At 39.7% G+C, this 144,179-nt stretch overlaps 4 protein-coding genes across 7 annotated transcripts; 1 reads left to right on the forward strand and 3 right to left on the reverse strand.

The window, feature by feature from the left end:
• Positions 1–12,632: 12,632 nt before the first annotated feature.
• Positions 12,633–52,955, reverse strand: pasha (partner of drosha). The gene is made up of 7 exons (XM_067759297.1): positions 52,741–52,955; positions 52,329–52,666; positions 32,942–33,115; positions 32,738–32,880; positions 22,803–23,819; positions 22,484–22,741; positions 12,633–18,495 (listed from the first exon to the last, which is right to left on the reverse strand). Exons 2-7 carry the CDS (start codon positions 52,573–52,575, stop codon positions 18,208–18,210), a joined length of 2,127 nt encoding a protein of 708 aa, XP_067615398.1. The 5' UTR covers positions 52,576–52,666; positions 52,741–52,955; the 3' UTR covers positions 12,633–18,207.
• Positions 52,956–57,089: 4,134 nt separating this feature from the next.
• Positions 57,090–59,921, forward strand: LOC137236548 (protein arginine methyltransferase NDUFAF7 homolog, mitochondrial). The gene is made up of 4 exons (XM_067759300.1): positions 57,090–57,534; positions 57,592–58,236; positions 58,292–58,471; positions 58,530–59,921. The coding sequence occupies exons 1-4, from the start codon at positions 57,193–57,195 to the stop codon at positions 58,692–58,694; spliced, it is 1,332 nt and encodes a 443-aa protein (XP_067615401.1). The 5' UTR covers positions 57,090–57,192; the 3' UTR covers positions 58,695–59,921.
• GCC88 (GRIP and coiled-coil domain containing 88 kDa) lies at positions 58,686–104,227 on the reverse strand. Of its 2 annotated transcripts, XM_067759298.1 has the most exons (4): positions 103,763–104,227; positions 101,836–103,702; positions 59,940–60,116; positions 58,686–59,881 (listed from the first exon to the last, which is right to left on the reverse strand). In XM_067759298.1, exons 1-4 carry the CDS (start codon positions 103,842–103,844, stop codon positions 59,866–59,868), a joined length of 2,142 nt encoding a protein of 713 aa, XP_067615399.1. In that variant the 5' UTR covers positions 103,845–104,227; the 3' UTR covers positions 58,686–59,865. The 2 variants fall into 2 exon arrangements, with proteins under 2 accessions (XP_067615399.1, XP_067615400.1); XM_067759299.1 differs by having other exon boundaries at positions 58,686–60,116; positions 103,763–104,223.
• A 5,610-nt stretch (positions 104,228–109,837) lies between these two features.
• On the reverse strand, positions 109,838–120,142 carry LOC137236549 (protein transport protein Sec24C-like). Of its 3 annotated transcripts, none has more exons than XR_010948482.1 (10): positions 119,336–119,938; positions 118,529–119,274; positions 118,238–118,464; positions 117,978–118,177; positions 117,604–117,920; positions 117,263–117,550; positions 117,025–117,203; positions 116,836–116,969; positions 111,536–111,898; positions 109,838–111,476 (listed from the first exon to the last, which is right to left on the reverse strand). XR_010948482.1 is itself a non-coding variant. In XM_067759301.1 (10 exons), the coding sequence occupies exons 2-4, from the start codon at positions 119,378–119,380 to the stop codon at positions 118,006–118,008; spliced, it is 444 nt and encodes a 147-aa protein (XP_067615402.1). In that variant the 5' UTR covers positions 119,381–119,474; positions 119,963–120,142; the 3' UTR covers positions 109,838–111,476; positions 111,536–111,898; positions 116,836–116,969; positions 117,025–117,203; positions 117,263–117,550; positions 117,604–117,920; positions 117,978–118,005. The 3 variants fall into 3 exon arrangements, 2 of the variants coding, with proteins under 2 accessions (XP_067615402.1, XP_067615403.1); XM_067759301.1 differs by lacking the exon at positions 118,529–119,274 and adding an exon at positions 119,963–120,142 and having other exon boundaries at positions 119,336–119,474; XM_067759302.1 differs by lacking the exon at positions 118,529–119,274 and having other exon boundaries at positions 117,025–117,193; positions 119,336–119,953.
• Between the last annotated feature and the right edge of the window lie 24,037 nt (positions 120,143–144,179).

The following is a 144,179-nucleotide window of genomic DNA, read 5'->3' on the forward strand; positions in this document are numbered from 1 at the left end:
GTGAAACATTTAGGCGGGTTATAAACACAAGAAACTAAAGCTTTTTTTACACCATCGGAGACCTCAGAAATGATAAACTCAATATCTGAGTCAACAGACATACTAAGAGGCTTAATGCTAAGATTTTTCTTACAATAGATCGCCACACCACCCCCTTTCCTACCTTTCCTGTCATTCCGAATGACGTTATAGCTACTAATACAAGAATGCAGATCAGAGGTATTTTCACTAAACCATGTTTCACTTACACAAACAACATCAACCAACGATTCCTCAAAAATGTATCTAACATAATCCATTTTATCAGAGCTTAAGCTGCGTGCATTAAAGTGAACCATGTTAAGACCAACAGATGTATTGTGTGAATGTATTGTTTTTAAAATCAGACTCTGAATCATCCGTAATCATATCATTTAAATTATCTTCAGAACGTTTTTTGGGTTTTCTCTTTCGAATGTCCGGAAACTTTGGCGAGATGTTGAATTAAATAGCAACTGTTTGCATTCGTTTAAAATTGTTTCCCATTGGTTCCTGATCAACTTCAAAGAAGCTAATAAGGCATCTAGATGTCGGACCTCAACATCTATGTGGCGTCTCTAGCTTGGAGGACCACGTTGCTTTCATTGTTAGTCAGTAGTTTGAACCAAATTGAGGACAGCATCTCCGAATGCTTTTGCAGTAAAATTTGGCTTTTGTCTGAAAGACTATGAAGAGAGCTCGGTAAATTTTATTTGAGGATGTCCCATCGTTGTGGAGTGCTGCTGAAAATAGTAAAACATTTTTGTACAACCCCGAAGAAAGTAATTGCAGCCGTACAACAGTCTGCAGCATCAACACCACATAAATTGAGACTGTGGGTTGCACAAGGCGAGTAATCAGCATTCGAGTTTTTGTCGAGAATGAGGCGTACCCTTTGTAAGCTCCTTTCATATTGGCGCCGTTATCGTACTCTTGTGCACGACAATCTTGAATCAAGTATGGCAAATTAGATCAGCAATTTCGTGACCAGTTTTTTGGTTACAATTCACGAAAGCCAAAAACCGTTCTTGAATTGTAAAATTTTTTGCTTTCGAATTGAAAAGGGGTTAGCGCAAAATGAACGTAGTCAACGTTACTAGCATCAGGCATAGCATCAACGATAATAGCAAAATACTTGGCTTTCTTGCCTTGATCTAATATATTTTCCCTCACGTGCTTTGCACAAATTTCTATAAATTCGTTCTGAATGTCTGGGGAAAGATAGTGAACTTGTAAACGTTTGTGCTGCTGTTGTAAAATCCTAAAATTCTCCAAATAATCTCTAAATATCGGATCAGAATGGCTTATAAGCCATATATATATATGTGAGATCTTAGATGCCCAAAAAATTTCCATCGTTTCGTTCACCAATATATATACTTTCGCCTTTGAAAGGTAGGCTCTTTCACCCAAAAATAAAATAATGTCCAAAATTCTATATAAAATTTCTTTCCACTTTTGAGTTTCAGTAATTAGTTCTTCATAGATAAGTGTATCAATTGTAGCCTCCTTTTGAATTAGATTTTGTAAAGATCGCCATTGAATATAACATTTAATGTGATCTTGAGTATTTTCGTGTGATGGCAGTTTATCGTACAGCTTCTTCCATACCCGGAACTTCGAATATCCGCAGAACAAATTTTAGGTCGATTTAAAGTATTGGTGCTTAATAGACGACATGGTAGGCAATAAAAAGCATTGCTACTGGCACTCCAAACTAACCAGTCACACTCCACTTTCTCTCCATTTGGCAAGATTCTGTTTAACGAGGTAGGAAATGCCTCGTCATGACAATCACGTGGAAAAATAACAGGACACTTTTGATGACCTCGACGAATTATTTCGTTGACTTCTTCAGATTGCAAAAACTCATTATTCACGGTACCGATGTCGAAGTCGTTTAAATAATCTGAACTTTGATACAGAGTTGGTGGTATTGTTGGAAGACTTTTTGAAGATGAATCTTCATCAGTGTCACCACGAAAATTTTACGATTTCGGATTCATGTACATTTTTGTTTGATGTTTTTATTGTCTCATCGGGCCCAAGCGAAAAATCATTATAAATATTCGTTGCATTTCAAATTAGGCTTAAAATTTGCACATGGAACAACTAAATACTCTCCTGAATTAAAACAAATATCTTAGTACCTCTAAAATGCGGGCCCCCTGAGAAACACATTTTTGTTTTGGTATTATTGTCTCCTCAGGCCCAGGCAAAAAATCATTATAAACAATCGTTGCTTTTGAAAGTCGGCTTAAAATTTGCACATGGAACAACTAAAGACTCTCCTGAATTAAAAAAATGTCTTAGTATCTCTAAATCGCGGGCCCCCTGATAAACCTCGGGCCCAGGGGAAATCCCCCCCCATCCCCCCCCCCCTCTCGCCGGGCCTGCTCATATTTATTTCTTATCATCCTAATACAGATCTTAACTAATTACGACCAGCAGAAATTCCAGTCAAAATGCGGCATGTATGAAGTACGTATTTTCATTGTCCTTGAATCGGAGTCAAATCCTTAAATATTAGATATTCTTAAAACTTTCCGTAACTCATGAAAACCGTGAACCATGTTTTGAACATTTGCTATAATTTATTTACTATAAACAAGTTCATAAAATGTTTTTAATTCGAACATGTCCCACGCGCACAAATGCTGTCCCACCCGTGACACTTATATTTTAGATTTTAGCAATACATAATTACTTTTACGATATTTGATTTTCCAAATGTGGGTTTATCTAAAAGAAAGCATTTAAACAAAACTAGCAACTATATTCGAAGTGTTAATAATGCATAACTTGACTAATGGATAACGTCTATTTTTTGTCCCACCCGTGACAGTTATAAAACTTATTATAATAGGCAAATATACTAAGATATTCGGTTTTTATACTCAGCGTGCTTTGCTCACAGAATATATTAACTTTCATTGGAAAACGGTTGGTTGTACAGGTATAAAGGAATCGAGATATATTTAGACTTCCATATATCATCAGTGTCGAAAAAAAATTTGATTGAGCCATGTCCGTCCGTCCGTCCGTCTGTCCGTTAACACGATAACTTGACTAAATATTGAGATATCTTCACCAAATTTTGTAGACGAGCTTATCTGGACCCAGAAATCGGATGATAACCACGCCCACTTTTTATATATATAACATTTTGGAAAACACAAAAAACCTGATTATTTAATAAATTAACACGTGGACTGATATTGAGACTCTTGATACAAATTTGAAAAAATTGTTTAAAATGGGCGTGGCACCGCCCACTTGTGATACAATCAATTTTACAAATATTATTAATCATAAATCAAAAATCGTTAACAAAATTCGGCAGAGAGGTTGCCTTTACTATGAGGAATGCTTTGAAGAAAAATTAACGAAATCGGTTGAGGACCACGCCCACTTTTATATAAAAGATTTTTAAAAGGGTCTTGGACGAATAAAATAAGCTATATCTTTGCAAAAAAGAGCTTTATATCAATGGTACTTCATTTCCAAAGTGGATTTATAACAATAAATAGGAAAAACTTCAAATTTAAAAAACAGGCGTTGCACCGCCCCTTTTATGACTAAGCAATTTTCTATGTTTCCGGAGCCATAACTCGAAGAAAAATTAACGGATCGTAATAAAATTGGGTACACAAATTTTGCCTATAGTAGAAAATATTTCTAGTAAAAATGGACGGGATCGGTTAAAGACCACGGCAACTTAGATATAAAACAAGTTTAAAAGGGTCGTAGACTAGAATAATAAGTTATAACTTAGCAAAAAATTGTTTTAAATCAATGATATTTCACTTATCAAGTTGTATTGTAAGAGGAAATGGGGAGACATTTTTTTTAAACGGGCGGTGGCACGTGTTATGTCGAAAAGTAATTTATCTGAAATGAAATGTGCAATTGATGCTCACGCTGAGTATATAATGTCGGTTACACCAGAACTTAGACACCTTTACTTGTTTTCATATAACCGCAGGTAGGTGTCAAAACCTGTCTATTAGAACCATAGCTCTCTAGCTGGTTTTATCAGAGTTCTTTACTTTCTTAATTGGCGCTTAACCGTCTAAACGGCTATGGCCGTCCAACAAGGCGCGCCAGTCGCTCCTTCGCTCCTCCAACCGGCGCCAATTGGTCACACCATTAGAAAAAAACTTTCTATAAAGTTTTCATATTTGATTTTACCTATGTCAGGACTTTCGATGAGAAGAATAAGTTCGAGTTGAACCGACAAGTGTCGACTAAAATGAAGAATATAAAAACAAATGTATAAGTTATATGATAGAAGCCATAAACATACTTTCCTATTAAGTCCGACCGATGCAGTTTTTTTTTTTTTTTTGAGAAGCCGATGCAGATACCTATACCGGTTAGGCGGCTTAGGGCCGATTCCAAAAGAAAATCACAAAGTAAATATTTGTATTGATGAATACAGTTAATTCATAAAGTCCGACCGATTAATCGGCTATGACCTAAGAATCGGCCGATTACTATGCCGCTGCAGATTTAAGATTGAACCGAAAAATAGTAAATATTTGGAGCCGATATCGAAGCCGATAAATCGGTCGGATTCTACTAACCAAGTAACACTCGAGTGCATATCTACTTACCAAATTTAGAAATTGTGTTGTAGATTTTACAACTTCCTTCACCTGGTATGCTGGGAGCTAAGGTCTATGAGATCCCGTTGATCCAGGGCGAAAGGGATAGAATTTGACATTCGGGTTTGAAGTCACTTCACTATAATCTAGATACTGGAAACTCAGATCTTAGTTCAGATACAGGTAACAACTTTGAAGAAAGAACTACTGTAACAAATTTCGTATGGAAGATAAAAGTTTGCGCGGGCAGCTAAAGACTTGAAATACCAAAGGAACTCAAATCGCTTCCGCACCTTTAAACAGGACGGGTGCGACAAGTGACTTGAAGAGCTTGATTTTCATTTGCCGAGACATCACTCTATTTTTCAATTGCCTGCTAAGTCCAAAGTAGGCTTCATTGGCAAGTGTGATTTTTTGCTGAGTTCCAAGGCTGACGTTGTTTGCGTCAATGCTGGTTCCCATATAAAAAAGTCCTTTACTAATTCGTAAATATATAACGAAATCATTCCGAAATGACTTGCAAATGAAACCGGAAGGAGACCAATAGAGCCCCCTAAATGACCTCCTATCGACTCCGAAGTGATGACCAAATGATCCCGAGAGAGTCACCAAAGTTATCCTGGAATGACCCCGAAGTGAACACCAAATGACCCCGGGAGGACCCTGCATTACGGGAGCACTGAAAACAGCCCCGTCGGATGCACAGTATGCCATTCTGCACATTCCACCTGTAAATGTGGTAGCAAAGAACATAGCGTTAACAACTGCAACCACGCTCAGTGTCTCGGGCAGCTTGAGCGCAGACCATACAGCCATAGTAGTATAGAGTCATCATTTACAGGACGAACAGACTACCTTATTCCCTATCTGCGCTTCGAAGAGGTGGATGATTTGTGCAAGGGTGGACGAGACGATACATATGTACACATATGGTTTCAAAGTAGTGGAAGCAGTAGGATCTGCGGTATACTGTGCTGATCCGGAAATAAACAGATCCTACAAGCTGCCAGATCACTGTAGTGTTTTCCAATCGGAAGTATTAGCCGTAACCAAAGCAGTAGAAACACTGCAAGAGAATAGCCTAAGTTGCAGCCGTGTTAACTTTTATATTTACAGCCAAGCAGCAATTAAGGCAATAATCTCGCATAGCACAACATCTAAGTGTGTTGGTTCCCCCCCCCGAGGGTTCGAATCGAGCTCAAGGCTTAACAATAATTATTTTATCCTTATTATTGTTATGATACCTTTTTTCTTAATTGAAAAAACAAAAATTGTTAATACATCCCAGAGCACGGGGAAAAAGTGTCAATAAATATGACACTATGGCATCATTGCCATGAGACAAGTCTAATTTTCACATCCAGCTGTCGCAGTGCTTTGAATATCAATTGGCAAGGAACAGGGTAGAACCAGAGACAATTTTAAGATAGAGATGTTGCATGCGCGAACTTCAGTGGAAAGGAGCGGAGCTTCACAAAATTTTAGTAGGTCACTTCCACCACACCAAAAACTTTAACATAATTTAAGCACACAAAATACACTGATTGTAGTTTTAGAGAGTAAAAATGTAAATTCTTGTTCACTGTTAAATAATAAATGCAGACAGTGGTAGTTTAATAAATTCTGCTGTGGTAAGTGGTGAATGTGACCTACTAGAATTTTGTGAAGCTTGCATCACACTATTTTTCGACCCTGCAACATTTCTATATATAAATAAATAAATAAATAAAAAATAAAATTATCTCTGGTAGAAGTAGAAAGAATGAAGACAAACAAACAAGCACCGTGATGGCTGAATGTTTATAGCAGCGGCGCCTAAACGTTGCCGATGAAGGAATTTGGCAGTTCCCGAAATGGATCTATACAACGAGCTTTGGCAGTTGTCTAAATTTTTGTATTTCTTCTATTCTAATTTAAAATTTTTTCAATTAACAATTGTTTTTGTTTTTATCGGCCTATTGATAAATCATTCAAGGTTCGAATCGAGCTCAAGGCCAGAACAATCATTTTTTTCTAATGATAATTATTGTTATTTTTTAATTTTTCTAAATTTGCAAAATTGTATTTTGTTTTTGGAATAGTAAGTAGAAAATTTTTCAGACAACCTGCCATAGCTGCGCAGATAGATCCATTTCGAAGGGTGCTAAGCCTTCATCATCAGCACGCTTTAGGCATGCTGCGCTAACCATTTAGCTATACAGCGGTGGTTTGTTTGACTGACAAATTTGCTACTTCTATTCCTTTTTACCAACTATATTTATTCAGTGTTGCGCCATCTGGTGACAATCACTGATAATGCTGGATTTTTGTTTATTGTCAATTACTTTGTTTGACATTCCCAAGTGCTCATTGTTTATTAACAATTGTTTTTGTTTTTATCGGCCTATTGATAAATCATTCAAGGTTCGAATCGACCTCAAGGCCAGAACAATAATTTTTTTCTAATGATAATTATTGTTATTTTTTAATTTTTCTAAATTTGAAAAATTGTATTTTGTTTTTGGAATAGTAAGTAGAAAATTTTTCAGACAACCTGCCATAGCTGCGCAGATAGATCCATTTCGAAAGGTGCTAAGCCTTCATCATCAGTACGCTTTAGGCATGCTGCGCTAACCATTTAGCTATACAGCGGTGGTTTGTTTGACTGGCAAATTTGCTACTTCTATTCCTTTTTACCAACTATATTTATTCAGTGTTGCGCCATCTGGTGCAAATCACTGATAATGCTGGATTTTTGTTTATTGTCAATTACTTTGTTTGACATTCCCAAGTGCTCATGGTTTATAACAATTGGTTTTTCTGTCGTCTGATTACTTTATGAATTTAGACTTCTGAACTTTGCCTTCTGAAATTAGACTTCTGAAATTTGACTTCTGAGTTTTGACCTCTAAATTTTGTCTTTCTGAAAAAAGGGTTCTCACAAATGCTTTCTGAAAAAATGTGTTTCTGAATTTTTGCTTTCTGGATTTATGGGAGGCACCAAGTGTGTTCCAAGTGTGTTACAGTGTAAGCAATCCCTGATGAACTAGCTTAAAAGGACGCATACCTTGAAGCTTGCTCCGTAGACGTCCCAATTAGATTGGGCGAGATTAAGAGAAGGCGGGAGGTGCACATAATCGATCAAGCGGGAAAGGCGTGTGTCCAAGCGCGGAGCTGTAAAGTGTCGAAGATTATGTGTAGGTCTTACAACCTTAGACTAACAAAGTTGCTTCTATCATCAAAAAGAGAGGACCGTTGACTCATGACGTGTATTCTGACTGGACACTACCTTATGGCGCCACATTCCTTTAAATTAGGCTTGGCCAGTGACAGCAGATGTAGGAAGTGCGGGTTGGAAACAATCGAGCACGTTTTGTGCTCGTGCCCTACACTTGCCATGCTAGCACTCCAGTTATTAGGAGTGATACAGCTGTCAGATCTAGAAGCAGCAAGTGGCATATGTCCTAGAAAGCTTCTAGTATTTGCCAAGAGGACGGATCTATTTTATAACATACTACCTGGTTTTTCATAGGATATTTCAGTTTGGTCGTTAAATAAACTTCTGGTAACACTACGGACTCATTCAGTCTATGTGAGGCCAGTTCGACCTAACCTGGCAGCTTTTACCGCCCCCTCTACGACATGATTAACTTTAAAACTCACTCCAATGCATTTTTGTTGCTGTTGTTGTTGTAGCGATAAATGTTTCTGGGAGTGTTATCGATGTTGATGGTCCTTTGCCGGATATACGTACATACATATATCCGGAACGTTCCGGTTACAAGCACCATTAAGGTACTAGCCCGACCATCTTGGGAACGATTTAATATGACCACACTGAACCTTCTAGACCATCCCGCCCCATCCCGCACCCCCCAATTCCAATGCATTGTCTCGAGTAGCAATGTCTTAAATGATATGCAAGCACAAATACATGTGAATTCTGCTCAGCGGGATTCAAGGAGTTGATAGGCGCAAATACAAAGCTTTACAGCTACAGCAACTCAACTGTCAACCAACCTTACCTACCCGAGGCGAGGCTTTGGCGGATCCAGCTCCTCATGAAACTAGGGGTTGGGGGCGGTGTAGGGTTCTTATTATTTTTATTTAACTTTGTGTTTAAGTTACTTTGAACTTTGTAATTTTAATATGTTCTATCAGTATTTTAATTTTCAATATTGATTGTTTATTTTTCAAAAATTTTCATTATGATTCAATTTTACATCATGTAGATATGTATATGTAATATTTTCTATGTGAATATTAATATTAATAAAAAAGAAATAAAGCATTGCTACAGAGGAGTTTGATGGTCTACAAATTCCAGTTTTTATAAGAAACTCAAATTCAGTTTTAGCTACCTTAAATTTGATTGGGTCTTAAACGTCTGGGCTTTGAGAAAGGAAGATTGCCTTCTGTAACAAGTCTATGAACTGTGATGTTTAACTAAATAAAAAATAAATGTAAGGCGCGATAACCTCCGAAGAGATCTAAGGCCGAGCTTCTCTTCCAATTTGCGTCGTGCTCCTCTTGATTTTCCCTACAAATTGGCCGGAGGGGACCTACATGTTTTATGCCGACTCCGAACGGCATCTGCAAGGCAGATGAGTTTTCACTGAGAGCTTTTCATGGCAGAAATACACCCGGAGCGCTTGCCAAACACTGCCGAGGGGCGACCCCACTTAGAAAAATTTTCTTCTAATTGAAAAACCTTATTTCTAAAATTTTGATGTTGCTTTGCCCGGGAGTTGAACCCAGGGCATACGGTGTGATAGGCGGAGCACGCTACCATCACACCACGGTGGCCGCCGTGATGTTTAACTGGTTTCCAATAATTTGGCTCTGCTACAAGGGAAGGAAATTCTTTCAACAATTTTGTATATTGATCTTCCACCGAAAAAATTTGTGGAAGAGAGTCATTACAATAGTACGAAATTGTGCTAACTGATAAATTTGTTAATGGATCTACTAAACATTTGTTTTTAATATCAATGAGAATTCCATATTTGCATAAAAAATCTGCACCTATAATCGTTTTGCTATATCAGCGATCAAAAACACAAAAGGAAATTCTCGCCTTAAACCTAAATTAACATTTACAAGGTTTTTTTCGTATGTAAAAATCGTTGAACCTTTAGCTGCCGTTAAGTTAATATCTGATGATTTTTTTGTACACGAGAATTTTGAAACTGGAAGCACTGAAATTTATGCCCCACTATCAATCGAAAACTTTAATTTGTTAAACGGTTTTATTTAGGTTGACTTAACAGGCTGGATGGTTGAATGGCTGGCACGAATTTTGTAATTGAAATTTAAGTAACTTCCCGATAAGCTACAAGCTTGAAACTTGGAATATAGTTCAGAACCCGATGACAATGCAACAATAAGAAAAAAATGGCCGCTAGGTGGCGCAAGGCTCGAGATATTCACAAAAATCGTATTTGTGGTCCGATTAGGCTCATATTTGGAACACATAATACATACAAGAATAGAAAGCGACATATGAAAAAAATCGCCGCTAGATGGCGCAAGGATCGAGATATTCACACAAATCTTATTTGTGGTCCGATTTGGCTCATATTTGGAACACATAATACATACAATAATAGAAAACGACCTATGAAAAAAATCGCCGCTAGGTGGCGCAAGGATCGAGATATTCACAAAAATCGTAGTTGTGCCCGATTTGGAACACATAATGCATACAAGAATAGAAAGCGACTTATGAAAAAAATCGCCGCTAGGTGGCGCAAGGATCGAGATATTCACAAAAATTGTATTTGTGGTTCGATTTGGCTCATATTTGGAACATATAATACATACATGAATAGAAAGCAACCTATGATGTCCGATTTGGCTCATATTTGGAACAAATATTACATACAGTCCGGTAGAAATGACATCAAAGTATCTTGGAGTTGGAGGAGGGACAAGCATACGTGACGCAGAGTCGAGTAAAGTGTTGAGGAATTAGATTGTAACAAATTTTCAGGAAAGTCCTTGCAGTAATGAGTCACTAAATAAACTAAATAGAATGAGAAATAATAGGCAATTAAATAAAGACTAAAAACTTGAAAATAAAAAAATTAAAAAAAAAATTGTAAGTTAAACGGTTTTATTGAAAACAATACTTACATGAAGTAATAATAAGAATACTAAAAGCTAGAAAGTAATTACGTAGGTCCTAGGTACTAGTAATCACACTCCTCATCAATCTAGGTTGTTGATCAGACAATTAAATAAAAGCGTTGGACGCGTCAAATTTCTATTGATAGTCATAAGTAAGACCAAGTGAACCCTAATCACATTTTTAGAAATTTCAGGCGTCCAACGCTTTTATTTAATTGTCTGATCAACGCCCTTGATTGATGAGGAGTGTTATGACTAGTACCTCGGATCTACCTTATTATTTTCTAGCTTTTAGTGTTACTATTACTTCATGTAAGTATTGTTTTCAATAAAACCGTTTAACTTAAATTTATTTTTAATTATTTTATTTTCTTTGTCAAATATAAATAAGCGAAGAGTTGATATTTCTGAGATTCCGTTATTTGTCGCTGCAACAACGGAACATTTTAGTTTGTTGGATTAATATTTTTTCACAAACCCACACGGTTCTTCACATTTCCTAGTTTTATTTCCGAACTTGTAATGATATCTACATAACCATTTGGGATTATCACGAGATTTCGAACGATATCTAACAGGACTTCTAATACTAATTCTACTTGTTGAACGTGATCTTGAATAATTCTGACTAATTTCTTTCTTAATTTCACTTAACTCCAAAGAAAATTTTTGAAAATTAAAAAATCAATATTGAAAATTAAAATATTGATAGAACATATTAAAATTACAAAGTTCAAAGTAACTTAAACACAAAGTTAAATAAAAATAAGAACCATACAGGCCAAGGCGAATCTATACAAGTGGTGGCAAAGCGAATTCAATCAATTCGCCGTACAGAAGAATGTCAAGGCAAAAGAAAATTTTCCTTGATTTCGATTAACTGACATTTTGCAGTACAAGGTGTTGTATGGAAAATTATCAAGAAGAAGCAACCAGCTGATGCGATAACACTACCTGTAATGAATTCGCCTTGCTACAGGCGGTATGGCCAGAAGGCTCAATGTGGTCATATTCACCCTTATCGCGAAGTTCACGCGGAAAAGTGTTCGCCTTCACTTATTTTGTTCGGGTGAATTTTTTCCGCATATCGGCAATTTCGGGCGAACAAAAGTTCACTTCGAAACAGCTGATGCTCTATTGTGAATTGGCAGTGAACAAATATTTTACTTACAATTGTGTAAATTTTGTATCCAAGCATATATGCATATATATATTTCCTTAAAATAAAACAAAAATAGAAATAAAAAATGTATAAAATAATGTTTAGTATTGCACTTAGGTTGGTATTGATTGAGCGCGAGGAGAATATAAATGTGATGTGCGATTCGGAGGCAATTAAGGGACAGTTCTAACCCTTTGGAGCTAAATGATTCACTGTAAGCTAAAAATTACTATTTTCAGCACTTTTGAATAACAAGTTCATTTTTTTCAATTAGCTTTCGCCAATATTATAGGCTAAACAAGTCAGCATTCTAATATTTGCTAGTTATTCTTACCAACTCCTTGCCACCATTGAAGCAAAAATTTGGAGTTCCACCAATTGTAAAATTGAGTACATGTCTTCGTTTTTTCGCATAGGGAAAATGCGTTGGAAAGGACCATGAAGTGGGTATTAGCCAATCTTGTTTCAGTGAGGTGCTCAACATTTTGGAACCGTACCGTTGCTTTGTCCACAATGGATAACTTGGCCCACTGATACGTTGTCATAAAAAATAGAATTTACATAATGTATATATATATATAATGTATTTTTCAAATAAGAAAATACTATTTGCTTTACTATGCCAAGTATGATGTAATGATAACATTTCTATAGAAAAAAAAAAAAGTGCAAAACCCAGGATTTCCGATCTGGTAGAAGGCCGTGTTTAAATTGCTGGGTAAGTATGATTCGATAAATATCTGTATAAACAATTTTATTAGCACATTAAGTACATTCGTATTGTGTTAATATTATTTAAATTAAAATTTAAATTGTTTTAAAATATTTACGAAAAAAATACATTGTACAAAGCAATATGACTTCCATATCAAAACGCGATAAGTGCACATAATTTTTTCTTTTTTATTTTGATATTGCCATATTCTAATTCACAGTATCTTCCAGACTATTCATAAAAATAAAAGGAATAATTGACTTTACATTTTTTTATTGCGTTTTCACGATTTTCTCGAAAATGTTCGATTGTAATTATTGCGTTTTGATTTGGAGCTCCTCATATAAGATATGTAAACAAACATAGATCGTTACCTTAGTTCACAAAGACTCTAAATTCCATAAGTTCACAAAATCTAAACTTTTCGCTTCGCTTTGCACTCTACAAAGTTTGTGTAGCAAGATATTAGTGCGGCCCATGATTCAATGAATCAGACAGGTGAAGTCAATATTACAAAATGGAGTCGCATTTGAAAATACTCGCCCTCATAAATTTAAGTGTTGCTTCTTGACTTATCTGCAGCATTCATTTTTTCAGTATAATAAAAAAAATAATACATTAATGCCTTTCTCAAATATGAAGAAACGTGCAGGAAAATAACGCTGTAAGTCTGGATTTCCTTCGTGCGAGAGGAAATGGAAAAGTTTTAGTCAACGTAACTGAATGACTGGATCATCGGAGTATTACATTATCCACAACTAAGGAATATGGACACATACTGCTTACGTCAATGAGATCATTGACGACTTGGAACAATATCATGATGTTTCGGATGAGTATCTGAGCGAAAAGAGGTAGCTGGTGTAAAATTATATCGTGGTAGAGGTTATTCAGCAACGATGATTCAAAAACTCAAAGCATATAGATTTGCCTGATGGCAAAAAAAGGCAGTGGATTTCCAGATCTTAATTTTAAACAGTTGTGACTAGCCCTGGAAACGTTTAAAACATAAAAAAATAATCCTAGCCCTATGATCAAACCCGACAAACGTTGTTTTGATTTTCTTTATTTATCCACCTGCTTCTCCCCTGTCTAACTCTCTTCCTCTCCTATTTCTTCTCCCTTCCGCATTTTCTAGTTTACCTTAATCGGCTCATTTAATCCCCATATCCCTCTCATTCTTCCGTAAATCTTTCCGCTTTTCCTCTTCCTCTTCCTGCAATTCTTCTTATTCAAGTCTAACTCTCACTATTAATCTTAATCCTATCCTTATTCTTAATTTTCCTGTTAACCTCAGTTTACTACTTTGTCTGAAACATTAACCCTTATTCTTACATTTATTCTCATTCTTCACGTTCTTTTCGGTATCTTTACTTTTCCGACTTTCCTCCAACTTTTCCTACTTTGTCTTCCATTTCGTTTGCTTTTTCTTCTCTTTTCATTCATGTCCCCGTTTCCAGTTTGGAGATATATCGAGTTTGGCTTTTTTCCGCACATTAAATTACTAGGGTAGTAAAAAAGTAACGAAATAGTATCAAAAATTGCACCTCCCTACTACTTTAAAATTCATAACCGAATTATGAGGGCCATCAAATTTTTGTCTGTCAAAGCAAAAAATCGAAGCACTGGGAAAAGAATTGTGAATACATACAAGTGAAAAATCTTTCTATTCCTCCATTGCCATACCTACCTGTCAAATAATAGCTGACAGGTAAAACGGCTGTGGCGAATGGCCAGAGAATGGAAGAAGGATTTGTTTTTTGCTCGCGGTTATTAAATTGAAGTGCCATGAATTGCTCATTTGTGTTTCTAATCAGCTTTTCTTTTAAATGTGTATACAGAAAATCAGACTACATATTAATAGTCACTTTTAAAATCAAGTTAATTGATTAAATTTGAGCAGCCAGTTATGCAAACATATTAAAATATGTAAATAAAACAATATACCAGTCGTCTACAAAAATGTTTGAAAAACACTATTGAGCAAATGATTTAAGTAATCGAACAGCGATTGGACAGGTGATCGAGGCTGTTTACTATTGTGAAAGTTTTTATCAAACATCCGCCACTTGTATGAATTCACAATGGGGAAAAGGCTCTGTATTTCCGGCCTAACAAATTTAAAAATTTAATTACAGATATATTTGTAAAGAACGGAGTTTCGAAGAAAATGGTTAGGGCCTTGTGAATTTACAAAAAAGTAAATGTAAGGCGCGATTGCCTCTCAAGAGATTTAAGGCCGAGCTTCTCTTCCAATTTGCGTCGTGCTCATTTTAATTTTCCCTACAAATTGGCGAGACGAGACCTACATGTTCGGAGTCAGCATACGAGCACCATCTCCAAGGCAGATGAGTTTTCACTGAGAAGCTTTTCATGACAGAAATACAATCGGAGTGCTTTCCAAATCACTGCCGAGGGGCGACCTTATTAGAAAAATTTTCTTCTAATTGAAAAAACTTGTTTCTAAAATTTTGATGTTGCTTTGCCCGTGGTGTGAACCCAGGATTTTCTGTGTGAATTTAGGTAACGCTATATAAACCATTAAAAACGTGCATTTTTCATAGTGTTTTAAGTGTGTTATCCCTGGAGATGTACGTCTGTGTAATATACATATATTGTATATATGTGTATCATGCATATTAATACCACACCTTGACTTAAAAACTGAGTACTTCTCCCATACGAGTTAATTAAATTTAAATTTCTCATCAAAATAGATTAACGAATCGTTCGATATTGAGTTATTAAATATGCCGACAGTATGCATAATTTTAAAAATCGAAACTTTTGATTTAGATACTTTTAGGTCTAAGGCGGTATTAAAATTGTACTTAAATAAAATCCACAGTAATAATCATATATATTATTTCTAATCGCTGTTTTTATGTACGGGTCCCTTTTTCGCTCTTATTTAGAATCCAAATCTATAAATAAAATTTTGGTTGTAAAGATAGAGATTCGGGCTATTAGCGAGCTTTGTGCAATTTTGGTCGTAGTGCTTTTGTTTAGCTATATTTTATTAAAATAATTTGTTAAAAATAAACGATTGTGAACACTCAAAGAAATCTATTTGTACTATGGCACTATTGTGAATATTGGCACTGCATTACCGGCAGTTGCTCCCATACGACAGATGGCAGAGGAAGCTGTAAGTTTTAATTGATTGATAGAACAGCTGATTTCTGTTGATATTTGATAAGAGACTTTTATATTGGCTGCGCAAGATGCGCACGGGTCCGGCTCGTTAAACATAATTTCACCACAAAGGAGATAGAATAAAAAGAGAAGGCAACATGGCATATCAATGTGCTATCAGTTCACGAGTAGGGAATTCATTTTTCATATAAAGCAGTATGACGAATTCCTTACTCGCAATCAAATGCCATAATAAGATAGCATTCGAGGAAGCTTGCGTTGAACATAATTGTTGTTCTAAAAATCTTTTGTTTTACGTTTTTCTTTTAGTTAAATAACAAAAGCACATTTTAGTATTTAAAGCTAATAAGATCTGTTAACTAATAAGGGCCGTTGTCGCTGTCTCGTGTTAGTTAAGTTAGAATTTAACTGAAGGGTATGAATAATTCAAATAGCTTCATTTGACATTTGGGTTTTCGCAAGCACAGGATGCCAAATGCAAAGTTCAATCCATTGCTGTGAATACATTTTGTAGAACAAATCGCAAAAATCCATTGTGAATACACGAAAACCAGCAAAACAGCGGCTTCATTAAGTGATAACTTATAAATAAGTCAGGGCTGTCATGGAATCCAATTGTTGTCGGAATCGGATTTAAAAACGGCAAAAAAAACACTTTGGTGTCATGAAATCCAATGTTATCGGTTTAATGTTCTAATGGGAATTAGTGTCGGTTTTAGGTGTCACAGAATCCGATAATATTGATTTTGTTATCGGAAACAATCCAATCAGTTAAATGCTGTTGGATTTCATTTTTTCATAGTAGTTTTTCTCTTGCAGTTGAATATTTTCTGAAAATGTAAGTAAATAAAGTTTTATTTTATAAAAATAAATGTAAATTTACATATATTTTCATTTTTAATAGGGGAAAGCATAACAATTCAATGCAGCACAGTATTTTGATATTGTCAAGGGCTTCAAGAAGCACATCATCTAAAATCGTTGACACCGTGCTTCTACCTACACTCATGCTAGAATCCTTGCCAACTGATCTTTGATAGGATCCTTCAGCTAAAAATCGTAACGTAGCTGCTAGTTCCAGCACTGGCAGAACTTTCGAGCGAGTTAAGCGTCCTTCAATGGTGTCTAATACCATTCGGAAAGCCTCTATTTTTATGCGACAGTATGCAATGTAACTGCAAATACACTATAAATATCATTGATGATAAATATTTAGAAACCCAAATTACGAAATATTTTTAATTACGCTGTCTCTGGCAACTCAAATGGATTGCTGCGATCTTTCAAAATTTTCCTTTTTACCTTCTCGCAACTTTCTTCTTCCAATAACATAAATGCTACAGCTGCTGGTGCCATTTTGATGTCAATAAATTTGTTTAATTCTGTTTAGATGCACAAAACAATTATTTTATAAAATTTTGCCAAAAAAATGAACATCAAAATTGCCGGTGCACCGATAACACTGCAAAACAGCTGATTCGAACATCGCTTTTATTTACATTCGAAGAGAGCAAAACCAATACGGTTTTATGATATCAATTTAAATCAATATTGGTTTGTAATTCCGACAAAATGCAAAACCAACTTGGATTCCATGACAGCCCTGAGTGACTAAGGGCCGTTTCCACCATCTTCAGTTAGTCGCTTATCTTCTATAAGTTATCTAAATTTTCGTTTTCTCCATGCAAACTAAAGCTTCGCGTCTTAGTTAAGTGGTTAAGTGCAAAGAAAAGGTGTAAACAAAAGTCAGCGGTTTGTGTAGTTTTCGTGTTCTACATAATATTTACAATTATCAATATAACCGGGGGGTTGGTCAACCAGCGCTGGTGAAAACGACAACGTCAAAATAAGCTATCTGATAAATTGCTTTCCTCCAGGTAAAATCTGACATAACTGGAGATGGCGAAAACGCCCCCAACTGAAGGTGGCGCAAACGGCCCTAAAGTCATATGGCATTACATTTGGTCGCGCTATTTTAAAGCTACTACTGTACTGTTACTAAAGTGTTATTTTTCTTAGCATAATTATTGTGTTCGGCAAGAAAAAACAAACCTGTTCAAACTCGTAACAATTTTTTTTGAACAGTATTCAGTAAGACAAAAAACGCGTGTCCTTTGTAAAGAGAGAGCGCAATGTTGACATTTCATTTTGACGGATTAAGTTGCGAATTCGTGCTGGGAAAATTTCTTCCAGCACGAATTATAATTTGTGTGCTGGCATTTCTTGCCGAACACACCTTTAACTCTGTTCAAGCTGTTGTAATGTTAATTTGTGCTTTTAGTTGCTCGAATAAATGTCTGTTATTTGAATTACCCAATTGCTCTGTCATGATTTATGTACATATTTTGAATCAGTCGAAACATACTTATACATACATAAGTATACAATGTAAATTTAATAAAATATACACATATATCATGCTTGTGTGTTATGAAGCGCGCTTACAGCACCACGTTATTGAGATTTGAACCTGAAGTTGATGGTAAATCAACATCGTTAGGTGGTACAAATGTACCCATTGACTTGACCGATTTATTCTTTTCTGCCAATTTTAGCATTTCTGCTTTTAGCTTATCTAGAATAGCATAATTCGGCTGGTTTATAGCAGCTTTACTTTGTAGAACTGTGATTTCTTGTTCCTCCAACTTCTTCTCTTTGAATGTTTTAATTGAATTATTGCCGTAAAGGCGTAATAGAGAGCCCCATGTTTTAATGTGTGGATGCAAAATCTGTAAATAAGAATTCGATTTATAAGCACTCGAAATAATTATTTGCAATATATTAACAATTTTATTAAATTTTACAACACTTAGGCATTTCACAGGAGTGTCGTATGCATTTTAAAGTCTTAAGTTTTTAGTTGTTTCCATAGTTTTCAATATAAAATTTAATTCAAACATAGTACAAACACATGAACCAAGTAACATATCACGCATTAAAGACAACAAGAAAAACTGAAACTTCTTGCTGTGACGTCACGCTTTTGAAATATGTTTCAAATGTAGTGAAATCTAATGAAAGGGAAAAACAACAAAATTTTTTGAATTGGACTTTTATTGATATTTTTTGAAATTTCTATATGAAAAACTAAATTCAAATTATTAACTTTATTTTAAGACATTAGCCATGGATTTTAGAAATCCCGGCGAAAAATTGCCAGAGGTTAGTGTTCTTTCCTCCACATTTCTAAGGCTCAATAAAAAAATTGCTTGTTGCCAGCGCTTGGGAGAATGATAAAGAAGCATTGTTTTCAAGGCAATTGGCCTACCGCCTGACTTAAGTGAAACTCAACGGAAGATTGCAGGCTTGTTAGAATACTGCGCTCATACATGCGCATGTCTGATATCAAGATAGAACGCCTTAAATGTAGTGCATTTCGGTTTGGTTGTTGTTGAAAATAATAAACAATCGCAAGGAAAAAATCAACTTTTACGAAATTTTAATTTTTGTTCGTTAAGAAAAATCGTCAATGAAAATTTAAAGAAAAATAATAATTAAAGAAACCTAAAACCTTCAAAAGCGCTACGTCATAAGATAGTAACATTTTTTCTAAATTAAATTACGAATACACGGTTATGGCATTGCGATATCTTTAGTCATTGGTTCATGGTACAAACGACGAATACGAGAACTTTAGCCAGTGGCGTAGTGAGGTTTTCTTGCGCCCGGGCAAAATATTTTTTGGCGCCTTTGAGGAAGCAAATATGCCAATGATATCATCAAACTTTATCATTTCAAATTTTTCTCTTTCCATACTTAATAATGTTAGGTCACTTAGGCGACCTTGCCCCATCGTTGATCGTAAATATGTCAAAATCAGTTTTAATTTGCTGAATGAACGTTCGCAGCTGGCAATTAATACTAAGATAGTCAAGAGTATTGGAAGTGCCACTCGAAAGTTTTGAAAAACATTTTCTCCATACGAGATTATAAAAGTAAGTAATACTGAGTTTCAGGTTCAATTTCTTTTCTACTGCGAAGTAATATTTTGCAGTCACATATTTCGATAAAAAGTTCTGTTCCACGAGATCTGTACTATAAAATTCACCCCCAAGTTTTTACGCGCGAAATTTCACATTCTGCGGAGAGACCAACATCTCTAGCCGATTCTCCGGGCATTTTCGGCGCCTTCTTACAATCAATATCTTCTTCTTACTATCAATATCCCATTTTTCGCTTCGCTTTTCTGTTGCTTCTTCACAGAGAGTGTCTCGAATTTCGGATAGTTCAGTCGCTAATGATTTAAGATCACGATACGCTTCTCTAAAATTCATCCCCAGATCTTGTAATCTGAGCTGAACACGATCAATCCTCTTAAAATTTCATACCAGAAATGAACTAATGTTATGAAAATAAAATTTTGTATATTTTGCAAGAGAACTGTAGCTTCGCTGCTGGTGTTACTTGTGGTGTTAGTGTCCTCTGCTAAATAGTCTAGCCCATCGACGATAACATAACCGCTTGTATTCTGACACTCCATTGTATTTCAGATTCACGTTTGACAGTTTTTTTAAAGCATTTTTTAATAATTCCCATCGTAACGTTGAAATATGCTTTCAATTATTCCACAACCTGTCGCAAGAAATCAATATTTTCCAGAAATCAGATATAATAAAAATACGAATTATCCAGAAAGCTCTGCTTGGCGGACCATTTTGCGACCCCTGTGAGTAGCGCCCATGGCAAGATACATCCTCCCCCCCTCTACGCCACTGACTTTAGCATAGCCTAGTTGTAATATATTATGTGCTTTTAAATGGTTTCTTCTCGCATGAAGTTCGGAGTTCATAATAAGTTTATTATTTATTGTTTTGTCGAAAATCGGCACTGATGATGGCGCAACGCCGAAACCGGTTTGTCACCAAACCCAATTTGACAAGGGATTACGGAAAATGGTTCTAATATACAAATATAGATTTTAATTACAAGTTAATGTATTTGCGGCTTATTATCGATAACAACCGATACCGAAAAGTTGCTGTTATATTAGCGGTTTATTATTGATAGAATTATCGTCTAGTTTTAAATTTGTTATTAGCTTGTTTTCGATTTGTTATCAGCTTGTCAACATCTTCTTATTGGTATCGACTGTTTCATAACAAACCGGTGACTCGTCGTTATCAAATCGATAACATGGCGATAACAAATCAATAAATTTTTTATAAGAAAATCGATAAATTTTCAAAAAAACCAATAACAAATTGGTAAAAATCCTATAATAAACCTGTTTCCGAAAACAAATTGATAGCTTTTTATAACATATCGATAACTTTTTGTAAGTGATCGATAACTGTTTGCTTGCAAATCGATAACACCGATAAGAGATGTGTAACAGTCCCATAATTTTTCGATGATAAAGCCAGCACTTTTCGATGACAAATAGATAACCCGTCAAATTAATATCGATTTTATTTGACTTTATTGTAAAAATTTAAATTTTCAGTTCATTCTATTTATGTATATATAGGCAATTCACAAGGTGTCCTTTTCGTCGTATAGCACATATTTTAATATTTAATTTTGTATTGGAAACCATGGAAACAACTCAAATCTTAAAACTTTACATGAATACGATTCTCTTGTGAATTGCCCGATTATTTTATTTTATTATATTTTAATTTATTTTACTTTTCTATTTTATTTATTTTGTATTTGATTTTCTTTTCTTTTATTTTAACATATTTTAGTTCCTTTTTTAATGTTTTTAGTTTATTCCCGTTTTTTTTTTTTATTTTACTTTATTTTTTTTTATTTTAATTATTTGATTTTATTTCTTTTGTACTTTATGTATATAACATTAGCTGTGTTTTTTTACATCTATATACATATACGCTTAAACTTTATATGGACTGCTAAGCGTTAAACTTTATCTACACTTCTGAAATTGCTGCGCAGAAAATCAGTACTCCTAAATTTCAATACGCATTATACTCAGATGCAACTGAAATATGTGTCTATGTTTTGCCTCTACACTACCTCTATGTATTCCCTCTACAAATGGTGTGTGGCCACTATTCACCGCAACCGATTCAGCTATAGGTTATATACTATGGCCAACAGAGGTGTGTGTCTCCGCTTTTCGGTACAACCCGCTCTATAGCTAGCTATTTAACCACTGCCGCTAAATGGATCTTCTAAAAATTATCTAAGTGAGGATAAGAGATTTTTTTACCCGCAAACGCAGGCGTATATACGTGTAAAAAAACTGCTAATTGCTGTTTTTATGTGCAGGTCCTTTTTCGCTCTTATTTGGAATCCAAATCTATAAAAAAAGTTTTGGTTGTTAAGATGGAGATTCGTGCTATGAGCGAGCTTTGGGCATTATTGGCGTGGTGCTTTTGTCTAGCTATATTTTATTAAAAAAAATTTTGTTAAAAATAAACGATTGCGCGCGATTGCGCGAAATCTATTTGTACTATGACACTATTGTAAATATTTGATTAGAACTAACACTGCATTACCGGCAGTTGCTAACAGTCGTCAGATGGCAGCGGAAGTGCATGTAAGTTTTTATTGATAGATAATTGATTGATAGAACAGCTGATTTCTGTTGATATTTTATATGAGACTTTTATATTTGTTGCGCAAGATGCGCACGGGTCCTTGAGTTGCAGTGTGTAGTGACTACGCATACATTCTCCAGTACTTCATACAGAATACCAATACCATATTCCATACAGTACACCAATACCACACGTATCTTTATTTTTTACATACCTGTAATATAGCCTGCGATGCCAACTGTTTGCCTTCGCGTTTATTTTTACATAACACTTTAGCGGTATGTTTGCCCACAGTCATTGTAAATTCATTTTTCTTATTCTTTGTACGATTGATTTCATAATTAATCTGCACGTCGCCCAAACCGAAATTACGTTGTAAACAAGTCAATAGAATAGCATGTGGTGAGGGTTCTGTTGTCTTATTGCAAAATTCAGCAACTCGTGGATCTTGTATTTTTATGTCGTCAAATACCTGCAATGTAATGAAAATATAACGCTTATTTACAAAAAAGTTCTAAGTTTATTTCACATACCGATAAGTCTTTGTGATTATTGCTTGTAGCTTTCTTGTCTTGTTTAATGCCAGTGATTTTATCTTTCATCTCTGGTATGAGTATCTCTAATGTTTCGCGAGCAGCGTCGGATTTCGCTTGTTTTTTGCTAGTACCATATCCGGTGCCATATTTCAAATCATTTATCGATACAGTTGCCGAATAGGGTGTGGCTGCATTTTCCAATTCTTTAAATTCATATGTTGGTTGTTTTTTGAGCGCATGTTGCACATATTCATGTAATATACAGACATAACTCTTGCCATTCGGATTCATTATCCACTCCTTGCGGCCACGTACATTCGCATTTGCATCGCCACTAGGCGCTAATATTGGAAATTTTATAAGCTTCGTGCCATCGGGAAGTGTTGGACGTTGTAAATTCTTAATGTGCTTACGGTTTTTTGTAAATTTACGTCTGGCATTCCATGAACGAAAACGCAAAACACGTATCACTTTAAATTTAAACAATTTTGCACAATACTTGTTCAAATCGTCTGGTGTTAATGATTCTTTTTGCGTATTCTCAGTTACAGTTACAATTTTTGCTGGTGGCACTAAACTCTTCAGTACTGCGACATTAGTGGGCAAGTCATTCGATGACTTTGTAGCGGATGTTGTTGATGGTGTTTCAGGCGTTGATATTGATGTCGTTGTAGTTGTTAGTGGAATCGATTGAGCTGTTGCATGCGTTGTTGCTGGTACTATTGTAGTGAAACATGCGTCGTCCGTTATTTCGCCATGCACGACAGAGCCATTCGTCAAAGATGAAACTTGAGGTGACTGAATTGAGTCCGTAGTAGTTACTGGTTCTTCGCTCCTACCAACTCCAGTAATTGGACAGCTGGATGGATTACTCGTCATATTATTTGCATCAGGGGATGAGTCTGTATCTGCTAATACATTTTTATATGCTGGGTTTGTCCGTTCGAGCTCCTCTTCCTCTAACGCTCGTCTATAATTTAGACATGGTATAGCTCCTAAAGGTATAGCATGTTTCTATAAATATATAAAACGATTAATTGTTAAGGGCTGGCCTTACCGGCTTCTTCCGCACGCAGAAAAAACTTTAAGTTTTGCTGACTTAAAAAGAAAAATCTTATGTACAGTTTTTGTGTTTCCCGCTTTTCCCAATGGCTTGGTCTTGGTCGAATAACGATTTGCAGGGGGCAGTTCGCGTTCTGCGAAGTGATAAAGTTAATAGAGATTTCTCACAAAATTTTATTCATCTTTTTTCACTTGATCTTTTCATAGAACAAGAATTCTCCCCAGGTATGATAAAAATCTTAAGTAATTCAAAAAAACAATCCCGAAATATTCCGAAGGAGTTCTGAAACAGTGGCGATAGGATAAAAAAGGATTGAGCCGTAATATTCGGAAATGGTCCCAAGATGATCATTACAACAATCTCGAAACTCTCCCATATTTTTCTCAAGGGTTGGGTAGAATATGATTTATGATCAAAATTCTGTATTTCACAACTCATGTAAAGGATTATGCATCACCGATTGCGCTTAATCTTTTGGCCAATCGGGAAATACAAATTTTGAAAAAATCGGCACCTTTTTTGGATAACTTGCTTTTTTAATAGGGAAAAATCATATATGTAATACATATATGGGAAAAGTTTAAAACATCTTCGACTTTGGTCATGTTATTTGAATTCATTGTTCTTAATTAATATTCTGAAAAATTACGCAAAATGAGTATTTTAAATTATTATTATAAGAGCCGACAGACGTTGTCCTGCCCTAAATTTGGCCTATCTGCATACATTTTAATAAACTTTTTCCGTCTGACTCTGCCCTCCCCCTCTTCACTTTTTCCTAATCCTTTTATTCACTCCTCCCTCCATCTTTTTCACTTCATCTATCACCATCTTCGTCTGATTAATAATATATTACTCTGTACTAAAGCACTCATCAACAGCTTTCATTTGATATCCATATTGTATAAACACTGTCTAGGCATTCACTGGCCCACGTTTTGGCCTATATCTCGAGGCCCCAGTCACCCAGGGGTATGAAAATTACCCTCTACACAACTAGACTCTCCTGAATTAGAAAAAATTTCATAGTACCTCTAAATCGCGGGCCCCCTCTCAAATTAGATCAAACTACACACGGGGTGCAAAACAAATTCAAAATCGGTTCAGTAGTTAGGAGTACATCGTGGCCGAAAATGTTGTGACACTTTTTTTTTATATATTAAGATATAACTTTTCTTTGAATGTTTTGTTTTAACAACTTGGTGAAATCGGCGATGCAGAATCCAATGGTTTGTTGATCTAGCATTGAAAGCGCTTGTTTTTTTTTAAATAAATTTTGAACGGGTGCAAAAATGGCGGACGAGGCGATACATATGTACACAGATGGTTCCAAAGTAGTGGAAAGAGTAGGGTCTGCGGTATACCGTCTGATCCGGAAATAAGCATATCCTACGGGATGCCGGATTACTGTGGCGTTTTCCAAGCGGAAATATTAGCCGCAACCAAAGCAGTAGAAACCTGGAAGAGAATAGCTTAAGCTGCAACCGTGTTAACTTTTATATTGACAGTCAAGCAGCTATTAAGGCAATAATATCGCATAGCACAGCATCTAAATGCGTGTTAGAGTGTAAGCAGTCTCTGGAGAGAATCGGGACAGGGAGAAGCATACATCTATATTGGGTCCCAGGGCATATGGGAATAGATGGGAATGAAAAAGCGGACGAACTAGCTAAAAAAAAGTGCATCCCTTGAATATTTCTCCGTAGACGTCCCAATTAGATTGGGCGAGATTAAGCGAAGGCGAGAAGTGCACATTATCGACCAAGCGGGAAAGGCGTGGGTTCAAGCGCGGGGCTGTAAAGTGTCGAAGATTATGTGCTGGCCTTACAACCTTAGACTAACAAAGTTGTTTCTATCTTTAAAAAGAGAGGACTATATACTCATCATGGGTATTCTGACTGGACACTCCCTTCTGGCGTCACATGCCTTTAAATTAGGCTTGGTCAGTGTTAGCAGATGTAGGAAGTGCGGGTTGGAGGTGGAAACGATCGAGCACGATCTATTCTCATGCCCTGCACTTGCTAGGCTAAGATTCCAGCTATTAGGAGTGGTACAGCTGTCAGATCTAGAAGCAGCAAATGGCTTAAGTCCTAGGAAGCTTCTAATATTTGCCAAGAGGAGGGAGTTATTTTATAACATAGGTCCTGGTTTTTGATAGGGTTTTTCAGTTTGGTCGTTAAAACAAACTTCTGGTAACACTACGGACTCAATCAGTCTATGCGAAGTCCTCATGGACCGGTCTGTTCAACCTAACCTAACCTTAAACGGTTAGAAAAAGTTATATTTCGCAATTGGTTTCTAATAACTGGTAGCGTTGCCCTTCCGTTGATAGCTGTTTCGAATATATCGGACCAATTTACGCCATGAACAATAAACAACCTAGGTAGTCCTAAATGAGTATAAAATATCGCTTCCCAAGGTAGTCGGTTCTATGTACCGGAGCTACTCGGGATTTTTCCCGACCAAGAAATGTCATTTCAGTGTAACCCCATTTAATTTTTTGCGTCCCTCCCACAAATTGTCATCCTCCCAGCAGCTCCTTGCAGCGGGACTGCTCCATATGGTTTTGCTGCATCTGCCGGAAAAAAATCTTTTTAGGACGGTCATACTCTTGCCAGTGTGTCTCGTGTAAGGGATGGTTGCATCGGAGAGGTTGTAGTGGGCTAGACCCCAAAACCAGACGACCACGTAACTTCTATAAAGCTTTTGTGGCTCCTTGCTGTTCACGCCCTAGGTCGTCCCGTAGTCTGCGCCTTAGCGCCCCCCCTCCCCGCTACCTTCCAGCAGCCCCGCTGCTCAGCAAGCCACAACAAGTACCCGCTGCTGCTCGCGCCCCACGGCGCCACCAGCTCACACGGCTGCTCCCACTCATACCTACAATCTCCGTAGTAGGATAGGTTAGGCTGAACTGGCTGATCCATGAGGACCTCACATAGACCGTAGTGTTACCAGAAGTTTATTTTAACGACGAAACTGTAAAACCCTATCAAAAACCAGGACCTATGTTATAAAATAACTCCGTCCTCTTGGCAAATGCTAGAAGCTTCCTAGGATTTAAGCCACTTGCTGCTTCTAAATCTGACAGCTGTATCACTCCTAATACCTGGAGTCTTAGCCTGGCAAGCGCAGGGCAAGAGCACAGAACGTGCTCGATCGTTTCCTCCTCCAGCCCGCACTTCCTACATCTGCTATCACTGACCAAGCCTAATTTAAAGGCATGTGACGCCAGAAGGCAGAGTCCAGTTAGAATATCCGTCATGAGTCTAAAGTCCTCTCTTTTTAATGATAGAAGCAACTTTGTTACTCTAAGATTGTAAGACCTGCACATAATCTTCGACACTTTACAGCCCCGCTTTTGAACCCACGCCTTTCCTGCTTCGGCCATCATGTGCACCTCTCGCTTTCGCTTAATTTCGTCCAGTCTAATTGGGACGTCTACGGAGAAAGCTCCGTAGTAGAGTCGGGAGCAATGCCGAGCATCAGCCCCTGCCCCGCCTTCTCCCCCCTCTTTTCCGTCAGCAATTGTGAATGTCAGGGAAACAGACTCTTAATCCCTACCTCCCTTTCCACCGTTTGCCAGCACAGAATATATATGTTTGCGCCATCCGCCCAATGCAGCTCCTGCCATGGACGGTGCCACTTTCCTAGATGTTCTGGTCTCCGCGAAGGCAACCTTCCGACGGGTTTCATTGCGGCATGTTGCCAGGCCGCATACCCAAATACACCGGGTACCCCCATGCTTACCCAAGGACGTCCTGTCCCAGGGTCACAACAGCAGTCGCGTCCTAGCCTTCCACAATCCAGGCGTAGTCACCCGTCACTTACTCCCAGAGTGACGACGTCTCCCCCTATGCACTTCAGAATTTTGCAGTTAAACTGTAATGGATTAACAGGGAAGATCACGGAGATAGTCGATTTCATGAAGCGGCACAACATCCGCATTGCTGCGATTCAAGAGACTAAACTCACAGCAAGATCTGCACTGCAGACTTGTTCTGGGTATAATGTCCACAGAAAACATCGCGAGAGCCGAAATGGAGGCGGCCTCGCGTTTATCATACACCACTCTGTGCAATATCATATATTTGATCCCGACATCGACCGCAGGGACAGTGTCTTAGAACGTCGAGGCTTATCTGTCCGGTCAGGCGATGCAAACCTAGAAATCATCAACATCTACATCCCTCCTGCCACCTGTTGCCCCAGAGGATACTGCCCTAATATCAGCGCCTTACTCACTGGCAACAATCGCATTATCTTAGGCGATTTCAATGCCTATCACGATATATGGCATTCAAACTTGCGGGCGGACAGTAGGGGTGAGATGTTGGCGGATCAAATAGAAGAAACGACGTTCTGCACAATAAACGGAGACGCCCCCACACGTATGGTAGGAAGCTGTCACAGTTCGCCGGATATTTCAATCGTGAGCGCAGAACTCGTAAACTGCGTCAACAGACAACCGATGGTAACATTGGCACCGACCACCTGCCTATACTTATTTCGCTCGAGCGTACCGCTGACTTCATCGTCACTGAAAAACGCACTTTCATTAACTTTAAAAAAGGAAAGTGGGACGAATACAAATCCTTTACAGACAACCGCTTTGCTGCCCTCCTTATCCCGACTGATGCCCGCCAAAGGGGAGCGTGCTTTCCGCCTCGGCTCGTTTCATTCCCGCCGGTAGAATTCCCGAAATTCGGCCCCACTTCCCTGCGGAGGCCGCAAGTTTAGCGAGAGAACGTGACCTTATAAGACAGCTCGATCCCAGCGGCCCAAATAAGGGATATAAACCAACGCATCAGATTGCTTGTGGATGAACACAAGCGGGCGAAATGGGAGGAGCACCTAAGCGGTTGTAACCTCTCTGCCGGTGTAGGTAAACTTTGGTCCACCGTAAAGTCCCTATCGAAGCCGTCTAGGCACAATGACAAAGTTTCCATCGCCTTTGGCGACAAAGTGCTGTCGGATGCGAAAAAATGACCGAGCGCTTTCTGCCGACAATATATAATGCATTGTACGGTCGACAAAGATAGACGGAGGGCCAACAGACACGCACATAAACATAAATTTAGCGCGTCACCAATTACCATCACCTCCAAAGAGGTTGAGGATGCCATCCGTCATGCTAAACCATCCAAAGCAGTGGGCCCAGACGGCATAGCCATGCCGATGCTTAAAAGCCTAGGGAAAGAGGGTTTCAAATATTTAGCACATGTCATCAACCTGTCTCTTTCCACCTTTGTCATACCCGAAAAATGGAAAATGGCCGCGGTGGTCCCGCTACTAAAGCCTGGGAAACCAGCTAACATAGGAGAGTCATATCGCCCGATATCTCTCCTATCGCCAGTAGCCAAGACGCTTGAAGCCATTTTGCTCCACTACTTCATAGCAAATTTGCAGCTAGCCTGTCATCAGCATGGCTTCAGAAAACTCCATAGCACCACCACCGCGCTAAATGCCATCAGCACCCAGATAAATTGCGATTTAAATCAAAACCCCCACCATAGAACAGTACTCGTTGCGCTAGACCTATCAAAAACTTTTGATACGGTCAACCATGGCACACTACTGCAAGACCTGCAAGGTCTTAAAAGGTGGACCGCAAATTATCTGGGTGGTCGGCAGGCATCGGTGCAATTTAGAAATGAAACATCAAAACCAAGAAGAATTAAACAAGGGGTGCCACAGGGTGGTGTCCTATCCCCACTTCTGTTTAATTTCTACATATCTAAGCTACCTTGGCCACCAGAAGGAGTTACTATCGTTTCCTACGCCGATGACTGCACAATAATGGCCACAGGCCCAGGCCCACAGATCGATGAGCTTTGCAACAGAATAAACGGCTACCTCCCTGATCTCTCCAGTTTTTCGCCTCGCGAAACCTGGCATTATCACCGACTAAATCCTCCGCGACCTTATTTACAACATGGAAGTTCCAAATGTCGACCATTTTTGAACATCCACGTCGATGGCACTACGCTACCGACTGTCCTACACCCCAAAATCTTGGGTGTGACGTTTGATCAGGATCTACATTTTGGTGAGCACGCAGCCGCAATTGTACCGAAAATCCAGAGCCGGAATAAAATCCTCAAATCCCTTGCTGGCAGTACTTGGGGAAAAGACAAAGAAACGATCATTACCACATACAAAGCAATTGGCCAGCCGATTGCATGCTACGCGTCCCCTATATGGTCGCCAAGCCTAAAAATTACCCACTGGAAGAAGCTACAGGCCTGCCAAAATACTGCTTCCAGAACCGCCACGGGCTGTCTTCTTATGTCCCCCGAACAACATCTACATAAAGAGGCGAAAATACTCCCCATCAGGGAGAGAAATGAGATGCTAACCAAACAGTTCCTGTTGAATACCCAGAAACCTGGGCATTCCAACAGACATCTGATTGATGAGCTAACACCGCCTAGGGACTTAAGGAGTCATCTCCGTAAGAATTTTTCAGGAAATACGGCACCTGAGAACTCAGCCGTATGAAGCAAAAAAACACAAGCAGGTCCTTGGTGAACTCCACAAACAGGCGTCGGACCTTTATGCCGGGAATTGCCCGGTGAATCCATTACTCGGGGAACAGTACCCAAAACTTGCGGAAGAGGAACGCATACTCCCCAGGGAACCGCGAGTCACTCTGGCTCAACTTCGTTCTGGATACTGTAACAGGTTAAACTCTTACCTATCCAGAATCAACCCCGACATACAAAATGTATGCCCCGCTTGCAATGTGTCCACACATGACACCAACCATCTCTTTAATTGTAATGTGGAACCAACGCATCTAACACCCCTTTCATTATGGTCCACCCCTGTTGAAACAGCAAGTTTCTTTGGGCTCCCGTTCGAGGATATTGATGACAATTTGTGATCGGTCGCAACTATTAGGGGGCGAAGCACTATTACAACAACAACAACAACAACAGTAGAAAATATAGTAACGCGCCGAACGCCACCGCCGCACCGATATTTATGATATTCGCCGGTACCGTTCGAAAAACGAACAAAAAATCGGCGGCGGCGGCTGGGTATATCTCTAGCAGGGACTACATGCACTTTTATCGTCGTGTTTTGCTTATTAAAACTTATTTTTATTTCATATTAGATTGGAGCGTTGCAAGACACATAAAGGGGCTATCTGGAGTACTTGAAAAACGTTATTATTAGCTATATTGTAACACGTGACCCAGACGGCAAACGTCACATGCTGAATACTATTAGTGCTGTACTTCATTTGACAAATGCTGAGATAGAGGCAATTAATAATGCCCTACACAAAAAGTAACGAAAACGAAAATATTATAAGTATAACAATTTATTATTGGTTTATGGCAGGTTCGGAAATGAATAGCTTATGCGCCCTCATTTGCTAAAATAAAAAAAGAGTGGAGGTTTCGGGTTTCGCAATTAAATCCCTATTGTATATTGAGATGGTCTAACACTTCCCAAAGTGTTTCGTTCAACGGATTTTCGAACTGAACGGGATTTTCTATGCTAGATAGACTCAATTCATCCATAGTGCTATTAGAATTTGTTTGACAATCAAACATAGAAGCCCAGTTAACGCGGCTAATGTTGTTAATCTACTGCATAATTTTTCACATTACATAATTTTCCTTCAATTTTCGAATTGCACGTTTTGGTTGGGAAACATATTGTCCTTCCTGCAAAAAGCATATGCTTCAAATAATTAGCCCATTATAATTCCGGTTTATTTGTAATAATAATGCCAAGGTTGGGTTTTTTATGTATATCCGTTCGCATTCAGTGCTCTATTCTCAATCAATCTTCTTTCTTCTTTTTCGTGTCTACATCATTGCCATATTTTCACATTTTTTTTTAAACATCTTTCTTATAATAAGTTACCGATGTTTTCCTACAGAGGGCTGCGTCAGCTAAGCAAGAATCAAAGCGAGCACCTGATTGGCTGATCGCCAGATTCTTGCCTAAAAGACAGCGCTGCCATACTTATATTTTTCACATTACACCTTCTGCTCGTGCAACCGATCTGACTGTTAGATGGCGTTGGCTGCAATCCATCCAGTGACTATTAGGGCTGGCACACAATTATTACTAACGACGAGTGTCAGTACCTTCATTTCTGATAGATTACACCATACAAATAAATAAATAAATGTAAGGCGCGATAACCTCCGAAGAGATCTAAGGCCGAGCTTCTCTTCCAATTTGCGTCGTGCTCCTCTTGATTTTTCCCTACAAATTGGCCGGACGGGACCTACATGTTTTATGCCGACTCCGAACGGCATCTGCAAGGCAGATGAGTTTTCACTGAGAGCTTTTCATGGCAGAAATACAATCGGAGCGCTTGCCAGACACTGCCGAGGGGCGACCCCGCTTAGAAAAATTTTCTTCTAATTGAAAAATCTTATTTCTAAAATTTTGATGTTGCTTTGCCCGGGAGTTGAACCCAGGGCATACGGTGTGATAGGCGGAGCACGCTACCATCACACCACGGTGGCCGACACCATATACATTGAACATTAAGTCGAAGTCGCGCAAATCATATGAACACATCATCTGTGGTCGGCTAGCTTACGTCATCAAACATTTTTTCAAATTTGATTACAAATACAACAATTTCGGAATGCGCGATGCCATATCATTTGTTTATCGCACTATTCAATCAATTACATCAATGCCTTTTCTTGCGATGGGCTGGTCTCGTGGCAGTCGGGTACGAAAGGTAAAAGAGTTATGATAAATTCATTCCTTAGTTTTAATTTTAATCATTGCAATTACGGAAGAAAAAGTTACGTTTTACAAATTTTAATGAAGAAATTAGAGCTTCATGGAGGGAAATGTACTTAAAAATAATTGAAAATATTTCAAATAAGCTTACCCTTACACTACCATGTCCAAGAAAGTATGGCCTCGATGCTGAAACGACCCGTGATTGCTTATGAAGAAAGAGTGGCATGCCGCTGTTGTGTGTCACTTGTACCCAACCTTCTGGCAACACTTCAAAATGGTTGTGTCCCTTTTCTGCGAAAAAAATTTTTATTTTTGTAATGTAGATATGTACCTATTTTAATTTGTAACAAACCTTCCAATACTGTTTTAAAGCGTTCCTCATATTTTGGTTTTTTTGGTTCTTTCAAATCATCAGGTAAATTTTCGTTCAGTAAATTCTCAATCTCATTATCATCTATATCCAAATCCGTGGAGTCATCACCATCGCCTTGCTCAGGATTTGTGTCGCCAGTTTCGCTTGCACCGTCTGTTGTGTACATACATATGAATATGTAAATTAATTGTAAACATGCCAGTACAAACTAAGAATATGCAAAAGCTACAAAACAAACAACAAGCAGACCTGCAACAAGTTTCAAAGATATTGTAACGAATTTAGGGAAATCCTGGTTATTTATACACCTTCTGCTAACGTTCGTATCACTGAACTGTCGAATAAACAACTACAATATTCAGTATTGCAATATGGGAGTACTTCGCAATTATACTTCACTTCACAACTAATAGCATGTTTAAATCAAACTGATTACTGATTCCCCAGCTTGCGCTGCTTTTATACTCTCGGTATTCTCGTTCACCCATTTCTCCTAAGGTCTAAAAATTTCGCGAACAGTTGTATCTCATGCTTTGTTACCAGCTATATACAAGTATATTTGTAGTTTATGCTTTTCTACTATGCGTGTGTATGTGTGAGTAACTACTTCGGCCGATGACTACATATGTGTGTGTGTGATATCTCTTCGTTGCCTAGTACATAAGTGTCGCTGCTTGCTGTGTTTTGTTGTTGCGATTATTTACTACCATAGCATAGTGAAGTCAAAATTCGCCACAATATTTTCTGGGGAGTTAAATAATTGCAACTTATGATAAAAGCGCTGTAAACTACCACAAGAAATACCAGAAAACGATTTATTATGGAGCACAAGTCAAACCGAAGGAACGCAGGAGCAGTGGGAGCATATCCCTAAAGCACTTCGTACCGCCGTTGAGGATCAAATTGGTTACCGGCGACCACGGAAAAACAACTGGTACTATGAAGAGCGCCACGTTGCAACCGAAATAAAAGACGCTGGCTACGTGACTTCGTTAAAAGCTATCGCAACAAGAAGAGTGTGTGAACGCTACAGCAAGTTGAAAACTGAAACGAGATGCCTTTACAGGAAGAAAAAAGCAGAGGTAGACTGCGAGGAGCTTGAGCTGCTAGCCCATGGCAAACTCCTGTAAATATGAAAACGGTGGCCTGGTAACGGATTTCCAGAGTTTGTTTAGTTACGGAGGAAATACTTCTCTGTCCTCCTAAATGGAAAGAGAGGGATGAAACGGGAAGATGATGAACCCGTAACCCCACAAATTGTCCCCGTGCAGAGAAATGGTTTCGCTGCGAGTGCCATAAGCGAATCTTTTTAGGACGTCACACCCATGCCAGTGTGTGACTTGCAAATGATGGTCGCATCGCACGGGGTGTTCTTGGCTAGATCCCAACGTTCGTCGACCCCGTCATTATAAATATGTTGTGGCACTTTGCTGTTCACACTCAAGGGCATCCGTAGCCTGCGCCTTAGCGCCCACCGTCTCACTACCTACTAGCAGCTCCGCTGCTCAGCAAGCCAATAGAAGTATCTGCTGCTGCTCGCGCCCCACGGCGCCACCAGCTTACACGGCCACTCCAACCCATAACTATAATCTCCGTAGCAGGGTAAGTAGCAATGCCAAGCACCAGCCTTTACCCGTCTTCTCCACCTCTTTCCGGCACTAGCACACGAGTAGGTCCGAATATATATGCTTGCGACATCTGTCCAATGCAGTTTTGCCTTGGACGGAGCCTGTTTGTTAGATGTTCAGGTCTACGCGAAGGTAATCCCCCGACGAGTTTCAAGGCGCCATGATGCCAGGCCGCACACTCAACTACACCGGGTACTCCGATTTTTACCCAAGGATGTCCAGAACCAGGAAGGAAACCCTCTTCCACCTATCTTATCTGTCTGGTCGGCAGGCACTGGTGCGATTGAGGAACGTAGCATCTACGCCAAGAAGAAGTAGACAAAGGGTACCGCAGGGAGGATAGAATCCCGCTTTTGTTTAACTTCTACATATCGAAGCTTCCTTCACCACCCGAAGGCGTTATCATTGTATCCTACGCCGATGACTGCACGATATAGCTTCAGGTCCCAGCCCACCCATCAACAACAATTATCTCCCTAATCTCTCTAGTTATTTCACCTCGCGCAACCTGACATTGTTTCCGACCAAATCATTAGCGACCTTATTTATGCTAAACCTGGGCATCCCAACAGACATCTGACTGAAGAATCCCCACTTCCCAGGGACTTAAAAAATGAAATACGGTACCTGAGAACTCAGCCGTATGTAGAAAACAAGCACAACGAATTTCCTCAGTGGAATCCAAAAAGGCGTCGGACCTCTATGCCAGGAGTTGCCCGGCGAACCCCGTTTTTAAAGTAAAACACCCTGAACTCGCAGAAAAGGAAAGCAACCTTCCCAGGGAGACGCGCGTCACTCTAGCTTCACTTCAAACTGGATACTGTAACAGGTTAAACTTTTACTTATCAACCCCAACACATGTAATGTATGTCCCGCTTACAACGTGTCCCACATGACACCAACCATCTTTTCAATTGCAAAGTGGAACCAACCTCCTGCCAAAACTGCAAGTTTCCTTGGACTTACGTTGATTTTCCCGCAAAACTTATACGGCTGTGCAAAAAAAGCAACACCACCAGCTCAGTCAAATTTTGGAAGGACCTCTCCGAGCATATCGACTCTAAACGGGGTCTCAGACAGGGTGACCCCCTATCGTGCGGTTTCTATAATTTAATGCCGAAAAAAGTATACTCTCTGTAAAACATAACCACTCTGAAGCAATTTTCTATGAGAGCGTACAATTACTGGCGTATACTGACGACATTGACATTATCGGCCTAAACACCCACGCCTTAGGTTCTGCGTGCTCCAAACTGGAAAAAAGCTAAAAAAATTGGTTTGATGGTGAATGAGAATAAAACGAAGTACCTGCTGACGTCAAGTCAGCGCATTTACACTTTGGATGCATCTTAACTGTTAATTCGTCCGAAAAAATTATTAAACTAAATGGATAGGTTCAGCTTTTACGGCACCCTTTATTCGAGCCATAAATACATACATATAAAAACAAGTAAAAGCCCCGACACATAATCAGATTTTCATTTAGATGAGTTTAACACAAGCTTATGCATTATGAGTAGATTGCATGTATTTTTATGGAGAACGGTAGATTGAGCGACACTGCCGCCATCTGATTGAAAAAGTAGTTATCTCCCAAATTTTGTTGCAAGCAAATCAAAAGAAGAAGAATTTGACATTTGCTTTGGCTAAGGGTGTTGGCACACATTGCAAGTGAAATTATTTTTCCCACTGGTTGGTAATTTTTCTAACATTTTTCGTAATTAAAAACTGCAATATAACAATCGAATACGACACAAAATATGTTAGCATGTGTTGTTGTATAGGGAGAATGTTTATAAAAGTGCTTCGCGAAAATTTGGATGTTCAATTGCCAAGTCTGAAGTTTCTTCATATTTACAAACGCAATATCTTGGTTGATTGTGGCGATGTTATTGGAATGCATAAGCTTGTGTTAAACGCATCTATGTGAAAAATGTCATTGTGCCGAGGCCTTAAGAAAGTCTAAGTTCGGGTGAAACAGAACATACCCAGCTGAAAAAAATGTGTATGCCAAATATCGTTCGGATTGGGAGATTTGTGTTCGACTTATAGCATAAACAGTGTTTTGGAAAGAGTAACATGCCCATTTTCAAAATTTATTTAAGTTTTGTTCTTATCTCTACTGAGATAGAATATCAGTTAAATGTAGTTAAATACCGGAGATTTCGATTATTTTCACTCAGTCTACTCGTATATAATTCGGCAGGATAGTGTTTCTGTAAAATTTCAATGTAATATATTTAACGGCTTTTGATTTACGGCTTGTGAAATTTTCAAATTTTCTTCTTCTAAATGTGGGTGGTGCCACGCCCATATTCCAAAATTTTTTGGAATTTGTTTTTTGTCATAAAACTAATCCACCTACCAGATTTCATTAGCTTAGCGGTATTCGTTTTTGAATTATATCATTTTTCTAAATTTTCGATACCGAAAAAGTGGGCGTGGTTATCGTCCGATTTCGCTCATTATACTCAGCTGAGCAGAGCTCACAGAGTATATTAATTTTGTTCGCATAACGGTACCCTGTAACGGAATAAACTAATCGAGATAGATATAGACTGCTATATCAAAATGATCTGGGCGAAAAAAGAAATTCATTTAGCCATGTCCGTCCGTCCATCCGTCCGTCCGTAAACACGATAACTTGAATAAATTTTGAGGTGTCTTGATGAAATTTGGTATGTACGTTCATGGGTACTCATCTCAGATCGCTATTTAAAATTAACGAAATCGGACTATAACCACGCCCACTTTTTCGATATCGAAAATTTCGAAAAACCGAAAAAGTGCGATAAAACATTACCAAGGACGGATAAAGCGATGCAACTTGGTAGGTGGGTTGACCTTATGACTCAGAATAGAAAATTAGTAAAATTTGTAATATCTTTACAGTATATACATAAGTAAATTATGTCAACATTCATATCCAGTAATGATATGGTGCAACAAAATACAAAAATAAAAGAAAATATCAAAATGGGCGTGGCTCCGCCCTTTTTCATTTAATTTGTCTAGAATACTTTTAATGCCATAAGTCGAACAAAATTTTACCAATCCTTGTGAAATTTGGTGAGGGCAGAGCTTCTATGACGATAACTGTTTTCTGTGAAAATGGGCGAAATCGGTAAAAGCCACGCCGTTTTTATACAAAGTCGACCGTCTGTCCTTCCGCTCTGCCGTTAACACAATAACTTGAGCAAAAATCGATATATCTTTACTAAACTTAGTTCACGTATTTATCCGAACTCACTTTATCTTGGTTTTAAAAATAATAATAATTCTATAGCAAATACGAAAAAAGGGATGAAACATGGTGATTGGATTGGTTTTTTGAGGCAAAATATAACTTTAGAAAAAACTTTGTAAAATGGGTGTGACATCTACCATATTAAGTAGAAGAAAATGAAAAAGTTCTGCAGGACGAAATCCAAAGGCCTAGGCATCATGACAGAAATACTGTTCGTGGTATTATGATGTTCTGGGTCACCCTGGTCCGATATCTCGAAAACGCCTTCACATATACAACTAAGGTTCACTCCCTTTTAAAACCCTCATTAGTACCTTTAATTTGATACACATATCGTACAAACACATTCTAGAGTCACCCCTGGTCCACCTTTATGGCGATTTCTCGAAAAGACGTCCACCCATAAAACAATGGCCCACTCCGTTTTAAAATACTGTAATGAATTTAGGGTATTTCTGCTTGCAACCTTTTGTGCTAACGTTCGTATCGCTAAATTGTTGAATAAATAACTCCAATATTCAATTATGCAAAATGGTCTTTATTAGACTACTTTGAAAATAATTCACAATAACACTTACACTTCGCAACCAATAGCGTTCTTATATCAAACTTATTAGTCATGCCTCAGCTTGTGCTGCTTTTATACTCTGCGGTTTTCTCGTTCACCCATTTCTCCTAAGGTCTAGTAATTTCGTGAACCTGATGCTTGTTTACCAGCTTTATACACGTATATTTGTAATTTGTATCCATATGCGTGTGTATATGTGAGTACTAATTCGACCGATGACTACAACTGTGTGTGAGTTGTCTCTTCGTTGGGTATGGGTAAATGATGATTAATGTATTTATGTAGCTTGCTTTAATGTTGTTGTACCTTTATTTAATAACCTTAGGGATGTGAGACAATTAGTGATGCTAATATTCGTCACAATACTCTTTATTACTTCCATTTGATACCCATGTCATACAAAAACATTCCAGAGTTCCCCTAGGTTCATTTTCCTACATGGTGATTTTCTCTTATTTTGTCTCCAAAGCTCTCAGCTGAGTATTAAATGTTCGGTTACACCCGAACTTAGCCTTCCTTATTTGTTTTCAATATGAAGCTATTCTATTTAGTGACGATATTTCAATACTTGTTCAAGTTATCGTGTTAAAGGACGGACGAACAGACATGGCTTACTCACATTTTTTTTCCGTACTGATTATTTTGATATATGTATATCTATCTCGATTCCTTTATACCAATCAAAGTTATAATACCCCGTGTACAAGTACAGCTGGGAATAAAAAAATTTACAGTAAAGTAAGATATCATTTCTATGTCATTATCTGATAAAATAAATTACTTCCTTTTTACTATTTAAAAAATTGCAAAAGAAGCTACTCATTCTTAATTATTTATTCTAAGTCTGTTAAGTGCATAAAATTATTCGAACTGTTATTTTCCTGAACCCCGCCCCCTATTTAAAAAAAAACCATTTCTCAGCCGCTAGTCCACATAACAAGGAGTAGAGAGGGAGAATTGAGTCATAAGCGAAAGCAGATAAAAGCTCTTCAAGCTATGGGAGAAAGATTAGCAGAAAACCAATGAGGTGCGTTATGGAACGGCAGGAAAATCCTATGAGAGAAGAAGAGTGGAGAAAGGTACGGATCAGAGGAATAAAGAGCGCCCTTCCAAAGTACCGTGCAGCATTAAAAATTTTCAAGCGCTTAAGAGCGGGCACCGATGCCTGCCCACCACATATGTAGTATGTATATAATCTGCAGTCAATCTTTTGAAACTGGAAGGAAGGGTGGACCCTTCCAAGGTGCCGTGGTTGACTCTTATCATCTACGAATACTATTCTATGATTCAGTCTACAATTTATCTGTGTGTTGATGGCGTTGATGGGATAGACGGAACAAGTTAATATGATCTTTACACCTTGCAACGTTTTATACAGTTATCCTTTTAAAACACGCAAATGAAAAAATGTATTACACGATCGCATGGAGCAGAGTAAATAATTCGTGTCAGGCGATTTCAGCGCCAGAGTGGGCAAAGATGTCTCTTGCCCCACAGGCTATTCCTATGCACGAAAAAAAGTTTTATTCAGCGCCAGGTTAAAAGAAATGCAATTGATAAAGAGATGGAGAGCGTGCGCAAATTCTTTAATATATGCACAGGATTCGGAGTTCCAACATCGGCTCGAATCAAATCTTTGTTGAATCCAAAATCAGCACCACCTTCTGAGCAGCATTAGCCTTACATCCAAACATACATGAAAACAGACAGTCCACCTGTGAAAAAATATTTAAAGCACGTATAATCATGATTCAATTACTAGAGGTTTGCTCTCCAATGATGACAGAGCTTTCACACTCCCAAGTAAGGAAAACAGGGAATAATTCAATCCCCTTCTGCTAAAATTGTAATATATTCGTAGTAATAATAAGCTTGTAAATAACAAAATGATTTGGGGGAAATAATTCATTTATATCAAATATCTTATATATTACTTCTAATTGCCGTTTTTATGTACAGGTCCCTTTTTCGCTCTTATTTGGAATCCGAATCTATAAATAAAGTTTTGGTTGAAAAGATGGGGATTCGTGCTATTAGCGAGCTTTGGGCGTTATTAGTCGTATTGCTTTTGTTTAGCTATATTTTATTAAAATAATTTGATAAAAATAAACGATTGCGCGCACACAAAGAAATCTATTTGTACTATGGCACTATTGTGAATATTTGATTATAAATAACACTGCATTACCGGCAGTTGCTAACATTCGCCAGATGACAGCGCAAACGCATGTAAGTTTATAGATGTTTGAGTGTTAGAACAGCTGATTTCTGTTGATATTTGATATGAGACTTTTATATTTGTTGCGCAAGATGCGCACGGGTCCGGCACGTTTCTTGAATTTGTAAAGAGTTATGTTGGTTTGGTCATTCTTTCAGAATTTGTTTTAAGAACGTACGTCAGAATTTCATTCAAAAACACTATCTTAAAATTTGTTTGAAAAACTCCATATCTGAGGATAAGTTCAATGCATTTTGACATAAGAAAGAGTTACTGAAAAGCATTCTGAGATAAAAAGCAATCTTCAGACTAATTCTGATATAGGGCGTGTTTGTGACAAAACCTGAAATGGGAAATTTTTTAAAAATATTTTGAGAGGACGATATCGAACTGGCAACCGACATGGGGTGATACTCTACTCAGCAGCCACCATGAGCTGACAAAAAATAAAAGAAAATGGCTTATTGTCTTGGAACTTTATATTCCGGCCTTGACTTTGACGGAAGAGTTCAGCTTTTGTGCGGTCATGCTACACAGGGAGTATTTACCTTTTTATTTTGAAATTTCGCAAAGCTCTTCCATTAAATATTTATGGAAGCGTTCCGAATAAACCGATAATTTAGAATATTGGGAACACGTTCGTTTGATACTACCTCACGAGCTCTGCATATTCCAAATAAGTATATACATAACATTCCAAATATAAAACGATTCCATAAATTCTTATGGCATCTCCATTATTAATGATATTTTTACGTGAATCCATTCACTAGCCGAGTTTCTGACGTTGAACGATGAATTTTAAATTGGTTGAGGTTTCGTGTGCTCATAGGTTTACGAAAGTGCACGATTCCTTGGTGGTTGGTACTTTTCATAAAATTACCTATGTTCAGCCATTCATCATAAAATTAAAAAATGTTATAAGGAATTATGCAGTTCAGTACTTATCGGGTATTTGTAAACTGATTGCTTCATATTTCTACTACTAATATTTTTCGAAAAAACCGCAAAGAAGCAACACAGTTAACGGATTCGATTTGCGAGCAAAATGGCTGCAATTGTCAAAAAATTTGCCAGGCGAACAAACCTCTTTTGGTTAAATAACGACGTATAATCATTATTATTCTAACCATCCTACCTTTATTTTACGCAAAGATATTTAATTTCCGTAATTTTGCTTAAAAAATACAAATAAACAAAATTATTGTATGACAATTGCCTTGGACTTTAGTGATGGCAGAATTAGAGATAAAAAGTGATGTCGTTGCATAATTTTCCAGAGAATTTAATTTGTTTGGTTTTAACTACAATTTTTCCTCTGAATGAAAAAAAGGCAAATTGGGAGACATTCACAATGTCGAAAATCAAGATACAGACACACCAAAATACAGACAAAATTCAAAATTTCAGACAAGTCAAAATATTGACAAACCAAAATACAGACAAATCTTAATTTAGACAAATCAAAGTACAGACGAATGTAAATTCAAAAAATCAAAATTCAGGCTAATTATAATACATGTGATTTCTTGAATAACTACATACTTTAAAAGACTATGGATTTTTAATTCAACTAATATTTTGTATCTTCATAAATGAAGATAAACCTATGTACAGTGAGTGTCACCTTATTTGATGCAGCCACAAAAATTACATTTAAACGCCCATAACTTTTGAACCAATAAAGATATTTGGAAAAATCAATAATCTTAATAAAACTAGTATTGCTTTCTACTTAAAAACATGTCATGTATAAAAAAATTCTCACTTAATCCTTGCAAACCAATAAATAATGAAAAACCAGTATATTTCGTATGAGCAGCTTATTTGATGCACTCAGCTTTTAATGGTAGTGATCACGTTGCTTTGGCTTTTTGGTAAAAAAAATGACACTATCCCCAAAATAATGTTTTTTTTTCGATAGAATTAGTACATTTTTTAGCGTGAATGAGTAATTTGCTTACTAAGAACAAAAAAATGGGACGACGCACCAGTGTAGAACAACGAGAATTGGTAATTCACCATTTTAAGAACGGGAAAAGTCAGCGTTCAATAGCTGAAATGCTTAATATTCCATCGTCTACAGTTCAGCACATAATCGAACGGTTTTTAAAAGAAAACCGTGTAAAAAACAAGGGTAGAGAAGCGCCAAATAAAATATTTACACAAACTGACGAACGATATATCGTTAGAAAAATTAGTGAAAATCCCAAATTGTCGGCACAAAAATTGGCTGATCAAGTGAAAAACTTCCTTGGGAAGGAATGTAGTGCATCAACAATCCGCCGTATCTTACAATCACATGATTTACATGGTCGAGTTTCACTCAAAAAGCCGTTCATTAATTCAAAAAATAAGGCTAGTCGTTTGAAATTCGCCAAAAATTACGTTCTGAAGGATTCGACATTTTGGAACACTGTGATATTTTCTGACGAGTCCAAGTTTAATATATTTGGATCGAACGGAAGGTCGATGGTTTGGCGTAAACCCAACAAACAACTTGATAGTAAAAATGTACGTGCGTCTGTGAAACACGGCGGTGGGAGTGTTATGGTTTGGGCATGCATGGATGCTTCGTGCGTTCGAAACCTTGTTTTTATAGATGGAATCATGGATAAGAACATTATCTTTACATTCTAAAGGAAAACTTGCTTCAAAGTGCTGAAAAACTGGGTCTACGGAACAACTTTAGATTTTATCAAGACAATGACCCAAAACATAAATCAGGAATTGTCCAGCAGTGGTTGATATGGAATTGTCCCCACGTAATGGAACCACCAGCGCAGTCTCCTGACTTAAATGTCATTGAGAATTTATGGTCCCTACTAGAAAAAAGCATACGAAAACACCATATTTCTAGCCAAGAAACCCTCAAAGCAGCACTTCTCGAAGAATGGTCAAAAATTTCACCGGATTTAACTGAAAGACTTGTCAGTTCAATGGAGGATCGTCTAAAATCAGTTATCTCACAAAACGGTTACCAGACAAAGTACTGAGTTTACTTATAAATTCAAGAATTCGTTTTTGTTTTATTCTTTTATTGCTGCATCATTTAAGCTGCTCATGTGAAATATACTGCTTTTTCATTACTTTTTTGATTGTAAGGACTAAATAAGAAATGTCTAGTACTTGTAATGATTTTTAAATAAAAAAACAATGCTAATATTACTGTGTCTTTTATTTTTTTTTTTTTTGAATATCTTTTTTTGATCAAAGGATATGGGCGGTGAAAGATTGTTTTTGTGACTGCACCAAATAAGATGACACTCACTGTATGTTTAAATAAGCTCAGCGAGGGGATCGCGTAGCCAGTGTTGGATCGGCTAAGGGTTATATTCTTGAAGCGCGGCCAAAGGCCTCCTACTCATAAAGGTGTTCTGCGCACAAATACTGTAGATCGCGTAGCCGGTGTTGGATCAGCTAAGGGTGTTCTTGGCAGAAATACTGGGGATCGCATAGCCAGTGTTGAATCGGCTAACGTTTTTTTTTTTGAAGCGCGGCCAAAGGCCGCCTACGCGGAAAGTTATTCTGGGCAGAAATACTGGGGATCGCGTAGCCAGTGTTGGATCGGCTAAGGGTTATTGTTTTGAAGCGCGGCCGAAGGCCGCCTACGCGGAAAGGCGTTCTGGGCAGAAATACTGGGGATCGCGTAGCCAGTGTTGGATCGGCTAAGGGTTATTTTCTTGAAGCGAGGCCGAAGGCCGCCTACGCAGAAAGGTGTTCTGCGCACAAATATTGTGGATCGCGTAGCCGGTATTGGATCGGCTAAGGGTTATTTTTTTGAAGCATGGCCAGAGGCCGCCTACGCGGAAAGGTGTTCTGGGCACAAATACTGGGGATCGCGTAGCCAGCGTTGGATCGGCTAGGGGTTATTTTTTTGAAGCACGGCCGAAGGCCGCCTACGCAGAAAGTTGTTCTGGGCAGAAATACTGGGGATCGCGTAGCCAGTGTTGGATCGGCTAAGGGTTATTTTTTTGAAGCACGGCCGAAGGCCGCCTACGCGGAAAGGTGTTCTGGGCAGATATACTGGGGATCGCATAGCCAGTGTTGGATCGGATAGCGGTTTTTTTTTAAGCGCGGCCGAAGGCCGCCTACGCGCAAAGGTGTTCTGGGCAGAAATACTGGGGATCGCGTAGCCATTGTTGGATCGGCTAAGGGTTATTATTTTGAAGCGCGGCCGAAGGCCGCCTACGCGGAAAGGTGTTCTGGGCAGAAATACTGGGGATCATGTAGCCAATGTTGGATCGGCTAGGGTTATTTTTTTGAAGCGCGGCCGAAGGCCGCCTACACGGAAAGGTGTTCTAGGCAGAAATACTGGGGATCGCGTAGCCGGTGTTGGATCGGCTAAGGGTTATATTCTTGAAGCGCGGCCAAAGGCCTCCTACGCATAAAGGTGTTCTGCGCACAAATACTGTAGATCGCGTAGCCGGTGTTGGATCGGCTAAGAGTTATTATTTTGAAGCACGACCGAAGACCGCCTACGCGGAAAGGTGTTCTGGGCAGAAATACTGGGGACCCCGTAGCCAGTTTTGGAGCGGCTAAGGGTTTTTTTTTTTGAAGCGCGGCCGAAGGCCGCCTAGGCAGAAAGGTTTTCTTAATATAAGAATCAGATTTTGGGGCCAAAAGGATACCATTTTTTGGTTTGTCTGTATTTTGATAGGTCTGCATTTGGATTTTTCCGTGTTTAGATTTGTCTAAATTTTGGTTTGTCTGTATTTTGATTTTTCTGCATTTTGATTTGTCTGTATTTTACATGGTATAAATATTACAAGGTAAAATCGGTGAGAGCCGAAATGAAGTTTAAAAAAATTTTAAAATTCTCATTGCTCTCACATTTTAATTTTTTTTATTTTGGTTTAGTTTTCATAACAGAAATATAACAAACTGTAATATATTTGGTAATTCTATACGACAGCATGACACTCTTAATACACGTTCAAAAATATCAAGAGGGGTATCAAAAGTCGCGTTTTGGATCCAGAATCGTGAATCCGAAAGCGGAGGTAAACAATTTTGGGTCTGTCAAGAGATATTAGCAAAAGAAATTTTAAAATTTTTCATGTGGTTGTTGTATTTTTGATAATTTTGGTGTACCCACACAAAAAATTGTGAAATGTTTTCCGCGGATATTGTTTTGGTCCCGAAACCGGTGTTGGACCCACCCAAGGTTATTTTTTATAAGCGCGGCCAAAGGCCGCCAATGCAGAAAGGTATTCTGCGCAAAAATACTATGGATCCCATCCTCGGTTTCGGAGCAATTCGGGGTAATTTTTCGGTTTTTTGTTAATATCTTTTGAACGATCTACAATTTTTTTTCCGCCTTCGGATTATTGTTATCGAGGTCAATACGAGCCTTTTGACACCTCTCTCAGTATTTTTGGACGCGTATTACCAGTGTCATGCTGTCGTATAGAATTACCATATATTTTTGCGCTCTAACATTAATATTATGATATTTTATTCAAAACCGAATTTTTTATTGGTCGAAATAACGAGAAAATAAGAAATCTCAACGTTCAACCGCATTCTAGAATTTTAAATTCAAGAATTGTATTGTAGTTTCCCGCAAAAGGAAGCATCAGGCCACGATCCTCTTCTGAGGAATTTTCTTCAACAAATTGTTTATAAATGTATCAGCGTCTGCGCCAGGAGAAGAAAGACCCGACTTACCGCCAAGGTTTACGGAAGAGATACATATCTACTAATAATAACAATTTGGTGTGACATATATCCGAGGAGATTAAGGTCTAGCTTTCCATCCAATATGAAGGCTACGTATCGCGTATTCATTTTTCTACGAAATGGCTCACCTAAATACATGTTTTATGCAGCCACAACTTTATCTGCTAAGGCTTTTTTGGTGCCAAGGTAATGCCGAGGGACAATCGATACCATTTATACAAATTTTCTTAAATATTTTTGATGGATAGGCCAACACACTAGCTCTAGACCACGGCGGCAGGCTTTGGCCGTTCAGCCGTTAAATTCAAGAGTTAGCTTGAGTGACTTGTTACACAACGACCAGCATCTCCTAAACGGTTAAGACCAGCATCTCCTCTATAAGACAGCTTGATCCAGGCGACCCCCAAATAAGGGATATAAACCAACGCATCAGATTGCTTGTGGACGAACACAAGCGGGCGAAATGGGAGGAGCACCTAAGAGGTTGTAACTTCTCTACCGGTGTGGGTAAACTTTGGTCCACCGTAAAGTCCCTATCGAATCCGACTAAGCACAAAGACAAAGTTTCCATCGCCTTTGGTGACAAAGTGCTGTCGGATGCGAAAAAATTCCCGAGCGCTTTCTGGCGACAATATATAATGCATCCTACGGTCGACAAAGATAGACGGAGAGCCAATAGACACGCACATAAACACAAATTCAGCGGGTCACCAATCACCATCACCGCTAAAGAGGTTGAGGACGCCATTGGTCGCGCTAAACCATCCAAAGCAGTGGGCCCAGACGGCATAGCCATGCCAATGCTTAAAAGCCTAGGGAAAGAGGGTTTCAAATATTTAGCGCATGTCTTCAACCTGTCTCTTTCCACCTTTGTCATACCCGAGAAATGGAAAATGGCCAAGGTGGTCCCGCTACTAAAGCCTGTGAAACCAGCTAACATAGGTGAGTCGTATCGTCCGATATCTCTCCTATCGCCAGTGGCTAAGACGCTTGAAGCCATTTTGCTCCCTTATTTCCAAGCAAATTTGCAGCTAGCCCATCAGCATGGCTTCAGAAAACTCCATAGCACTACCACCGCGCTAAATGCCATTAGCACCCAGATAAATTGCGGTTTAAATCAATACCCCCACCATAGAACAGTACTCGTAGCGCTAGACCTATCAAAAGCTTTTGATACGGTCAACCATGGCTCGTTACTGCAAGACCTGTAAGGGTCTACCCTTCCCCCATGTCTTAAAAGGTGAACCGCAATTTATCTGGGTGGTCGGCAGGCATCGGTGCAATTTAGAAACGAAACATCAAAACCAAGGCGAATTAAACAAGGGGTGCCACAGGGTGGTGTCCTATCCTCACATTTGTTTAATTTCTACATATCTAAGCTACCTTCACCACCGGAAGGAGTCACAATCGTTTCCTACGCCGATGACTGCACAATAATGGCCACAGGCCCAGGCCCAAAGATCGATACGATATGCAATAAAATAAATGGCTAGCTCCCTGATCTCTCCAGTTTTTTCGCCTCGCGAAACCTAGCATTATCACCGACTAAATCTTCCGCGACATTATTTACAACATGGACGTCCCAAATGTCGACCATTTTGAACATCCACGTCGATGGCACTACGCTACCGACCCCAAAATCTTGGGTGTGACGTTTGATCAGGATCTACATTTTGGTGAGCACGCAGCCGCAATTGTTCCGAGAATTCAGAGCCGTAACAAAATCCTCAAATCCCTCGCTGGCAGTACCTGGGGAAAAGATAAAGAAACGCTCATGACTACATACAAAGGAATTAGCCAGCCGATTACGTGCTACGCGTCACCCATATGGTCGCCAAGCCTAAAAATTACCGACTGGAAGAAACTACAGGCCTGCCAAAATACTGCTCTCAGAATCGCCACGGGCTGTCTTCTTATGTCCCCAGAACACCATCTGCATAATGAGGCGAGAATACTCTCCATCAGGGAGAGAAATGAGATGCTGACCAAACAGTTCCTGTTGAATACCCAGAAACCTGGGCATCCCAACAGACATCTGATTGATGAACCAGCACCGCCTAGGGGCTTAGGGAGTCATCTCCGTATGCATTTTGAGGAAATACGGCACCTGAGAACCCAGCCGTATGAAGCGAAAAAACACAAGCAGGTCCTTGGTGAACTCCATAAACAGGCGTCGGACCTTTATGCCGGGAATTGCCCGGTGAATCCAGTACTTTAAGAAAAGTATCCAAAACTCGCGGAAGAGGAACGCATACTCCCAGGGAAACGCGTGTCATTCTTGCTCAACTTCGTTCTGGATACTGTAACAGGTTAAACTCTTACCTATCCAGAATCAACCCCGACATACAAAATGTATGCCCCGCTTGCAATGTGTCCCCACATGATACCAACCATCTGTTGTTGTTGTTGTTGTAGCGATTAGGTTACTCCCCGAAGGCTTTGGGGAGTGTTATCGATGTGATGGTCCTTTGTCGGATACAGATCCGATACGCTCCGGTAACACAGCACCATTAAGGTGCTAGCCCGACCATCTCGGGAACGATTTATATGGCCACATTGAACCTTCAGGCCATCCCTCCCTCCCCACCCTCAAGTTCCATGAGGAGCTTGGGGTCGCCAGAGCCTCGTCTGTTAGTGAAACGGGATTCGCCGCTCGAAGGTGAGGTTGACAATTGGGTTGGAGAAGCTATATATTGCGCTACACAACCCCTTGAATCCCTACCATCTCTTTAATTGTAATGTGGAACCAACGCCTCTAACACCCCTTTCCTTATGGTCCACCCCTGTTGAAACGGCAAGTTTCCTTGGACTCCCGTTAGAGGATATTGATGACAATTTGCGATCGGTCGCGGCTATTAGGTGGGGCGAGCATTGCTACAACAACAACAACCAGCATCTCCTAAACGGTTAAGAGACTGCTGATCTCTTACGAAGTGAAGTTTCAGCATATTTAAGGGTTAAAGACGTATCAAACAAGTGAAGAAGGATGAATGAAAACTCAATAGGGGTGGTCTCCAACATTCGCTTCTTAATTAGAAGAGGTTAAGAAGTAAGGTCTTTTCTTTTGTCCCTTTGCAAAAATAGGACGTGTTAAAGCTTCCACTATAATGGCAACTAATTTTTTTGCCATATATGTACATAAAAAAGGATTTCAAAACTTTTCGAAATATTTTTTCACTTATTTCATAAGCACTTTATTTTTTTGGCATTAAAAAAAGTGAAAAATGTCATACCAACATTTTTTTGTGTGTTTTCTTTGGTTTGGCATTTCCACAAAGTTTAAGAGAGTGATTTTAAAATTTTTTGAAAAATCAAAAAACCATCATGGCCGCCAAGAAGAGTGAATGGTTTTACCTGGTAATATTTATACCATGGTATTTTAAATTATCTTTCTTTTGATTTGTCTGCATTTCGATCATTTCGATTTGCCTGTAATTTGATTTGTCTGCATTTTGAATGTCGACATTTTGAATTTCGGGATTTTGATTTTCTGTATTATGTTATACACCCAGGCAAATTGAGTTACAGAGAGAGAGTTCAAGATGGCGGATTAGAAAGGAGAAGCTGCCAACGTTAGTCACATCTGGCAATTGCATCATGACCTGGGCGGTATTGTGTTTTACCATCAGTGATCGAAATCCATTTTTAAAGCTCAATATCTCAAAAGTGTTTACTCAGATTAGTGAGATATTTGTGCTAAGTGCAATACGTACACATAATTTATAATAATTTGTATAGTTTGACAGTTTCATATTTATCGATTGAGTGATGGTTTTCGATACGTGATCGTCACACGATCACGGATTGAGAACGGGTTTCACACAAGCGATAAAAATAAGGCTATCCAATTATTTTAAAAATGTATAACATATTATGGATCAAGTGAGTAAGCATTGTCCCTATTTCACATATTTCATTAATACAATGCACCATTTCGGAGCTATTGTGATTTAAAAAACGGCATTCGATCACGGATCGTATGTAACGATTCGGCCCCTGTGGTTATTCCACCATGATTCGAGCCCATGCATACTTGAATAGTAAATTTACATACATATATATTTGAAAAATATTTTGAAAGCGGAATTAAAAAAATAAAAATTAAGAGTTTTGTGCGCGGCAGTGTCTAATAATGTTTCATTGTAGAAAATATGAATTTTATATCTCACTTTGGTAAAGGTACATCATCGAATTTTTATCAAAAATTATCAAAGGTGGTATCAAAAGACGCGTTTAGACCTCCGTAGAATCCGAAATTAAAAATTGTATTTCTGTCGAAAGATATTTACAAAAGCCATAGTTGTTTAGCACAGAACACCTTTCTGCGTTGGCGGCCGCTCAGAACACCTTGCTGTATTAGTGTGTGTGTGTGTGTGTGTGTGTACAACAAATCTGGCAAAATACAACAATAAATATCTTTTGACAGAAATAATAATTTTCATTTTCGTATCAGATTCTAAAAAGGTGGTGCACCACCTTGTAAAACGTTACCCTCATCTTCGCAGCTAATTACATTTTTAAAACGACAGAAAGTGCTTGTGTAAATGGTGCATTCTTTGTGTATGGTAAATTTAGCCTTGATAAGGTGGAAAATATTCTTCCCTTTCTATGGATACTACATTGAGAGAATTGCCGTAATATAAAAGCCAAAATTTTTTTACGGCAATCAAAATTTCAAAATTTTTTTTCAAGATTTAGTATTCGAATTTCATTATAAAATTACTTCACTGTTCTTTCAAGTTTTGGAGGATTCAAAGTGTCTGGCTAGTGGGTTGTAATATCGTTACGAAGGCAATATATGAAAACTGACTCAAGATTCATAATATACCAACATACCTACTTCAGTTGGACGTATGCGCTAACGAAATTCCAGCTTTTTTAAAATGACGAATGTCTGGCTGTTTAAAAATGAAAAGATTGATTTCATCTCCCTTCAGAGAAGTTTTGAAATATTTTCGTATGTTTATGGCAAGTAGGAAAGTAGGATCGTGTGTTTACTCCATATTATTTCCCTTGTTAATCTAATTTTTACGTAAAGTAATCCCCTTTTTGGTACTTCGATTAGTTGCTTGATATTTCTGCAAATTCTACATCTTGCAAAAATTAGAGCTACAAAAGTCTACAAGTGTGCTTTGGCCCAAATTTTTAGCTTTAGTAAAGAGGTCGTATCTTATCCTTCAAGAAGTGTTTATAACTTCCCTATAGTTAACCTATTTTGAAGAATTTAACTTTAATCTCACCTTTATTACATTGAACAGCTTTCGTATGTTCTGCACACAGAATTGATATCATCTTAATATTTTTATTATTCAGTAATCCTCAATGGTTTCTACTTTTTACAAATTTATCTTTAACAATTTAATTATTGCATATAAAAAATGTATGTTGTATTTATATAATGAAGGAATAAAATGATTGAGCGGTCGGTTCTTATTGAGTATTGCACAGCAATTTGGTACTCATATTTCATAAAAGTAATAACATACAAATGCTTCGTCGAATTACAACTTGTTATAAATATAACTTCCATTCTCTGCCGTATTGACAATTTTGTGGTTTCACAACCTCTATTAATACATGTACCCGTCACGGATGCATAATTTTTTATCGTTTAATGTACATACAGTAGATATAACGTAATGTATATCCCCTCAAACATTCCCGAAGCGCTCATAACATATAAAGCCAATATAAGTCCGAAATATGTGAAAACTATGAACCTCATAAATATGAACATACAGGGCAGAATGGCAAGTCATCTTTCTAACGCTATATGAGCTTATAATAAGTGTAACTCTCCGATTTTGGTGTATATTATGACCCTTTTTTTATTCCGAATGTTTGCTGGGATGTTTTTAAGTTTTTCGTTTTCTTTGGTGCTCAGATAAAAGCACTGTACTCCGTACATTCTTACCTCACATTTATTTGTATGTACTTACGAAGTACAATAGGTACCCATAATCTGTTCGTATGTCTACCTTACCTTTATCAATAAAACAATAGCAGAGCAATATTTTACCTACCCGAATCTTCTGTGCCGGAACCATGTACTTCATCTAATACTTGAAATTGTCGCAACTGTTCACCGAGGGCTCCACTTTGCTTTCCCTCCTCTACTCGTATTTTCATTTCCTCGATGGCGCTAAGCGAGAAACCCCTTTCTTTCATTGCACTCGCTTGTTTAAGCAATGTATCTTCATCGAGTCGGGCCTTTTTTTTAGGTTGTGGCGATGCGGATGAACGATGCTTATTATCACTGTCGCTGGACATTACTGATTGTTTTTTTTTTTTTTTGCAAGTTTACTTTATTTGTGGACGACTTAAGGCTGCTCTCTGAAACACCCAACCTGATGGAATCCAACTTTAACAATGGATTTTTCAAATAAATTGGATTGGTCACATTGGTTATTTCAGAACTAGCCCAAATTAATGCACCTGGCTTTCAATATGCGAAAATTTTTTTAAGCGTTGGTATGTGTACGAAGCCACTTTCGCAATGGATTCTGATTTAAAATATATATTTGATTTAAAATACAGGAAACCACAGCAAAAGTACTTCTATGGCGTTTCAATTCTCCACTTGTATTTAAATATTTCAATTGAAAAATATTCTGGCGTATTCCTTCACTTTCAATCAATCGCAACATAAACCAATGACATAAACTAAAGATCTATGATGACCTAGAGATTTTGTTTTAAAGTCGATAGAAAATTTGTGCAAAAGCAGTGCTACAAAACTATCGATAGCTCCACTATTTTTTCCATTGTCAATTCATACAAGTGAAAAATCTTTCTAAAGGGCCAATTAAACTTCCGTATTAAAAGCCAATTAATGGTGAATATAACCATAAAACCATAGACGGATAAAACAGCTGATCGATCCTACCTTATGGAAATCAACGTAATCGATTAATGGTGCCATACCATAACGCTAACGCCATAGCCAACCAATTGGTTTTTGGGGTCTCGCCATATCCATAACCTAAAATTATTTGAGTTGGTGAATTTAATAACTTTTTGTAGATTTTATTCATTGTTTTGGAAACATTATGACTAAGAGACTTATTTTTTGTGGAATATGTATGTATGTATGTATTTATTTGAAAATTTGTTCCTAGCACAACAATTTTGACAAATTATTTAACAGTGCTAGTCATGAATAGCATGAGCTATAAAAATAGAACATTTATAATAATAATAAATTAGATTAATCAAATTAAAATAAATATAACGGACAATAGTGAAATATTTAAGTATGTAAATGTAAATCTTAAAACTAAAGAAAAGTAATTAATAAATATTAAAAGACAGCAGTAGTGATGATAACCTTTGGCTGATTATAGATTGAATAGTATTTAACAAATAAAGAAAGAAGACACAGAGAAAGGAAAAGGACTTAGAAATGAACATTTTAACAACAATTTGAGATCCAGTTTAAGAGTCGTTAAAAAATGGTGTTAGCTCTTTTCTGAAGTGCAGAGCATTACTTAAGAGTCGAAGACTTGTAGGTAGCGAATTCCAAAGACGTATTGCAGTAACAAAGAATTGGCGCTCAGAGGTTAGCGAGCGGTATTTGATGTGCTTAAGAAGAAGCACCGATCTTGATGATTGCAGAAAAATAAGATTACGATATAGATAGTCAGGTTCCTTCATGTGTATCAATTTATGGAGGAAGGACAGTGTTTTGACTTTTAAAAGATTTTCGAAAGAAATGTTTAGCAACCTTTCAGCATGCTGAAATACGTTGTCAAATCTTTTCAACCCATAAACATATCTAGCAATGTTGTTCTTGCACAGATAGTCACAGTTTGAGTAAATCACACAACCATGGAGTAGCGTAGGTATTAAGTACGCTTTAGCCAGAAGTAGTCTTATGTGCAAAGGCGTGAAATACTGTGTTAACCATAGTGTACGAAGCATTCCATACACTTTCCCAACCGTTCTAAAAATATGGTCTTTCCATGTCAATGTTTTGTTAAAAATTACACCTAAGTTTTTCGCCGTATCTACGTATTCTATAACGGAATTGTCGAACACTACATTCTCTAAATAATTAGTGGGAAAAGACCTTCTATGAATAACAAAACATTTTGACTTATTCGGGTTTATACATAAGCCATTCATAGCAGCCCATGAAAATATTTGATTCAAATCGTGGTTTAAGTTACTTATGCACAAGCTAGTTTGATCACGAGGACAACACGTAAACAACTGCACATCATCAGCGTAGATATGAACATTACAATACTTAAGGACATCGGGTAAGTCATTGATGTACAGAACAAATAACAGAGGACCCAGGATAGAGCCTTGAGGGACGCCTCTTAAGACATGAAGGAAGTCAGACTTTTCACCATCTATACATACTGCTTGAGTCCTATCGCCAAGATATGATCTTATAAGGGCAACTGCATGACCAGAGAAGTTAAATAGGTTTTCCAGCTTCCTACAGAGCAGAGTGTGGTCTACAGAATCGAAAGCTTTGGAGTGGTCAAGAAGTGTCAAGAAGGCAATGTAACTTTCATCACTCGCTCACGAATTTCTTCTGTCACAGATAATAGTGCCGTTGTACAGCTCCGCTTTGGCCTGAAACCGGACTGACTGTCTGACAGGAGCTTGTATTCATGTACATATGATACGATTTGCCCATGTAGAATACGTTCAACGACCTTAGAGAGGAAAGGGAGTATGGCTATTGGTCGATACTAATTAATTTGTTTACGGATTGGAATAACTTTTGCAGCTTTCCAGTATATTGGGAAGACACCGGTCGTCAAAATTGAGTTGACCAAGTAAGTAATGTGGGGAAGGATTTTGGGAAGAATGACTTTTAAAAACTTTGAACATATACCATCAAACCCCATTGCGTTAGACTTCATAGAAAGTATGGCTTGGAAAACATCACAATTATCGACACAAACAAACTCGAAAGGGCTAGTGTCAACATTAACACGCACGGAGTAGTTATCAATACACACATTGTCGGCTGAGTTTGATGTCTTACAAAAATATTATTTATTTCGTTGATGTCGACATCAGGGGGATGAGACAGGTCACTTTTGGGCTTACCAATTCCTATTTGTTTGATTTTGTTCCACTTTTCTTTTGTATTCAAAGCAGAACTAAACTTATACTTAAAATAATTTGCCTTGGCCAGCCTTATGGATTTGTTTGCAGTAAGCCGAGCTGTTTTAAAACAGCTATGCGCTTCGACTGTTTTGTACCTTTTCCACCGTGAGTAGGCTTGGTTACGAAGGTGGATAAGGTGTTTTAATGTAGCATTGAACCAAGGCCTATTCTTGTATTTAGGTGTTTTTATTTTTAGTGGAACGTGATCATCGAATAACTTATTTATATTATCCTGCAGAAACTTTGTCTGGTCATCAACCGATGTTAACGTACGAATCAAGCTCCATTCAACCGACTCAGCAAGAGAATAATAATCTATACTTCTGTAATCGCGATACGCGAACGAACTTGGCCTGCATGATGTTTGGAAGTTGTAGTTTAGGAATATCAGGTCGTGTTTTGAGAAGCAGAAGGCGTATAGTTGCGTGTAGTGAATCATTTTATGAAGATCATTGACAAAAAATAAACCTAATAGAGAAGAGTTAGTATTTGTGAAATGCGTTGGTATAGCACAGTTTGTGGGAAAAGTCCCAGAGATTCCATACTTTGTTTTAATGTGGCATCCACCAGTAGGTTACTATTAAAATCTCCAGTGATGATAATATTGTCATAGTCTAATAGTAACGATTGAAGAAATTCAATAAACGCGGAAAAATCTACTAGTCGATTCGGTCTATATGCACAGCCGATAAGAAGCCTTCTATTATTATCAGAAAACATATGAACAAACACATATTCCACAGGATCACCTGGACTAGAACAACAACACAATTTACAGGACATACTACTTTTTACATATATCGCAACACCACCACCATGACCACTTCTATCAACTCTGAAAAGTTGGTATCCATTTATCTTCACCATATCATTTCTATGAAACGAAGAAAACCATGTTTCTGAAACACATATGACATCAATATCGGAGCCTCCTGATATATTTATAATTTTTTGCGTTTTCTTGATTTTTATGAAATTCTCACGATTTTTAACTTAAGGCACAATTAATCGATCACATTGGAGATGGTTATGGATACGGGTATGGTTACGACTATTGCGTTAGGGTTAAGGAAGTTTAATTAAGCGGGAGTCATTGGTGCCGTATGTCGTATCGCTGTATCCGTATCCCTAACGTAATCAGCTGTTTATCGTTACGACGGTAAACCAAAAGCTGGAGACATTGGTGCTTTATCGGTAACCGTATCGGTAACCTTTTAACAGCTGATTCGACCAACCTTATGAGAATCAATGCAATCGATTATTGGTGCCGCTAAAGTCGTAACCGTATCGTAGCCAACCAATTGGGTTTTGGTTTACCGTCGTAACGATAAACAGCTGATTACGTTAGGGATACGGATACAGCGATACGACATACGGCACCAATGACTCCAGCTAAAACCCAATTGGTTGGCTACGATACGGTTACGACCTTAGCGGCACCAGTAATCGATTGCATTGATTCTCATAAGGTTGGTCGAATCAGCTGTTAAAAGGTTACCAATACTGTTACCGATAAAGCACCAATGTCTCCAGCTTTAGCCCTTTATTATGGTATGGCACTATTTCCATATTTCAATTACATTGATTTCCATAAGTTTGGTTGTATCAGCTGTTTTATATGGATATGGATACGTCAAGTTTAAATGGTCCTATAAGCAAAGGAACAACCAAACTCGACACGTCTTATGAAGTTACACATCGCCAATTAAAACAAAAATATTTTATAACAATGTCCGCCAGTGTTTATAGAAAATTAAAATGAACACTACTTGGTCAAAATGTATCCTTGGTGGGCTGCCTTTTAAATGGCATTTTTATCGAAAATGCAGCTACAAAGCTGTTCGCCGACCAAATATTGAACGTTTAGGACGTAAATTGACTGCACCACAGGTTGAAACCAAACAGAAGGATATCCAATCCCCAAATGATTTAACGAAACAATTAAAAGCAAAAATTATCGCAACTGGCCCCATAACAGTTGCTGAATATATGCGTGAGGTACTTACAAATCCACACAGTGGTTATTATATGCAACGTGATGTTTTTGGACGCGAAGGAGATTTCATCACATCACCGGAAATTAGTCAAATTTTTGGCGAGGTTCGTATATCTTTAGGCGTATATACAGTACACTCCATAAACTATCTTTCTGCCTAGCTAGTAGCCATTTGGGTATTGAGTGAATGGCGTAAGCTGGGTAGCCCAACGCCTTTTCAAATTATCGAACTGGGACCTGGACGTGGCACATTAGCACGAGATATTCTTAAGGTTTTAGCGCAGTTTAAACTTTCTGGCCAATTTTCCATGCATATGGTTGAAATTAGTCCATATTTGAGTAAAGCTCAGTCTCAACGTTTATGTTTTACCACGGAGAAAATTGCGGATGAAAATTCTCCCCACTACCAAACTGGTAAGACAGCGGGTGGGACACAAGTATATTGGCACAAACGTTTGGAGGATGTGCCACGCGCATTCTCAATTGTTTTGGCTCATGAATTTTTGGATGCTTTACCGGTCCACAAGCTACAGCGCGATGGAAAATTGTGGAAGGAAGTATTAATTGATGTAAATCCAAACAAAACCAAAGATGATGATTTGGATTTTCGTTATATTATCTCACAAGCACACACGCCTATATCACATTTGTACCAGCCAATCCAAAATGAGAGAAGAGATTTTCTGGAATACTCATTAGAAAGCGATCGCATAGTAAGTATGATGGCGGAACGTATAGAAACCGATGGCGGTATTGGTTTAATTGTGGATTATGGACACTTTGGTGAGAAAAGTGATACATTCAGAGTGAGTAAAGAAGAGAGTTAAATGGTATAATATATACTCAAACCTGTTTTTTTAGGCTTATAAAAATCATAGATTGCATGACCCGTTGCGTGCACCAGGTACAGCAGATCTCACAGCGGATGTTGATTTTAGGCAAGTGATGCGTATTGCAGAAAAACATGGAAAAATAATCTGCTTTGGTCCAGTGGAGCAGGGGAGCTTTTTAAATAAAATGGGGGGAGAAGCACGTTTAGAGGTAAAAAATTTAAGAAATATATTTATATATTTATGTTAAATACTTTTTATTTTTTTAGCAATTAGTTACAAATTCCTTGCCCGAAAATCAAGAAACTATTAAGAGTGGCTATAAAATGCTTACAGATCCTGCACAAATGGGAGCATGCTTCAAGTTTTTTTCAATATTCCCTGCTGTAGTAAAAGAGCACCTAGAAAAATTTCCAGTCAGTGGATTTTTTTAATTTTTGTTGATTTTTTTTATTACTTTTGATTATTTTGCCGCTTTGTTGCAAGAAACATTACCTTTTATAGTATTCTCTCAAAAAACAGGATATCGTTAGCGCTTATCTAGGCATAAAAGTTGATATATATGTACCTTCCAACAGATTATCGTGCCTATTACGGTATCCGAATCTTGCTGAGGGAGTTACAATACTAATACTAAAATATGACTACCTTTTATTTAAAGACAATCAGTGCACAGCCTTAGGGAAATCCAAAATAGCGGATAAATTAATTTGGGATGTAACGAAATTGGCTTGATTCAAGGATGACAATATAGCTGATTGTTTAATTGCTAAATAAAAGCTTTCGGACGCCAACCTATGAACCGAATTTTTTTTTTTTACATATTGCCTTGGCTATTCGCCAAATTCGCTGTTTTCGCTCCCACACTATTTTATGTAATGAGTAAAGAAAAATGTGCATATTTACTTGTGTAGAAATTATCCCATGCATGTAATAGACGAAAATGTTTCCTTGCAACACAGAAGAAAAATAATCAAAACCAAAAATAATAAAAAGTTATCAAAATAGCATTATTTGATTACTTTTGATTATTTTAGAGTTTTTTTTAACAATCGTAAAAAATCCTGATTGGTTTTTGATTATTTTTTAATCAATTCGAAAATTATGATTAAAAATAGAAAATAATTGTAAGTTATCAATAAATGGTTTTTAAAGAAAATAATCATTTAAACGGATAATCATCACCATTAGTAATCATTATCTAACAGGTCTGGCTTTATGAAGTTGACCATGGAAAAAGTGATTTAACATTGGTAATGATCATACTCCCTAATACAACTTTTCCATATATGTTCATGAACTTATGTTCATATGTATGTACCATGTAAATCAGCTAAATAGTTACATCTTTAATTTTTATTAAGTATTGTATAGCTAAAAATGCTTATGTATAGTGATATATATATAGATATACAAATTTAGTTAAGTACATTTTCGGAAATGCGCAGTATGCTCAGTGCTGCCAACGCAATTTATCTCTTAGTGCCCATATATAATTTAGGATAATATTTAGTTTCCACAAATTAGCAAATTAAACAATAGGGACTTAATTGATAAACCCGAAACATCCAATGTTTTTTATTTCAGCAAATGAGGGCGCATAAGCTATTCATTTCCGAACCTGCCAGAAACCAATAATAAATTAATTGTTATACTTATAACATTGTCGTTTTCGTTACTTTTTGTGTAGGGCATTATTAATTGTCTCTATCTCAGCATTTGTCAATTGAAGTATAGCACTAATAGCATTCAGCATGTGACGTTTACCGTCTGGGTCACGTGTTACAATATAGCTAATAATAACGTTTTTCAAGTACTCCAGATTGGCACCTTCACGTGTCTTGCAACGCTCCAATCTAATAATAAATAAAAATAAGTTTTAATAAGCAAAACACGACGAGAAAAGTGCATGTAGTCCCTTCTAGAGATATACGCAACCGCCGGCGCCGTTTTTTGGTCGTTATTGGAACGGTATCGCCGAATATCATAAATATCGATGCGGCGGTGGCCTTCGACGTTTTCTACTCATTTAGGACTGTCTATAGTTTATGTCGAAAATTGGTCCGATATAGTCGAAAGAGGTATCAACGGATGCGCATCACTACCAGTTATAAGAATCCAATTGCGAAATTTAACTTTTTCTGCCCTTTAAAAATTTATTAAAGAAGAAAAAACCCTTTCCATGCTAGATGAACAAACCATTGGATTCTGCATCGCCGATTTCACCAAGTTGTTAAAACAAAACATTCAAAGAAAAGTTATATAAAAATTTAAAATACTCAATTTGCGTAATTTTTCAGAAAATTAATTAAGAACAATGAATTCAAATAACATGACCAAAGTCGAACATGTTTTAAATTTTTCCCGTGTATGTATTACATATATGATTTTTCCCAATTTATGGGCTCACCATGGCCAGAGCAGTCCCACATTCAATCTATTAAGCCAATAGAGCGGCTAGGAAGTCGGCTTAGATGAGGTGCTGTGAAGGAGATGGGGGCACGATAGACCAATGGTCGCAGTGCAATCAATAAAATATCTCGTTTAAGCGGCCGAATTGGCAGGGTTAAACTCTAGTTAACTTTAACTGGACTTAAAACTCGCACTGAAAAATCCGGTCTTAAGGTTAATACTGCTAAAAATAATTAAAAGACCTTTTTCTCGAGGACCCAACCCCCGTGTTAAAAAAAACATAGCCAGTAGATGTTGTTGTTGTTGTTGTAGCGATAAGGACACTCCCCAAACGTCTTAGGGAGTGTTATCGATGTTTATAGTCCTTCGCCGGATGCAGATCCGATACGTTCCGGTAACAAGCACCATTAAGGTACTAGCCCGACCATCTCGCATACCTGCCGCGGGTATATTCTAAGCCGCCTAACCCGTTGATCGCTCTATCTACTTTGTGCTCACTTTGTTTTTCACAATATTATACTGTGCAAAACCCACGTGATCGAATCCACATCGTAGACTAAATATTCCTATAATCATGGCGCCCGGGGCCTCCGAAACCGTGGACGTTGCCTGGTATAAAGTAAAAGTTCAACCCTACATCCCAAGCCCAATGTCTTACAAAAACTGCCAAAAATTGGGACATACCCAATAAAAGTGCACCAGCGGCCATGTGCCTCAGCTGTGCTTCAAACGTAATAACGCCAATTCAAATTTGGTATCGAATGATACCTACATAACAACCACCCAAAACCAAGCTTCCAAAAACTTAAACTCCACCATTCAAACTAAAACATCCACAACAAATCAAACAACAACAACAAGCAGAACAACAACCTCTTGAGTTACCAACATCTTCAAATTACTATAATACTACATTAGTATTCTGACGAATATTAGCAACACTAAGGGATACTATCATCTCTAAGCCGATGCTAAGCAGTGACTTGTATGCACATCAATAAATCAATCATTATGTCTACATATATGTATGTACACGCAGCGTAGAAGAGACGCACAAACACATGCATATATTTTATCTAAGATGCTCCCAAACGTAGGCAATTATAATTGTGCAAGTATCACCCACATATACAAGCGCATATGAGAAGCTATAAACGTAGTAATTTTTTTAGCTGATAACTAACTAGTATGTATGTATTTATTTGAAAATTTGTTCCTAGCACAACAGTTTTGACAAATTATTTAATAGTGCTAGTCATGTATAGCATGAGCTATAAAAATTGAACATTTATAATAATTGTTAGCGTTAAAATGCGGGTTGCGGGATGTAAGTTTTACTTACGCGAGGATTATAGCCGATTATAAAGAACACTTGCACTTGTTTTTCTTTGTTTAATTACTAAGAGAATAAACGGAAGTAGCCATTGACAGCTGACAGTCAGTGCTGCCAATGCCACTAATTGACGTTTGATATGATTACATATAGAGATGCCAATTTGGCGCAAACATGCCGGCCGCCTTGAACGACCGTTCAAAATTAGAAAAAGGTACAACGTATTTAAAGTTTACATCAATAAAATTCAAAGTGAAAAAATGTCTGTTTTTGTTGGTAATAATGATAGCTTCGCAATAGGTGTTAGCAGCTCTCCTTCGGATGTTCGTAGGTTGACAATTCGTACGCGATCATCTGAGCCGGTATAGCTGTCGATAACTCGACCAAGTTTCCATTTAGTGGGCGGAGCGTTGTTGTCGTGTATAACTACGACATCATCTCGTTGTAGGTTTTGCGTTGGACGAACCCACTTCGATCGTAGCTCAAGATGCGCGAGATATTCGTCTCGCCATCGCTTCCAGAAGTGCTGCCTTATTGCTGTGATTGCTTGCCACCGCTGATGAAGGTTGCCCTTGAAAGGTTCTGTGTCAAGCTCCGGTAACCCCTTTATTGGTTCGCCGATCATAAAGTGCACAGGTGTTAGCACTTCGAAGTCTTGTATGTCAGAAAGTATCCAGCAGAGTGGTCGAGAATTGACGCATGCTTCCACCTCGGTTAGGACTGTTGAAAACTCTTCGTAAGATAGTAATGCGGAGTCTAGTACGCGCTTTAAATGATGCTTTATGCGTTTAATTCCAGCCTCCCAATAGCCGCCCATGTGTGGAGCGCTTGGAGGGTTATAATGCCAGGTGACTTGGGTGTTGGCGAAGTAAGATGCCAACTTCTCGTCGTTAACGCACCTTTCAAACACGGCACGGAGCTCCCTTTCGGCACCGACAAAGTTCGTGCCATTGTCGGAGAACATATGCTGACAATGTCCTCTTCGGTTGGTGAAACGTTTGAATGCGGCGATAAAGCTTGCAGACGTGAGGTCTCCGGCCAATTCTAGGTGCATGGCGCCTGTGCTCATACATATAAATGAGCAAATGTACGCCTTTGTTGATTTCGCGCCTCTACCATGAGTATATTTTACGTTATATGGGCCGGCAAAATCGACCGCACTTTGAAGGAAGCATCCCGTACTCGTAACGCGACTAGGTGGTAGATCGGACATCTGCTGCTGTAGCGGTTTGCGGTTCAATCGTTTGCATCGTACGCAATGGCGGTATGTACCCTGAACTAAATTGCGAATGCCAGGGATCCAAAATTTACGTTGTATAACAGCTTGCATCATTTGCGGGCCAGCGTGCAACATACCGATGTGAGTTTCAGCGGCTATTGCTTTAGCGAGCGGTGAATTTTTAGGCAAAATAATCGGATGTTTTATATCGTTCGTGCACGATGCGTTCTTAATTCGACCTCCTACTCATAAAATGCTTGCGTCGTCTAAAAACGGCTGATGACGAACGAGGCTACTACGTATCGGTATTGGCTTCCCTGACGTGCAATTAGAAATTTCTTGTTGGAAAACGTTAGCTTGGGAATACCTTACCAAAGATAATTCGGCTTTGCGGATTTCAGAGCATGTTACCGGTCCGGACAGCCGTTCGTGTGCACTCGACTTCTGAGCAGATATGCGAGCGTTGTTTATGAAGCGAAGTATATGTGCGGTCACTCGTTTGAGTTTGTTGTAAGAGTGAAATTTCGTTAGTTAATCCCAATCTTCGTGCGTTTGCGTTACATGAGAACTAGCTTTGATTGATTTCAGTTCCAAATTCGTAGTATGTTTCGTTATGTGCTGCGTCCAAAAACGATCGGTTTCGGAGAACCAGTGTGGCCCCTGCCACCATAAGCGGTGATCGAGGAGCTGTGCAGGTGTGAGACCCCGAGAAGCGCAATCTGCAGGGTTATGCTCTGAGATGACGTGTCTCCAATGCGATGACGGCAAGACTTCTTGTACATCGGCTACACGATTTGCAATGAACGTTGCCCAACGATTTGGATTTGATTGCAGCCATGCCAACGTTATCGTTGAGTCTGACCACGCGTACAGCTTTTCAAGTTTGTGACCAAAACTTTGTTGAACTTTGTTGGACGAGTTTAGCGCCTAGATGAGCTGCGCAGAGTTCCAGACGAGGTAACGAAGTTGTTTTTAGCGGAGCTACTTTAGTTTTCGCAGCAATGAGCACGACGTTTATATCGTCGTCCGATAACAGAGTGCGGCAGTAGATAGCGGCTGTATAGGCAGCCTCTGATGCATCAGTGAAAACATGGAACTCTGCGTCGGCGTTTGGACTAGTACCAAGCCAGCGATTTAGCTTGAGCGATTAAAGCATGGCCAGCTCCTTTCTATGCGTTAACCAATCTGTAGCTATCTCAGGCGGAACTAACTTATCCCAATCGACATTACAACGCCAAATTCTTTGCAACCAAATTTTTGAGCGAATGGTGCATGGAGATATGAGGCCGAGAGGGTCGAAAATCTTGCTGGTATCGGAGAGAAAAATGCGTTTTGTTAATTCGCACTGGAGTGGCTCTATGTTGAAGGCTATCGCAAGAGAGTCGGTATCCGTGTGCCAAATACATCCTAGAGTTCGGATATCGCTTCCATCAGTCAAGAGATGGGACACCTGTGTAGACGCATGCGGCATCTGTTGTCTGAATGGCTTGCAATTTGTTGGCCACTTCCGGAGCGCGAATCCACACTGAGATAAGACGTGTGAGATGTTACGTTGAAGCGCTGTCAGTTCTTGGAAAGAGTCGGAGCCGGAGAGCAAGTCATCCTTGTAAAAATCTGACGTAACGATATTTGCGATATTTTGAAGAAGCGGATGCTACCCCATAGGTAACCCTTAATAGACGATAGTCGCGTATTGGCTGCGATGAATGCTCACGCCATACAATGCGTTGATAGTCGACGTCCCGTTTATCGACGTAGACCTGTCGATACATTTTCTCGATGTCCGCAATTATACCATATCGATGGGTGCGGAAGCGGACTAAAATTAGGAAGAGATCTTGTTGGAGCTGAGGACCAATCATTAGCGCGTCGTTTAACGAGTGCCCTGACGACGTCTTCATTGACGCGTTGAATACGACCCTAAGCTTAGTAATGGAACTTGTTTCTTTTACCACGGCGTGATGTGGCATATAGTATGCGGTTTGCGTTGTTGGAGTAGCTAGCTGCATATGACCCAAGTCAAGAAGCTCCTACATAAATTTGCAGTACTCTTCGTGAAGGTCTTTGTTGGTGGCGAACCTGCTTTCCATTCGCAACAATGCCCGAACGGCTGCGTTACGCGACTCACCAATCAACACCTCGGGTTTTAGCGGTAAACGTACAATAAATCGGCCGTCAGTTGCGCGCTGTGTTGTATCGTCGAATAACTTCTCACAATACAACTCTTCGGGCGTGTAAAACTTTCTAGGTGGTAGCTCTTCCAGCTCCCAAAACTTAGCGAGGAGGTCAGTTAGTTGCGTATTACAATAATGCGTTGAGTTTACCCAGGGTTTTATTTGTGAGGGAGTCGCGTTCCCAAACGGCACCCACCCAAACACGGTGTACTGTGCCATCGGAGTGCCATTTTCACCCTTTTTTAGGCCGTCGAGTAAAAACTTGTCCATTTCGTCCATGCCAATCAAGACATCTATCGGACCAGGTTTGAAATAGTTAGGGTCAGCAAGCGATAAGCCACTGACATGCGGCCACCGTGATTCGGACTGGGGTTTGTTGGTAGGTCGTTAGTAATTTTAGATAAAATAAGCGTACTCACGTGAAATTTAGAGTGTAGTGACTTTGGCGCTATGGATAACTTGACCTCACCCTTTGTGCGACCTCCTTGTACGGATCCAATACCCGTGACGCAAGCTGATGACGTATTTCGTGGTAAACGAAGTCGTTGAACGCAGAGCTCCGTGATGAACGAAGCATGTGAGCCGTTGTCGAACAGTGCCCTGGCTGGCTGCCAGCGGCCGGAGTTATCTTGCAATAAAATGTCAGCAGTAGCTAGTAATACTACGCGTTCAGCATCGGCGTAATGCGACGTTACGTTGTTTTGGACGGCATTTTGCATAGCAGGAGCTGCCTCGTTTGTATTGAGACCAGCATGAAGAAGCGTGTGGTGGCGGCGTTGCATATGCGGCACGATGACGAGCTGCGGCAGTTAGCGAAAACATGTCCTTTACTAAGGCAGTTTAGACATGCACCATCTGATTTGATTGTGGATAGCTTTGCTCTCGCGTCAAGTTGGTTGAATTTTTCGCAAGTGTAGATTCGATGCTCACCTTTGCAGTATGTACACGATGTGGTTTTTGCGGTTTTTGATGATGGATGATTTTTTGGTACTAATTGGTTGCATGTTGTATGCAAAACCTTCTTTGCAGTTGTACGTGCGTTTGCGGCAGCGGGCACCATCTCCAAAGAGCGGGCTCGCGTTTCCAAAAAATCTCGAAGCGATGTAAACGATGGCACATCGTCGGCTACAAGCGATAATTCCCACTGCTTTCGCGTTTCATAGGCTAATTTCGAAACAGTCAAATGGACAAGCCAGTCGTCCCAAAATTCAACCGGGCGTTTGAGGGCACGTAGCGCACCAACGTGTTGCAATGTTAAATTTAAAACGTGTTTAATTGCTTTTGCGGAGTCTTTCGATGCCTTTTCGATCGATGATAATGCTTTTATATGGCTGTCCACTATGATACGCATAACTTTATAGCGTGCTGTCAGCAAATCCCAAGCTTCACTGTAGTTGCTGTCGCTTACAGCAAAATTACTAACTAATTCAAATGCTTCACCATTTAAACAATTGCGCAAGTATTGCAACTTCTGTCCGTCCGACAAACTTGCATTGGAATTCACTAGTGAACAGAATGCGTCATGAAAAGTGATCCATTTTGTTGGATCGCCACTAAAGGATGGTAACTGCAGCTTCGGTAGCGGCATGCGTGCAGGTGCAGTCGGAGTTACTATAGGGGTTGGTTGCTTTTGTGGCGCAAGAATGCGCTTAAAATTTGTGTTCAAGCGAGCGATTAGCGCACGCACCTTTTATTGAATTTGTACCCTTTGAATTAATCACCCTAATCACCATACCACGGTAACACACCCAACACATTAAATTCGTGGTTGGCAACGCGTGCGCTACTCGCTCGCCTGAACGAGCAAAGCTGTCAGTCATGTTGACATTTTCACACTTTTCACCCTTTTTTTTTTCGAATTTTAATATCCATCCCGGAGTGACACAAGTTTTGTAAAAACCTATTCTTTTTCGTAAATTGAAGTGCAAAAATATATAATTGAATTAAGTTTACCACTGTGTACAAGTAAACACCAGTTCTCCTTTTTTTCTTTAACAAATTTGTGTTAAATTGGATACACAAGAAAGTTCCAATTGTGAAATCAGAACTGCGCTCATATTCAAGATTTTCTATTGGAAATTGCGCAAAGTGTAAGGTCTCAGCAACTAAACGCTGCAGGACGTAGTCAAGACAACGCCGCTGTACCACCAACGCACCGCCACCACGTCATACCCATCACATCGCCATCACCGCCGCCACCGCAGCAGCCATATCCGCGGCCACCGTACAACCATCTACAACCAAAAGGAAGCTCCCTGAACATTTGGTCCTTCGTCGCCATTTTTGGACCCAGCGTTGGAAAATTAAAAGAGAAAGTATCCCAAAAATCGTGAGTAGAAATCAAATTTCTTATTCCCAACTCACGCCCCGAACTAATTAAAAAGATAATATTTGTGGAGTTTTCTCAATTTGAATATTGTATAAAATTATTCTTGCCCTCAGAGGATAAAACGCATTAAAGAAATTAAGATTAACTGGCCCCCTCTTTGCCTCTACCCTTCATACATACAAAATTAAATTATTAAAATAATAATCCACAAATCTAAGTAGTAATCCCCGCTGAAATAATTAATATTCCCCATTATTAATTAAAATTTGATATTTGTGGATTTCCCAATAGGATTCATAAATACATACATATTTATTCCCAATAATTTTTTGCAATCATAAATTTTAATATTTCTTAAATACATATATAAGTCCCGTATTGCAAAAAGGAAAGGCAGTTCAACCCCAAAAACAGTGCATTTCCAATATACTTATCGTTTTCTCATTCGTATGTATGTATGTGCATATGTAATAATTAACTGGTAGACAGGGACCCAAAATAAATTTATAAAACACTCACTTTTTCAAATTTCTTTAACTAGCGTTTTCAACTTCTCAAATACTCACAAATATTACAAATCCCTCAAATATATAACAATTATATATCCCTTTGGAAAAAAAAATAAAAATTTTTATTTTTCACTCATATATACGCATATATACTCATATATACACACGTTTATAAAAGTGCGGTGCGGTGATACAATTTTAATTTTGTTGCTCTCTCAAGCGGGTACAGTGGTACGAATTCACGGTTCGCGTTATTAAAAATAATTTCAAAAGGTCAAAAAGTTTATTTCTCTTGTCGTGAAATTTGCATTGCGGTGATAAATCGTTCTTTAAGTCGTCAACTCACTCTCTCTCTCTCAGGCTCTCTCCCTCACTCTCAGGCTCTCTCCCTCGCTTGTTCACCTTATGTTAGGTGTCCCTCAAAGAAGCCAATCAAAAAGCCCCACAATGAGTGACGACGAGAAATCCCAAGGCAGCGCCAAAGATCAACGCCAAACGCGCCTAACCACAAAAAAAAAATAAGCAAATGTTCACGGCAAACAAATTCATCTCGGAAACGGATAATTTCACGGACTACTGTGCTCGATTCAGGTCCACCCCTATTAACGAAAATACGGAATCGTCACTGAAAATTAAAGACACCAATATTGATAGGTTTTGGAACCGGGTCCAAACCTCCCATGACGCGATATTAGATACAGATGACCTAGATCTCCCAGATGACTTCAAACCGGTCGCGTTTAATAAATACCAGTCATGTCTAATTATGTATGAGGACACGAAAGCCCAGATAGGGGACCAACTTATGTTACTCCAACAAGCAAACACTCCCATAGCCGCCCCCACTGCATCACTTCCCAGAGATGGAACAGGTTTCGGCTTAAAAATCCCGCCTTGTGATACAGAAGTATTTTATGGGGGTTATGAACAATGGCCGTCATTTCGTGACATGTTCACGGCGGTCTATATTAACCACCCAAAACTCACAAAAGCCCAGAAATTATACCACCTCCGGTATAAAACACAAGGCAAAGCCGGCGAAATAGTCAAACAGTTCCCACTCAGTGATGCCAACTTTGAACTGGCGTGGGAAGCCCTAAGGTCGCGATATGAAAATCGCAGGGTTTTGGTCGACAACCAAATAAAAACCCTTATGAATTTAAAACCAATTCCCATTGAAAATAGCGAGGATATACAGAAATTGCAATCATCCGTGAATAATTGCCTCCAAATTCTCGCCACCCAGCAAGTTTCAACAGAAAGTTGGGATCCAATCCTCATTTATCTGGTCACCTCTAAACTCCCGGAGAACACGGTAACCCTGTGGGAACAGTCTCTAACCTCCAGGAAAGATCTCCCCAACTGGTCCCAAATGAACCAATTTCTGACTACTCGCTATGAGGTGGTAGAAAGAGTAGACCAATGGCGCCCCTCTAAACTCACATCGGCCCCCGCCAGCACAAGCTACTCTAAACAAAATAATTATGCATTCAGAGGCAGCAATCACGAAAAATCCAATCCGAGGATTCAATCCCATGCTACAGAACACCGCACAATGTACAAATGCGCATATTGCAAAACCTCTGAGCACCCCCTGTACAGCTGTGCAAAATTCGCTAGAATGCCAGTACATGATCGGAACAAGTTCGTGAGAGATAATCACATGTGCTTTAACTGCTTATCCCAATCCCACGTTCTAAGGGATTGCAAAAGCACATTCAAGTGTGTGCACTGCCGACAACGTCACAACTCAGCTCTCCATGATGAGGCGTCCTCCAGCACATCATCAACACCCAGAATGCATAAAGCCACAGCCCAAGTAGCAACTACCACCCCCCCTGATGTCAGTCACCCAACTCCCCACTCTCCGGAAGACAACCGCGATCAACCCACGTGTTCAAAAAATGCCCACGTACAATCTTTCTACTCGGACAATGAAAGTAAAGTACTACTCCCGACGGCAATCGTCTCTGTAGAACACCGAGGTGAACTCTTCAAACTCAGAGCCCTAATTGACCAAGGGTCAGAACGGAGCTTTATCTCCTCCAAAGCTCAAATAACACTGCGTCTACCATGCCGAGCATCTAATTTCGAAATATCAGGCATGGGTGGAAGAGTAGTTCAAACATCGAACAAACTATGCTCTCTAACTCTAGTCTCGAACGATTTAATCACAAGAATCCAAGCACAAGCTATTGTCCTACCCCAGTTAACCAAGGTGTTACCCAAATTCAATCCCACCCTAGCACAGCGTGAAAAATGGGCGCATCTAACCCTCGCAGATGCAAACTGCCACTCCCCATCCCAGATTGACTTAGTCATTGGCAGTGACCTTATCCCGCAGATAATGCTAGAAGGTGTTGAGAAAATCTTCCCGAACCTACTAGCGCAAAACACCATATTTGGGTGGATCCTTAGTGGTCAAGTCCCTAGCAAGGTAGTTTCATTCTCAACCCAGGTGGAGGAAATATCGAACTCCCTCGATTCGCAACTCAGAAAATTCTGGGAACTGGAAGAAGTATCCACCCCCAAGTGTCTTAATGTTGAAGACATTATTTGCGAAGAATTGTATCAGTCCACCACCACTCGCAGAGATGACGGTCGCTATGTAGTGCGACTCCCCTTTAGACGCAGTTTCCCAAAACAGGTAGCCTTAGGTAGATCCCGAACCTCAGCTCTCCAGCAATTTCTTAGCATGGAGAGAAATCTTCTCAAAAAAGGAGAACTTAAATCCCAATATGACCAAGTCTTATTAGAATATCTCACCCTAGGTCATATGGAAGAAACCACTTCCTACGAAAAATGCTCGGACAACAAATACTTGTCGTTCTACCTACCCCATCACGCGGTTATAAAGCCCGAAAAAAGAACTACTAAGGTACGTGTGGTCTTTAATGGATCAAAGAAATCAACTTCCGGCAATTCTCTGAATGATGTTCTCTATACCGGTCCCACCCTACAACCCGATTTGATGCTATTAATACTCAAGTGGCGCACGTACCAATTTGTTTTCAACGGCGATGTAGAAAAAATGTACCGCCAAATTCTCTTACATGAGGAGGACCAAGAGTACCAAAAAATTATTTTTCGCTCAGCCCCCAATGGTCCAATTCAAGATTTTAAGCTTAAAACCGTCACATTCGGTCTTAATTGCGCTCCCTATCTTGCAATACGTTCCTTGCACGAACTCTCTAAAGACGTCAATAATACCTTCCCTAAAGCATCTCAGATATTAAAAGACGAGACATATGTAGACGACATACTTTCTGGCGGGCACTCCATCCTCTCAGCTTCAGAGTCCCTCTCGCAAGTCAGGCAAGCCCTTACGTCAGCAGGCTTCCCCCTTAGAAAAATCACGGCAAACCATCCTGACATAATTGAAACTATTCCCACAGCAGACTTGCTGGATTCCCAGTTTCTCGAATTCGAAAAAGCAAGTACGACGAAAACGCTCGGGATTCAATGGAATGCAATAAAGGACTCATTTTCGTACACCGTTGAATCCATCCCAGTAAGCACCGCGAGCACAAAGCGACAAATTCTCTCTTCCGTCGCAAAACTTTTCGACCCCGCAGGATGGCTAACGCCGATAATGATCCAAGCCAAAATTCTCTTGCAAGAGCTGTGGCTTGATGGAACTGACTGGGACGAACAGGTGAAACCCCTCCGCCTCGCAAAGTGGACGCAGTTCGCACATAACCTCCACGCCATAACCGGGATTCAAATTCCTCGTTGGGTCAATTACTCCCCTGACCAACCCACGGAGCTGCATGGCTTTTGCGACGCGTCGGAGAAAGCTTATTGCGCCAGCATTTATGTCCGAACGACGGTAGGACAAAACACAACCTCTCATCTCCTAGTCTCTAAAAGCAAAGTGGCACCCCTCAAATCCACTAGTTTGCCACGGCTGGAATTGTGTGGAGCTGTGCTCCTAGCGAAGCTAGTCTCCGTCGTTCAATCCCAACTCAATCTCAGTCCGCCTACCTTGACGCTGTGGTCGGACTCCGAAATAGTGCTCTCATGGCTCGAAAAGCCCCCCTATACTTGGAGAACCTTCGTAGCAAATCGAACCGCGCAAATAATCGATCTGGTTGGAAACGCCACTTGGCGACATGTACGCAGTTCCGAAAACCCCGCCGACATGGGCACAAGAGGATGCAAACCTCTCGATTTGGCAACTTCCTCCCTGTGGTGGAAAGGCCCAGAATGGCTCATCAGTCCCCCGGAATCATGGCCCAAAGACTTGCGCCGCCACTCCGTAAGTCCACCCGAAGTCCGCCGAATCGAAGCATTACATGCCAGCGAAGAAGAACCCGACATTCTGGATCGCTTTTCCTCGTTTCCGCGTGCCCTGAGAGTTTTAACTCACGTGTTGCACTTCATACGCACCCTTAAAACCCGCGCAGGCCACATACCAACTTCCCCGTTAACCCTCACACACGACGACTTCCGAAACACGAAACTCAAGCTAATCGCCTTAACTCAGTCGCGATATTTCCCCAAGGAAAAGACCTCGTTGTTAGCCTCGAAACCTATAGACAAACGGAGCCCCCTCCTCACCCTTAATCCATATTTGGATGAAGATGGATTGCTCCGAGTCCGCGGTCGCCTAGTTGACTCAACCCTAACCTTCAACGAAAGCCACCCCATTATTATCCCGGAAAAATCCCGATATGCTGCACTTTTCCTACGCTTCCTGCATGAACTTTTCTTGCACGCCGAAGTCCGTCTCATGCAGCAAACGATTAGACAAGAACTTTACATTCCTCGACTTAAGCCACTCATCAAAAAATGCATTTTTCAATGTAAAACATGCACCGTCCACAAGCAGCAAATGCGCTCCCAAATCATGGCAGCCTTGCCACCCGCACGATGCACTTTCGCTCCCCCCTTCACCACAACGGGTGTTGATTTTGCTGGCCCTTTTTTGATAAAAGCATCCATGCTAAGATCGCCTACCCTCGTGAAAGGTTACGTGGCCGTTTTTGTTTGCTTCACGACAAAAGCGGTACACCTTGAGCTGTGCTCAAATCTCACCTCTGAGGCCTTTCTGGCTGCGTTTGCCCGTTTTGTTGGACGTCGAGGCTATCCCGCAACTATGATGAGCGATAATGGCACAACCTTTGTAGGTGCCAAACGAGCTACGGAAAAGGAATTTGTGACCTTCTCCAGCGAAGTATCCCAAGAAGTCGTCAAAAAATACGCCGCTCAAGGCATAAAATGGAAGTTTATACCCCCCAGCGCTCCTCATATGGGCGGCTTATGGGAAGCTGCGGTCAAAAGTTTTAAAACACACCTCAAGAAGTCAGTCGGATCTCACAAATTCACTTTCGAGGAATTCACCACCCTGCTAATACGAATAGAGGCCGTGTTAAATTCACGCCCCATCTCCCCGCTATCTCAGGATCCCTCTGACTTTACCGCGCTCACCCCCGGACATTTCCTTAGGGGAACCCCTTTACTAGCGATTCCTGAACCTGACCATGAGAACCTATCTCTGCTCAACCGATGGGAAAAGGTCAAGGTCATCCATCACCAGTTTAGTCGACGATGGAAGGAGGACTACCTCAAGGACCTCCACAAACGATATCGTTGGAAAGACACTCGCATTGAGCCAAAAGTCGGTGAGTGTGTCCTCATCAAGGACGATACACTTCCTCCCACCGAATGGCGCCTCGGACGCATCGAACGAGCACGCCCCGGCCCGGATGGCCACATTCGTGTCGTCGAGGTGCGCACCCAATCCGGCATTCTCACACGGCCCATAGTAAAATTATGTTTTCTGCCCCCGGCGGATAGTCCGCCCAGCCCCCAAGCGACCGTGTAGATTTTCGTTACCACCCCACTCACAAGACCGCTGAGTCCTAAGGACTTATCCCGGCAAATCACCGTATCCGCCTAATCTCAAAACCAACAATTAAAATCCCGCTCCATCTCATAGTTACAATCGTCAATATACCCCGCACTAAAGTCATATGAATACGACTCGTTTCAGGCGAACATGGATGTAACACCAACTCCAAGGCCAAGAACGTCGATACGCTCTCAAGTGGTGGTGGCTAGCAATCACGCCGAGCGCCAAAACAACAACTCCAACAATAACTTCATGCAATGTCGTGTATGCGCTCGCCATCATGCGCTACGTACTTGCCCACTCTTTCGGGGCATGCAGCCGTCGCAGCGGTACCTCCTGGCACGAGCCCATGGGTATTGTACCAATTGTCTGGCTCTATCACACGCGACGAGTGAGTGTACGTCGCCCATTATGTGCCGAATTTGTGCACTGCCACACCATACCATGCTCCACCGGGCCCCGCCACCACCACCACCATCGAGCCACGCCGCACCCACGGCTCAAGTGCCCCCGACACCGGCACCGCGCTCTAACTCTCGCCGCCGCCGCCAACGCCCACAAGAACAAGCCGTCAACAGTCGTTACAATCCAACCACAGTCACGATACCAACAGCACGGACCGTTCGGTGCTCCGCAGCAGGCCTGCAGACGGCTTCACACCGAGGCAAGGTGGCAAATATCCTCATGAACGAGGCCATCAGAGCGCTGGAGCAGCTCAGATTGACATTAGCCGGCTAACGCGTCTAGGCGGGGCAAGATGTTCAAGCGAGCGATTAGCGCACGCACCTTTTATTGAATTTGTACCCTTTGAATTAATCACCCTAATCACCATACCACGGTAACACACCCAACACATTAAATTCGTGGTTGGCAACGCGTGCGCTACTCGCTCGCCTGAACGAGCAAAGCTGTCAGTCATGTTGACATTTTCACACTTTTCACCCTTTTTTTTTTCGAATTTTAATATCCATCCCGGAGTGACACAAGTTTTGTAAAAACCTATTCTTTTTTGTAAATTGAAGTGCAAAAATATATAATTGAATTAAGTTTACCACTGTGTACAAGTAAACACCAGTTCTCCTTTTTTTCTTTAACAAATTTGTGTTAAATTGGATACACAAGAAAGTTCCAATTGTGAAATCAGAACTGCGCTCATATTCAAGATTTTCTATTGGAAATTGCGCAAAGTGTAAGGTCTCAGCAACTAAACGCTGCAGGACGTAGTCAAGACAACGCCGCTGTACCACCAACGCACCGCCACCACGTCATACCCATCACATCGCCATCACCGCCGCCACCGCAGCAGCCATATCCGCGGCCACCGTACAACCATCTACAACCAAAAGGAAGCTCCCTGAACAATTTGATTTAGCGATCAAATACCACTCCTCACCTTGAATTCGCGCCTGCTCTTCTACTGCTGTGTTTTCGTCGCCACACGACACCTCCACTTCTTCTTGTGCTTTGCAGAAACGTTCCCACTGCTCCTCTAGCAATTGCAAATATGTGGTTGCAGCATCTACATCGACTGCAAGCGAATCGGCTTTGCTCGATTGCAAATACCGCTTTAATGCATTTAAAGCAGAATCGCGAACTTTCAACGAAGACAACAGAGAGAAAGTGATAAACATATTACGCAAAAATTGTTATCCAGTCAATACAATAGAAAATTTATTACAAACAGCAATAAACAAAAACAAACACAAGAATCTGAACACAGCAAATAGCGAAAATACCAAAAAAACATACATTAGCGTTACATACATACCACACCTAACAGACAACAAAACATTACACAAAATCATACCAAGCAGTAACACAAGCTATGCACACAAACCAAATCATACATTAAAAAGCATATATACAAAAACAAAGGACAAAATTGAAAAGGAACAACTACATAACGTAGTTTACGAAATTCGATGTCATGGTAACGAAGGAGAGAAATGTAACAAAGTTTATATCGGCACAACAAAAAGATCACTAGGAACGAGAATAAAGGAACATAAACTAGATGCAAAAAGCAACACAGCACTGGCCCAACACCTTACGGAAAAGAAACACACAGCTGATTTCGACAACGCAACAATACTGGATGTGGAAAACAGAACGCGTAGAAGGATGACACTAGAGGGACTGCGCATACAACAAAAACTACCAACAACGATTAACTTTAAAAAGGACGTTGATAATATTAATTGTGCCTATGCGACGTCAATAACAAAGAATGTCTGGAGGTGACAAGTGCAATATTGTTTTTTATGTTAATAGACGGTATTTTAATGTAGCAAATGTCGGTGTGATTTTTAATTGTTGTTCTTATTTGTTTTTTATTAATATGTGTACTTATATTTTTAAAGAAATGTGACAAAAACCACTGGTTTAAACAATGTAAGTGATTTAATATTGAACATTAATACCAATTATTGTATTTGTAATATATATGTTTTTCGTATTTAATAAATAGATTCCCTGAGGAAGACACGAAAATGTGTCGAAACGCGTCGGAAATAAAAAAATAAACTTGTTTTATTTAATTAAATCTGCCTAAAAGCTCCAAATTCATATTAAATAGCTAAGCAAATATTTGGCCCAACTCAATCATATAATAAATAGAGCGGAGAGCTTAACCCACAACAACAAAGTACGAAAAACATAAAGACTTCAAAATGAAACACTTCTTCCGACACATCAAGTACAAGTATGACATGGACACCTGTTACATTATTAAACAATACGGCAAAAACCAAAAATCATTGGCAAAACAACAACAAAGGCTGAAATTTCTGCTAAAATGCAAAGATTTTGGAATCACACCATCACACTTAAACGGTAAGGCTGGTAAATTTACAAAAGGCTTCACATTAGAAAAAACGAAGAAGGAAATGGAGATAGAAAGGAAATTCTTGGAAAAAGTCTTAAGCTTAGAGGTAAAAGAAACGAACATACAAATAAAACTAATAAAAGACACTACAAGAGAAATAGAGAAAAAATTGCGCCAAAAAGTAGAAGAAAAGGATTATAAAGCAATTGTAGAAACACAACAACAATTTTTAGAAAATACAAAAATAAAGTCAGAAAGTACCCTCACGACAAAACTACATAACTCAATTAAGAGAAATTTTGAAAAATTTGATTTGAGATATAATGAGGATTGGATTACAAATAATACTAAAATCACCATTCCCCCGGAGTGTAAATGGATACTATCATTAGGTAATAAATTCGCGCTACCAGTTTCCAGGAAAACTTTTTCACCACTACATCTAATTGCTGATATTGAGCAAAATATACAGACAATAACAGACAATAGGGAGAAAGATATGGCTAGATACAATTTCGCGAAGAAAGTTAATACCTTTAGGAACAAAATTCAGAACAACGCAAAAGATAAATTCATACTCCAAATCTACGAGAATACACGAAAATTTATTAGTCAACATAAATATAACATAATTATCACAAATGCAGACAAAGGCAACAAAACAGTGGTGATGTATAAAGAAGATTACGAGAAGAAAATGCAAGACCTGTTAAACGATAAAACCACATATAAAACAATTAGAAATGATCCCACCCAATATCTAGTGCGCAAAAACAACAACATTGTAAACTGTCTCTACAAAAACAACAACATAACCTTGAAAGAAAAAAACTATCTGATGTGCACAGCAGCTACGGCTCCCAGACTTTATGGCTTGCCAAAAGTTCAGAAAATTAACACACCACTTAGACCTATCTCGTCATCAATCAATGTGCCTTGCTCCAAACTATCCAAATTTGTTGGGAAAGTTCTAAAAAACATAGTGTCTGAAACGCTGAATATTAGAAATTCCGTAAGCCTAAAAGAAAAAATAAAAAATTTAAATATTGAAGATGAAATTCTCATATCTTTGGACGTCGTCTCCCTCTTCACGAACATACCGATCCAATTCGCCATAAGCACAATAATGAAGCAGTGGTCAAGCTTGAAGACTTTTACAAACATCAACAAAATAAACTTTTTAACACTACTTGAATTTTGTCTGAGAGAGAATAACTACTTCCTTTACAATGAAACCTATTATCAGCAAACTTACGGAATGCCAATGGGAAATCCTTTATCCCCAACCATTGCAGACATTGTCCTTGACAAAATTATTGACGACAGCATCGCTGAGCTAAAATCTTCCGACATATATATCAAATACATAACGAAATATGTAGATGATATATTCGCCGTAGTTAAGGTCAAAGACGTAGACGAAATTCTAAGAACATTCAATAGACAACACACAAAGATACAATTTACAGTAGAAAAAGAAATGGGCAGCAAACTGGCATTCCTGGACATAGAAATATACAAATCCCATAACAAACTAACAACTAACTGGTACACAAAATCCATAGCATCATCAAGACTAATTAACTATCATTCCAACCACCCATGGACGCAAAAGAAGAACACCATTATCAATTTTATATCGAAAATTTACACCTTGAGCGACCAGGAGTTCATAAATCACAACAGAGAGAAAGTGATAAACATATTATGCAAAAATTGTTATCCAGTCAATACAATAGAAAATTTATTACAAACAGCAATAAACAAAAACAAACACAAGAATCTGAACACAGCAAATAGCGAAAATACCAAAAAAACATACATTAGCGTTACATACATACCACACCTAACAGACAACAAAACATTACACAAAATCATACCAAGCAGTAACACAAGCTATGCACACAAGCCAAATCATACATTAAAAAGCATATATACAAAAACAAAGGACAAAATTGAAAAGGAACAACTACATAACGTAGTTTACGAAATTCGATGTCATGGTAACGAAGGAGATAAATGTAACAAAGTTTATATCGGCACAACAAAAAGATCACTAGGAACGAGAATAAAGGAACATAAACTAGATGCAAAAAACAACAAAAGCAACACAGCACTGGCCCAACACCTTACGGAAAAGAATCACACAGCTGATTTCGACAACGCAACAATACTGGATGTGGAAAACAGAACGCGTAGAAGGATGACACTAGAGGGACTGCGCATACAACAAAAACTACCAACAACGATTAACTTTAAAGAGGACGTTGATAATATTAATTGTGCCTATGCGACGTCAATAACAAAGAATGTCTGGAGGTGACAAGTGCAATATTGTTTTTTATGTTAATAGACGGTATTTTAATGTAGTAAATGTCGGTGTGATTTTTAATTGTTGTTCTTATTTGTTTTTTATTAATATGTGTACTTATATTTTTAAAGAAATGTGACAAAAACCACTGGTTTAAACAATGTAAGTGATTTAATATTGAACATTAATACCAATTATTGTATTTGTAATATATATGTTTTTCGTATTTAATAAATAGATTCCCTGAGGAAGACACGAAAATGTGTCGAAACGCGTCGGAAATAAAAAAATAAACTTGTTTTATTTAATTAAATCGGCCTAAAAGCTCCAAATTCATATTAAAAAGACATTTTTTATTTGCGGGTTTTTATGAAATGTTTTAATTTAAGCGATGTGGACTGTATTTTGCGGAAATATTGCGCGATCCGGGTCGATGGACCAAAATGTTAGCGTTAAAAAGCGGGTTGCGGATTGTAAGTTTTACTTACGCGAGGATTATAGCCGATTATAAAGAACACTTGCACTTGTTTTTCTTTGTTTAATTACTAAGAGAATAAACGGAAGTAGTCATTGACAGCTGACAGTCAGTGCTGCCAATGCCACTAATTGACGTTTGATATGATTACATATAGAGATGCCAATTTGGCGCAAACAATAATAATAAATTAGATTGATCAAATTAAATTAAATATAACGGATAATAGTGAAATATTTATGTATGTAAATGTAAATCTTAAAACTAAAGAAAAGTAATTAATAAATATTAAAAGACAGCAGTAGTGATGATAACCTTTGGCTTGTTATAGATCGAAATGAACATTTTAGAAATGAACATTTTAACAACAACAATTTAGTAAATTCTAGAAATGGAAGCGCCTAGAAGTATGCGAACGAGAAATCACAGAGTATAAAAGGCAGCAACAGTAGAGGCACCCTATCCGGCGAACAATAGAATTGTTATTTTGAAAGTAGTCTAATAAAGACCATTTTGCATTATTGAATAGTAGAGTTATTTATTCAACAGTTTAGTGATTCGAACGTTAGTAGAAGGTTGCAAATAAGAGGAATTGCAGTAAATTCGTTACACATGGTGTCAGAAGTGGGATTGTTGAATAAATTCCGAGGACTTCGAATACAACTTGGACATGGCAAAGTGGAATGAATTGAGGATCCAGCAACTGAAGAAGGAGTTGGAGAGTCGTGGATTGAATACAACCGGCAATAAACCCGAACTTCAGGCACGACTACGAAAGGTAATGGAATTAGAGGAAATTAACGTGGAAGAGTATGTCTTTACTCCTGATGGCGAGGAGACAACAAAAATTGAAGAGAAAAATTAAACATCGCAGACAGTTACGAGCACAGACTTGAACACGATTTTGGCTGCAATATCTGCTCAAACATCGACCATGGCATCTCAACTAGAATCCCGGGAGAACCGTATAACATCCAAGATGGAAGCACAGGAGACACGTATATCCGAAATGTCGTCGCAAATATCATCTCAGCTGGAATCGCAGGAGAACCGTATAACAGCGAAGATTGAAGCACAAGAGGCACGAATATCCGAAATGTCGGCGCAAATTTCAGCAAAGTTTTATAAATGGCATACGGGACGTAGAAACGAAGCGAGCGACATATGCAAACCCAAAACCCACATTAGCAGAAACGGTATCCCATGCACTGACTCAAGAAACAGCGTCGCTTTTGAATAAGCCCGCATACAAAGCTCATCGCGTGGAAGTGGAAAGGCCAGATTGCGTGGACACAATTTTGGAAGCTTTAAAGGGAACGCAACAGAAAAATAATGATGCAGTCAAATGCTTTAAGTGTGGTAAGCCAGGGCACATTGCACGTTATTGCAGTACCAACCCTAATACTTCCAACAATGTGGGTGGCCGTAAACGCAGAGCTGAAGGAGATGAGCAAATCTCCAAGTCCACCCAATCGTTAAACTAAAGCGAGTCAGCCGCAAGGGGCGACATCTGGTTCCCACAATTGAATGCCCCATAATCTCTATCTCGCAAATTGGAAGGTCAAGCAATCTTACTGTCGGAGGACGTGTGGATGGAAAGGAACGTTTACTGACTGTATCTACAGGGTGCATCTCATTCCATCATTCGATCAGATTTAGTCAACAAGAAGATAAGACCATTGCTTGGAGCAAGATTACATACAGCCACGGGAGAGGACACCCAGGTAATTAGAGAAGTAGAATGTGAAGTAGCAATTGGGAACGTCATGGTACTGCACAATTTTATAGTGGCAGAGATTGTTGATAAAATCATAATTGGAGTGGACTTCTTAATCGACCAAGGCATCAAGATCGACGATGCGTTATAAGAACATGGACGACGATGCGTTATAAGAACATGGATGTGCCACTTAATTTTGGCTACGAGAGAGGCTACATCAGTAAACGAGTGCTGGTGGAAGAGAGTCAACAAATACCACCAAAATCGGAAGCAGTTATCTGGGCAAAAGTTGATGGAGATTGTGGGACAAACAAATTGTTGGTTGTCGAAGCAGCAAACAAATCAGCACCGAACATACTTGCAGGAAAAACCCCGGCTATGACAAAACAAGATGGACGTATTCCGGCAAGAGTACTCAGTGAGTTCAAGTCACCACTCAAACTGACCAAAGGAGCTATTTTGGGAAGATGCCAAGAGGTTGAAGTAGTTATTAACTGTGAACAGCTCCAGGGACACGTTTCATCTAGTAATACTGATCTTTTAAATGACATCACGGCATGGACGGAGGGGCTAGAGGAAGATTATCAAAGTAAGGCAAAGTAACTGCTCCTAAAGTACGCAAACATATTTGACCAGGATGGTTTCAAACCAGGCCGCACCAATGTTGTGAAACATCAAATTGACACTGGAGACGCGAGGCCGATACGTCAAGCTCGTCGTAGTGTTCCACTGGCGAAGCGGGAAGTTGTGAGTCAAATCATACAAGAAATGAGCGACAGCGGCGTCATCGAACCATCAGCTAGTCCATGGAGCTCACCTGTGGTAGTTGTGAAGAAGAAGGATGGGAAAATGAGGTTTTGCGTGGACTACCGTAAGTTGAACGACGTCACGAAAAAGGATAGCTACCCATTGCAAGAATTGAAGACAGTCTGGACTCGCTCTCTGGTACGAAATGGTTTTCCACAATGGACTTGAAAAGTGGCTACTGGCAAGTGGAGGTCAAGGAGGAAGACAAAGAGAAAACAGCCTTCAGCGTCGGAGATGGTCCTTGGCAATTTACAGTAATGCCTTTTGGACTTTGTAATGCACCAGCTACTTTTGAGAGACTCATGGATCAGGTATTGAAAGGACTACATTGGAAAATATGCTTGGTATATGTTATGTATGAAACGAGATGGCAGCGCCACGACAATAAATTATTTATATATACATCTGGCAACTGTGTTGCCAGAACATTCTTTATCTTCTTCTTTATTACTTTTTTATCTTTCAATTGATATACTTTTACGCATTAACTTTAAAATGTAACAATTAACTTATTTCATTAATTAAATAAACACTCATATATAAAAGTGGTGTCAGAAGTGTATTTAAAAATGAGCCTTACACCGGAGGATTTAAAAACAGTGTTGGATGCGCTAGCAGGAGCAATCCGAGGAGCTGTGGAGGAGGCTGCACAATGCTGCGGCAAATACAAAGGTAAATCGTTCGTTGTCACCCAAACCGCCACCGTTTAGTATTACGGAATATAAATCGGAAGATAAATCCTCAGTACAGGATTATTTCACACGTGTATATTGGGCATTACAGTTGAGCAAGGTTCCAGAAGCGGGACAGCACAAGTTCGTACGTGTACACATGGGGACAGAGCTTAATATAGCGCTAAAAATTCTTGTTAGCCCAAAAACACCAGACTCGCTCAACCACAGCGAAATACAAAATATCTTGATTCGCCATTTTGATGGCTGTAGGAATAAGTATGCAGAAAGTATCAAGTTCCGGCAAAACAAACTAGAAAAGGCAGAGCCGATTTGCAAGTTCGCACTTCAGTTAAGAGAAGCGGCTGTACACTGTGAGTATGGAGAATTCTTAGATAGAATGCTACTAGAGCAATTGTTGTATGGCGTAGAATCACGAGTTATTTGTAATGAAGTTATTGCAAAGAAACCAAAAAATTTTGCTGAAGCATACGAAATTGCGCATACAATCGAATTAACACAAAACGCCACAACAGACCTAAAGTGCACAGAACTGATACAAACAAGCGAGCCAACGTATAAACTGGGATACGCACCAGTTAAAACAAAAAGATATACAAATTCGAAAAACCCGAGTGGCGAAGAACCGATGCAGAGGGCAAAAGAGAAAGGGTCCAATTGTTACGGATGTGGTGGGCAACCTTAGAAAAGACTGCAAATTTAACAAGTCCAAATGCTTTGCATGTGGAAGAGTGGGCCACATCGCCGAAGTGTGTAAGACCAAATTAGATCAGATTTCAGAGGATGAATGTGAATCAGTTCAAAAACTAAACAGTGTTAATGCATGCAATGCAGAAGATAGAAAAATGGTTCCTATATATATAGATGGGAAACAAATTCAGATGGAATTAGATACGGGTGCACCATGTGCAGTAATGAATTGCAAAACGTTGCGTTCGATTAAACCAAATTTTAGGTTGTTAAAGACAGATCGACGATTTACAAGCTATACGGGCTACAAGGTGAACTGCATTGGACGGGTCGTAGTAACTGCGACAATGGGGAAAACTTCACGACGACTTAATTTGTATGTCGTTCAAGGATATTGTGATACACTTTGCGGCCGAGAATTGATATCGCAATTCGCACGAGAAATAAACTTCACTGAACTGTTTTCATCGTCTAACCGAATCAATATTATAAATTCAACAGCACCAAAACTATCAATAAACCAACAAACGCGACTGCAACATCTCATTACACGTTTTGGGGACATCTTCAGTACGACAGCTGGGAAGTTGAGTGGGCCACCTGCAAAAGTAAAGCTCAAAGCTGGAGCAACGCCAGTTTTCGCGCGATGTACCGATGGCGCTGAGAGAGGAGTATACCCAGGAAATAGATCGTAAAATTCAGTCAAGTTTTTACAAGAGAGTGGAGCATTCAGAATGGGCCTCAACAACACACGTGGTAGCAAAAAAGAATGGGGGTATTCGCATTACCGGTAATTATAAGCCCACTGTCAATCCAAAAATGATCATCGACGAACACCCGATTCCAAAAACAGAAGATTTGTTTAATAAAATGAAAAACGCTACAATATTTTGCCACTTAGATATAACGGATGCATATACGCACTTAACAATTGACGATGAGTTTGCGCATGTATTGACATTAAATACAGTGACACATGGGTTAATACGACCTACTCGTGCGGTATATGGAGCAGCAAATATTCCAGCTATCTGGCAAAGAAAAATGGAGACTGTGTTACAGGGAGTCCCAAATGTTTTAAATTTTTTTGATGATATCTTGGTGTTTGCTGAAAACTTCGAGCAGCTACTGATAGTTTTGGAAACGACATTAAATCACATGGTTTGCATTTGAACAAGTCAAAGTGTGTCTTTACGACACCATCGGTGGAGTTCCCAAGCTCCCAAGCCAACGACTTTCGAAGAGTTACAGCTGTTTTTAGGAAAAACCACGTATTATAGCGCATTTATTCCAGATTTGGCCACAAGTGCACGACCGTTGCGGGATATGCTAAAAAGAGAGAAATTTTACTGGACTAAGGAGGCAAACGCAGCGTTTGCCCTATTGAAAGAGACGTTGGTTTCACCTCAAGCGTTGATGCCATACGCCCAACACTACCTGTACTACTGGCAACAGACGCGAGTCCAACAGGACTAGGAGCCGTGCTTTCACACCGTTTAGAGAACCGGACCGAACGACCAATTGCATACGCAAGTCGAACATTGAATGCTACAGAACAACGCTATCCGCAGATTGACAAAGAGGCATTGGCAATTGTGTGGGCGGTTCAGAAATTTTTCAAATATTTTTTACGCGCGTCATTGGACACTAATCACCGATCATAAGCCATTGTCACAAATATTACAACCTGACAAATCGCTTCCAGTATTATGCATAAGTAGAATGGCGAACTACGCAGACTTTTTAAGCAGATTTGATTTCGAGGTAGTGTACAAGAGCTCAAAGGCGAACGCGAATGCCGACTATCTTTCACGCGCCCACTTTCAGCCACCGAAATCATTACAAATTAAGCAGTTGCAACAGACAGCCATGACGAATCTAGACGAATATTATGAGTTCGACCACTTCATTATTCGCCAAATCAACCAATTACCACTAAGTTCAGAACACATAGCAAGAGAGTCCAGAAAAGATGAACGAATGGGTAAAATAATTAAACTACTGGAAAGTGACCAGTGCTTGAAAAGGGCAGGGTACAAATCCCCAGAAGTCAATTATAAGTTGTCCTCCGAATGTTTGACGTTCGATCATCGTGTTGTTATTCCACCAAAATATCGAAACAAACTGCTTGACAATTTACACACGGGGCATTTAGGAATTGTTAAGATGAAAGGGATTGCTCGCTCATTCATATACTGGCCGGACATAGACAATGATATCGAGAATATTGCGAACCAATGTGATGCATGTGCAAGGCAAGCAAACAAACCGGCAAAAAGTGAGGATCATCATTGGGAATACCCCAAGGGACCATGGGATCGTATTCATATCGACTATGCGGGACCTTTCGAGGGAGCGATGTTGCTGGTAATTTCGGACGCATACAGTAAGAAGTGAGAGTTACTAAATCTATAACAGCAACGGCGACAATTGCGTTGTTGGACGAAGTGTTTGCGGCTAACGGGGTGCCGCTAACTGTCGTTTTTGATAATGGAACAAATTTCACTTCTGCAGAATTTAACAACTTTCTAACAGCAATTGGTGTTAAATATCACAAATATTCAGCGCCGTATCACCCAGCAACTAACGGACAAGCAGAGCGTAGCGTACAAGCAGTCAAGAAAGCATTGAAAGCGATGGGTACTACGAGTAGTTCATTAAAGACAAATTTGAATGAATTTTTCAGGCAATACAAAAACGCACCGCATGCAACCACAGGGTCATCACCAGCACTACTATTTATGGGGCGACAGTTGCGCACAAGGTTGAATCTGATTCGACCAGAGGAAATTTCAAAGAAGGTAGAAGAGAAGCAATACGTAAAGTCCAAGAAAACTATTAGAGAGTTTGAACCAAATCAAAATGTTTACTTTTTGTCTGGAAATCCACGAATTTGTCAGTGGCTCAGGGCATGTGGACCAAATACGCAAAGCCCCGGTTGGACCTGATAAAACAGCTCGGGAAGTTCATTATTACAAGGCGAGGCTGTCAACCGAAGACAACACTAATGAAACCGAGGCATCAGCGGAAGTAGATAGCACTGAAGCAATAACGCAACCGGTGGCTACTGAAACGGCGCAAAACGAATCGTTGGGATCGGAAGATTTTGAAGGCTTTGCTTCGGCCAATAGTACAATAGCGCAACATCCTACATCGAAACCGCATACAACACCCGAAACAAGTAGGATACCTGAAATTCCACGGAGATCATCCAGACAGAGAAGGGCACCTGTCGGATACTCACCTTAGCCCTTGCAGAGGAGGGAAAAATGTTATGTATGAAACGAGATGGCAGCGCCACGACAATAAATTATTTATATATACATCTGGCAACTGTGTTGCCAGAACATTCTTTATCTTCTTCTTTATTACTTTTTTATCTTTCAATTGGTATACTTTTACGCATTAACTTTAAAATGTAACAATTAACTTATTTCATTAACTAAATAAACACTCATATATAAAAGTATACCTGGACGACATCATCGTATTGGGCAAGAACTTTGATGAATATCTTAAGGACTTGGAGGAAGTTTTCCAGAGAATAGCTGGCGCTGGTCTGAAACTAAGTCCCAAAAAGTGTTCGCTGTTTAAAAAGGAAGTAAATTATTTGGGTCATAAGGTAACGACAGAAGGCATATGTACAGCGAATGAAAAGATAGAGGCAGTAAAAGATTGGGCAAGACCACAGAACTTGCATGAATTAAGAAGTTTCCTTGGGCTGTGCACATATTACCGCCCATTTGTACCAAACTTTTCCAGCGTAGCCCATAGGCTCCATTAGCTTACAAGAAAAAATAAACCTTTGAATGGAAGAAGAAGCAAAAAGGGGCTTTCCAAACATTGAGGGAGCGTTTGTGCACTGCCCCAATGTTGGCATATCCGATTCCAGGAACAACATTTATTCTAGATACAGATGCGAGTGGATATGCTATAGGAGGCGTTTTATCACAACTGGTCGATGGACAGGAGAAGGTAGTTGCGTATTACAGCCGTTCGATTGGAAAACCAGAGAGGAACTATTGCGTTACACGGAGAGAGCTGTTGGCATTGGTAGAGTGCATTAAACATTTTCACAAATACCTCTACGGCCAGCGATTCCGCGCAGCGTTGAAATAACTTCTGCAGTTCCGTAATCCGGAGGGACAATTGGCACGGTGGATCGAGCTACTACAAAGCTATGACTTTTCCATTGAGCATCGAAAAGGCAATACCCATGGAAATGCTGATGCAATGTCGCGAAGACCGAGGCTAAAGAAGACATTATAGATGTCCGGCTAATAACTATAACGTGTGCGGATGAATGGGGCAAGGAACAACTAAGGAAGTGTCAGCTATAAGATACAGATCTGCCACATGTTATGCAAGGGCTCGAACGAAACGAAAGACCAAACAGAGAGGAAATGTCAGCAGAGGGTCCCATTGCGAAGCCATATTGGGCACAGTGGAACAGTTGAGAATTGATATCCGATTGCCTTCATCGAGTATGGGAGAGTGAGGATGGTCAATGCAAGAAGAAACTGATAGTTGTTCCCAGAAAGAGGATTCCTGACGTGCTCAGCGAGCTGCGTAATGGTCCAAGTGGAGGTCATCTTGGAATCACGAAGACGCTCGAGAAAATTAAGCGGAGATTCTATTGGTTTGGTTGCCGTCAGTCGGTCACCGAGTGGATTGCCAACTGCGAGGTTTGCAGCAGAGCGAAAGGGCCCAAAATACGAAGTCATGGCCAGATGAAGCAGTATATTTCAGGTGCACCATTTGAAAGGATCGCCATGGATATCGCAGGTCCATTTCCTACTAGCAACCGCGGAAACAAATACGTAGTGGTGGTTATGGATTATTTCAGTAAATGGCCAGAGGTATACCCAATCCCAAACCAAGAAGCGGAAACAGTAGCGGAAGTGGTTACAAACGATTGGGTTACAAGGTATGGTGTACCAATGGAGTTACATTCTGACCAAGGCAGGAATTTATATATATGTATATGTTAAACTTAAGCTCTGCCTTTCAATCTAATCTATGCTGTGAACTTTTCTCTTTATGCTCAATTCTTTTAACTCGTCTATTTTTTCGTTCTTATTTTGTTTCTAGTTTTAATTTCAGTCATACTCATTTTTTTCCGCTCTTTTTCTCTTTGTGCTTTTTACTTTTTGCAGTCACATATATTTGCATCACTGCTGTCGTTTTTAGGAGTTGCTATCTACTGCAAGTCCTACTTGAAAATTAGTGTCTTGGCAGAATCAAATAATAGTGACACGGAATTTATCATTGCCGAAATATCGGACAACGCGAAACGAGTTTTGGTATCTGGCGTGGGGGTTGTACACATAGGTGTAATTTATTAGATTCACATTTTGAGGAGTTATCTCAGTTTTTAATTGATTTTGAGCGTTTTGTAATTTGTGGGGACTTTAACGTAAATCTTTTGTGTAATGGTGCTTACACTATGAAACTACTTTATCATGTCGCTGGCGCTGGTCTTACCGTTGTTAACAATATTGTACCAACAAGATATTCACATAACTCAACTCCGAGCCTGCTGGACATCATTATAACGTCAAGCCCTGACCACATTTTAAAATTTCAACAAATTAGCTTCATCTCCGATCATGATCTTATTTTTTGCACACTAGATGTTGCGTTTAATTGTTCAGCTGACACCGTTACTTCTGTTTATCGTGATTTTAATTCTCTAAATGTAGATGAGTTGTTTGTTGATCTTTCATATGTCGATTGGGCCTCATGTTGGTTTCTTGCTACCGTGGATGAGAAGCTTGATTTTTTAAATAACACCCTCTGCAATCTATTTGATGTCCACGTACCGATACTTGAAGTCCGAATTATAAAAAAACTCTTGTCCTTGGTACAATAACAACGTCAGATCTGCTATTAAACTACGCAATAAGCTGTACACGAAGTGGAAAAAGACCAACACTGAAATTGCTTGGTCGCAGTGTAAAATCGCTCGCAACCAGGCCACTTACATCACTAGGCAAGCAAAGCAAATATACTGTCACCAAAAGTTAAATCCGGCACTACCATCTAAAGATTTATGGCGCAACTTAAAGAATCTCAACATCCATGGTAAACAGAAGATTGAGTGTCAGATCAATCCTAATACTCTTAACGATTATTTTAGTAGTTCGGGTATTGTTCAGGTCAGAGCTGAGTACCTAGAACACACATTTTCACGGGAGAGAGAATTTCAATTTAGCGGAGTAAGTGAAAAAGATGTTCTTGAATCCCTTATGAGAATAAAGTCCGATGCCATTGGGGAGGACGGGATATCCTTGAAGTTTGTAAAAATTGTACTGCCTTTCGTGCTAGGGACCCTTACACACATAATCAATCATTGCTTTACAACTTCGTGTTTCCCAGTGGAATGGAAAAAGGCTGTGATTGTTCCTGTCGCCAAACAAAAATGCAGCCAAAACACCTTCTGATTACAGGCCAATCAGCATTATTCCAGCATTCGCTAAAGTGTGTGAGTCCTTGATGGCAGCTCAAATTTCATCATTTCGTCCTAAGCACAGTTCTACAGCTATGTTGAAAATACTGGACGACATAAGAATTAATTTTGATAAAGGTGACCTAACTCTTCTTTGCCTCCTGGATTTTTCCAAGGCATTTGACTTAGTTAGTCATAGACTTCTTTGTGAAAAGCTCAAAGTTTTTTCAGTTAACCTTATGGCCAGCTACCTTGCAGAAAGCGCTCAGAAAGTTGTATGCAAAGGCTCTACATCTAGATCATGTATTGTCTCTTCTGGTGTACCGCAAGGCTCTGTACTTGGTTCTCTTCTGTTTACTCTTTTTATCAATGATGTGTTCGCTACGTGTCAGTATGTTAATGCACATGCTTATGCTGATGACATTCAATTGTATTTATCTAGTCGTGTTGGTCTTGTTGATGATTTGTGTTACAAAATAAATAGCGAGTTGTCTGCTATCACGAAATGGGCTTGTGAAAACGGTCTGTGCTTTAATGCCAAAAAGTCATATGTTCTACCTATTAGCAATAGCGTTGTGCATATTGAAGATATTCCAAAACTGTTCGTTGGTGAAAACGTGCTTTCATTTACTAGCAAAATAAAAAACCTGGGCTTTGTGATCAACTCGAAACTAAGCTGTGTCGACCATGTAAATAAAGTTGTGAGTAATGTTTATTCTGTTTTACGTAGATTGAGAATGTCTGCTTCGTTTACTCCCCTAGAGACTAGGAAAAAACTAGCTATACAGCTGATCCTTCCACACATAACGTACTCAGAGCTCGTTTACAGTCAACTTGACTCTGCTTCGTCCCATAAAATTGATGTTACTTTTAACAACGTCACGTTATGTTCACGGCCTACAAAAATATGATCATATATCTCCATGGAAGCGCAAAGTTCTCGGATGCAATATTTTTGAGTATATAGCAGCGCGAAATTGTATATATTTACATGTACAAACTCATTGAATTTCAAACACCAAAGTATCTTTTTGATAAACTTAAATTTTCCAAATCTGGTAGACACCGCAAACTGATCATTCCCAGATATTTCTATTTGTGCTCTTCAAGGCTATTCTTTATACATGCTGTAAGGCTCTGGAATTCTATCTCAAATTCTATTAAGGGGTGTTGTGTAGGAACAACTACAAAAAATGATTCATGACTACTTCAGTTTAGTGAGCTTAATGACTTAACAACGGGCCAAACTCCCGCAAAGGTAATTTTTGGCAATGACCTTCGACTGCCAGCTGATTTGAAGTATAGAATAGATGCCGATGCGGAGAGAAATGTTAAGAAATCCACTGGTGTCTTGGAAGAAGAGCTGAGACAGATACACGATCTGGTAAGGCAACGAGCAAAGACTATGAGTGACAAGATGAAAGCCAGATACGATAAAGCAATTAATTCGGAAGGGTTTCAGGAAGGAGATTTGGTGCTGTTATACAACCACAACGAAAAAAAGGTTTGTCCCCGAAATTGCAGCGTAATTGGGAAGGTCCATACAAAATTGTAAAACGGATCAACGATGTAGTGTACCGCATGCAAACCATTGGCAAACCACGAACCAAAATGAAAGTGGTTCATTTGGAAAGGCTGTCAGCGTTTAGATGTTGTTGTTGTTGTTGTTGTAGCAATGTTTCGCCCCACCTAATAGCTGCAACCGATCACAAATTTTCATCAATATCCTCTAACGGGAGTCCAAGGAAACTTGCTGTTTCGACAGGGGTGGACCATAATGAAAGGGGTGTTAGAGGCGTTGGTTCCACATTAAAATTAAAGAGATGGTTGGTGTCATGTGGGGACACATTGCCAGCGGGGCATACATTTTGTATGTCGGGGTTGATTCTCGATATGTAAGAGCTTAACCTGTTACAGTATCCAGAACGAAGTTGAGCCAGAGTGACTCGCGGTTCCTTGGGGAGTATGCGTTCCTCTTCCGCAAGTTTTGGGTACTGTTCCCCGAGTACTGCATTCACCGGGCAATTCCCGGCATAAAGGTCCGACGCCTGTTTGTGGAGTTCACCAAGGACCTGCTTGTGTTTTTTTGCTTCATACGGCTGAGTTCTCAGGTGCCGTATTTCCTCAAAATGCTTACGGAGATGACTCCTCAAGTCCCTAGGCGGTACTGGCTCATCAACCAGATGTCTGTTGGGATGCCCAGGTTTCTGGGTATTCAACAGTAACTGTTTGGTTAGCATCTCATTTCTCTCCCTGATGGGGAGTATTCTCGCCTCATTATGTAGATGGTGCTCTGGGGACATAAGAAGACAGCCCGTGGCGGTTCTGAGGGCAGTATTTTAGCGGGCCTGTAGCTTCTTCCAGTGGGTAGTTTTTAGGCTTGGCGACCATATAGGGGACGCGTAGCGCGCAAACGGCTGTCCAATTGCTTTGTATGTGGTAATGAGCGTTTCTTTGTTTTTCCCCAAGTACTTCCAGTAAGGGATTTGAGGATTTTATTACGGCTCTGGATTTTCGGAACAATTGCGGCTGCGTGCTCACCAAAATGTAGATCCTGATCAAACGTCACACCCAAGATTTTGGGATGTAGGACAGTGCGTAGCGTGGTGCCATCGACGTGGATGTTCAAAATGGTCGACATTTGGAACGTCCAAGTTGTAAATAGGGTCGTCGATGATTTAGTCGGTGATAATGCCAGGTTTTGCGAGGCGAAAAAACTAGGGAGAGATCAGGGAGGTAGCCGTTTATTCTGTTGCAAAGCTCATCGATCTTTGGGCCGGGCCTGTGGCCATTATTGTGCAGTCATCGGCGTAAGAAACGATAGTAACTCCTTTTGGTGGCGAAGGTAGTTTTGATATGTAAAAATTAAACAAAAGTGGGGATAGGACACCACCCTGAGGCACCCCTTGTTTAATTCTTCTTGGCTTTGATATTTCGTTTCTTAATTGCACCGATGCCTGCCGACCACCCAGATAATTTGCGGTCCACCTTTCTAGCGCTACGAGTACTGTTCTATGGTGGGGCTTCTGATTTAGACCACAATTTATCTGGGTGCTAATGGCATTTAGCGCGGTGGTGGTGCTATGGAGTTTTCTAAAGCCATGTTGATGACAGGCTAGCTGCAAATTTGCTTTGAAGTGGGGGGCCAAAATGGCTTCAAGCGTCTTGGCTACTGGAGATAGGAGAGATATCGGGCGATATGACTCTCCTATGTTAGCTGGTTTCCCAGGCTTTAGTAGCGGGACCACCTTGGCCATTTTCCATTTTTCGGGTATGACAAAGGTGGAAAGAGACAGGTTGAAGACATGTGCTAAATATTTGAAACTCTCTTTCCCTAGGCTTTTAAGCATCGGCATGGTTATGCCCTCTGGGCCCACTGCTTTGGATGGTTTAGCATGACCGATGGCATCTGCAACCTCTTTGGCGGTGATGGTAATTGGTGACGCGCTGAACTTATGTTTACGTGCGCGTCTGTTGGCCCTCCGTCTATTTTTGTCGACCGTAGAATGCATTATGTATTGTCGGCAGAAAGCGCTCGCGCATTTTTTCGCATCAGACAGCACTTTGTCGCCAAAGGCGGTGGAAACTTTGTCATTGAGCCTAGACGGATTCGATAGGGACTTTACAGTGGACCAAAGTTTACCTACACCGGCAGAGAGGTTACAACCGCTTAGGTGCTCCTCCCATTTCGCCCGCTTGTGTACATCCACAAGCAATCTGATGCGTTGGTTTATGTCCCTTATTTGGGGGTCGCAGGGATCGAGCTGTCTTATAAGGTCACGTTCTCTCGCTAAACTTGCGGCCTCTGCCGGGAAGTGGGGCCGAATTTCGGCAATTCTACCGGCGAGAATGAAACGAGGCGAGGCGGACTCAATGACCTTGCGAAAAGCGCGCTCCCCTTGGCGGGCATCAGTTGGGATAGGGAGGGCAGCATGTCTGTATAGGATTTGCATTCGTCCCACTTTCCTTTTTTAAAGTTAATGAAAGTGCGTTTTTCTGCGACGATGAAGTCGGCGGGACGCTCGAACGAAATAAGTATAGGCAGGTGGTCGGATGCCAATGTTACCATCGGCTGCCAGTTGACGCAGTTTACGAGTTCTGCGCTCACGATTGAAATATCCGGCGAACTGTGACAGCTTCCTACCATACGTGTGGGTCGTCTCCGTTTATAGTGCAGAACGTCGTTTCTTCTATTTGATCCGCTAACATCTCACCCCTACTGTCCACCCGCAAGTTTGAATGCCATATATCGTGATGGGCATTGAAATCGCCTAAGATAATGCGATTGTTTCCAGTGAGTACGCCGCTGATATCAGGGCGGTATCCACTGGGGCAACAGGTGACAGGAGGGATGTAGACGTTGATGATTTCTAGATTTGCATCGCCCAACCGGACAGATAATCCTTGACGTTCTAAGACACTGTCCCTGCGGTCGATGTCGGGATCAAATATATGATATTGCACAGTGTGGTGTATGATAACGCGAGGTCGCCTCCATTTCCGCTCTCGCGATCTTTTCTGTGGACATTATACCCAGAACAGGTCTGCAATGCAGATCTTGCTGTGATTTTAGTCTCTTGAATCGCAGCAATGCGGATGTTGTACGCTTCATGAAGTCGACTATCTCCGTAATCTTCCCAGTTAATCCATTACAGTTTAACTGCAGAATTCTGAAGTGCATAGGGGGAGACGTCGTCACTCTGGCGCTAAGGCGCAGACTACGGGACGTCCTAGGACGTGAACAGCAAGGAGCCACAAAAGATTTATAGAAGTTACGTGGACGTCTGGTTTTGGGGCTAGCCCAGAACAACCTGTCCGATGCAACCATCCCTTACACGAGACACACTGACAAGAGTATGACCGTCCTAAAAAGATTCTTTTCCGGCAGATGCAGCAAAACCATTTCTCAGGACCGGGGTCAGGAGACGGACCCGGATTGGGTTCGATACCTTCCCGGAGCAAGAGAATATGGAGCAGTCCCGCTGCGAGGAGCTGCTGGGAGGATGACAATTTGTGGTAGGGACGCAACAAATTAAATGGGGTTACACTGAAATGGCATTCCTTGGTAGGGAAAAATCCCGAGTCGCTCCGGTACATAGAACCGGCGGCCTTGGGAAGTGCAGCGTTTAGATCGAGAGATTTGTCTGATCGGGACGATCAGACTTAGGTGGAGGGCAGTGTGACGAATATTAGCAACACTAAGGGATACTATCATCTCTAAGCCGATGCTAAGCAGTGACTTCTATGCACATCAATAAATCAATCATTATGTCTACATATATGTACGTACACGCAGCGGAGAAGAGACGCACAAACACATGCATATATCTTATCTGAGATGCTCCCAAACGTAGGCAATTATAATTGTGCAAGTATCACCCACATATACACGCGCATATGAGAAGCTATAAACGTAGTAATTTTATAGCTGATAACTAACTAGTAAATTCTAGAAATGGAAGCGCCTGTAGTATGCGAACGAGAAATCACAGAGTATAAAAGGCAGCAACAGACGGTATCCGGCGAACAATAGAAGTGTTATTTTGAAAGTAGTCTAATAAAGACCATTTGCATTATTAAATAGTGGAGTTATTTATTCAACAGTTTAGTGATTCGAACGTTAGTAGAAAGTTGCAAATAAGCGGAATTGCAGTTACGGTATCAAAAACCAGTTTCGCTGCAAATCTCAACTTCAGCAGCCAATCCACCTATAAACACATGTCACCCATATCTCTTTTCACCCAAAAACTCCTTAAAACCAACGATTTTATTAAAAACGTCGAAAATCTCGACCGCCCTTCAAACCCCTCTCCTGACAAGTTATAATATAAGTTAACACATTTTCTCGCCTTGTAAGGTCCGCTGAAAATCTCTTATTTCTTACCATGAACCTGAATATTCTGGCGGCCACCGTGGTGTGATGGTAGCGTGCTCCGCCTACCACACTGTATTCCCTGGGTTCGAACCCTGGGCAAAGCAACATCAAAATTTTAGAAATAAGATTTTTCAATTAAAAGAAAATTTTTCTAAGCGCGGTCGCCCCTCGGCAGTGTTTGTCAAGCGCTCCGAGTGTTCGGAGTCGGCATAAAACATGTAGGTCCCGTCCGGCCAATTTTTAGGGAAAATCAAGAGGAGCACGACGCAAATTGCAAGAGAAGCTCGGCCTTAGATCTCTTCGGAGGTTATCGCGCCTTACATTTATTGTTTTATTTTAACCTGAATATTCTACAATGGAATATGAACGGTTACTATGACAATTTATCGGAATTGCCAATTCTGATTAAGCAACACAAATCTAGCATAACTTCAATTCAGGAAACACACCGTCCTTTCGATTACGTCCAAAGCTTTCCAAAGAATTACACGAAGTACTTCGTAAACGCTAGAGCTAACACAACATCTAAGCAAAGTGTTGGTGTAATGATAAAAAGCCACTTCCCACATAAAAAATTAAACATTACAACTCCTCTTCAAGTTGTTATGATCGAAGTTGAAGTAAACACTAAATGTACAGTTGTTTCCTTATATTTACCGTCCAGCCAGCAATTTAGTAGTAGAGATCTCACAGATATCTATGGTTCCGTTAGTACACCGCTAATAATACTTGGCGATTTCAACGGATGGAGCAATCTGTGACCTCAATATTGCAGACTGTCTGAGCTATGCGTTCTAGATGATGGTAGTCCGACTCATTTTTCTACACACTTCTCTTCTTCCCATGTTGATATTTCCCTATGCTCTCCCATTCCCCATTAATAAAATGGTAAATTCTGGATGACGTTCACCATAGCGACCATTTTCCGTAAATTCTGAGCATTGCACTCAATCCCAACATCTCTCATCGAACAAAGGCACCACCAAAATTTCTCTTAGATCATGCCGACTGGACAAACTATCCGAAGTGGATATTGAATTGGAATGAAGATATAATTCGAATTCCCCTAACCCAGGGGCAGCGAACATTTCCATGGCCATTCGGACAGTCGTAAATCGTTATATTCCACAAGCGTCTCAATCCCCAAGAACCCACGTATCTGGTGGTACAATGAGCTCGCGTACCTTTGAGAAGAAAAGATGAAAGCTTGGCATAAGTTTAAAAACACCCGGTCAACCGAAAACATTATAGATACATTTAAAAAAACTCAATGCTAAGTTTCGTATGTAAGTAATTTCCTTAGTAATTTCACATCTGAAAATAGGCACACTCTACGTCAAATATCCTCTCTAACCGAATTGCACCCGTCAGCAGCACTTATCGAAAAACCAATCAGTGCGACAGAACTATCCATGTACATCTCCAAAGGAAGAGGATAGACTCCCGACTTTGATCGTATCTGCTACAAGATGATTAACGAAATGTCCGCCTTGGGAAAATTTTCCCCCAAAGCCGGAAAATCGCAACTATAATTTCAATACACAAGTCAAAAAAAAGTTCCCTTTCCACCGATAGATACCGTCCGATTTCACTAATTTCTTGTTTATCAAAAGTTTTAGAGCGAACAATAGCAAACCGGATTGCTTGGCTAATCGAGACTCAACAAGTAGGTAATTGCAACCAAGTCGCGTTCAGGGCCGATAGAGGTTGAACTGATGCCCCATTTCACATTGACTACTATGTCACAAAAGCTCTTTCAGCACGCAATCATGTCTCAATCCTGTCACTAGATTTCGAAAAAGCTTTTGACCGACGAAATCATTAGCTGCCCGAATAAATGTGATTACGTATCTTGCAAGCAAAAAATTTCATGTGCATATTAATACCTCGGTATATTTAACTAAAACATCGTGGTTTTTGTTTTTTTTTTTCGGAGACTCCCCAAGGTCAACTATAAACACCTTCAATGCAATTTACCACCAAGCTGCGCGAGCAAGCCTTTACGCGCTTCGAACAACTCCTATTAAAAACATGAGACTCCCACATACATTGGTAAATTTCAAGCCTCCAAACCCCCCATGGGAGATCGAGAATACCTCATGCGACCTTATCATGGCCAGGTATACAAAAGTAACACCCCAAAAGACGTATACGCATCCATCTTCCAAGAGCGTAAAATGCATTATGAAGCGAACAATTGGACCATTTGGTATACGGATATCTCTAAAACCGATAACGGCCCAGCTGTTATACTGTGGTTGACACAACTGGCACCACTCTCAGAATACAAACATTACCCGCCACGCATCAGTCTTCACTGCAGAAGCGGTTGCGATTCGAAGTGCAATATGGCATTACTAAATAATCACAATCAATCATATCCGAGACTTATTAATTCGGGAGGAATCGACCATTCATTTGCTCTGGATACAGGGATTCATGGGACCGAAATGGCTGCTACTTTAGATAAGAAAGACATGGAAGCGGCAATAAGACGTCAACTCCGCACAAAATCAAAACATGACTGGCTTATTTATAATCACCACCACTACGCACTTGTCAATAGAGACTTCGCCCCCCCCCCCCCCCCCCGCAATACCCATCTGGCCTATGGAAAAAGAAAATACACAACTTTTGACGTTTACGAGTGAGTCACACAGCTGAGACACACGAAAACCTCTTGAAAGGCGAACCTCCGCCAACATGCCAAACATGTGGGGATGTGGCGGTGCAGTTCAAGTTTTCAGAACAAAAGTGTTGCTTAGCAACTAACATTTAAATTTTATATTGTTCAACAAGTTTTCATAGTTGAGTCAGTCATTAAATATTTTTCATTGTGAAATAATAAAATACATTTATATATAAATTTCAATGGGAAATATTTATTCTTTATTTTCCTATAGGGACAACCGTTCACATCTATTCTCACACTGCCCTGCTCTGGAAACAGCCAGGAATCAATACTTCAATAGCAATTGGATCGATCTCCTTAAGGTACCTACTAAAGAGAACAACAAAAAATTAACAATTTCATCAACCACATCGGTCCCCGTATCTAAACAATTCAATTCACTTTACCTATACGTTATTAGATAAAGCTGATAGCCCTGACAGCTAATGCTCTTTCTGTGTTAGCTCGTTGTAAGAGTTACTAGCCAATGCTCGTATCTCAAAAAATCTGGACAAATGAGTACAACGAAAATCTCTCAAATGTATAACCGATAAAAGCAATCCAGTAGCACCATTGATGGGACAGCTTCCTGCCGACCACGTCACGCCCTACGTATGACCGTTTTCTTATATCGGCGTAGATCTGTTTGGGCCATTTAATGTCGCGGTAGGGCGAAGAAGGGAGAAACGGTGGGGTGTCATCTTCACCTGTTTGACCATTAGAGCGGCGCATATTGAGCTAGCTGATGATCTGTCAACGGATTCCTTCATCGTGTGCCTCCGAAATTTTGTAAATCGTCGTGGTACACCAGTTAGAATACGAAGCGATAACGGCACTAATTTTATAGGCGCACGAAAGGAGTTGTGAAACGCAGAGCAACTACTTGACACAGACCGTATTCAAGCAGAAGCTACCAAGTATAACATTGAGTGGCTGTTCAATTGTCGAGCGAACCCCGCTCACGCGGATGCTGGGAAAGGTTAATAAGGATCGTTAAATCTCTGCTGAACAAAACACTGCGCGAAACAGCACCTAAAGTCGCTACCCTGCAATGCGTACTCATAGAGGCAGAAAACATTATAAATTCCAGGCCATTGACAGATCTGCCGTTGACACATGAATACGACGAACCGCTAACGTCCAACCATTTTCTGTTGTTGTCACAATCAAGAAACGAATTAAAGCAATTCCTTTGTAAGTACAGCGAAAATGGCCGATCCTGTTTAATAAAAGGCTAAAATGCGCTAAAGCGCGGTAACTGCAGCAATCATAAGCGCAATATAAGTTTAAGTCATAATTGCCAATCAACAATACATTTTTACATATTATCAATTCACACAATAAAGAATACAGTAATTTTATATCTTACAAACTTAAAACAGACGCGTTTTCACTAACTCTTACACCCATTAATTAATTTAATTAGTTGATAAATAATAATAATATCTCACAGCAACTACCTCACACAAAAACATCGAGTAATGTAAGTAACAAAGTAATGTCTCTTCTTAATCTAACCAACATGCTACTCATGGTTGAGTTTAAACTCCAGTTAGAGTTGCTGCTCATCTCAGCGACCGAAGTGACACAGAGTTAAAGTCTAGTCAACTTTAACTGGAGTTTTAACTCGCACTGAAAAACCGGACCTAACTAAAATATTCCCTTTCTTTGTTAATTAAGAAGTTATCTACTAAAAAATCAAAAAATTCTATCATTATATTAAACTAAAATCCTCGAACATTGACGACTTTTTTAATAAAGGAAACAGATGAAAGATGGATTTAAAGTGATTTACTGTTGATAATACAAGCATTCCAACGAAGGTTTTATCCCTTCACCAACAACGAAATTTTTTTAGTGTTTCCTCGAAACAAGATGGGAGAACTTTTTCACACAAATTCGACATAATCACTATAAACCCGAAATTTTCAGTTTACAAGCCCTAGTTAATCTCTATATTATGACTATATATATTTAAATATAGAAAACGAGAGTTTTTGGCCACTTAAAAACGGTTTGCTTTTCAAATCTCGAGACGGACTTTGTAATTTAAATGATTCACTTTTAAAATGCTAAGGTTAAAAATCAAGGATTACCTACAATAAAACAGTATTGTACGAAGACTTTAGTGGAACAAAATAATCGAAATTTTCCTTTTAAACGCTGTAACATCCATCAGGATTAGGTAAATAACTAGATTTTGCTATTATGTGATAAAACCCGGGGGTATATTAAAATGAAGTTTTTTTCTTCATTTATTTCTTACCTTATTCATTAAAAATTCAAAAGTTTAATAAAGCCTTTTAAAAAGACATTTCCATACAAATTTCCAATTATAAGAGACTTATGTTGTTTTGTTGATTTTCCGACAGGGTGGATAAATGATGTATATTGGAACGATTTTATGTCATCCATTGTCAAATTTGGTTTTGAGACAAACCCGTTTTCGGCGTTATGCCATCATCAGTGTCGATTTTCGTTCTGATCTATTGTTGTCGTTTGTCCTGTATTTATAGTTGGTAGGTACATGAGCAGGTATTGTCAAAAACTGGTGCTTGTGTATATTTAGTTATGTGCATGTGTTGTGTGTTCATTCAGAACCGAGGGTGGTTTTTACTGATCGATTTGTGTGGCTGACTGAGGCAGGTAAAAATCCGTAATTTTAGTGGTTTGACCTTCTTTGTGGTTTTGTTGTATTGGTGCGTCAATTGTTTTGTGTTTATTTGTTGTTGTGTGTTTGTCTGTTGTATCTATGTGATTACTTTGTTTCTTGTAAACAAGTTTTAAAGGCTCTAATATTGTGTCAGAAATTGTCTTTATCTGTTCGTTTATTATTCTACCGTCGAATGATTTCTGTTTGTAGATTTCCATGTTTTCGAGTACGTTGAGACGCCGGCCTGAATGAACACACAGCACATACACATAACTAAATATACACAAGCATCAATTCTTATAATACCTGCTCATGTACCTACAGGACAAACGACAACTGATCAGAACGAAATTCGACACTGATGATGGCACAACGCCGAAACCGGTTTGTCTCACAACCAAATTTGACAAAGGATGACGGAAAATCGTTCCAATATACATCAATTATAAGAGCTTTATAAACACATTTTGTTTTTTATGAATAAGGTTAAACAGAATTGCATAACTGGGGTTTGCCTTTGTGATAAAAGTTCAAGCAAAGAGCTGTACGAAGACATTGGTATATATGTAATTTATTAACCTGTCGACTTGTTCCTCCAGCGCTGCAATTTTCTCGCAAAGTTCTTCCTGCGCGTTCACTTTCTCTTGTATAGCTTTTCGCAACGACGTTTCAGCAGCATATTTTGCTTTGCGCAATCCTGTAATTTCAATATCTTTACGCGCAATTTCATTGGCGTAATGCAACATGTGACAATCACCACCAACTGACATCTTTTTTTCTTTAATGGCAGCTTTCGAAGACATTTGCGTAGTGCCACTTGGCACATTTCCATCATTACTTTCTGCATCAGATGCTGACGACATTGGCACATTTTGTTCGGCCTGTGTATTTATTGCTGTAGAGGGTAGAGTGGCAAAATGGAACACTTCAAATGATGTTTTTAAAGTTTTTATTTCTTGTTCCTTTTCGTCAAGCAATTGCAATGAACGCTGTCTTTGCTTTTGTAATTGTTGTTCCAAATCAACAACTTTGCAACGTGACTGATTATCAAGTTCATCTAGTTTGGCCTTCCACTTGGCGCGCTCATTTTTTATAGCGCCCCTCAAATTTTCCGCATGATTCTTCAATTCTAGTTCTTGTTCGTCTATATTACAATTGAGTACTTTCACTTTTTCTTGTAAAGTACTTATGTGTGACTTTTGTATCTGTGCCCTTTCTTTTTCTTGTAATATTTCACGCTTACAATCATCATATTGCTGTTGTAAACGTTTCAATTCTTCATTACATTTAGCGTGATCTGAGCTTATAGAAAATATTTTACTTAAATCTATAGGATTTGCTATACGGGAATTTTCGGTCACAAGCAAATTTTTCAAATGTAATATTTCATCAACTATGACTGAAATATCCTGGTTGGAAGACTTTCTTCGAAATTTTTCATTTTCGTTATCCTTAGTTGTCGCCAGCTTTGTTATAGTATCAGAGTTACGCTCTAATTCATGTAACTTTCTACGTAAAATTTGTATGCTTTCTTGATCTTGCTGTCGCAATCGATCATAGTTTCCAACGGTGCCACTCAACTCTGCCAAACGAGCTTCCAAATTTGCAACACGATCTTCGTGTAAGGCGGCTTGCCGTCTGCTTTGTTCTTCTGCATGTAATGCACGTCGCTGCTCATTTTTAATAGCTATAGCGTGTTGATCCTTTAATTGTTGCATCTGTTGTTGTAATTGTTTTAATACAACAACATTATCTGACGCATTTTCGGCATCTTTCTGCAATTGTAGATTATCATTGCCACTCGCCTGCATTTGCCTTAATTGTGTTTTTGCTTCTTTTAGCTGCGCTTGGAGCTCACGTATACGTACACTTTCTATTTCATTGTTGGAAAATTGTGTTTTAAAATTATTTAATTGCATTTCAATATTTTCTTTAAGATGGCGTTCATCTGCATACAACTTTTGTAATTCACGTATCATCACCATTTGATTATTTGTTTCTTTTTCTCGCTCTTGGCATTCTATTATCCATTTTGCTTTCATTTCCTCCAAATGAGTTTTGGCTTTATCTTCAACTTCTTTAATAGTTTCCTTCAAATTAGAAATTGTTTGATCTTTCTGCTGTAGTTGTGAACGTAGTTCTTTTTTATCTGCTTGAAATGATGCCTCCATCCGAGACTTTTCGGCCGATAATGTTGCCAATGAGTTCATTAACGTCATAATTTGTGTTTGCAACACTTTATCTTCTCCATCAAGCTCAGCATCGGATGTTGCATCGGCGATGGAAGCTTTTTCATTTATTGTATTTTTTGAACTATCAGTAATTTCCGTGGTACTTGAGGACTTCCTTTCTTCGTTAGTTCTATCATTGGATGTATTGAGGGCGGCCAAACTAGACTCAAGTGCTTCCTTTTCTTTGAGTAAGCCTTTATACGCGGTGACAACGTCTGTTGAGAAAATGCAGATGTATGTTATCTATAAATTCATTATTTATAATCAATACAGACCTTTCAAACGTTTCTCATATCTAGCTAATTGCTCCTTCTGTGTAGACACCAAAGCCTCTAGATCACGTTTGCTACGCTCCATTTCTTTTTAGATTATTTACAAATAATATGCACAGTCTTCCATTTCCAAATTATCACATCGACAGAACTCAACCAGCTGATTTTATTTATGAATAGTTATAGGAAGGCCACACGGTACGTCGTACTTAACGTGGTTCGCGAATTTGCAGGACACAATTATTATCGGCGTCATTCCATTTGACAGCAGCAAATAGGGCAATTTTTTTGGGTATATAACAGCCTCACTCTGATGAAGATCCGGGTAATTCTTCACTTTAGCTCACAACTGCTAAAACTCGTTCAAAAATATCAGGAGAGGTGTCAAAAGACGCGCTTTGAACCCAGGATCACGAATACGAAAGCGGGAATAGATATTTTTATTCCTTTCCGGAGATATTTGCAAACAGAATTGAAAAATTTCACGGGGTTGTTGTAGTTTTGATGAATTTGTTGTACGCACAAAAGAAAACTGTGTACGAGTTTTAGCAGTTGTGGGCTAAAGTAAAGAATTACCCAGATCCGGTAACAAGCACCATTAAGGTACAAGCCCAACCATGTATGTGTGTATGTATGTATTTATTTGTAAATTTGTTCCTAGCACAACAATTTTGACAAACTATTTAACAGTGCTAGACATGAATTGCATGAGCTATAAAAATTTAACATTTATAATAATAATAAATTAGATTAATCAAATTAAATTAAATATAACGGATAATAATGAAATATTTATGTATGTAAATGTAAATCTTAAAACTAAAGAAAAGTAATTAATAAATATTAAAAGACAGCAGTAGTGATGATAACCTTTGGCTGATTATAGATTGAATATTATTTAACAAATAAAGAAAGAAGACACAGAGAAAGGAAAAGGACTTAGAAATGAACATTTTAACAACAACAATTTGAGATCCAGTTTAAGAGTCGTTAAAAAATGATGTTTACCTGTAGAATGAAGCTGGAGTCATTGGTGCCGTTTGTCGTATCGCTGTACTCGTATCCCTACCGTAATCAGCTGTTTATCGTTACGACGGTTAAGCTGGAGTCATTGGTGCCGTATGTCGTATCGCTGTATCCGTATCCCTAACGTAATCAACTGTTTATCGTTACGACGGTAAACCAAAACCCAATTGGTTGGCTGCGATACGGTTACGACCTTAGCGGCACCAATAATCGATTGCATTGATTCTCATAAGGTTGGTCGAATCAGCTGTTAAAAGGTTACCGATACGGTTACCGATAAAGCACCAATGTCTCCAGCTTTAACCAAAACCCAATTGGTTGGCTACGATACGGTTACGACCTTAGCGGCACCAATAATCGATTGCACTGATTCTCATAAGGTTGGTCGTATCAGCTGTTATAAGATTACCGATACGGTTACCGATAAAGCACCACTGTCTCCAGCTTGACTCCCGCTTTAAAGGCCAATTAAACTTCCTCAACCCTAACGCCATAGTCGTAACCATACTCATATCCATAACCACCTCCAATGTGATCGATTAATGGTGCCTTAACCTAAAAATCATGCAATTTCATAAAAATGAAGAAAACGGAAAAAATTACGAACATATTCCACAAAAAATTAGTCTCGCAGCCATAACGTATCCAAAACAATGAATAAAATCTACAAAAAGTTATTAAATTTGTTATGTAATCGCATCTTTGATGGAAGCAGTAAGGAAGTCGGTCGGCATGATGTGGTGGTGCACAGTGGCTAGTCATTGTCGGCTGGGGCGGGTCCATGCCAACCTTACTGTTCCTGCGCCATAATCAGAGAAAAGTTCCTATCATGCCTATCAAAAAACTCAGCTGTCAGATTCAAAAAAAATTACAGAAGCGCAGAGACGACTCAAAACGCTTATAATTCAAAATTAAAACGACATTCGGCGAACCGGATGTCACGGACAGACCGTTAAAACATTCAAAATTTAAAATTCAAAAAAAAAATAAATCTAACGCAAAAAAAATTTCCGAACCGGACACGGCCGGTTACTAACGCTGAAATGCAAAAAAAAAAACGTTGAAAATTAAAATAAGGAAAACAAAAAGGGCCGAATATAACTTGGGGCGCCGCTGATGTTGTTGCGACGCCCGGTGCATATCCCACCCTCAAAATCCATGGCCACCGACGCACCTAAAATTTCGGTGGCCCCTTACCTGATTTACCTAGTGCCTTCTAAATCAGAAAGACTGTCAGCATTCCCATTTTAGAATACACAATTTATTGACAATTCATATTAACGTATGTATGCAACAAAAAAAAAAGATAGTGCAGGTTTCTTAACCAGGGCTACAGCATTGTTGAAATCCGAATAGCTATTTACACTAGGAAAATGTATATGTAAGTGTGTGTAGTGTATGAAGTGAGAGAAAAAAAAATTATCCAACAGTTCACACTTTATTGGGGCGAAATCGAAACGAAATCTAATATGAATACTTAAGTCTGGCTGAGCTTGTTCTGTTGGGGGTTCTTTTCTTTTCTCTTACTTTTGCTCGTAATATTTCAAATTATACAATTATTTATGTTTCTTTTTATTTTCTTTTATGTAATTAAATGTACTTATGTATAGTAAATATAGTACCTACAAAGTAAGAATTTGGTTGAATTTTTGTTTATCCATCCACAAAACATATTTTAAGACTATAAAGTTTGGATACAAATTTCGATAATTGGGGCTCTCTTACAAAATTATTATGTGGTTGTAGTAGAACTTAATTTTGAGTATAACAAAATACCAATTTGGTATAATGCGCACAGAATAATGATACTAATATGTAATATGTACTAAGAAAATTGGTTACAAAAGCAATAAAGATGAAATTGCGATAGCAATATGTATTATGTGCACGTATATTGTTTTCGTCTTGTCGTTCGAAAGATATTGCAAGCAATAGCGATTCATATGTATATATTAGATTAGATTAGATTTATTCATTTTCTTTCAAATCAAAATAATTTTTTACATGTTTACATATATAAAATTGCCACTTAAATTAATACATTGAAACTGAAAGAAAAGTCAGGCATTCTGTAAAGTTATCTAAAACTTTAGTTTTGAATGCCATCTCAAAAAAATTAATAAATATATACAAATGTGTGTGGGGTGAAAATAGTTAATAAGTTGAAGTTAAAGTTACAAAATGTAAAATAAAATGTATAACAATAGAAAATAACAATGTTGAAATTAAATTACTAAGTGGCAGGGTTCAGCAAACTTTTGATGTCGGCGTGTGACTGCTCTAATAAAAATGATTTGATATGTTTTAAAAATTCACGCATATTTCTAATGACACGTATAGACGCAGGTAGCGTATTGAAGGCTTTACAAGATACGATAGTAAAAAAGTTATTATAATGGGTAGTACGAGATGTGGGAACAACAACAAGTCCGAGTGAGTTTTGCCTCAAATTATAATTATCCTTGACTAGGCTATGTAAATACCCACAACGAATAAAGAATATTTTTAAAGTCTTGTAATAGTACATGTGTTTTACTGGAAGAATTTTCAGCTCTCTAAACAACTCTATGCTGTGGTGGAAACGGTTCACATTACATATTTTCCTTATGACACATTTTTGAATAGTAAGAAGTTGCTGGATTTTACTGTAAGACGCACCACCCCAGCAGCATATGCCATATTGAAGCTTAGAGTGAACCAAAGCGTAATAAAGCGTCTTCAGCGTTGCGTTTGAACATATATTCCTTAGACTATAAAAATAGCGCACAGTAGATCGCATGTATGCCTTCAGGCGAGAAATATGTGTTGACCAACTTAAGGATTGGTCCACAGAAACACCCAGGTATCAACTCTTTCAATTGGGAAACACTTATCGCTACAATTTGTTTCATGATTAAACGATGTACCAGAGCACGACATATTGCTAAGGGAGAAACGTCTGCAGTCAGTGGCGTGGAATATAATGGCAATATCAGGTGAGGTTCTTGGATGTAAATTGAAATACATCAGTTTAGTTTTATTGCTGACGATCAGTTTATGTTAAGCAAACCACACTCTCAACAAATGAGCATCGAAGTTGACGCCTGCTACCAAATCCAGATAGTTCGATGAACTATAGGCTATAGCAAGGTCGTCTGCAAAAGCGGTAGCCTTGCCATAGAACGGCAAAGAAAATAAAGAATTCGAATAAACAAGGAACAGTATTGGACCTAGAACAGCCCCATGGGGTACTCCTTAGGTAACTGTCACAGAATTGCTTAAACAATTGCCAACCTTTACTTTCTGCACTCTTCCTGATAAATATGATTTGAGCCAATTGTACATAAAGTCACGAAATCTTATGCAATACAATTTATCTAACAGTATTTGGTGATCAACCATATCAAATGCTTTCGTGATATCAATAAACAGGCCAGCACAGTTCTGCTTTTTGTCTAACTCGCCATAAATAACAGAACAAAAGCTCAGCAGGGCATCTTCTGTTGAGAGTCCAGATCTAAATCCGTATTGCATCGAGCTGAAAAAATGTTTGTTGTTAAGAAAAGAAAGAATTCTACTTTTAACAAGCTTTTCAAAAGTTTTGGAAATAGAAGAAAGTAAAGAGATTGGTCGGTAATTGTTTATATCTTTTTTGTTCCCCTTTTTATATAAAGGAATGACAACAGCACATTTTAAATCAGTAGGAAAAGTTCCAGAGTACACGCTTTTGTTAAACAAATAAATTAAAATGTCAACCAAATTTTGAGCGACTTTTTTCAAAACCTGATTTGAAACACGATCAGAGCCACAAGATCTGGAGTTGTCCAACCATTTTACTACCTTCAGTAATTCAGTGCCAGTAAAAGGTTCAAAGAAAAAACTACTACCTAAATTTGAAATAACTGAGTTATTCATTGAAAGTTCGTATGTATAAGTAGTTGTATAAGTTTGCCCGATTGCTGAAAAGTGACTATTAAAAAGGTTTGCTACAGTTGTGGGATCAGAAATATTTAGGCCACTATTACATAAAACAATTGATGTGTCAATTGACTTAGGACTCCGATGTGAAAGGCTGTTTATAACATTCCATTCCTTTTTTGGGTTTCCAAACGACGACCTGAATTCATTTCGATAGAAACTGTCGCGTTCCAATCGTACTTCTTTTCTTAACCTTCTACAAAGATCTCTATGTCGACCACGAAGCCTTGTATTCGAAGGATTTTTAGTGCTCTTTCTTCGAAGCTTGTTTTTAAGGCGAATCTTTTTCATCAACTGCTTACTTATCCAAGGCTTTAACCTTATATCAGATCTAGGTGAAGTGGCGGAGAAGGTTGCAGCCTGAATGTGGCTTATAAAAGTATTTAAAAAAATGTAGTATGCATTGGATACGTCTTTCTCAGCAAAAACTTTGCCCCAGGACTCAAACCGTAAGCTTTGATTAAGCAAACCGAAATTAATCTTGGTTAATTTTGAACTCGTGTTACTTCTATTTATGCTTTTTTTCCATGCAATATTTATTACTATACCAGTCATAGTATGATCTGTAATTTTAAAGTCAAGGTTTATGCCGGAAATATTTTTAAAAGTACTACAGCTGCTGCGACCAAAAACATGGTCGATGCAGCTTCCAGAAACACTACGAGTAGATACATTTAAGAATGATGTTAAACCATGATTAGCCATAAGCGTTAGGTACCCTGCAAAAACGCTCCACGTCATTTTACTAGTCATTTTACGGTCATTGTGACTTTCTGCAGCGGTTATATTCATAGTCACGTTTGCATGGGCGTGATTAACTTTTGTGACCAAATTTTCCGTTTCGTTCCTATTAATGTGATCGTGCATTCCGCTCCCACTTATAGGATGTGAGCATAGCACTGTGCTACTCACACACGTCACAATGCTCGTCAAATGGCAGTCATTTTTCCGTCATTTCACTCTACATTTTCGAGCCATTTGACAATCAATTTTACTGCGGTTTTACCATTTATATAACCGCCATATAACGTGAATTTTACCTGCAGATTTACTTTACCTGGAGCAGCCATATGAATAAAATATGAACCAAAAAAATTGAATTTTCAATATTTATTATTTTCAATATTATTATATATGTACATGAAATTGGAACTTATATTAATCCAGTTCATATAAAACAGAAGAACTTTAATAATAAATAAACTCGCTTAATTGGTTTTTGTTTTCCAATGTCTTCTAAGCGAGCAAAAAAATAATATTAAGCTTTAGAAAAAACTCCAATTATTTGAATAATCTACAACTTAAAGCTTAGTAGAAATTCAGATTAGGTTTACTCTTTTTTCAGATCATGAATATTCAAAGGTGTCGTAGAATCCGATTGCTGTCGTAATTGATGAATTTAAAAATGTACGACTAGTAATTGAGTCAGACTTATTATTGTTCTAAATCTAATCATTCAAGCAATAATTCTGCAACCCTTAGCAGGAGTATTGATTGGTTTCAAATCTAATTCCGACAGCAATCGTATTACGACATCCCTTATTATATATGCACATGAAATTGCAACTTAAATTAATACAGTTGATATAAAGAAAAGTAATTATTTTAATAGTAAACAAACTCGCCTTATTGGTTTTTGTTTTCCAATTGAAATCTTTTCCAAGCGAACAGAAAATAATTTTGAGCTTTAGAAAAAACTCCAATTATTTGAATCAATTTAAATCTACAACTAAAAGCTAATTAGAAATTCAGATTAGATTTACTCTTTTTTTTCAGATCAAGAATATTCAAAGGTGTCGTGGAATCCGATTGCTGTCGTAATTGATGAACTTAAAAATGTACTACTAGTAATTGAGTCAGACTTATTATTGTTCTAAATCTAATCATTCAAGCAATAATTCTGCAACCCATAGCAGGAGTATTGATTGGTTTCAAATCTAATTCCGTCAGCAATCGTATCACATCCCTTATTTTATATGTACGTGATATTGCAACTTAAATTAATACAATTGATATAAAGAAAAGTAAGTACTTTAATAATAACATAAACTCTCTTAATTGGTTTTTGTTTTCCAATTGAAATCTTTTCTAAGCGAGTAGAAAATAATTTGAAGCTTTAGAAAAAACTCCAATTATTTGAATAATCTACAACTGAAAGCTTAGTAGAAATTCAGATTAGGTATACTCTTTTTTCAGATCAAGAATATTCAGAGGTGTCGTAGAATCCGATTGCTGTCGTAATTGATGAATTTAAAAATGTACGACTTGTAATTAAGTCAGACTTATTATTGTTCTAAATCTAATTATTCAAGCAATAATTCTACAACCCTTAGCAGGAGTATTGATTGGTTTCAAATCTAATTCCGACATAAATCGTATCACATCCCTTATTATATATGTACGTGATATTGCAACTTAAATTAATACTGTTGATATAAAGAAAAGTAAATACTTTAATAATAAATAAACTCTCTTAATTGGTTTTTGTTTTCCAATTGAAATCTTTTCCTGTGCAAGCACATCGCTAACCTGTGTTGGCAAAAGATATGATTATACTGTCTTCGATAGATAGTCGGACGAGCCGTTACTCGGCGAAGTAGAGATGACCGTTGTGTCGGTGGCAGCTGTTCAACAGCAGTTTCTAACTTTACACCATCCGTACAGTGTGATGAATGCTTCACTGCCTTTTCCAATTGCTTGGCGCCAGCGATTTTTGCTGTTTGTAAAGCTTTAGCTGTAATGCAAATATATAGATGGGTTAAAGTGGTTTTCGTATGTTATTCAACAACTCACCCTATACCATCATCACAGCCTCCTCATCGATTTTGAATATGTGTACTGTTTCAGTATTCAGACCCAGTTCGTTTGATGCAATATTTTCGATTTGATGAATATGTATACTATCCGTTAGGCAGACAATTAGGTGCGTTCGATTCATTCATATACTGTGGGTATTTGAGCCGTAGACGCAATTGATATATTGTAACATTTGTAAACAGTTGGGTTTTTCTGCTGTCACCATCACCACTAGAGAGCTATTGAAGAAACGCTCGACCAAGATATGTTGCGATTTACGCGCATAGATTTTTTCCACCTTGTCAGTTGTTGATGGAGAAAATGCGAAAGCCATATTTACCATCCAATATGGAAATGGAACTGTGGAGGAAGAAACATTTTATAAAATTTAATAAAATCAATAAATGATAGTTGTGTTAAAATGGGGTAAAGTATCGTATGTTAAAGTATAGCGAAGTTTGAATAGGTCTCATTCTTCATTCTTAGAAACATGTACGAAGGTACCTCGTAAGATATTAAAAATCCTCAACGCTTTTTTGCAATAACTTAAAAAAACTCATATTCATCAAATTTCTGTTTAACTTCTACATATCAATAGCTACGTTTACCACCAGAAGGAGTCACTATTGCTTCTACATCTATGCTATTGTTTCCTACACCGATGAGCTTTGTAATAAAATAAACAGCTATCTCCCCAATCTCTCCAGTTTTGTCGCCTCGCGAAACCTGATATTGCAACCAACCAAATCATCGGTGATCCTTTTTAAAACATGGCCGCGCCAAATGTCGACCATATGACATTACCCTACCGACTGTCTTACACCTTAAAATTTTGGGTGTGACTTTCATCAGGACCTACATTTTGGTGAGCACGCAGCCGCAATTGTTCCGAGAATTCAGAGCCGTACCAAAATCCTTAAATCCCTCGCTGGCAGTACCTGGGGAAAGGATAAAGAAACGCTCATGCGCGTCACCCATATAGTCGCCAAGCCTAAAAATTACCCACAGAAGAAGCCAAAATACTGCTCTCAGAATTGCCACGGGCTGTCTTCTTATGTCCCCAGAACACCATCTGCATAATGAGGCGAGAATACTCCCCATCAGGGAGAGAAATGATATGCTGACCAAACAGTTCCTGTTGAATACCCAGAAACCTGAGCATCCCAACAGACATCTGATTGGTCAACCAGCACCGCCTAGGGGCCTAAGGAGTCATCTCCGTAAGCATTTTGAGGAAATACGGCTCCTGAGAACCCAGCCGTATGAAGCGAGAAAACACAAGCAGGTCCTTGGTGAATTCCATAAACAAGCGTCGGACCGTTATGCTAGGAATTGCCCGGTGAATCCAGTACTGAAAGAAAAGTATCCAAACCTCGCGGAAGAGGAACGCATACTCCCCAGAGAAAAGCGAGTCACTCTAGCTCAACTTCGTTCTGGATACTGTAACAGGTTAAACTCTTACCTATCCAGAATCAACCCCGACATACAAAATGTATGCCCCGCTTGCAATGTGTCCCCACATGACACCAACCATCTCTTTAATTGTAATGTGGAATCAACGCCTCTAACACCCCTTTCATTATGGTCCCCCCTGTCGAAACAGCAAGTTTCCTTGGACTCCCGTTAGAGGATATTGATGATAATTTCTGATCGGTCGCACCTATTGGATGGGGCGAAGCACTGCTACAATAACAACGTGTGAAAGATGGTTGCATCATTCGTTTGTTGCTCCCTGTTGCTTTGCTTATATTTTTTTTTCTCAATTTTAAACAAATTCGCAACAATAACTAAACTTTTAATTTGTTAACAAAAATAGAAATGCGCAACAAAATTTCAATTGGCAAATCAGCGGACTTCGAAGATTTGAAATTCCTATTCCCCAATTATTGTTCTCTCTAGGAGAAAAGAATTGGAGGAATTTTTCTGCGGTGCTATTAAGGCAATGACCTTTGACCTCGAGCGGTTGGAATCTAAGTGTTCTTTGCCCAGTCCACAAGAAGGGGGATACTGCAAAATGCACCAACTATCGTGGAATCAGCCTTCTTAATATCGCATATAAGGTCCTTTCAAGTGTATTGTGCGAAAGATTGAAGCCCACCGTGAACCGGCTGATTGGACCTTATCAGTGCGGCTTCAGACCTGGTAAATCTACCATCGACCAGATTTTCACAATGCGCCAAATCTTGGAAAAAACCCGTGAAAAGAGAATCGACACACATCACCTCTTCGTCGACTTTAAAGCCGCCTTCGACAGCACGAAAAGGAGCTGCCTATATGCCGCTATGTCTGAATTTGGTTTCCCCGCAAAACTTATACGGCTGTGCAAAATGACGTTGAGCAACACCATCAGCTCAGTCAGAATTGGGAAGGACCTCTCCGAGCCGTTCGAAACTAAACGAGGTTTCAGACAGGGTGACCCCCTATCGTGCGATTTCTTTAATTTGATGCTGGAGAAAATTATACTAGCTGCAGAACTTAACCGCACTGGAACAATATACTATAAAAGCGTGCAATTACTGGCATATGCTGATGACATTGATATCATCGGCCTAAACACCCGCGCTGTTAGTTCTGCTTACTCCAAGCTGGAAAAAGAAGCGGTAAAGATGGGTTTGATGGTGAATGAGGACAAAACGAAGTACCTGCTGTCATCGAGCAAAGAGTCAGCGCATATGCGCCTTGGCAACCACGCTACTGTTGGCAGCCATAATTTCGAAATAGTAAAAGACTTCGTTTATTTGGGAACCAGCATCAACACTAGCAACATAAGCACTGAAATCCAGCGAAGAATCAATCTTGCCAATAAATGCTACTTTGGACTAGGTAGGCAATTGAAAAGTAAATTCCTCTCTCGGCGAACGAAAATCATACTCTACAAGTCACTTATCGTACCCGTCCTGCTATATGGGGCAGAAGCATGGACCATGACAACAGCAGATGAAGCGGCTTTGGGAGTGTTCGAGAGAAAAGTTCTTCGAAAGATTTATGGACCTCTACGCGTTGGCGATGGCGAGTACCGAAGAAGAGCTGTACGAGCTATACGCAGACATCAACATAGTCCAGCGAATTAAAACGCAGCGGCTGCGCTGGCCATGTTATGCGAATGAAAGATGATGCTCCGGCCAAGAAAGTGTTTCTATCGGAACCCGCCTATGGAAGCAGAGGTAGAGGGCGGCCCCCACTCCGTTGGAAGGACCAGGTGGAAAACGATTTAAACTCCCTTGGTGTGACCAATTGGCGCCGGTTGGCGGAGCGAAGGAGCGACTGGCGCGCCTTGTTGGACGGCCATAACCGTTTAGACGGTTAGGCGCCAATTAAGTAAGTAAGTAAGTAAGTTAAGATGATGCGGGAATAACCAAGTAAGCTCCTTCCAACCTTTGATTCGGGGGATGGTATAATGGTATGAAGATGATAGCGTGCGACAACATCGCGAGCTTGCGATGGCTGGAGGAAGTGGTTCCAAACCTCCAAAGGCAGGGCACGAACGCTCGTTTTGAGATGGTGGATAAAGCGCAAATCCCCAAGGTAACAAAAGTTAAGGTATGGATACCATGCGTGATGAAGTCGGAGGATACACTGCGACTTTTGCAAAATCAGAATCCGAACATACCGACACAGGATTCGAAGGTCCTTACTGTATCTCGGCCTACGGACGAAGGTTAGTTATACATCTTCCAAATAAACAAGCAGGCGGAGGATATATTGTACGCGCAGCTTGGAAAAATGTCCTTAGGTACAGGCAAAATGTATATGCGACTCAGGAAAAGAAGTCGCGGGTATTAAAGTCCTAACACGGTGGACGTAGAAAAGGACCTCAAAAGCCTAAGGGAAAAAAGACAGGTGGAGGTAGCCCACGTCACCCCGAATGTGTTAGAAGGGGACCAACAGCCAGATGGTGCTGAGTCGCACAGAGGAACACCCGGCACAACAGGTACAAGAGACTGAAGGGGGCTTCGAACACTCTAAACCAAAAGGGCTAGAGGAGGACGACGACGTCACGATGAAGGTGCTGGAGGGGGACAAGCAGCCCATTGGTACTGCGAGTCATACAGATAAACCTCCAACACAGTAAAGTGGCGTCGAGCGAACCCCTCCTCCTAACGCGCTGATCCAGGAGCCGTGGCTTCCATCGGGAGGAAAGGGTTCTGGACTTAGCGCGCGCGGATTTGGCGTTTACTATGCGCAAACGGAAGGACGGGTGCGAGCTGTAGTAATGGTAAGGAAACAGCTGCATTCATATATGCTGCCTAATTACACTACTGAGGACCTCGTAGTGGTGGTGAAATCGCCGGGCTCAGATGGTACATGTCCGGCCATGCTACAAGTTTCAAGTAGGGCGGTCGTGGGATGGCTTAAAATAATATTCGATGGGTGCATAAACTGAATCATGTACCGCACTCTTGGAGAACTGCTCGTGTAGCTTTCCTACCAAAGGCGGGGAAGATCGGTCTCGTGTATCCCAAAGATTATAGACCCATAATTTCTGCTCAAAACCTTTGAGAGGCTGATAGATGTGTACATAAAGTCCAACGTGGATGAAAAGCTGCTCTCCACAACACAACAGGCGTACACCAAAGGCAAGTCAGTAGACACCGCGTTGCATAGGGTGGTAATAAGCATAGAAAAGGCCCTGGAATATAAGGAATATGCTCTAGAAGCATTGCCGGGGCTTTCTAAATGGGCGATTATTGATGGTCTTAATTACGTTAAAGTACATCCAGCCTTACCCAGATGGATCGACTGCATGTTAAACTGCAGTAAGATTACATCGCAATGGGGATTGTACGCGGCCACGAAATTAGTGGACAGGGGCACTCCGGGTGCTATCACCTCTGCTGTGGACGCTGGTCATTAACCAACTGCTTAGGGATTCTACGAGGGACCAGAAAAACTTACGGTTTACGCAGATGACGTTGCATATGGTCTTGTTTTCAAAGAGGTACAAGGTCCCTAATTGGACCAGGCCTAAGTTAGGAGGGGCGACCCTACGGGGAAACCTTGCACAAAATATCTAGGAATGATCCTAGACAGTAAGCTGTCATGGAAGCTCAACGTGGAGGAGAGGGTGAGGAAGACTTAAACGGCACTTTATGCATGTAAAAGAATGCAAAAGAACCGGCATATACGATCAGAAGGAACTCGATGACGATGCCTCAAAATAACAACCAAAAGCAATAATTATCATTTCACTGACACAAATTTTATAGTTTTTTCTTCCGGAGTTGGACACAATCTTTTCATTATTTTACTTATCAATTTAAGATTAGAAATTATTTTCAATTTGTATTTTGACTTACCAGCAACAACAGAATCATGTTTAATTGTACGCCGCACAATCATTATAGCATCATGTAACGAAGCTCAGTTTCTTTCAAAAATTGTTCGGCACCGCGACGTAAAATCAATGTATATGTTCTAGCATTAACGCAACCTTTAAATAATTATAAACTATAAAAATGAAGTTAATGTCAAACCCACTATCAAACCTTGGAAAATGTTGAAATGTTCACCACCAACTTGACGTTCTTCAAAGTAATCACATTGACCCAAAACACTTGAATTAATATCATTAGCTGTAGTCATAACAGCTCCACCACAAGCTTTCATTGTACGTTTCAAATCTTCTTCTGGTACACTAACAGAACATTTCACGATCTGCAAAATACTGTGTACCAACATCACCAATTGGTAGTTTAGAAAACACAACATTGGCGCCTTACTTACCTATTTTATTGTACAGGAGACGCCATTCAGCATTAACAATTTTCTGATACTGTTGGACATTGGAGGAAATTGCTGTGGCAGAGCATTTTCCCAATAAAGCTCTTTGCTGTTCCTTTGATTGACGCTTCCACATGTACAGCCATGTCATATTTTGGTCATGCATAATTATAATGCTTTACGTATAGCTTTAATGATGATACGTGCATGCACGCCTTCCTCAACATATGGTTTAACTTGTTTTAAGATTTCACCTGCTTAAAGTACTACTGAAGTGGTGCCATCGCCGACCTGATAAGAGAAACATTTTTATTCTACACATTCTAATATAACAAAAAACTTACCTCAGCATTTTGAAATTTGGCGATGTCTACTAGAGTTTTACGGCTGGATTCACAATATCCAATAGTTTCATAATGGTTGCCCCATCATTTGAAATTGTGGCCTTACCACTGGAATCAACAATATGCTTGTCCATACTACGTGAACCCAATTGAATGCGAGGCATTGATGTGGATATGAGTTAAGGTTTACCATGAGAGCTATCGGTACCCAAGCATTTTTTACACAAATACTCATGTACCCAATACAAGTTCAGGACGTTCATATTTATCAACAGGCTGTCCGGTATGGCCCAACTGTTGGAAATATGCAGTTGGCACTGTTGAGAAAAAATATGGATCAATCAACACAAGTAGAAGTGAAAGATTTTTTTTACCATCTCTTGTTACTTTACACATTAGTTGCTATTGAGCCTTGCAACGATTAGATCTAATTGCACCCAATTCACCAAAATTTACAATGGGTGGCTCATATTCACCCTCAACCGTTCGTGCCATTGGTGAGGCGGTAAGTGTAATGGACAAAGCTGTTGTTTTTAATAAATCAGCTGTTGCATGTATGCAATACAAAGACGACCTGCAAAGAAGAAATATCAATGTAATTGCCAAACAAAACATTAATTTCGATTATCGATACCTAACGTAACGTGGCGATGAGTTACCCTGATCTTCTACCACATATTTTGTGGTCACCAATGGTGGTAATAAACCCTGAGCATTAGTAATAAAAGCACCACCAGCGCTATTTTGATTTTCAATGATAACGCTTATCGGATTTGGCATCTGATCGGGATCTGAACGGCGTTGGGCTTGATCATACTGTTGCGGCTGTTGATATTTACCAGTAACAGGTTCAGGTGGTTGCTAAAGAAAATAACACAAAAATAATCATCAGCAAATTTGTAAATTATTAGTTGTATTAGCATACATTATAACCAGGACGTCCGGACGTGTCCGGGTATTGGGGGTTGACACGGCTTGGGTGGTTGACTGAGCATTGGCGTCTGTCCAGGTTGTATTGGTGGCATCATAAAAGCCATCAATAACAAGTGCCAAGAATATATCCGCGGCATACCTGCCGACCAAAATGATTCAAGAGGTTGGGATTGCCAACCTCACCTACCCGTGGCGAATCCTGTACCTAACAATTTGGTGTGAACAATTGGTGCCAGTTAACCCTCTGAAATAATCGGCGCAATTGTACGCCATTGTGTTGGCATTAATTAGGCAAAATGCAAAAACTTTTCATCCTCCTCGCGTGACCATTCTGTCTTCTTTAAGCTAGGATCAAGCCATTCGTAACAGCGTGCCTTACATTGCTTGGCAGATTTGCGATGCAGCAGTGATACAATACGTGACCACTGGTTTTTGCCACCCCAGCGGGTCAGGGGGTTAGAATATACCCGCGGTAGGTATGCCTGTCGTAAGAGGCGACTAAAATACCGGATTGGCCTGAAGGTTTAATGTGGCCATATAAATCGTTCCCGAGATGGTCGGGCCAGCACCTTAATGATGCTGTGTTACCGGAGCGTACCTGATCTGTAAACGGCAAAGGACCATCACATCGATCACTCCCTAAACCTTCGGGGAGCAACCGTATCGCTACAACAACAACAACATCAACAACAACTGGTTTTTGCCATATTTCATTACAGCTACTTTGAGGATTTCATCCTGAAAGTTATCAATTTAGTTAATAAACGGCCAAGAGTAACCAGTCGCGTCAAATGCTTACCTCAGTGTTTCTCCACACACCACCTTTTATCATTATTCGCGGCATGGTGCTATATAATTGTGAATTCTTTCGATGAGCACAAAAATCAAATCAAAAATTTTTGTCGAAATAAACAGCAAAAATCATTGTATATTAAAGACTTTGGGAAAATTTTAGAATAGCACCCCCGAGTTCGGGGTAAAACTTGGTACCAAATGAAAGAGGGAGTTCTCCCGATCACAAATATATATATTTTAAAGTGTGCAAACTTATAATTTAAAAGTTATTTGTTGTTAAAGTTTGCAAATTTAGCAAATTTCTATAGCACTTTAAATTACAATTTACACATCTTTCAAAACCTTAATCCACATAAATATCTATATAAATTGGCAACGATAAACTTAAATTGCATTTTTGTATATTTCACATTTCATTTTTGCATTGTTTTCACTTGTTATAAATGTTTTTATTAAATCAATCGCGCTTTTGTAGCTACATGCACATATATATATATATATATATACATATATTTTATTGATGACATTACAAAGCTGTGCTGCCACATAATATACGTATTCACATATAAAATTTTAATAGAAATTTGCAAACTTTAACACCAAATAACTTTTAAATTATAAGTTTGCGCACTTTAAAATATATATATATGTGATCTGGAGAACTCCCTCTTAATTTTAAATCTTTCCGGAGATATTCCATTTAAAACTCTCAAAATTGAAAAAATTTTCGACCACCAAATGTTTTGCTGTCTCTGCTGAATTAGAAATGGCGGATTTTTTTGCACGCACAAATGACGTATTTTGCTATCCCTATAAAAATAATAGGTGCGAGAGAGCACGATACATTGTGGGAAAGCTAAATTTGTCAACATGCTATTTCATTTGGAGAATTTTTCATTCCAAATCGTCACCCCTGTCAAAAATTCGTGTGTTTGTGTGCGTTTTTGGTCACACGATTTTTGCAGGGTAGTTATCAGTTGTATCACTCAGTCTGAGGATATCCAAATTAAAGTCACCTAAAATAATGAAATTGCCTGAATTCTCGCTACAAAGAAGTGTTGAAAACTCTTCCAAAAATGTCTGTGCAGAAACCGAATGTAATCTATAGACACACATGAAATTAAAAACTTTGTCAGATATGATTAAGGAGATCTTTAATATATCTGCGCTTGTAATGTTATACTCGACATATTCACACTCGTAAATATTTCGAACAAAAACTCCAACACCACCTGCAGAATATTGGTCATTAGTGTTAGCAAAAAAAGTATAGCCAGGTATCGTAAAGTCTCGTATTTCATGAGAGTATATCCATATTTCAGAAACAAAAATTAAATCGGGTTTGTTTTTAAACAACTCAAAATGACCGACCAAAAGATCAAAATTTTGCCGAAGACTGCGTATATTTTGGTGAACAACAACAAAAGAGTCACTATTACTACTCAATAAATTTAAATCATTAACAGGCGTGTTTATGGCATCACTGTCATTATATAGGAAATTTAAAAATACCATTAATTTTGATGATAAATAATTATATGAATCTAAGTTATTTTTGACAAATCGTCAAAAGTTCTTAAAGCAACAGCCTCGCCATTATTAGCCTTTTTTATCATGATTTTTCCATTTTTCAACCACAGAATTTATAACTTTTTGCTTTTTTTGTTTTTTTTTTTTTTGCCGCTGTAAACAACGCTCTATTGAAATTAGTGAGACTGTCATTTATGTAAATATTGTGTTTGTTTACATCACCAAAAAGCTCAGTGGTTAATTTTCCCTTTGCCTTTTGTTTACAAGACATCACTTTCTCTTCATCTCAATAGAAGCAAAGTGAACACGCAGCACATTACCCAAATGAGAAGATTCATTTCTCTTCTGTAGTTTTTTAATATAACATCTGCTTAAATTTTCTGTCGTCACGGTTATACCCAAAGCAGAGCTTAAAATATTTTTTATGCATTCACTGGCATTCTCACTTGCTAGCTGCGGCACACCAACAATGTCGACAGCGCTGCTCAGCAGTTGTTGCTCTCTCCAGTTCAATGCACTTTCAAGCTTGCATACTTTAGCACACAATTTTGAGTTTTCCTCTTTGAGCTCCTTTACAATCAGCCCTATTCTGCATTTCGACTTGGATTGGAATTTTTTCGATTTGGCAATTTTGGTATTCTTTGTTCCAATCTCTTTCGATCCAACTTCGAATCGTTCGATTTTGCGTATTTTGCATTTCGATCGTAGTTCCGTTTTTCTATGTTGTAAATTAGTTGGCGGAAAAATGTTTTCTTTTTATTTTGTTATTATTTATAACAGAATTTTAACAAAAATGTAAGTAAAACTTGTTAAGAAACGTAGAAGGCTTCATGATGATTGTTTTTTATATGTTTCCAGGTCAAAAACAACATGTCGATGTCGAAGTCCTTGGACGTATTTGCCACGCAAAAGTATCTAACACATACTTGAAAGCATCCTTGTTAAGTCGAAAGTTTTTTTTTGAACCTAAATAAGAAAATAAGTCATTAAACTTTACCACTTTTAAGTTAAATTTCTTACAATTCGTCACTCATCTCAAATGGATTACACAAATCTCGCAATATTTGCCTTTCCATTCTCGCCTGGCAATTTTCGTGTGCGTTGCTTTCCAACTCCATAAATAATGCCGCGGCTATTGATTCCCTTATAATAGACAGCTATAATTTGTGTCTGTTCGTTGGGTCGAGTTATATGCCAAAGCAAGCTGCCGGCGTAGAGGAAGGTGAAGCGAAAACGTAAACAATCCTTGCGGAAAGAAAAAATAAACCTTTATAAAGTATTTTAGGCCAGTGCAATGAAATTTGCATCCTTAAAATTCAGAAAATGTCAACTTTATTCGTGCAGGAATCCGTTTTAACAAAACTTGGTGGGCACGGCAGGGAATTGGCCAAAAGAACGACAAAAACACACAATTATGAAAACACTTCACTCAAAAAAATATAACACTGCGGCAATATATTCTATTGCTTTTTTTTGTACAAAATGGCATGGATAATAAAATATAAACGTTATTCATTGTTTTTACAAATTTTCTTTAATTTATTTTGTTCCAATGTTCACACATTCCGTACCAACAGCTGATTTCGAAAAATCATTTGCTCTTCCTCTTCTCTTACGATTCCGTCGTAATGCAGAATACCAAACTTCGATTAAAGCGGAGCGTAGAACGGGAACGTAATCGAAATGCAGAATAGGGGTGAATGTTGAGAAAATCAGTATTTTGTTCCTTTAAACTAATGATCTCGTCATACAACAACTGCAAAGTTATTTCTTTCGTGCCTGTATCATTCAGCCCTATTCTGCATTTCGACTTGGATTGGAATTTTTTCGATTTGGCAATTTTGGTATTCTGTGTTCCAATCTCTTTCGATCCAACTTCGAATCGTTCGATTTTTTGTATTCTGCATTTCGATCGTAGTTCCGTTTTTCTAAGTTGCAAATTAGTTGGCGGAAAAATATTTGCTTTTTATTTTTTTATTAATTTATAATAGAATTTTAACAAAAATGTAAGTAAAACTTGTTAAGAAACGTAAAAAGCTTGATGATGATTGTTTTTTATATGTTTCCAGGTCAAAAACAACATGTCGATGCCGAAGTCCTTGGACGTGTCTGCCCCGCAAAAGTATCTAACACATACTTGAAAGCATCCTAAATAAGAAAATAAGTCTAAACTTTACCACTTTTAAGTTCAATTTCTTACAATTCATCACTCATCTCAAATGGATTACACAAATCTCGCAATATTTGCCTTTCCATTCTCGCCTGGCAATTTTCGTATGCGTTGCTTTCCAACTCCATAAATAATGCCGCGGCTATTGATTCCATTATAATAGACAGCTATAATTTGTGTCTGTTCGTTGGGTCGAGTTATATGCCAAAGCAAACTGCCGGCCTAGGGGAAGGTGAAGCGAAAACGTAAACAATCCTTGCGGAAAGAATAAATAAACCTTTATAAAGTACTTTAGGCCAGTGCAATGAAATTAGCATCCTTAAAATTCAGAAAATGTCAACTATATTCGTGCAGGAATTCGTTTTAACAAAACTCGGTGGCCGCGGCAGGGAATTGGTCAAAAGAACGACAAACACACACTTACAATTATGAAATCACTTCACTCAAAAAATATAACACTGCGGCAATATATTCTATTGCTTTTTTTTGTACAAAATGGCGTGGATAATAAAATATAAACGTTTTTCAGTGTTTTTTACAAATTTTCTTTAATTTATTTTGTTCCAATGTTCACACATTCCATACCAACAGCTGATTTCGAAAAATCATTTGCTCTTCCTCTTCTCTTTACGATTCCGTCGTAATGCAGAATACCAAACTTCGATTAAAGCGGAGCGTAGAACGGGAACGTTATCGAAATGCAGAATAGGGGTGATTATTATTATGCACTTGCACTTGCTGAGGGAGGTGGGAACCACTTGCGTTGGTGTTGTTATTGTTCCTATTTGTTTTGGGAATATTTGCGCTGTTATTTCCAAATGTCTTTTGCGTTTGTTGTTTTTGTACGTTTTGCATGTTCTGCTTTTGTTTAGAAGGCGCCGATGACATTAGTTTGTTTGATGTTTGTGAGGCAGTCTTCGTTGCGGTCGGAGCTGATACATCCATGGCAGCAGCAGATATAGAAGCTGGCAATGACTGTTGATGTATGGACTTTCTGCGCAAAATAGAGCATGATTCGCATCGATGCTTAATGTTGTTGCACTTCATATAGTCCAAATCATCAGCAGTAATTTTGGCGCAAGAGGCATGATAAAAACTTCCACAATCCGCACACGCGACTTTGTTCACATCCACTCTATCGACTTTGTCTTTGCAAGTTGGACAAAACATATTTATGTATGTATAGAAAGGAACGTATTGGCTATAGTGTTGAAATAAAACGTATTAACAAAGTGCGCACCCCACGACACTGCGAAAACACGTCCGCACACAACGAAAGTCAATACAATATATATATATATTGTATTTGTATGATATAAGAAAAAAAGTTGAAATCCTTTTAGCCAATTCGTGCATAATCGACGAATGGCTACTGTCGCAAAAAATTTTCTAAAAATTTATGTTTGAGCTCCAAAAATGGAACGCTAAAACTTTTCAAATGATACAGACCGTTTTTTTTTTTTTTTTGACTAAAAACTTATCGAGCTAACTTCAGTCATTTTAAAGCAAGAAAAATTATCAAATGAAAAAAAATGTATGCCCCTTGTTGTATAGCTAACAATTTTGAGTATTCAATAATACAATTTGACAAAAAAAATCGACCCTTGTTAAATAGTTCAACCGGACTGTATAAAACTCTCTAAGTATTACTTAGAAGTTTCTTTAACTACCCTGCAAAAAAACGCTCTCGTCATTCCACGTCATTTGACTAGTCATTTTAGAGTCATAGGTTATATTCATAGTCACATTTGCATGGGCGTGGGTAAGTTTTATGACCAAATTTTTTTTGTAGGGTAATTATTTTTAAGTCTATACATGGCTGATACTTACATGGCCGCCAGAGTACGTACCGTGGGCCTCTGTAGGCGTGGTTACTGGTGATGTGGATTTTGCTGGTGAAGTTGACGCTGTTGTTGGTTGTGGTACGCGGTCTTGGGCGCGCTGTGTTGGTACTGTTGGTGGTTGTTGCGCTCTGGTCCGAGGTGATCGAGTGAACCTGGTGGCAATAAAACTTCGTGTTGACTTTTACGACCTGGATGATTTGGTGCTAATTTGGCGTTCGTTGTAAAACGCTCCCAAGTGGACCGTAACCGTAGACCATAACAGCAGACCGTAACAAACCTGCTTCGCTTTGAAGACCTGACGATGAAGCGAACAGGAAACCGGATCATCTGTGGGAAGCCACTTACAGGGACCTCCGACGACAAGCAACGTGGGGCACAACTCACCCCTGAGATAAGAGTCTCAAAGTCCTACTACGAAGCTAGCCGGGCGACATAGGTCCATCAAAAAAAAAGTTAAGTCAAGTTGGGAATTAATTCTGTTTTCTAGTTTAAAAGGGCTTTGCGGCAATTAGACATTTGTTATGGAGAACTCGTCAAAATTCCGAAAGATGAGTTCTAGTGGTTATCGCCCCACAGGAAGGCAAAACAAAAAAAGTGTAGACATTTTGATATGGAGAACTCGTCCAAACTCCGAAAGGCTAGTCCGACCTAAGCGTGGACCGCCAGCGTGTTCACGGTCCTCGGTGAGTACGTGTGTGAACATCATATGAGGTCAGTGCTCGGGGAGAATACTGGGCGAGATGTCCCCGACCGTCACAACGCCCAGACAAAAGAAAGGTCGAATTGGTAGGCATATAAAAAAAATCAAATTGTATTTTGGCATAAAACCGTTCTTGTTGGTTCATTGAGGACGAATATCCGAAGCGTGGAAGCGACCTATCAATTTCCCGTTTAGGTCTTCGAGATCATACAGTGCATTGCCTATTTTTCGGAGCACGCGACACTTCAGGTATTTTGGCAGGAATTTGGCGTTAATGCCCTGTTTGAAGTTACTTAAGGCAAAGTTTTTCCGAAAAACTTCCTGACCTTCCTTGTAGTTGACTTGCCTAGAGCGCTTGTTATAGGTGGTTACTCCCCTATCCATGGCCGGATCTAAATTTCTACGGATCTGCTTACGAATACTGGTCAACTTGTCAGCTCTGCTTACTATCGTAACTTGGTCTTCCTGAAGGCTGCCGAGTTTCTCTAAAATTTTGTACGTTGAGGCATGTTGGACCATATTTTGGCCATATAATGCAAAGTATGGAGAGCACTGAATCACCGTATGAAAATCACTTCTCAAAACTGATAAAATCTCGGGTATATGCTTATCCCAATCGGTATGGTCAGATTTATCTTTCAGGAAAATCCTAATCTTCGAAACAATTTCTCTATTAACGCGCTCGGATGCGTTTGCTTGGGGAGAATATAACCCCGTCCTAACGTGCGTCACCCCGTAATTCGCAAAAAATTGGTTCATTTCCTTCGAGATAAACTGCTTACCATTGTCACTGTGAACAAATTCAGGGACCCCTACAACCGGAAAAATTTCTGAAGCGAAGTAATTTATAACGTTAACAGTGGTGGATCTCTGCATGGGCTTTAGCCAAACGTATTTCGAAAGATGATCTAGTACTATAAAAAGAAATTGATTGCGCCGCTTAGATCTCGGATACGGCCCTAGAAAGTCGCAATATAACCGCTGAAATGGCCTTTCGGATTCAAAGGTACTCCCTATAGGTGGTCTCGACTGTTGGTTAGTAGGTTTTACCGATTTACAGGTATCACAACGCTGGACGTTGTCCCTGACGTCCTTAGCCTGCTGCGGCCAGAAGTACTTCTGCCTAACACGTTCTAAGGTTTTCTGCCACCCGCCATGGTAACTCCGGTTAGCGTCATGTGCTAGTCTCACTGCTTCCTCAGTCAACCATTTCGGCAACCATACATTTTAAAGTCGTATCTTTGCAGTAAGAGCGACCACCTCGCCAACCTCCCGCTCAAGTCCTTTTGTGTCATTAACCACTTGAGACTGGAGTGGTCCGTGATAATACGAAACGGTAATCCCTCAACATAGGGTCGGAAACGCTTCACGCTGATTATTGCGGCGAGACATTCCAGCTCGGTTACCGTGTAATTGCGTTGGGCATTATTCAGCTTTTTCGACACAAACGCGATTGGATGCTCAGCGCCCTCGTCAACGACCTGGAACAACACTCCGCCAACACCTATTTTAGACGCGTCGCATTGGATTACGAATTCTCGGGAAAAATCAGGTTGGGCCAAGACAGGAGCGGAACTCAAGGCTACTTTTAGTTTTTCGAAGGCCTCTATAGCTTCAGGGGTAAGCTTGAACGGGCCTGATGACTTACGGAGACAGTCCGTCAAGGGACCTGCCAAGTCAGCAAAATTGGTAATAAACGCCCTGTACCAATTCGCCATGCCCACAAACCTACGCACTTGCCGAGGGGATTTAAGGATCGGGAAGTTTTGCATTGCTTCTTTTTTCCCGGATCCACTTTCAAACACCCGTTGCCAATCAAGTACCCTAAGTAGCGTATTTCCTTCTGACAAAATTTACTTTTCTTCACGTTTATTGTCAGCCCTGCGTCTCTCAAACATTTGGCCACTTCCGTGAGCAATTTCAGGTGCCATCAGCCTACTCATAGTCTGCGGTCCATTGCACAGACCAAATGGCATTACCTTGAAGTGGTACAAAGTCCTTGGAGGACTCTGTCAATTTGATCTGGAAGAACGCGTCCTTCAGATCAATGCCACTAATAAAATGCGTATCTTTCATTCTGCTCAATAAGCCGTTGATATGAGGCAGGGGGTATGAGTCCTTCTTAGTCACCGCGTTGACCTTCCTGGAATCTATGCACAGCCTAACTTTGCCTGGTTTCCGAACCAGTACCACAGGACTACACCACGGAGAGTTTGATTCTTCTATAACTCCTAATTCGAGTAACCTGTCTAGTTCGCTGAAAGCTTCGGCTTGCCTCGGTGGCGAAAGAGGGAAATGTTTGCTTTTTATGGGAACGGCATCACCGGTGTCAATGTGATGCTCTACTAATTTAGTTTGCCCTAGGCCTAACTTCTCGTACGAAGGAAACGTCTCGATGACCTTTCGTAATTCTAATTTCCGGTCTGGTGACAATTCATGGAGGTTAAGTTCTTCTTCCTTTTCCGGTCTAATCTCTATGCACTCTACGCTTGGGAATATTTCGGGAGCTAACGCAAATGCTCTCCAAAAATCTACCCCGAAGTAGGCTTCTTGGAGAAGGGAAGGGACAAGGTAAAAACGAATAACCTTTGTGATATTTTTAAAGGTAACCGGTAGAGATACTGAGCCTAAAATTTTTTGCTTGTTGCCGCCCGCGGTATATACGAACGCATGTAAGGGCTGATAATCGAAGCCATTATCCTCTAGGAATTCTAATCCATTTTTTCCTAAGATGGAGACGTTGGCTCCCGAGTCCAACAGCCCTACAAGAAAACTATCCTTAATCTTAGCCTATACGAGGGGCCTTTCATCCTCTGTAAGCGTTAACGTGGTGGCTTGCAATACTCTACGCTCCTGTACTCTCCTGTGGTATCTCTTCCTGCACTTCAAAATATTGTCCGATACCGGGTATTGTTCAAAAATGGTATGTCTTATTCGCTCCACCTAGGTTCCTTTTCTTCTAGACTTGGTGAAAAATGCGTCTGGCAAGCAACATCCCTATGCTGGCGTTGCAGTATTCTGGTCGGTCCACCCATCGCGGATGAGGACGTTTGACTCTCGGATTCAGAACTATTCGAATTGTCCGTACTGTCAGGGTAAGTTATTATCACGTTTGAGGGTTCTTCTGCCAGGGCACTACTGCACTTCGGAAGCTCACCACGTCCATGCAGAGATTCACCCTCTGGTTCGGTGCACGGGACGACATCCCGAGCGCCGGCTGGTGTGGGAGCTTTGAAGCCGAACGAGGTTCCCCCGCCTTCTCGCTCGGGTACTGGTTTCCCTGCCTGCGATGGTCCGTAGGGTATTTTGGAGTTAATACTCCTCTATGGCCGCATTTGAAGCAAAAAGGATTCCTAATGGGTTCCTCGCAGTATATATATGAGTGGCCCATTGCCTGGCAATTCCAGCATTGGATTCCCGAATAGTCCGGTCTCCTGTTGCGTCGATATTCCAGCGCCTCTATCTGCGGATCCAATTCGCCGTCCTCGCCTTCCATCCTCATGTCCGGGGTTGTCACGCGTGCTTCGTTTACATGCCGTCCTGGGTAAGTGGCTCCCAACAGCTTGCTTTCTTTCAGCACTTGTTCACCTCTGCGTGCTACATCGCGTAGATCATGAAGCGTCCTTACATTTGCGTTGAAAAGCATCAGCTTAAGGCTACTGTTGACTTTTCTTTTTATTATGTCAATCAGTAGAACCTCCGACATGGGTTCTCTTAAGCGCGCGTTCAAGGAAATAATGTCTGTGTGGAACACGTCATAGCACTCGCTTGCTTTCTGCTCACGCATGGAGATCTCCATCATGATCTCGTGGCCCGTTTTCAAAGTGCCAAACTCTCTTTTCAATGAATAGCACAAAAAGGCATATGTCGCATTTGGGTTTTGTTTCGTGAACAGCCAGTACCATTCTTCGGCCCGCCCGGAAAGAAACTGGTAGAAACTAGCCATTATTTTTCATCCGTGCATTTTGTGCGCTCACACAAGGCGTTCAGCTTAAAAAGGAAATCTGCTACGCTCCCAGTGCCGTCGAACGGGATTTGCCACTCCTGCGGTTTCACTGCTATGCTGCTCGGAGCAGGGTACATTGGTGGTATTACTGTTGGAAGTGGGTTACGGTCCATCCTATTCGGGTTCCGGTTCTGATTCGCTAATTGCTGCGCAGATTCGAGAGCGGCGTTGAGTTGGTCCATATTGTTTCTGATTGACCCCATCTCTCTCCGCATTTCCTCCTGCGAAGCCTGGAACAGCTGGTGTAGCACGTCCACCCACGAGCCTCCACGAGTAGCTTCGTCCTGCATTCCTGGGGTATTCGCCTGGTCACCTGCAGCTTCTCTTATATTTCCCATTCCATAATTTGGTGGTAAAGCACCAGCTCCATCTGGTGCGTAGGTCGACACATTGGTCAGTAGCCCCGAGATATCATGCGCGTTTAATAGGGGCGAATTGGATTACTGGTGCTTCCAGGTCTGTCCAGTTTATCGCGAGGGTCATTCAGGTCCGAGCCCATATTCGGCCCCGCGGGATCTCCATATGGTCCACCTACTGGGGTGTGCACCACCAAGGGACGCCTGTCCTTGGAGAAAGCCCCCCTATCATTACCGCCCCGGTTCTGGCTCCCCCGAAAGCATCCCGCACTCCCGAACGGAGTATTTCGGCCCGGTTGGCCGTACGACTGCTCGCGCGACATAGTCCGGTGAAAAAAAAATTTAAAAAAATGTAACTAGTTGTGTGGTAGTTTTGGAGAGAAAAAAACTTTTGCCGCGTAACGCGGTTAGGGGTCAAAAAAAGATCAGAATTCCCCCTTCGCCTTATATTTTAGACCATGATTTGTTTTAAAAAAAATGTGTATAAATATATATGCGAAAAAAAATTGTGTGCGGGGAAAAAATCGCGCGAACAAATACTATTGTCCTTTGTTCGACTATCGTTTCGACAAAGAAATTCAAAGCTGAAAAAAAGTAGTTAGTAAAATATACCATATAGGTGGTGATGGGAATGCTGACATCCCATCATAAGAAGGCAGTAGGGCTACAGGATAAAAAAATAAACACACAGATACATTCATACATGTCCCTAGTGCTCCCAACCGCAATGCGAGGGGGTCTTAAGGCCCCCCTCCGAGACTGGTTGGGGCCACTAGGGTCGGTTCCAGGCACACACGGGTTGGTCTCAACACGCCCAGCCGCAACGCAGGGGCAGTCTCCAGGGGCTCGCCCCTGGGACTGGTTGGGGGTGTTGAGGCCTCCCGTCCATTCTCACTGGACACCCCTCCTGCCTCCGTGGGTGGAGCGTTTTCGGAGCCGCCCCCCAGTCTGGTGGGACAGGAAGGAGTGCCACTTTGAATCCCAGCTCAACCGGTCACAATCCAGGTGGTATTCGGTGCTACCACCTGAGACGTGGGATGAGCTGGGGTCTTTACAATTCACGCACACAGTCATACCTGACGACACAAATTCGGCTGAGAACTAAAAAAAACTATAAAAATTAGACAAAAAAAACCCAATTTAGCGGACAAAATATTTCCAAGCCAACTACGGACAACATTCCGGCAAACTAAAATCCCCAATTACAAAAAAACTAAGTGCGTTTAGCAATGCCTCACCGAGTGAAAAAAAAATCCGAATAACTTGACGTGAAGTCCGTGGCTCCGTCAGCCACTGCCCCCGATGACCAGCCCGGAACCCCAGCGGGTTAGGGGATCAGAATATACCCGCGGAAGGTATGCCTGTCGTAAGAGGCGACTAAAATACCAGATTCAAAGGGCTGTGTAGCGCAACCTTTTAGGTTGCCAGCGCAATATATAGCCGCGGCGAATCCTGTTTCACTAACAGACGAGGCTCTGGCGACCCCAAGCTCCTCATGGAACTTGGGGGTAGGGAGGGAGGGAATGGCCTGAAGGTTTAATGTGGCCACATAAATCGTTCCCGAAATGGTCGGGCTAGCACCTTAATGGTGCTATAGTACCGGAGCGTACCGGATTTGTATCCGGCAAAGGACCATCACAACACTCCCCAAAGCCTTCGGGGAGCAACCTTATCGCTACAACAACAACAACAACCAGCCTGGACAACCTGATCTGTCCAACCATCCCACCGCAACGTAGGTGGCAGCTCCTGTGGCTGCTCACTCGGACTGGTGGGATGGTCAACTTCACAGGTTGACCCGACTGACCCCCGCGACCAGCCCCTCAGGTGCCAAGTTGGGCGCCATCTGTTATGGTATCGCATCTTTGATGGAAGCAGTAATGAAGGTGGTCGGCATGATGTGGTGGTTCACAGTGGCTAGTCATTGTCGGCTGGGGCGGGTCCTTGCCAACCTTACTGTTCCTGAGCCATAATCAGAGAAAAGTTCTTATCATGCCCATCAAAAAACTCAGCTGTCAGATTAAAAAAAAAAACTGACAGAAGCGCAGAGACGACTCAAAACGCTTATAATTCAAAATTAAAACGACATCCGGCGAACCGGATGTCACGGACAGACCGTTAAAACATTCAAAATTTAAAATTCAAAAAAAAAATAAATCTAACGCAAAAAAAATTACCGAACCGGACACGGCCGGTTACTAACGCTGAAATGCAAAAAAAAAACGCTGAAAATTAAAATAAGGAAAACAAAAAGGGCCGAATATAACTTGGGGCGCCGCTGATGTTGTTGCGACGCCCGGTGCATATCCCACCCTCAAAATCCATGGCCACCGACGCACCTAAAATTTCGGTGGCCCCTTACCTGATTTACCTAGTGCATTCTAAATCAGAAAGACTGTCAGCATTCCCATTTTAGAATACACAATTTATTGACAATTCATATTAACGTATGTATGCAACAAAAAAAAATAAGATAGTGCAGGTTTCTTAACCAGGGCTACAGCATTGTTGAACTACGAATAGCTATTTACACTATGAAAATGTATATGTAAGTGTGTGTAGTGTATGAAGTGAGAGAAAAAAAAAATGATCCAACAGTTCACACTTTATTGGGCCGAAATCGAAACGAAGTCTAATATGAATACTTAAGTCTGGCTGAGCTCGTTCTGTTGGGGGTTCTTTTCTTTTCTCTTACTTTTGCTCGTAATATTTCAGATTATACAATTATTTATGTTTCTTTTTTTTCGATAATCGTTATAAACGCTATGTGTGAGAAAACTATGTAATTAAATATACTTATGTATAGTAAATGTACTACCTACAAAGTAAGAATTTGGTTGAATTTTTGTTTATCCATTCACAAAACATATTTTAAGACTATAAAGCTTGGATACAAATTTCGATAATTGGGACTCTCTTACAAAATTATTATGTGGTTGTAATAGAACTCAATTTTGAGTATAACAAAATATCAATTTGGTATAATGCGCACAGTATAATGATACTAATATGTAATATGTACTAAGAACATTGGTTACAAAAGCAATAAAGATGAAATTGCGATAGCAATATGTATTACGTGCACGTATATTATTTTCGTCTTGTCGTTCGAAAAACATTGCAAGCAATAGCGATTCATATGTATATATATATATATATTGTATTTGTATGATATAAAAAAAAGTTGAAATCCTTTTAGCCAATTCGTGCATAATCGACAAATGGCTGCTGTCGCAAAAAATTTTCTAAAAATTTATGTTTGAGCTCCAAAAATGGAACGCTAAAACTTTTCAAATGATACAGACCGTTTTTTTTTTTTTTTACTAAAAACTTATCGATCTAACTTCAGTCATTTTAAAGCAAGAAAAATTATCATTAAAATGAAAAAAATGTATGCCCCTTGTTGTATAGCTAACAATTTCGAGTATTCAATAATACAATTTGACAAAAAAAATCGACCCTTGTTAAATAGTTCAACCGGACTGTATAAAACTCTCTAAGTATTACTTAGAAGTTTCTTTAACTACCCTGCAAAAAAACGCTCTCGTCATTCCACGTCATTTGACTAGTCATTTTACAGTCATAAGGTTATATTCATAGTCAGATTTGTATGGCGTGGGTAAGTTTTATGACCAAATTTTTTTTGTAGGGTAATCATTTTTAAGTCTATACATGGCTGATACTTACATGGCCGCCAGAGTACGTACCGTGGGCCTCTGTCGGCGTGGTTACTGGTGATGTGAATTTGTGGATGTGGTGCGCGGTCTTGGGCGCGCTGTGTTGGTACTGTTGGTGGTTGTTGCGCTCTGGTCCGAGGTGATCGAGTGAACCTGGTGGCAATAAAACTTCGTGTTGACTTTTACGACCTGGATGATTTGGTGCTAATTTGGCGTTCGTTGTATTACGCTGCAGCGTACTGCTGGCCCTGGAGGCGGAGGTCTTGGTTTAAGAGTCTTCCAGCAATTTCGCTTGTGCTGGTACTATTAAAAAAATGGTTATTTGAATTCGGACCTGTTGATGCTGTTGTATCAGCAAGATTCGTTAAATGTTTCTTAAATGTCCTTTTTGGTCGGCAGGAAATTGCAACAAAAGACGGAAGATTCCAAACGGTTCGGTACTAGCTAAAACTTCGCCACAATTAGAAGGCGAAAAAAAGTATTCACAAAAATTTTTTTGTCAATATGCTGACCGGGTAGTTGGTTGATAAGCATGTGGGGCTCAGTTAAACGGCAAGCAGTGTGCAATTAGTAGGAGCACTTTTACCATTCCGTATTGGTGGTTTTTCACTGCTGTCGCCTTTATGTGTCGCTTCTCGTCCCTTTTTCGGTGAATGCCGCTTTTCTCTTTATAATTTAATGTTTCTCTTTAGTTTTTTGTTTGTTTTAAGCCCGGAAACACATGGCTAACTTAGTTTTCTTTCGTTTCTCAAAAATTTTCACGTTCTTCTACTTTCCATGGCCGGAATCTCATGGCATTTTTTCGCTAGTGATCGCCGGTCTTTCTTTCTTGTTTTTCAATACTTTTGTATCGCAACTTTCGCCCCATCACCAGTCACTAGTTGTGTTCGCACGAAACCGCTCCCAAGTGGACCGTAACCGTAGACCATAACAGCAGACCGTAACAAATTTACCAACTCAAATATTTTTAGGTTATGGATATGGCGAGAAACCAAAAACAAATTGGTTGGCTATGGTATGGTTATGGCGTTAGCGCTATGGTATGGCACCAGTAATCGATTACATTGATTTCCATAAGGTAGTTTCGATCAGCTGTTTTATCTGGTTATGGTTTTATTATTATAAACCACCATTAATTGACCCTTTAATAAATAATAGCCATCATCCCGTCGCAAAGATCCTGAGCCAGATAAAAAATTTTGCATGTAAATGCAACAACAAAGATTTGAGCCAGATAAATCCAGATAGAAGTCTGGTTCAATTTGTGAGCCAGATAATTTGTTAGTTTCTTATCTTTAGTTTGGCAACACTGCTTTTAATTAACTTACTTTGTTCAAAGGAATTCTTAAATTATTTTTCACACTCAAGCGAAAAAAATTGTATTCATAACCATTGCTAAGATTTACAATAGCCATCATCCGGTAGCAAAAGCCTGAGCCTGATAAATAAGTTTGCACGTAAATGCAACAACAACGATTTGAGCCAGATAAATCCAGATAGAAGTCTGGTTCAATTTGTGGGCCAGATAATTTGTTATTTACTTGTCTTTAGTTTGGCAACGCTGCCTTTAATAAACCTACTTTTTCAAAAATAGAATTCGCTGCTTAGCCTTTCGCCGTATGAGTTAAATGAAAAACAGTGGCGACATCTGCCTATCACATTTCACGTGTGCGAAAATATCACGACATCTGCTTCTCAAGTATCTCAATGATCCAGAGCATTCCCGTGAGAATTGAGCGTGAGCCGGAGCTGTAAAACTCACTGGAAGACGGCAAATGTTCATAACCAACACTTTAAAATATTAAATAACTGTGAAATAGCCGAACATTGAATGTGATGTAAAATCAGGCAACGGCTTCGCTTTTGTTCAAGCCAGCATTCACATGACACCGTGTGGAAGTAGAAAGGCCAGACTGAGTGGACACAATATTGAAAGCATAATAGAATTCGCGACAACAAAGTGGCAGTTTTTTCGCCTCGCGAAACCAGACATTGTTACCGACCAAATCATCTACGACTTTATTTACAACATGGACACGGCAAATGTCGACCATATTAGACATCAAAGTAGATGGCATTACGCTACCAACTGTCTTTACCCTTTCAAGACCGTAAGAAAACTAAAAGTAAATTATGTTGTACGACAGTTTTATTTAGTTGAAAGCAAAATACATAAAAAACAATTCGACTTTTAAATTAATTTCACGGTTTTTTTGTAATTTCATGGGAAAAATATTTCCCTATGGACCACTCCATTACAGGTCTTATTTTATAAGCTCTATCATTAAATTGTGACTGATTACCGAAATATAAGTTTTCACGTATGTGTTCAAACCTTATTCGTGGCATGACATTGGCTACAAAAGGAACGCCCATATCTTCATCAGTCGACCAGCAGCTTCTTATAGTGGGTAATACGTGGTAGCTCATCACGAAGTTCATACCCAAAAATGCCTTCACATCCAACTCGTCAACGGTGAAAACTCTACCATGTTGTTCCGCATAGCGAATACTTTCTGGAACCAATATGTTTTTCATTAACTTCTGTAACTTCCATAAAAATTTCATGGGGTCACACTTTCACGCTTATCACAGAATAGATTTATGAGACCAAACTCATAGTCACTTTCTCGAAAGATATTCGGCGCATATGAGTCCTTTCTCCATCTGAAAACAGGAGCTTCTTCATCAGAGGTATGGATAGGATTTCCATCCGATTTGTCTTCTTCAACTTCTTCTTCGTCTAGTTAGTTCCTTTTTCTCCATCACTATTGTCAGCCATGAGTAATTGTAAAATCTCACCTTCTTTCAGATGAAATTCACTGCATCTTTTTCCAGTCATTTTGTCTGTAGTGAATTCGAAAAACATGAATAAATGAGTAAATCGCATCATAAAATAATAACAAAAATAGTACCCAAAAATTTCCTTTGTGGTCCACAGGGAAACATGTTTCCCTTATAAAAATTCTATATTTTTAGATACTTTTTGCCATTTAATTACATAAAATTGATCATTGTTTACTTTCGTACTTACCATTCAACAAATAAAAAGCTTTTAAAAACAATTTGAAACACGAAATTCTAAATACGTTAAATAAATATGAACACACTTCTGTCAGTTTATTTTAAATTTGACAGCTTTTAGTTTTGATAGGCATGATATCATTTTTTTCTGATTATGTCGCAGGAACAGTAAGGATGGCAAGGACCCGCCCCAGCCGACAATGACTAGCCACTGTGCACCACCACATCATGCCGACCGCCAGGGATGCACCTTAACGTTAAGCTAATCGTTTATCAAAAAATTTCCACCGTTTCCGTTGAAACACTTCGAAATATTATCGATAAAGAAATTATCAAGATAAATTGTATCTCGTTTTTAACCGAAACGAAAAGCTTTCGTTAGCGTTAAAAACGTTAACAGAAACGTGATACTTTATGTTTGAATTGTGCTGGCAATGCTATAGCCATGGTGAAGCCGTAAGGTGGCAACAACGAGCGCACATACACACACAAACTCTATGTAATTTGTTTGTGTAATTCGTTGGTGGTAATGTCAAAAATACTCTGAGAAATGTTCGTACTGTCAAAATTCATGAGAAAAGTTGCAATCAGCTTGGATAATGCTTTCACCTTTAATGACTCCGCCATCAATCAGCTTTGCCAGCATAGTTTGAAATTAATAATCAACATAAACGATTTGATTTCGTTTTGATATGGCAGAAAACGAAACGAAATCATTTCGTTAATTTGACGATCTTAACGTTAATAAACGAAACGAAATGACTTCGTTTCGTTTATTAACGTTGATTATCGTAACGAAATGATATCGTTTCGTTGGTTAAGCATGCCTGCCGACCGCCTTCCTTACTGCTTCCCGTAGAAAATGCGAAACCATAACAGATGGCGCCCAACGTTTGTTACGGTCTGCTGTTATAGTCTACGGTTACGGTCACTTGGGAGCGTGTTGGCGCGAACGCACCTAGTGATGGGGCGAAGTTGCGATACAAAAGTATCGAAAACAAGAAAAAAAAACAGACCGGCGATCACTAGCGAAAACTGCGATGAGTTTCCGGAAAAAAGTGTGATTGGCTGCAGCTAAAATTGAGGCGGCCTGGCGATATAAAAAAAAGGGATCGTGTAACATCGGTTGACACAACTTCAATAGCAAGGCGCTAACTGCTTTATTAACATTATTGCTACGTCAACTGCACATCCCCACTTATATTTAACGAATCGCCACCCACCCTAGCCAGCTGTGCACGTATTCAACGAGCATTGTGGAAGAACCAAAAGACGGCAACGAGGAATTGCAGGCCCAACTACTAGAAGAACAAACAAGTGGGAATAAACCTTATCACGGTGGTGTCGTGTTGACACAAGCGCAACGTATATAATATCTAGTGAAGTAGGTCGGCGTTTCACAGCCACACTTAGTGAGGAAAGTGTTAGTGATTCCGATACGGATTCGGACGGCACTGAGCTAAATGTTGATGAGAACCATTGCAATCCGAAGATAAAGTCCTTTCTCTACGTTACGAAGTACCCTACCACCTTCGGAAAAGCGTCCGATCACCAATTCCGCCTCCAGGGTCAGCAGTACGCTGCCGCGTAATACAACTAACGTCAAAATGGCCAAGTCATCCAGATCGTAAAGGCCAGCACGAAGCTTTATCGCCACCAGGTTCATTCGATTACCTCGGACCAGAGCGCAACAACCACCAACAGTACCAACATGGCGCGCCCAAGACGGCGCACCACAACCAACAACTGCGTCGGCTTCACCGGCAAAGTCAACTTCACCAGCGACAACACGCCGGCAGAGACCCATGGTACGTACTCTGTCGGCCATGTAAGTACCAACAAGGTATAACTTTAGATATAATTACTCTACAAAAAATTCTGGTCATAAAACTTACCCACGGCCATACAAACGTGACTATGAATATAACCTATGACTGTAAAGTGACTAGTCCAATGGCGTGGAATGACGAGAGCGTTTTTTGCAGGGTAGTCAAGGAAATTATAAGTAATGCTTAGAGGGTTTTATACAGTCCGGTTGGTCCATTTAACAAGGGTCGATTTTTCTAGTAAAATTTTATTATTGAATACTTGGAATTGTTAGCTTTACAGCCAAGGGCATACATCCTCTTTTTTATATCATCGTAATAATATATTTTGTCGCTTTAAAATGTTTGAAGTTAGCTCTATAAATTTTATGGATAATAAGCCGGCCTTATCACGTGAAACATTTTAGCGATCCATTTTTGGAGCTCAATCATAAATTGTTAGAAAAAAAATTTGTATGCACGAATTGGCTAGAAGATTGAAACTCTCTTTTCCTATATCATTCAAATACAATATATATATATATATATATATATATATATATATCTATACATATGAATCACTATTGCTAGCGATATCGTTCGAACAACCAGAAGCAAATAATATACGTGCATATAATACATAGCGCTATACAAATTTAATCTTTATTGCTTTTATAACAAGTTTTCTTGGTACATATTACATGTTAGTGTCATTATACTATGCGTTATACCAAATTGATATTTTGTTAAACTCAAAAATAAGTCCTATTACAAAAACATAATAATTTTGTAAGAGAGCCCCAATTATCGGAATTGTTATCCCAACTTTATAGCCCTAAAATATGTTTTGTGAAGGTGTTAACGAGTAAAGAAAAAGGAACGTCTTCTCTGATTCACGCCTCTACGTATAATAATTTTATTTGCAAATCTCCAGTACATAATTTTCCACATACATATATATGTATGTGCGTATATACATAGGTTCATATAGGATACAGCTAAGGTTATTGTTTTATACATAAGTACATAAGTGCAGTTTGAGAAGTAGCAAATAGTAGCACAAAGGAAAACAAGCAAGAATGCCAAGGGCTGATAGGGTTGCCGTGTGACTTCAAATACTTAACATTCCGCCCACCTCGTCCGAAACTGGGACGAAATCATGTTAACACAGACCGCCCACCGTCTGCTATACTATTTGCAATAGGTAAGATCAAGAGTTTGGTGATTGGTCGTTTAAGGGTGGTTGATTTTGTTTTGACAGTAGCGACTCCAGCGATGCCGTCTGACCCCGGATGGATATCCACTATTCTACCCAAGGGCCATTGCGTAGGTGGCAACCGTTCATCTCGTATCAACACGAGTTGTCCGATGGCTATTTCACTTTGTTGAGCGAACACGCCTCTGGGTTGCTGGTTAAGGCTCTGCCGATTAAAAAGTGGCCCGGAATCAACGCCGTGAGATCGTTGGGATCGTCGGTTATGGCAGTTAATGGCCGCGAATTCAAACAGGCCTCGATTTGTTTTAAGACTGTGTAAAACTCCTCAAATGTTAATGTAGTGGTCCCAACTACTCGCTTCAGATGCACCTTCATGCTTTTCACCGCCGCCTCCCAAAGCCCCCCAAAGTTTGGAGCAGCAGGTGGTATAAAGTGTCAGTTAATTTCGCGACGCGATGTGTATGATGCAGCTGCTCTAAGTTGTGCTTGCAGAGCCTTTCGTTCGCTGACCAAAAGGGTGTTTGCGCCTATGAAGGTGGTACCATTATCGCTATACATGTCGGTGCAGAGTCCCCTCGTAGCAATGAATCGGTTCAGCGCAGCGATAAATGCTTCGGTTGTCATGTCACTGACAAGCTCTAGATGGCAGGCCTTTGTTGCTAGACAGACCAGTACGACTACATATCCTTTATATGCACGATGCCCTCTCCCCTTGGTAGTACGGATATGAAATGGACCTGCGTAGTCCACACCGGTGTGCCCAAATGGTACGGAAATATTGCATCTAGGAGCGGGTAATTGGCCCATCAGCTGCGTCTGTGGTTTACAGGACTGTCGGAAACAAGGCAGGCAATTCCTGATTATACCTTTGACTGCATCGCGGCTGTTTATCACCCAGAATCGTCGTCTGATGTGGCTCAGTGTCGCTTGCGTTCCAGCGTGGAGTAATTGTGTGTGTGCATGTTTAATGAGTAAAACAGTTAAGCTGCTGTTTTTTGGTAAAATCATTGGGTGTCGCTCGTTTAATGATAAATCAGCGTTTTTGAGCAGCCCACCAACACGTAATATACCTTCTGAGTCCAGAAAGGGATCTATGCTAACCAGTTTGCTCTTTTTCTCTATGCCCTTGCTTGCACGTAGCTGTCCCACTTCAATGGTATACTCTTCTTGCTGTACTCGTTTGATCCATGATTTCAGCGCGGCATAGCGTTCAGTCCATAGGCAGTATGGTGTTGTGGAGTGTGGCCACCCAATAGTAACAGCAATGAAACGCTGACACCAGGCCGTTATAACAAGCACCTTATCAAGATCCGAATACCTTTCGAGAATGGAAACATCAGCCGGTTGCGTGTTTAGCACTTTAACAGATTTAGTTTCTGGTAGTGTATTAGGAGTTCCTGGATGCAGTTGGGGCCATCCGTCTTCAGGTAAGCGTAGCCATGGTGGACCAGTACACCAGAGTGTATGGTTTATTAGCTGATTCGGCGATATTCCCCTCGATGCGCAGTCAGCTGGATTGTCATCTGTGCGCACATATCTCCACTGTTCATTAGACGTGATTTCATGGATTGTTGCACACAAACTCTTTCAGGTTGCCGGGATCGGATCTAATCCAGCCAAGTGCCGTGGTTGAGTCGGACCAAAGATATGTGGCGACCTTTTGAAGTTTAAGTACTTCCTGAACCTTCGCGATAAGCTTGGATGCCAGAAGGGTAGCGCAGAGCTCAAGCCTTGGTATGGTCATCCTTTTAAGTGGTGCTACTTTAGTTTTAGCTATAAGCAGTGTTATGTGTATGCCAAGTTCCGAAACCACCTTTAAGTACACCACCGCGGCAAAGGCTTGTGTCGATGCATCTGCAAATGCATGGTATTCCAGCGAAGTGGCATTGCCAGATGTGTGTATCCAGCGTGGAATTCTTAGAGTGCGTAAGTTCGCTAGTTCTTTGCGAAGCGAATCCCATTCGCTTTGGATTTAAATAGGCAATTCCTCATCCCATTCAATTCCAAGGGTCCAAAGATGTTGAAATAATATTTTCCCTTTGATAAGCACTGGAGACAGAAACCCCAGCGGATCAAATAACTTAGCGATATCGGAGAGGAATTCTCGTTTGGTGACCCGCCGATCGACAGGGTTGAGTTTTATGCTATAAGTGAAGCTATCAGCGTGTGTCATCCAAACAATTCCTAGTGCCTTGGATTCAGTTTCCGTACCAAGCTCATGGGAGCCCTTCTCCTCACGATCGGTAGGGTCAATTTCATAAAGGACGCCAGGACATTTTGAGTTAAACTTACGAAGCTTGAATCCTCCAGCTAGCGGAAGTTGTTGTAATTCGCTCCTGAGTTGATTGACGCCAGCTATGGTTTCACCACCAGACAGAACGTCGTCGACATAGAATTCTTGTCGTGTCGAGTGTTTCAAGCGAGAGGGAACCTATGTTCTTCGTCTTTAGCGAGCGTCTGCAGCACTTTCATCGCAAGGAATGGCGCACAATTGGTGCCATAAGTAACCGTTAACAAGCGAAAGGTTGAAGCTGGCTCCCGGTCGTCATATCTCCATAAAATGCGTTGCAGGTCAACGTCGTCGGCATGAACCTGTATTTGCCTGTACATTTTTTCAATATCCCCTGTGAATGCGATACGGTACCTTCGCCAGTTCAAAACAATAGTGGCGAGATCACCTTGTAATTTTGGACCGGTGTACAGACAATCGTTGAATGACAGTCCTGACTCACTGCGCTTGGATGCGTTAAACACTACGCTTAGCTTAGTTGTTGTGCTGGAGTCTTTTAGCACACTATGATGGGGGAGATAATTGACGCGCCCGGTTGTCGTAGCATCCTTAGCGAGTTCCATATGACCAAGTGAATAATATTCGGACATAAAATCATGATACAACTTTCGCACTGTAGCATCACGATGCAAACGACGCTCCATCGTGTTCAAAAGGGATAGTGCAGCTCCTTGAGTTGATGCGGGTTCAGTGAGATGCGACTCATTTGTGACAGGAAGTCGTACCACATACCGACCTGTTGCAGTGCGTTGGGTGGTTGACTCAAAGATAGCATTGCAAAGTGTTTCATCTTCGGTGAGGGTTTGTTGAACCGTTACCTCTTCTTGCTCCCAGAACCGACGAATAAGCTCGTCAAGCTCTAAACTAGTGGAGTAACAATCATAAGCGGGTTTGAGGAAAGGACTGTCTTGTGTTGGCAATCTACCAAAGATGACCCATCCTAATTGTGTTTTTTGCGCGATTATGTTTGAGTTGGGACAATGTTTTACATCGTTAAGTATGATAGCAGCATAGTCACCTGCACTTAGAATTACGTCTATAGCTCCAGATTTATGGAAGTTAGGATCAGCAAGCTCAAGTTGGCAAAAGGTTGTGAATTGCTCGGGAGGTCTGCTGACGGATGGACATGGGTTTCCCACGCGTGGTAATACAAGCGCATGGCAACGCTTTTCAAATGTAGATGTAGTCGAGTGTAGCGTGAACTCAACCGAGCCAGTCGTTGTGGTCAATCTTTCGCCATTTGCACCATTTAATGGTATGCGCAGCGGCGAATTTAGTAACCTCAATTAGGTTACAGCGTACTCGCTGATAAACGTTGCTTCGGCTCCGCTATCTAGCAAGGCACGGAGCACCATTGTGTGACCGCTGTCAGAACTTAGTTCAATTAATGCTGTGCCGAGTAGCACTGAAGGAATATCATATGAAGTCGCCTGGGCGATTGATGCGTTGTGTGTAGATATCGGCCGTTGGTTTGAGTCAGCTGGCATAGAGCTGAACTGATTTGAAGAGGTATTCGTGTAATACTCATGTAGCATTGTGTGATGAGTCAAATTACACTTTTGGCAACGGCCGGTTGAAGGGCATTGTTGGCACTTATGATTCGGTCGTAAGCAGTTTGAGCATAGTTTCGACTGTTGTACTACCTTGTAGCGCTGTTGTGGCGTTTGGTTTCGAAAACTTGTACGTAAAAGGATGTAATGCTTGCCCGCACAGCAAGGACAATTTGATGTGGTGGTTTGATACGTCTTCACACCCGGCTGTTTCGATTTCAGATCGTCCTTAGATGGTAGACTGTTTGGCTTAGAGTCCGAAAAACTTTGCATAACTTCTAATGATTTGATTTGGTTTTCGATAAATTGGCGAAACTCCTCAAAGGTTGAAAGTGTTTTCTTGGCAGAAATAGATAACTGCCAAGCACGCACCGAGGCACTGTCCAATTTGTGTACAACCGTATAGATCAACCAATCGTCCCAATGTGCAATTGGACGCCCAAGTTGTTCCAATGCACGCAACGATGCAGTGACCTTGTCAATTAATGATCGCAAGCTCGCAGCTGATTCCTTTCGAATTGGTGTCAGTGTCATTATTTCGGTTAGATGTACATTGATAATGATCCGCTTGTTGTCAAACTTGCATTCTAGGAGCTCCCAAGCTACAGCAAAGTTAGCGTCTGTTGTTGCTATATTATCCAATGAGGTTTTAGCTTCACGGGTGAGACTGTCCTTTAGGT

This window comes from Eurosta solidaginis, chromosome 1, assembly GCF_040869045.1.
Source record: "Eurosta solidaginis isolate ZX-2024a chromosome 1, ASM4086904v1, whole genome shotgun sequence".
NCBI classification, from domain to species: domain Eukaryota; kingdom Metazoa; phylum Arthropoda; class Insecta; order Diptera; family Tephritidae; genus Eurosta; species Eurosta solidaginis.

What these genes read in the sequence shown, in the direction of transcription:
- pasha (XM_067759297.1), bottom strand. Translation starts at nt 52,575, where the DNA reads ATGTCCAGCGACAGTGATAATAAGCATCGTTCATCCGCATCGCCACAA. An exon ending in CTTTAAAACAGTATTGGAAG is followed by an intron (nt 32,881 to 32,941) that starts GTTTGTTACAAA and finishes TTTTTTTCGCAG; the next exon opens with AAAAGGGACACAACCATTTT. An exon ending in ATAATCACAAAGACTTATCG is followed by an intron (nt 22,742 to 22,802) that starts GTATGTGAAATA and finishes ATTACATTGCAG; the next exon opens with GTATTTGACGACATAAAAAT.
- LOC137236548 (XM_067759300.1), top strand. Translation starts at nt 57,193, where the DNA reads ATGAACACTACTTGGTCAAAATGTATCCTTGGTGGGCTGCCTTTTAAA. An exon ending in TTAGTCAAATTTTTGGCGAG is followed by an intron (nt 57,535 to 57,591) that starts GTTCGTATATCT and finishes CTTTCTGCCTAG; the next exon opens with CTAGTAGCCATTTGGGTATT. An exon ending in GGGGAGAAGCACGTTTAGAG is followed by an intron (nt 58,472 to 58,529) that starts GTAAAAAATTTA and finishes TTATTTTTTTAG; the next exon opens with CAATTAGTTACAAATTCCTT.
- GCC88 (XM_067759298.1), bottom strand. Translation starts at nt 103,844, where the DNA reads ATGGAGCGTAGCAAACGTGATCTAGAGGCTTTGGTGTCTACACAGAAG. An exon ending in ATATGAGAAACGTTTGAAAG is followed by an intron (nt 103,703 to 103,762) that starts GTCTGTATTGAT and finishes TTTTCTCAACAG; the next exon opens with ACGTTGTCACCGCGTATAAA. An exon ending in CTGGAGGAACAAGTCGACAG is followed by an intron (nt 60,117 to 101,835) that starts GTTAATAAATTA and finishes ATTTATTATTAG; the next exon opens with ATTGGAGCGTTGCAAGACAC.
- LOC137236549 (XM_067759301.1), bottom strand. Translation starts at nt 119,380, where the DNA reads ATGCCGCGAATAATGATAAAAGGTGGTGTGTGGAGAAACACTGAG. An exon ending in GTGTGTGGAGAAACACTGAG is followed by an intron (nt 118,465 to 119,335) that starts GTAAGCATTTGA and finishes TATTTTCTTTAG; the next exon opens with CAACCACCTGAACCTGTTAC. An exon ending in TCATCGCCACGTTACGTTAG is followed by an intron (nt 118,178 to 118,237) that starts GTATCGATAATC and finishes TCTTCTTTGCAG; the next exon opens with GTCGTCTTTGTATTGCATAC.